This window comes from Bufo bufo, chromosome 4, assembly GCF_905171765.1.
Source record: "Bufo bufo chromosome 4, aBufBuf1.1, whole genome shotgun sequence".
Lineage (NCBI taxonomy): Eukaryota > Metazoa > Chordata > Amphibia > Anura > Bufonidae > Bufo > Bufo bufo.
In genome coordinates this window covers 245,818,701-245,948,463 of record NC_053392.1, presented here as the reverse complement: position 1 = coordinate 245,948,463, position 129,763 = coordinate 245,818,701, and the positions used below count along the sequence as shown (strand labels likewise).

The 129,763-nt window shown below is 45.0% G+C and overlaps 1 protein-coding gene across 1 annotated transcript; it reads left to right on the top strand.

The window, feature by feature from the left end:
- Positions 1–34,090: 34,090 nt before the first annotated feature.
- On the top strand, positions 34,091–129,080 carry LOC120999141 (intestinal-type alkaline phosphatase-like). Its single transcript, XM_040430014.1, has 12 exons — positions 34,091–34,277; positions 38,215–38,330; positions 50,109–50,283; positions 52,369–52,541; positions 69,910–70,044; positions 72,449–72,518; positions 72,708–72,840; positions 105,209–105,406; positions 112,282–112,394; positions 126,044–126,304; positions 128,380–128,518; positions 129,047–129,080. The coding sequence occupies exons 1-12, from the start codon at positions 34,091–34,093 to the stop codon at positions 129,078–129,080; spliced, it is 1,734 nt and encodes a 577-aa protein (XP_040285948.1).
- Positions 129,081–129,763: the final 683 nt, after the last annotated feature.

The following is a 129,763-nucleotide window of genomic DNA, read 5'->3' as shown; positions in this document are numbered from 1 at the left end:
TCCATGAATTAAGACAATGAAACAATGTATACGATGAATATGGACCTCAAAAAAATCGCAGGAATCCTCTTAAAAATAAAATGTCAAAAAAAATCATGAACCAATAAAAAAATCGCATATAACGATCCCCACAGTATTCGTTGAGCGATTCTATTTGCAAATCATCGCAGGAGATGTTTAGTGAATTTCGAATGTCAATTCTTATCATTAGCCTAGTGGGAGGTTCCAGATAAATCGCAGATAAATCGCATGGAAGACCTTAGTGTGCAAGGCAGTATGATACCGCACGCTGTCCAGATTTGATCCCACCAGCTTATTCGGATCATCAGATATAATAATAGTCGTGAAGGATATCTCTTACCATATGTCGTCACCAGCTCGATATTTCAATTGAAATTTCTGCCGATCTTACCCTACGCAGCGTCCCACGTGGTATGGAGTCTCAAACGTGACGTCTCACGTGACTCCTCGGCTTGGCAGCTGTAAAGTCTCGGACCCTTCTTACGATCCTACCTCTAATTCGAGATAAATGGCAATAGTTCATAAGGGAAAATCTCCCGACTGTATCCTTCTTCTATCGATAAATCCTAGTTGATGGGGAACGGCTCACTGTCCCAGCAGACCAAGACGCGTTTCAGGGTATACACCCCTTCCTCAGTGGTGGTGACAGTGAGCACAACCTTTTATACATCCCCAAAGGCAGGCTGTGGGTGGAACTGATCTAATTGGGATCTGGAATCCTATCACCATTATTATCTCTATAAGACCCACATTGATCCACCTCCAGTCCTTGGGTCAAATGGTCTCACAATGACAGATTCCTATATATATTTTGTATACTTGATATAAAAGACATATTATAAAAACTGCATAAGATATACATAAAATACATGGCTTTTACCAAACACATCATTTAATAAAAATATATATATAAAAGCATGTCTAAATAAAAAAATACAGAAAACGCATCAAAAACGCACATGCGGTTGGGTGCGTGTTCACTGCGTTTTTGATGCGTTTTTCGCAATATTGCTACAGACTGCATCTGGAAGGTCCTGACATCAAACAGGAGGATACTGCCTCATCACAAATCTATATAGGACTTCTTCAAAGTTATAAATAGGACTTTTTTCAAAATAGGACTTATTTCAAAGTGGCATATCAAGCCTTTTCACTGCTTTATGTATATCTTATGCAGTTTTTATAATATGTCTTTTATATCAAGTATACAAAATATATATAGGAATCTGTCATTGTGAGACCATTTGACCCAAGGACTGGAGGTGGATCAATGTGGGTCTTATAGAGATAATAATGGTGATAGGATTCCAGACCGGATTTCTCTAATGTCCCAATTAGATCAGTTCCACCCACAGCCTGCCTTTGGGGATGTATAAAAGGTTGTGAAGTGCTCACTGTCACCACCACCACCATCAACTAGGATTTATCGATAGAAGAAGGATACAGTCGGGAGATATTGCCATTTGTCTTGAATTAGAGGTAGGATCGTAAGAAGGGTCCGAAACTTTACAGCTGCCAAGCCGAGGAGTCACGTGAGACGTCACGTTTGAGACTCCATACCATGTGGGACGCCGCGTAGGGTAAGATCGGCAGAAATTTCGATTGAAATATCGAGCTGGTGACGACATATGGTAAGAGATATCCTGCACGACTATTATTATATCTGATGATCCGAATAAGCTGGTGGGATCGAATCTGGACAGTGTGTGGTATCATACTGCCTTGCACACTAAGGTCTTCCATGCGATTTATCTGCGATTTATCTGGAACCTCCCACTAGGCTGGAGATAAGAATTGACATTCGAAATTCACTAAACATCTCCTGTGATGATTTGCAAATAGAATTGCTCAACGAATACTGTGGGGATCGTTATATGCGATTTTTTATTGGTTCACAATTTTTTTAGACATTTTATTCTTAAGAGGATTCCTGCGATTTTTTGAGGTCCATATTCATCGTATACATTGTTTCATTGTCTTAATTCATGGATGTTTTTACTGTTTTATGTACTGGCTCCCTACAATAAATATGTATGACTATTGACATATTCATAGAGCACTGCTGCTTTCTTTTCCCAAACGTGGAGTGGCCCTCATTTTTTATTGCTTTATTTATTTGTTCAGACGGTCTGCTGGGTGGACCGCGAGGTGTGCACCCTGATCCATTCGGTCGATAGGTAGAGTCGCTGTTTTCCATTTTATCCCTTATAATGTTTGCTAGTAAAATAATTCCCCCTTGCAATGTGTGCCAATACAAAAAATGCTCCCTTAGGCCTCATGCACACGGCCGTTGTTTGGGTCCGCATCCGAGCTGCCGTTTTGGCGGCTCGGATACGGACCCATTCATTTCAATGGGGCAGCAAAAGAATAGGCATTTATATTAAAGGCTGTCCGTGCCTTTCCGCAAATTGGGGAACGCGCACGGACGCCATCCGTGTTTTGCGGATCCACGATTTGCGGACCGCAAAACACACCACGGTCGTGTGCATGAGGCCTTATTACGTGTCCTAGTAAAAAATAAAAACTTTTAGTGCCCCCTGTAGAACAAATGCCCCCATAGTGGCCACTTTATAATGTGTGCCAGTACAGAAATGCTCTTTTTTTACAGCCGCAATGTCCCCATAGTGCTTTCTCCAGTTACAAAATAATGACTTCTTCCCCATTGTGGACCAACTGCATGCTGGAAAATAAAAATAATAAACTCAAATATTTACCTCCAGTCTAGTCTGTACCCTGAGCCTGGTTCAGGCAGTGCAATAATGATGACACCGGCCTCTGACTAGGGACTAGGAATAAAGCCTATTAGAGAAAACGGTGGGCCAGGGAGACATTGCTCCAGTGCCCTGTCGCAGCATTCAACTATATTGCTGTCCTAAGTGCAGCGATGCAGTTGAAAATGTAGAAATCAGCGTTTCCACAATGGAAGCACTCAGTGCTCATGGCCCTTCCGCTGCCCCCCTTTTGCCCCTATCTGGTGCTGCCTGAGGCAATCGCCTCACCTTGCCTTCTTGGCGGTGCACCCTTGCTTATATAGGCCTAAATATGTCCTCCCACAAATATGTGCAAACTGGTCCAAGAATAAGGACAATCATAAATACCTGGACAACCTGCATTTGACTAACCAGTATAAATGAAACACAACATTAAATGCAAAGCATTTATTGTGGAAATAGGTATCCAACAGGCTCGGACTGGCCGACCAGGGAGGCGTGGGATTCCTCGGTGGGCCCCCAGTCTCCTGCGCCCGGAGTTAAGATCAGTGGTGTATGTGCAGTATGTGACATATGCATCAGTGGCATGTGAGCCATGTATAGGTGTCTTGTGTTGCACATGTGTCCAATGAGTGATTGGTGTGCGCTGTATGTGTCTTGTTTCTGACTGACTTAAGTGCAGGATATCCATATATGTGTAAATTCTGCCACATGTATGTTTGTGCATTTTGCTGTGAGTGCCTGCCATCATACTTCATCTTTAATATTTATGTTATCACTGTAAGGGCTCATGAACACGACCGTTGGATGTTTTACTTTCCCCAAATTTCGGATCCGCAAAAACATGGATACGGGGTGTGTGCATTCCACATTTTGCGGAACAGAACAGCCGGCCTCTAATAGAACAGTCCTATCCTTGTTGGTAATGTGGACAATAATAGGACATGTTCTATCATTTTGCAGAACGGCCATGCGGACCTACAGACACAGGATGCACACAGTCATCTTTTTTTGCGGCCCAATTGAAGTGAAGGGAACGGTACGGACATGGAAAAAAAAATTGTTTATGTGCAGGAGCCCTAAGGTGGGCCCCCAGAATCAGTTACACTGGTGGGACCTAAGTACCCCAGTCCAACACTGGCATCCAGGTCCTACTAAGCACACAAGTCTGTCCCCACGTGTATCGCTGGAAAAACCAGCTTCCTCAGGGGTCTCCAATCACATGAAAGTATTGAAAAGTTTTTAAATATCTTATTTGAATGCTACAATACAATGCGATCACTTACATCAATATATACATATAAACGTACATATTTAGCTGAGTTATCAGAACATGTGTGCACACCAGAGGTAACATCACAGACTACAGCTGGAGAGCAGAACCATGCAGGGTGGCTGGGAGAAGAATGGATGAAAGAGGAGCGCAGCGGCAGCCAGGAGGAGAATAGCAACGAGACAAGAGGTGGGTTAGTATGACTAATCTACACATTAATATGGATGGTTATATGTAACATTGCTTAATTACATTTTCAAAGGAGTATTCCCATTTTAAAAATAGCATGGCCGTGGCAGAATCTGAATATCATGTACAAAGTGTACATAGAAAAACAAGCCAATTGACAGTGTACAAGGTTCAAAGGATTATCAGTAAACCAGTCAATTACCTTATACAACCTCTTATCAAGAGGGAAACTCAAAGTATTATGGATGTCACCACCAAGATATTGGTAGAAGATATGATATGAAAAGAAGTCAGTCCACATCAAGCAGATCCCGAAAATAGTTCCTGGTAGTCGCTGGCTGTTCTTGTAATGTGCATAGTAAAGTGTCCAGCAAGTTGCTTAATCAGTGTGCTTGTTTTCTGGCCTTTGCAATAAGCAAGCTAGAGGCAGATGGAATAATTCCTATGATGGGATACCATTCATTAGGCCACTATCCAGCCTTTTTCTGTTGTTTTTGAAAGATCATTTAAATAGGACTTGTCACCTCTCTTGTCTGTTTTAGTAGCTACTTGCATTCCCCATGTAATAACAATTCTGGAGAATGGTTTCTTAAAACTCTATGTTGTGTCGGCCTTCTCTTCTTCCTGCTAGAATTTTATGGATACTGGTACAGATGGGTGGTACCAGTTAGGAGTGTGTCCCTGCACAGTATGACACTGGCTGCACTGATTGGACAATGCCAGACTGTGCAGGGACAAACCCCCAAATGATAACTCCCATTTGTACCTTTATTTATAAAATTCTAGCAGGAATAAGAGAAGAATGGCCTAACATACAGTTATAGGAAACAATTATCCAGAATTATTATTACATGGGGAATGCAAGTAGCTACTAAAACAGACAAGAAAGTCGAGATGAGCGAATTTCATATTTCATATTTATATTTTTATCAGGGGCGTAGCTAAAGGCTCATGGGCCCTGGTGCAAGAATTCAGCTTGGGCCCCCTTCCCTCTGTGCTTTGGGGCCAGTGGCAGGGAAGGAGAAAATTGAAACGGCACCACCCAAGCCAAATCTTGACCTAACCCCTTCTCTCTAGCCAGAGGTGTAACTTGACCAGCATGCGCTTTCTATAATACCAGTGTCTTCTTATGAAGCACAAGGGTCTTTGGGCCCCCTCAGGCTTCTGGGCCCAATAGTGATTGCTACCTCTGCACCCCCTATATCTACGCCCCTGGGCAGCTGCAATGCAGTAACGTCATGGTTCCTGCTGAGCTTTTATTAAAACTACAGGGCAGCACTATTGTGGGGGACACTAAGGGGGCAACACTACTGTAAGGCTGAGCCTGCACCTACATACACTGCTCTGCCTCCGCCCCTCTGAACTTAGCCGCCGGCGCCGCCTGCAGCGCACAAGTATTGTAAACTACCCGGGCCAGGGCTTTACTCATTATCTCCTGGGGGGCCCCGTGGGCCCCCCTGACTTAGGGGCCCGGTCGCAATTGCGACCTCTGCGACCCCTATAGCTATGCCACTGATTTTTATATAGTCAAAAATTCACTTGTTATAATAGCTGGATTATGCAGACTGCATAATCCGGCTATTATAACAAGTGAATTTTTGACTAGATTTATTTTGTATTCATAATAGTATATTGCGATTAATTGTAATTTTTAATGATCCATTAATTATGACTGTTATTTTGTAGAAAAATGTCACAGAAGATGGACAACATGGGACATACCACGGCCGAACAGACTAAAATTTAGTTAGGGCTAGTGAGAGAGTAACTAGTATAATGAAAAAGCCCATGAGGGGTTAATTAGATATTCAGCATAGCATGCGTACAACGAGTGCACCCATTGTGGTGCATTTACAGTTGTAATAACATTGCTGGATGATGAGGTCCAGGTAAGGTTTGAACAACAGAAGGAGGAATTATGCAAAATAGCTGTTCATATTACGTTTTTACTATCTTTAGTTATTTGCCCATCAACTTGCCCTTATATAAGATGGCGCGGACTGCGGACTGACACATGGGATGGCGGCGCATGCGCAAGGAGGAGAGGAAGACGCCAAGATCTGAGCGTGCCTCGCATGTGTCCGTTGTGCAGCACAACGCGCTGGGTTCGGCTTCTGGTATGCCCATGATGTTCTATGTATGTATGTTGTGGCCAAGTCCTATGTTTTTAAGCACATTGCACTTTATGATATATATGCACATGAATTATATATAATATAGAATCATGTAAATCACGAGATTATTGAATCATGACACAATGAGATCACGGTGGATGTGGTCTTGATGGTGGATCAGGACTGTTTGCGCTCTGTCCTAAACAAAAGAGCACTTTGAGTGAGATATAGGTCAATGGGCGTGCACTTTTAAACATGCATTGATTGGTCATTAATTTATTGTGTGATGTATACATTTCTGCACTTTGCACTTTAGAATTCACTTGGCTTGAGAAAGCTCCTGTGAGAGGACCGAAACGTCGCTGCTTTGACATATGTGAATAAATACACATTTTTTCACTTTCTTGTAAAATTCTTTTTATTGAATTTTTTCATTTAAAACATAAAAAATTGAAAAAGAAGGATGAAAGAAATAACATTTTTCTTATTATCAAGTATACAATATGCGTAACATCATTTCTCACACAATTTCAATAGTGAGAGTGGAATCTTACATATGTAATGTAATTTATGTAAAAACTTTCTTTTATTAGCATGGTGTAATTATAGCAACAATAGCGAAAGTATTTATTAACGGCATTATTCTAAAGCAAAACAATATTAAATGCTATGGGTTGATTGGTCTCGCTAAATAGCATTATTATAGGTGTGTTTTTTCATTTCAATAGTGTTTTAGATATTAACTTTAGAAAGGAGCAAAATGTATCTTAATTTCTTTCTCTATTGGTCGCTTTAGTAGGTTTGTATCTAGATGTTTGTGATGGATATTTTTATTATTAAGATTGCATTTGGTAGTAGATCAACAAAGAAATAGAAAATACAAAAATCAAGGAAATAACATAGTGCAGGTTTGTCCCTCAGAATTGAGAACAGTAATAGGTGCTGTCTAACCATTTGTCCCATCTATAATGGAAGGTGGGGATTTTATTTTGGACCCGGGCAACTGCTTTTTCAAATGAGCATGTATTGTTAACAGTCTGCCAAACTTCTTTTATATGGGGAGTATCTTTTGACTTCCAGTGTCTAGTTATAACTAATTTAGTAGCCATGACTATATGTGCTACAATTGATCTGGAGTCTTCAGGGAGATTATCCAATCCTAGTAGTAGTAATGCAAGTTGCGGTGTTAGTTTAAGTTGAAATCCTAGGACAGACACTTACATTTTTTCACTTTCTATAAAAGGAGTGCCGTGGATTTTTTCAGTGGATATCTACACCCTTAATCAAGGGTTGAACATGGGCACACGGACTGCATCATTGAAGGAGTGCTGCCCTATTTCCACAAATATATATATATATGCAACGTGCCGGACCGCAGGGGCAGTATGTGAGTGCACGGTGGTGTGCCGAATGGGTGTAGTAGTTGTATTCACTTTTTGCAGGTCTCTGTGCCGGCCTGCAGTGGAGGAGAAGACAGCACGAAATCCTCCGGGGCATTCTCTGTTGCAGGGAACACCAGCCAGATGGAAGTCGAGGTGCCCTTGATGGTAATGGGTATGCTTAGGGTGCTTTGGTGGCTGGGCCCCTGTGTCGTACGTGACGCCAGCATCATAAGGTGCAATTAGAAGATAGAGTTGAATGAAGAGAGAGGCAGTAGTTGAACCAAACGGGAACTTTACTTGTAAATTGTAGTCTTGCAATAAGTATCATCCAATAGCAGCACTTTGTCATAAATACAGATGGGAAAACTGTAAATCCCAATAACAGGCTCAGTGAGGTGGTGTATGTAGGTTCCAGCTCAACTGTATAAGAGTGATGATCTTACTTGTACTTGGTTTCTGATCTTGCTCTGGTTACTTAGCCTTTCAACAACAGTTTGGATCCTCTGTAAGTTCTATTCTGCAATTCAGCAATATTCAGTGCTTCAGTGATTCAGCAACCCAAGGGCGGTCTCCTTCATGGCAGCCTAACTCTCTGCTCCATTCTTTGAAAGGTTTGCACAAGATACAGCAATTATTCTCTTAAACCCCAGAATGGCCACTGGAAGGGGTATTACAGTAAAGGATCAATAAGTCCTAGTCTTGGACTACAAAGGTTGCAGTAGTATGATCTCCTGGGCTAGGCCCAGGAGAACAGAGACAAGACTGTCCTAACTCCTCACTCCTAATCCCTTTAATTTCCTGTGGCTGACCTATATAAATGGTGTTAAAGTGACACCTAGAGGTGGATATGTGTAGTGCATTAAACCAGCTTGAAATGGGAATTTAACAGCATTGACAAAGGCAAATACAATAAATAGTGCAAAATGACATAGGATGGCACAAACATTTTGGAGTGTTCCCATCCACCTGGAGTGGGACACTAATTATATATATATATATCTCTATCCAGAAAATGGCAGGGCAGCACTCCTTGCTTCAAGTAGTTCAGGTGCCAGCGTTTTCCCCCTTGGTCCTGCGGTCCAAACACAATCCAAATAAATGTAACACAGCACTCCCTGGGTAAAAAGTGAAAAATGTGATATTTATTCAACACATGTTGATACAGGCAACATTTCAGCTCTCTCCCAGAGCCATTATCAAGCCTATGCTATATTTTACAGGAGTTCCGCGTCCAGCCGCCTGGATCATCGGGCACTCCTATGTCTTCTGGGCTGCCCAGAAATCGGACTGCAGGCCGGGCGGCAGAACCTTGGGCTTTCGTGAGGTCGATGTTTTTTGGAGGGGTATTCATGGCCTATGGTGGTCTCAGGTCCTCTTTGGGTGGAAATTACCCGGTCCGGTAGGGGGAAATGATCTTTGCTCCTTGCAGCTTGCCGAGCTCATGACTTTAATGTGTTTGGACATGGAACGCCTGTCCTCTGTTTTCCCAGAAATGGTCTTGGTGTGGTCAAAGATCACCCCCCCGCGTGGTTTGGCATGGCGCTAGAGAAGTAGAGGCCATGGAAAAATGCGGACGATCAATTGCCGCATTTACAGCTTTATACAGCTGGAAGGCGACAATCGGGCATTAATGCGCCCAGATGAAGTTCACCTCTCTGACATTGGACTGGATATTTTCCTCTCTGGCTTGCAGGATGGGGTGGAGCAAGCAATGTTCTTGTTGGGTGGTGGTCAGAGCCCGGTGTAGGACAGCGGGCTGCTCCATGGCGGTTTGGAGACAGGCAATGTGCATCGAGAAGGGGCGAACATGCCCGCTGGGAAGATCAAATACTCTAGCCTCTTAGGGGGCAAAAAAATAATAATATTAAAACAATAAAATTTTAATCACCCTCCTTTTCCCAGAATTAAAATAAAAATAAACAAACAATACAAATATAATGATCATAGGCATCACTGCATCCCCAAATACCTGAACTATTAAAATAAAAAAATATTTATTATGCATAGTCCATAAACTAGAGATTGTCCTGCAAAAAAAAAAAGAGCCCTCACACAGCTCCATAGACTTAACCATAATGCAAGTTACAGGTGTCAGAATATGGGCATGAAAAGAAAAACATTAAGGGCCAGATTTATCATTAGACAGCTCACTCCACTTTAACATTAGTCAGATTTATGATCGGCCCTTTAAGACTGTAATAAATGTGGTTTGACGGTAGCAGTTTATCCATCAGTAAGCAGCTTTACAAAAGTCGCACGTTTTTATGAAAAAGTCGCACGTTTTTATGAAAAAGTCGCACGTTTTTATGAAAAAGTCGCATGTTCTATTAAAAAGTCTCATAAGATAAGCATGGTCCTCACTGGAGTGAAATTGCGACTTTTTTGCGACTTTTTAAATAATCCCAATAGTAAATCTGTCTAGAGATTCATTTACATAAGAAAACACGCCCACTTTCAGAAAACTGGCGAGCATAGTGCAGAGCAGAAAAAAGTCGCAAATTTGTGCGCAGTTTTAGCGTTTGGGACTTTTTTTGGGACTTTTTCACTCCATTATTCTGACCTGAGCTAATGATAAATCTGTCCCTAAGTTTTTATATTATTTTTCAGTATTAAAACACAAGAAAGGAACGGGGCGCATGCGCGAGGCTTACGGAGCAGACGTGTCTCTGTGAGCTCCGCTCCGACCGCTGGAATTTACCCTATACTAGTGCCGTTCATTCGGCTCCAAAAGCCCTGAGCAACCATGCAGGGGTCGCAGAAGACTACCCGAGGCAAGAGAGGATCGAAAATCCTGGGAACGCCTGTAGCATCGCAGACCATACCGTAGATCTTCCAAGACATTCCATCAAGGCCGACAACGCGGCTTCACCGATGAGCCCGGCCTCTTCAATTGAGAATGAACCTCACGTGGACGCAGGATCCTCACAAGCAGGTCAGGCAGAACTTTATGCTAACATCGCAGCTCTCTTTAAAACCGAACTGTCCCAGGCGGTCGCAGAATTCTCCCGCCAGATTAATGAGTTGGGAAACAGAGTCTCTGACCTGGAGTCCAGAACGGACGAGCTAGCTGATGCTGTGGGCGCTGACAGAGAGGACATTGACGCGCACTCCCTCCAGCTACAAGCCCTTGAGACAAAGATTGAAGATCTGGAGAACAGGTCAAGGAGAGGGAACTTACGTATAAGGGGCTTTCCTGAATCCTTTCAGGACTTATCAAGCACGGTGGGCGCATTGTTCACAGCCTTACTCCCCCAGGCCCAGCCGAGTCAGTTGCGAATGTATAGGATACATAGGGCACTGGGGAAGCCGCGCACCCCCGACACTCCTAGGGATGTGGTCTTGAAGCTACACTATCCAGAGATAAGAGATATGATCCTGAATGCGACACAAAATATGGCGGCCTTACCCGATCTCCCGCCAGCAGTGCACATTTATGCGGACTTAGCTCCCACAACGCTTCGGAAGCGTAGAGAGATGAAGCCGGTTACGCAGGCACTACAACAAGCTGAAGTGCACTACAGATGGGGGTTCCCTTTCGCCCTATCCTTTCAGCTTAACTCCCGCTCTTACACAATACATACCACTGATGAGGGGATCGAGAAGCTGCGTCAAGCCGGATTAAAGGTGGATCATCCGGATAAATCAATTGCGCCTCCGAGGCCTTAGCGCCCGGCCAGAGTCTGGACTCAGGTGCCCACCAACGCTAAATCACTGGGTCATTGAGAATGAAGCTCTGTTTTCTGTGTCCAAGGAGCGACTGCTTATTCTAACCACCGTACATCCTGATGCCGGGACTCATTACCTATGGATTCCTACAAGGATATGACTCAGGACATTCGCCAGGGTTCCAGCGATTCGGATATTCTTGTTGTCCTCCCACTTTGGGCCTTATTGTGTGGAGGAAGGGATGGATATTGCTCCCCTGATATCTGCAGTAGGTTCACTTGTTATTGCAGGCCACATTAGGCCTAGCCATTCTTGCTGTTCAACAGCATTGTTAATGTTGTTTTTGATTATGTTTTCTAGTTTTAATGTCCATATGGAGAGCCTAACTCTCATAACTAACTGCTTATTAGGGCCTAGGCGATTAGTCATGCTAAGCTATACTATATATTGCTGGGATAATGTGTAAGTTATTATCACATAATGTACGGGGCTTGAATTCCCCGGGTAAACGCAAAACGGCATTTACAACTTATCATAGACACAACCCAGATATCATTTGTATACAGGAATCACACTTTACTCCTTCTTCTCATCCTAAATATTTTCACCCCCGATACTCCAGATTCTTTTCCCCTACCTTCCGTACTAAAAGTAGGGGAGTAATTACCCTACTACGGAACTCATTTCCGATCCAGATTAATGATCACATTATAGATCAGGAAGGTCGCTATGTTATCCTATTGGGAGAATATAAAGGGAAAGTTATGTGTGTAGTTAACATATATGCCCCAACTGAGGACCCGATTACCTTTTTCACCCATATGTACTATCTAATAGAGGCATTACGGTATGACGAGATAATATGGGCAGGGGACTTCAATTTCGTGATGAATCCTTTGATTGATCGCTCTTCCCAGCTTAACACTCCACGCTCAGCTGTCTTGGGGCATCAGATTGGGAATGTTATGAAGTCCCTCTCCTTAGCGGACTCCTGGAGGGAGTATAATGGAGCTCAGAGAGGATATACTTACTATTCTCCCGCCCATCATCTTTATACGCGCATTGACCTGATTTTAATCTCTTCATCCCTTTTGCCGCACCTAGCTTACTGTCGACATCAAGTGATGTCATGGTCAGACCATGACATGGTTGTTGCGGATGTCACCCCGTCTACCCCAACTAGTAGGTTGTTTACATGGAGGCTTAATGAGTCACTACTGACCAGGCCTGCTATACGTGATCGGATTCAAGATGAGTTAAAACAGTTCTTTTTAGACAACTCTGACCAGGATGTAGTCTGGCTCGCTCACAAGGCCTTTATGAGGGGTCAAATTATCAAGGAGGCCTCACGTTTGAAAAAGGAAAGACAAACAACTTTACTAAACCTCGAATCCAAGCTTAGCAGATTAGTAAATGCACACCAAAGAACGCCATCGTTATACCTCCTTAGAGAGATTAAGAACACCAAACTCCAAATTAATATGATTCTCACGGATCAAACGGAAAAAGCGCTACGGTGGACCGAATCTTACTATTATAAGTATGCTAATAAACCTGATAAAATGTTAGCCAGTCAACTCAAAGCCAAGCAGACCATTAACCAGGTATTTCAGATTAGATCAAAAACAGGCCAAATCTCTTTCAACCCTGAAAACATTTATCAGACCTTTCACACATTTTACCAAAAATTGTATGCCAAACCAAGTCATAAACAGGGGCAGAACCTTAACAACTTCCTGACTTCTATTAGATTACCACAGGTCTCCCCTGAGGCAGTGTATGATCTAGGAAAAGCAGTAGTGAATGAGGAGGTGGAATTATCGATTAAGTCCCTGAAACTAGGTAAAGCACCTGGCCCGGATGGACTGTCAGCCCTTTATTATAAAAAATTTGCCCCCCTCCTAACCTCACATATCACTAAATTTTGTAACCATATAATGCAAGGTAATACCCCACACCCTGACTTTTTGGCAGCTAACATAACAGTCATTCCAAAACCCAAAAAAGACCACCTATCTCCCTCCAACTATAGACCAATTTCTTTATTGAACTTGGACACAAAAATTCTCACGTCTATACTTGCACGCCGGCTTAATAACCTGCTTCCTAATCTTATTGGGAAAGACCAAGTAGGGTTTATTCCAGGTAGGAAAGCCCCTGATAACATACGTAAAACCCTCAACCTGATCCAAATAGCAAATAAAGGGAATACACATGGGATTACTTGTACTTAGTCCTCCAGTCTATAGGTATTAAAGGTCCATTTGTGCAGGCTATTAGAGCTCTTTATTCAACCCCAGTTGCATACCTTAAGCTCCCGTCCCTGAATCCTGCCCCTATTCAAATGCTTAGAGGCACACGCCAGGGATGCCCTCTATCTCCGGCACTTTTTGCCTTGTCGATGGAACCTCTGGCCATCTCTATTAGAAATGACCAGAATGTGACAGGGGTCAAAGTTGGTGACATGGGACACAAATTGAGTTTATTTGCAGATGACCTCCTCCTTTCCCTTACCAACCCACTTGTCTCACTGCCAAACCTCCTACGACTTTTAGAAAACTTTTCAGAGGCCTCTGGATTACGAGTTAACCATCAAAAATCCGAGCTTATGTTATGTAATACTTCACCCTCCCTGAAGTCTCTCCTTCTTAAAAACTTCCAATTTCACTACTTGCCCAGTCACATACCATATCTAGGTACAATAGTGCCAATTTATCCTCACATGATGTATAAGATGAACTACATCCCTTTGTACCGAACTATTAGAGAAGACCTTAAAACCTGGAGCACGTTACCGATATCCTGGATAGGTAGAATACATGTAATCAGGATGGTTGTCTTACCTAAGCTCCTTTACTTATTCAGGACTATACCAATTCCGGTCCCGGGTGGAGACCTCCACGGCCTACAAAGGGAGGCACTGAAGTTCATATGGGGCAATAAACGTGCCCGTATAGCTCGGGCTATCATGTGCCGACACAAAACACAAGGTGATCTATCAGTCCCAGATTTCATAAAATATTACAAAGCGGCTAGATTGGCCCAACTTTTCTTGACACATACTAAACCCGAGACTCATCCCCTATGGGTTTCGATGGAACAGTCCCTTCTTTCTCCTTGGTCGTGGAGAGCCTTACTCTGGTCTACACTACCCATTCCGAAAAGAATTTGCTCTGACTCACCACTGTCGTACCAGGCCCTGCTGTTATGGAGATCAGTTAGGTTTAAGTTTTCACTACAGTCGAAACTCTCTCCGCTCCTCCACATAATAGGCAATCCTGCCTTCCCACCGGGATTGAAATCCTCCAATTTCAAGTGGTGGATTGATAACAAATGTACAACTTTGCACAGATTCCTGATCAGGGGGAAACTGATTGCCCTGAGTGATTTTAGAGATAAATTTGACCTCCCCAGAGGTGAATCATTCACGGCTAATCAAGTATTCTCATTTCTCCATTCCTTGAAGACTGATAATCAGACCTAAGACTTTACTCCCTTTGAACGATTTGTCAATTTCTCTTTATGTAGACCGGGATTATTGTCCAGACTGTATGGTATGCTGGATCCCTCGCCTGAGGGGGTTCGTCTTCCGTACATGGTGGAGTGGGAGAAAGATACGCAGGTGGAATGTCCACTATCTGAGTGGTTCCTTCGTTCCCAGACTTTGACCAAGTCTTCTTGGCAGACCACGCTAGCAGAGACCTCTGTGAAAGTTCTTCATAGAACTCACTTAGTGCCATTTCGGTTACACCGTATATATATCCAGATGTATCGCCATTATGCTTTAGAGGATGTAATGAAAGTGGTACAGTATACCATATCTGGTGGACATGCCCTCACGTTCAACTGTTCTGGTCTAAAATTGGCAAGTTGCTTACCACAATTTTAGGATGTCCTTACCAAATTACGCCCGCTTTATGCCTTTTGAGGGATAAGCCTCCTGGGCTAACTTTTGCCAAATTCAAACTGTCACAACATATTTTAATGGCTGGCAGAATTCATATAGCGTTTAAGTGGAAAACAAGTACCTTAAGCTACCAAGCAGTTTTGGACAGAGTTAATAGGATACTACTCTATGAAAAACTTTCGGCAATTCGTGCGGACACTTTTGAAGCGTTTGAAAAGTTATGGGAACCCTGGATCTCCTCACCCTACTCCGCCAATGTGCAACGTAGTCCATCACTGTAAAGTGCATTAAGCCGTATGATGTTATCTCAAATTAGAAATGCATAGTCCGTTCATTTATGTGATGCTATCTAATATTACTTACTACTTTCTAGCTGATGATCGCTATTGGATCTCCATTTGACGAATGTTATTGTCCTTTTTGTATTATTTCTTAATTATTATTTCCTTTTATGTCTATACTTAATGTATGATCGAAATGCATTTGTTTTTCCATTTGTTTTTGCTGCACCAAGATGCTTTTATGATGATGAAAATAATTTTCAATAAAGCATTTGAAACATAAAACACAAGAAAAACTATATAAATGTGTTAGGCTACTTTCACACTAGCGTTGTTAGAATCCGGCAGGCAGTTCCGGCAAACTGTATGCAAATGGATATAATTTTTTCCAGATCCGTTAGATATAGAACATGCTGCATATTTCACACGACGCAGAACGGATGCGTGAAAAAAAAAACGCTCATGTACACAGACCCATTAAAATAAATGGGTCAGGATTCAGTGCAGGTGCTATGCATTCACGTCACGCATTGCACTTGCATGGAAAACTCGCTCGCGTGAAAAAGGCCTTATACGGTTATGTGAATGGAAAAATTAAAAAAAGTTTTGGTTCCAGGAAGGGAGGAAAAACAACGCAAAAATTAAAAATCCTCCTGGACTCAAGGGGTTAAGGCCTTACTACGGTATATGCATACGTTTTGGCACATTTTGAAACAGTGGCTAGATATAGTGACATTCCATTATATAAGTAATAAGAGTATTAGGTTCATTAGTGTCTTTGAGTTCACAGACAGATGACACTCACATTGCGAACAGGCAGATGTAACAAACCTTAGATTATATTTCTCTGGGAGCTTTGAGTTCATGTCACAGATAGCAATAGCCTTAAAGTCTTTCACCTAAATTGCCGTCTGGATGACATTAAGTAAATTTTTTCTAACTTTGGCATCTAGAAACACAAATGAAAAAGAATGTATAAGCAGTAAATTATGTATTGGGCTTCTTTCACATCTGTGCTTTTGCTGGATCCGTCAGGGGACCAGCAAAAACACATCCGGTATAGAATACGGAACGGAACCATTTGTATTATCTTTAAAATGACCAAGGCACTAAAACCATTGTAGGTCAATGGGCGCCGGATCTGCGTCTGAGAAAACGGATCTGGCATCATTGACTTACATTGTGTTTCATACCGGATCCATCTTGATCAGTTTCCCATGACGTACGCAAAATTGCTGCTTGCAGCGTTTTTGTGTGCATCATGGGAACACAACGAAACAGAATGGAATGCATTTTGGAGCATTCCGTTCCCTTCAGTTCAGTTTTGTCCCCATTGACAATGAATGGGGACAAAACTGAAGTGTTTTCCCCCAGTTTTGAGATCCTATGACGGATCTCAGTAGCGGAAAGGGAAAGCGCAGGTGTGAAAGTAGCCTTATTTACGGTAAGTTTTTTTTAAAATAAAGATTTTTTTTTATCTTTGGCAGTTTTTTTTTACTATTGTGGTAGTTTTTGCTATTACTAATTTTTATTATAGTTGTTTTGGTTGCTCATAGGCCCAAACAAGCACTTAAAAAGGTGAAGATTTAACAAAGATCATTTAGCACCTGCTGTATACTGTGAAACATACCTATAAAAGCTGCAGAAGCCAAATGGTGCAAACCTTTTAATATTAACCCATTCCAAAAAGTTTTTAGTTGAAAATACATACAAAATCCATAATAAAAAAAATGGTTTGGAAAGTGTCTTTAAATAAATGGCTCATTTAAAAGCAGCCCAGGACTTTTAATGCAGCAATTTGGCACACATTTCAGGGCTAGGTCTCTTTAACAAAGTTTAACAGAAGGGGTGTGCCAAAGACTGATATCAAGAAAATGTTATAAAAATGAAATCACTAGAGTTGGCATCTTGTTTTGGAATGGAAGTTCAGTTCTACAGAAGGATCAATAGCGTTTGTAATTTTGTCAGCTAAGACGAGCCATCTAGAATTATGGATCTTACTATTGTAAGCCTGGGAATATTGTTCAGTGTCATTTCCACCACGTTCTGTGCTTCTATTCCAGGTAAGAAGGACAACTTTTGCTTTTATAGCTACCATGCATCATTAGGCCTCATGCACATGACCGTAGTTGGGCTGTGCCCGTATTGTGGCCTGCAAACAGCGGGTTCGCAATATACGGCCACCGGCTGTGTGCGTACCGTATCACGGAGACAAACCCATTCACATCCAGGAGATACGATGCAATGCAGAATGGAGGCACGGATCGGAAGCCCATGGAAACACTACAGAATGCTTCCATGGGTTTTCTGTCCGTGCTTCTGCACCGCAAATAAAGTACTGCATTCACTACTTTTTCGCAGGGTGGACCATCGGATGCAGATCTCGGACCACATTCAAGTGAATGGGTCCACGTCCGCAGACAGCGGACACACGGCTGGTGCCCATGCATTGTGAACCACAATTTGCGGTCCACAGCACAGGCATGGCCAGCACACGGTCATGTGCATGTGGCCTAACACATTACAGCACCTTTATCTTCATACAATAGTATAGAATTCAACTTCCAATCTTAAGGTAAACTAAGATACTAGCGCTGTCAGATGTATGACCTGAGGCAATGCGTGGTATTTTGATGTAACACAGTGAATGGGTAGTCTTGTATGGTCATATATAAGGTTCATCTATAGAAGATCGATATTTTTTTGCATGTAACAGAATGCAGCACATGGGGGAAAATTTATCATGACACAAATTTTCAAAGTCAATGTTATTATTATTATTTTTTTATTTTTTTTCTATGCTATATTTTACAGGAGTTCCGCGTCCAGCCGTCTGGATCATTGGGCACTCCTTTGTCTTCTGGGCTGCCCAGAGATCGGACTGCAGGCCGGGCGGCAGAACCTTGGGCTTTCATGAGGTCGATGTTTTTTGGAGGGGTATTCATGGCCTATGGTGGTCTCAGGTCCTCCCTGAGGTGATGGAAATTACCCGGTCCTTGGCCGGTCTAGTGATCCTGGTAATCCACGCGGGTGGAAATGATCTTTGCTCCTTGTAGCTTGCCAAGCTCATGACCTTAATGCGTTCGGACATGGAACGCCTGTCCTCCTTTTTCCAAGAAATGGTTTTGGTGTGGTCAGAGATCTTCCCCCGCGTAGTTTAGCATGGCGCTAGAGAAGTAGAGGCCATGGAAAAATGCCGGAGGATGATCAATTCCCGCATTTCCAGCTTTATTAGTCCTGGGGGGGGGGGGCAATCCCTGGGTAGTTCTCCATCAACAGCTGGAAGGCGACAATCGGGCATTAATGCGCCCGGATGAAGTTCACCCCTGACATTGTACTGGATAATTTCCTCTATGGCTTGCAGGATGGAGTTGAGCAAGCAATGTTCTTGTTCTTCTGGTCAGAGCCAGGTGTAGGACAGCGGGTTCCTCCATGGCGGTTTGGAGACAGGCAATGTGCATCGAGAAAGGGTGAACATGCCCGCTGGGAAGATCAAATACTCTAGCCTCCTAGGCCTCTTTCACATGGACGTCATGTGTGAGGGCCGGATAGGATGCGGGTGCGTTGCGGAAAAATGTGCGATTTTTCTGCGCAAGTGCAAAGCGTTTTAATGCGTTTTGCACGCGCGTGAGAGAAATCGACATGTTTGGTACCCAGACCCGAACCCGGACTTCTCCACAGAAGTTAGGATTTGGGATCAGTGTTGTGTAAATTTTATTATTTTCCTTTCTAACATGGTTATAAGAGAAAATAATAGCATTCTTAATACAGAATGCTAAGTAAATTAGGGATGGAGGGGTTAAAAAAAGAAAGAAATTAAATTAAACTCACCTCATCCACTTGTTCGCGCAGCCCAGCTTGTCTTCTTTCTTCTTCTTTGAAGACCTGGGAGAAAAGGACCTTTGGTGACGTCACTGCGCTCATCACATGGTCCATCACCAAGGTGATGCGTGAAAATCACCGCTCATGTGCACAGCCCCATAGAAATAAATGGGTCCGGATTCAGTGCGGGGGCAATGCCTTCACCTCACGCATTGCACCCGCGCGGAAAACTCACCCGTGTGAAAGGGGCCTTAGGACGCAAAAAAAAAAACAATACAAATTTAAATCACCCTCCTTTTCCCAAAATTTCAATAAAAATAAACAATATAAATATAATGATCATAGGCATCACTGCATCCCCAAATACCTGAACTATTAAAATTAAAAAATATTTATTATGCATATGGCATAAATGGTATCATAAACTACAGATTGTCCTGTAAAAAAATGAACCCTCACACTGGTCCATAGACTTAACCATAATGCAAGTTGCTGGAGTCAGAACATGGCCATGAAAAGAATAATGTATTAAGTTTTTTCAGTATTAAAACACAAGAAAAACTATATAAATGTGTTAGGCTACTTTCACACTAGCGTTGTTAGAATCCGGCAGGCAGTTCCGTTGCCGGAACTGCCTGCCGGATCCGGCAAACTGTATGCAAATGGTTATAATTTTTTCCAGATCCGTTAGATATAGAACATGCTGCGTTTTTTATGCAACGCAGAACTGATGCGTGAAATGTACACAGACCCATTGAAATGAATGGGTCAGGATTCAGTGCGGGTGCTATGCGTTCACGTCACACATTGCACCTGCGCGGAAAACTCGCTTGTGTGAAAGGGGCCTTATACGGCTATGTGAATGGAAAAATAAAAAAGTTTTAGTTCCGGGAAGGCAGGGAGGAAAAACAAAACCGCAAAAATTAAAAATCCTCCTGGACTCAAGGGGTTAATGCCATACTATATGCATGACTTTTGGCACATTTTGAAACAGTGGCTAGATATAGTGACATTCCATTATATAAGTAATAAGAGTATTAGGTTCATTAGTGTCTTTGAGTTCACAGACAGATGACACTCACATTGCGAACAGGCAGATGTAACAAACCTTAGATTATATTTCTCTGGGAGCTTTGAGTTCATGTCACAGATAGCAATAGCCTTAAAGTCTTTCACCTAAATTGCCGTCTGGATGACATTAAGTTCATTTTTCTAACTTTGACATCTAGAAACACAAATTAAAAAGAATGTATAAGCAGTAAATTATGTATTGGGCTTCTTTCACGTCTGTGCTTTTGCTGGATCCGTCAGGGGACCAGCAAAAACACATCCGGTATAGAATACGGAACGGAACCATTTGTATTATCTTTAAAATGACCAAGGCACTAAAACCATTGTAGGTCTGAGAAAACGGATCTGGCATCATTGACTTACATTGTGTTTCATACCGGATCCATCTTGATCAGTTTCCCATGACGTACGCAAAAATGCTGCTTGCCGCGTTTTTGTGTGCATCATGGGAACACAACGAAACAGAATGGAATGCATTTTGGAGCATTCCGTTCCCTTCAGTTCAGTTTTGTCCCCATTGACAATGAATGGGGACAAAACTGAAGTGTTTTCCCCCAGTTTTGAGATCCTATGATGGTGTGAAAGTAGCCTTATTTCAGTTAAGTTTTTTTTAATAAAGATTTTTTTATCTTTGGCAGTTTTTATTTTACTATTGTGGTAGTTTTTGCTATTACTGATTTTTATTATAGTTGTTTTGGTTGCTCATATGCCCAAACAAGCACTTAAAAAGGTGAAGATTTAACACAGATCATTTAGCACCTGCTGTATACTGTGAAACATACCTATAAAAGCTGCAGAAGCCAAATGGTGCAAACCTTTTAATATTAACCTATTCCAAAAAGTTTTTAGTTGAAAATACATACAAAAGTCATAATAAAGAAAATGGTTTGGAAAGTATCTTCAAATTAATGGCTCATTTAAAAGCAGCCAAGGACTTTTAATGCAGCAATTTGGCACACATTTCAGGGCTAGGTCTTTTTAATAAAGTTTAACAGTAGGGGTGTGCCATAGACTGATAAAGAAAATGTTGTAAAAATGAAATCACTAGAGTTGGCATCTTGTTTTGGAATGGAAGTTCAGTTCTACAGAAGGATCAATAGCGTTTGTAATTTTGTCAGCTAAGACGAGCCAGCTAGAATTATGGATCTTACTATTGTAAGCCTGGGAATATTGTTCAGTGTCATTTCCACCACGTTCTGTGCTTCTATTCCAGGTAAGAAGGACAACTTTTGCTTTTATAGCTGCCATGCATCATTAGGCCTCATGCACATGACCGTAGGTGGCCGGTGCCCGTATTGTAGCCTGCAAACAGCGGGTTCGCAATATACGGCCACCGGCTGTGTGCGCACCGTATCACAGAGACTGACCCATTCACATGCGGGAGTTACGATGCAGTGCAGAACGGAGGCACGGATCGGAAGCGCTACAGAATGCTTCCATGGGTTTTCTGTCCGTGCTTCTGCACCGCAAAAAAAGTACTGCATTCACTACTTTTTCGCAGGGTGGACCATCGGATGCAGATCTCGGACCACATTCAAGTGAATGGGTCCACGTCCGCAGACAGCGGACACACGGCTGGTGGTGCCCATTCATTGTGGGCCACAATTTGCGGTCCACAGCACAGGCATGGCCGGCAGCACAGGCACATTACAGCACCTTTATCTTCATACAATAGTATAGAATTCAACTTCCAATCTTAAGGTAAACTAAGATACTAGCGCTGTCAGATGTATGACCTGAGGCAATGCGTGGTATTTTGATGTAACACAGTGAATGGGTAGTCTTGTATGGTCATATATAAGGTTCATCTATAGAAGATCGATATTTTTTTGCATGTAACAGAATGCAGCACATGGGGGAAAATTTATCATGACACAAATTTTCAAAGTCAATGTTGCAGGAGTCTTTGTTATTGTCATTTACTCCAAATTTATGAAATATCACACAATGTTTGATAAATTTGTTATATTAGTGTTGTGCGACTCGAGCTTCGGATCATAGATCTGAAGTCGATTCGTTCTAACTCTTCGTTTTAATGCTGTCTGGAGACTTGTCTCCACGTACACCATTAAAATGGATTGCCTCCGTTGAGTCAAATTTCGTCTCACCCGAAGTTGCGCAAGACTTCGGTGAATGAATTCAGCTTTCAGTTCTACATCTTTAAAAACATTTAAAATTAGGAATCTGACGTCAGGCTTGGGACCTTGAATTGGTAATTTGAAATGTTTTAGAAATTAATACCGAATTCATTCACCAAAGTCTTGTGCAACTTTAGGTAAAATAAATTTTGCCTCCACGGAGACCATACATTTTAATGCTGTACGGAGAAAGATCTCCAGACAGCATTAAAACTAAATGTTAGAATGAATCGATTTCGGATCTATGATCCATAGTTCGATTCGCTGAACACTATGTTGTATTGGTAAAGGGGTTGTCTCACTTCAGCAAATGGCATTTTTTTCATCTTGCAGATAAAGTGAATACAAGGCAATTACTATTATGATTGTCCATATTGTCTCCTTTGCTAGATCACATAAAACACTGTTTGTTTCCATGGTTACGACCACCCTGCAATCCAGCACTGGTGGCCATGCTTGTGCACTATAGGAAAGAGCCACCAGAGAAGCCAATGCCTTTTCCTATAGCATGCAAGCACGGCAACTGAGGCAATATGGACAATCACAAATACATTAGTAAGTGCCTTGTATTAACTTTCTCTACATGATAAATGCCATTTGCTGAAGTAAGACAACCCCTTTAACTCTAACACTTCTGTCTTGATATGTTACTCCACTTTCTATGCCACCGCTATACTGGAGTAAGATTGCAACAATTTTTGTGACTTTTGTAAAAGTCATAGTTAAATAAATCTGGTTTAAATCAGCTCAACTTGTGCCCACTTTCTCTCCAACTTTTCAAAACGAGTGGTGTAAAAACTTTTGTGCAAATTCGATAAATTGATAAAATTTATAAATTTTCTTACCCCTGTTAAAAAGGCCATGTGCCATAACAGTCTAATGATATACAGTTGAAAGGTTGTGACTAGAGATGAGCAAATTTTTTAGAATTTTTTTTTTCGATACGAATTTATTTGTGGCAATTTAATTTGAGTTAAAAAATGGCTATTTCCTGTCTGCAGAGAGCCTTTATAGTGGTGTAGAACACTGTGCCTTGCAATAACACCCATAGGGAGTCTGCTGTCGTAGTGAAACAATACTGTGAGTCCATATGACACGCAGATGACAGGCGTCGCTCTTAGAATCAATGCACACCTCACTTATTTGGGCAGTCACGGGGCCAATACTGACCAAATAACTCAAGTATGAACTCAGCCTTAGGCTCCATTCACACGTCTGTGGTGTGTTGTGGACCCACAAATTGCGGATCCGCAACACACCCACCCGGCACCCCTATAGAAATGCCTATTCTTGTCCGCAAGCTGCGGACAAGAATAGGACATGTTCTATCTTTTGCGGAGCTGCGGACCTGAAGATCGGGGCCGTGCTCTGCAAATGCGGATGCTGACAGCACACAGCATAGAAAATTAATGGGTCCGCACCCGTTCCGCAAAATTGCGGAACGAATGCGGACCCATTTGCGGACGTGTGAATGGAGCCTAACAGGACAATGTTAGCGTCAAGAAGAAGCGCACTCCTTTTACACCATCAGTAGCTGATTCCACATAGATGTCTACAGAACCTGTTCTATTAAACGGTTATACAAGTAGAGCCCCCCCCGACAGAGTGGAGTGGGTTTCAGCAGTAAGTTTGTGTTGACGTCACTGATTATTTTTCCCTTCCTCTGATCCGTCAGAACAATAACCCCCAAAAAAGGATCCTGTCTGTGGAGCATCCGCCTTCACTCGGTCAGCATTTGGTTAGTAATCCATCAGTATTGCTAAAGCCAAAAATACAGGAGTGGATCCGAAACAGAGATAACACGTGAATGGAATATTTGCATGTCTTCTGTGTTTTGTACCCACTCCTGCTTTCAAATACCAAATCGTAAGCCAGTTCTGATGCAAAATAGAGACCTTGTCATACAAGCCTTACAGCTGTTACAGACAGGATCTGTTGTGCATCTCATTTTTCCTTTCTTCTGTCAGATCAGAAGAAAGGTCAGAGGGAAAAAAAACTGGCTGTTTTGAGAGCTCCATTTATACAAGCAGGCAAATAACGCCAGTTTGTGAGAGTTTGCGTGTTTGATTTTTAAGTGTGTTTGTATAAAGTGTGTGACTTTAGATTAAGTGACTTCAGATTCAGGGGCTTTAGTGGGGGACTGCAGTAAATCACTTTCTTATCACTGCATTATATAGTTTTTTTCTCTTTTCTTGCGTAATCCCCATTTAGTATGTGTTCCATTATTGACAGCGTAGTCCAGTCCACATCTTGTCTAATGTATGCAGTCCTCGAACAGCCGTTTGAGGGTGCATATCTTTGTTCAAAATGTGAGCAAATTGCCCATTTGGAATTGCACATCGAGTATCTAAACGGGCGAGTTTCAACACTGAGAGGTGTTGACAATTTGGAAAAGAGTTTGCTGCTCACTGAGCAAGCACTTTTTGGGGTAGATGGGGGGCGATGGTAGCGAGGAGGCTGAGGAAAGTGAGGTAGCTAGCTGGATAACAGTTAGAAAGCAGGGTAGAGGGAAGAGTGCAAGGGATGCTAGCCCTGATCTGACACACCCCAACAAGTTTGCAAGATTGGCAAATGAGGGGGATGTCAGTTCAGAGAGAGCACTGCTGCAGCCAGACACTTCCTCTGCCAGTCAGGGAATTGTCGGCTCCAGTAAGCAGGGGACCAGGAGAGCAGGGCAGGCCAGACAGGTGCTGGTAGTGAGAGACTCAATTATTAGGGATACAGATAAGGCAATCACAAAGACCGGGATTGTCGAACGGTGTGTTGTCTTCCTGGCGCTCAAGTTCGACACATCGCAAATCGGGTTGACAGATTACTGGGAGGGGCTGGTGATGATCCAGTGGTCATGGTCCATATCTGAACCAATGACAAAGTTAGAGGTAGGTGGAGAGTGCTTAAAAATGATTTTAAGGATTTAGGTCAAAAGCTTAGTGCAAGAACCTCAAAGGTAGTATTTTCCGAAATACTGCCGGTACCACGAGCCACACAAGAAAGGCAGCGGGAGATTAGGGAGGTTAACAAGTGGCTCAAGAACTGGTGTAGGAAGGAGGGGTTTGGGTTCCTGGAGAACTGGGCCTCTCGGCTACAGGCTCTATCGTGGGGATGGGCTGCACCTCAATGGGGAAGGGGCAGCTGTGTTGGGGGAGAAGATGGCTAGAAGGTTGGAGGAGTGTTTAAACTAGGGACTGGGGGAGGGTAATTACATTATAGGATGAGATGCAGATAGAGACCGGGGGCAAGGTAGTGGTAGTGGGGGAGGAATGGAAGGAGGGACTAGAACAGTTCAGAAGGAAAGGTGTAGGGTAAAAAATATACATAAACCTCTTAAATGTTTGCATACTAATGCCATAAGCCTGACTAATAAAACTGGGAAACTGGAATTAGTAATGTGTGAGGAGGACTATGACATAGTGAGAATAACTGAGACATGGCTGGATGATAGTTATGACTGGGCAGTTAATGTACAAAGTTACAGTCTGTTTAGAAAGGATCTCTAAAACTGGAGAGGGGGAGCGGTCTGCCTTTATGTAAAGTCCTGTCTAAAGCCAACAGTCCGATAAGATATAAGTGAGGGACATGAACATGTAGAGTCACTGTGGGTAGAAATACATGGAGGCAAAAACAATAATAAATTACTAATAGGAGTTTATTATAAACCATCTAATATACCAGAGTCCACAGAAAATCAATTACTAAACGAGATAGACGAGGCAGCAAATAATGAGGTCGTTATTATGGGGGACTTTAACTACCCAGATAGACTGGGAAACTGAAACCTGTACATCTCCTAAAGGAAACAGGTTCTTGGCAATAACCAAAGACACTTACCTTTCCCAACTGGTTCAGGACCCGAATAGAGGGATGGCCATACTAGACTTAGTATTACCCAATAGACCTGAAAGAACAACAGATGTACAGGTCGGGGGACACGTGGGAAATAGTGACCATAAAGTAATAACCTGCTAATTATCATTCAAAATAGTGTTTCTTCAGGGAGGAACAAAAATACCAAACTTCAAAAAAGCTAAATTTAGCCAACTAAGAGAGGCCATAGGCCTAACTAACTGGGACAAAGTCCTCAAAAATAAAAATACAGCCACAAAATGGGATATTTTTAAAAGCATCCAAAATTCTAATTGTGAGAAGTACATACCTTATGGGAATAAAAGGTTAAGGAACAAGAAGAAACAAATGTGGATAAATAGAACTGTAAAGAAAGTAATACATTACAAAAAGAAAGCATTTAAATAACCCAAAGCAAAAAGAGGGTAGTGAGGAAGCACTGAAAAACTATAATGTAACGGTCGCATACACACACACACAGGGGGGAGGAAAGTGACCACTGCGCTCCACCCTCACCCCTGGCCCTGCCTACTTGCCTCACATGTCCTAATGACAGGGGACAACTGGACGGCAGACCCTAGCTTGGAATACGTGCTGGGAGGACAGACCAGACAAACAACAGAACGTGAACGGACCGAGTCAATACCAGGAGAGCAACGAAGTACAAATGGAGCAAGCAGAGAATAGTCAGGAGAAGCCAGGGTCATAAATACCAGGAGAGTTGAGAAGTACCAATGGAGTCAGCATAGGATCGTCAGGAGGAAGCCGGGGTCAGAATTCCAGGAGAGCAGCAAAGTACACAAGCAGAAGGCAGAGGATAGTCAGGAAATAGCAGAAGGTAAGTACGCCAGGTAATGTAAATTCACAGCAGGAACCTAAATAACAGGCAACCTGTGGTCAGCAGGCTGCCTGTTTAAATACTGAGTAACAGGGGTCATGTGACATGGCCAGCGTCACATGACTTGCCCTGCTGCAAAAGGCTGAGCACAGAGTGCCCAGCTCGGTGCTCAGGCTTCATCTGGTTGCTGGGGGGACCGAGGACGCCGGCCACGCTGAGGAGACGTGCACGGCCGGGTCCGTCCCGCCCCCCATCACCTAGGAGACGAGGAGGCTGCATGCGTCCTCGCTCCTGTACAGAGGCGTGGCGCAGTCTGTGCTGCGGAGTGCATCGCCGGCACCCCGTGACATATAAGGAAAAAAATAGAATATGTAAAAAATAAATAAAATCGGCCAAACTAGAGACTGAGAGATTAATTGCCAAAGACAGCAAAACTAACCATAAAATGTTCTTCAATTATATGAATGGTAAAAAGTATAAATCTGAAGGTGTCGGCCCTTTACAGAGTGGTGAGGGGGCAGTTGCAGAGAGCGATAATGAGAAAGCAAAGCTATTAAATATTTTTTTATTCACTGTATTCACTTAAGAAAATAAACTGTCAGATGAAATGCAGAATGTAAAAGTAAATTCCCCATTAAAAGTGCCCTGTCTGACCCAGGAAGAAGTACAGCGGCGTCTTAAAAATATTAAAATAGACAAATCGCCAGGACCAGATGGCATACACCCCGTATCCTAAGAGAATTAAGTAATGTCATAGCCAGACCCTTATTTCTGATATTTAAGGACTCTATACTGACAGGGAGTGTTCCACAGGATTGGCGCATAGCAAATGTGGTGCCAATATTCAAAAAGGGTCCAAAAACAGAGCCCGGAAACTATAGGCCGGTAAGTTTAACATTCGTCGTGGGTAAACTGTTTGAAGGTTTTCTAAGAGATGCTATTTTGGAGCGCCTCAATGAAAATAAGCAAATAACACCATATCAGCATGGCTTCACGAGGGATCGGTCATGTCAAACTAATTTAATCAGTTTCTATGAGGAGGTAAGTTCTAGACTTGACAGCGGTGAATCAATGGATGTCGTGTATATCTGGACTTCTCCAAACCATTTGACACTGTACCGCATAAAAAGGTTAGTATATAAAATGAGAATGCTTGGACTGGGAGAAAATGTCTGTATGTGGGTAAGTAACTGGCTCAGTAATACAAAAATGAGGGTGGTTATTAATGGTACACACTCGGATTGGGTCACTGTCACTAGTGGAGTATCTCAGGGGTCAGTACTGGGCCCTATCCTCTTAAATATATATTTATTAATGATCTTGTAGATGGCTTGCACAGTAAAATATAAATTTTTGCAGAGGACACTAAACTGTGTAAAGTAATTGACATGGAAGAGGACAGTATACTGCTACAGATGGATCTGGATAGATTGGAGGCTTGGCAGAGAAGTGGCAGATGAGGTTTAACACTGACAAATGTAAGGTTATGCACATGGGAAGGAATAATGCAAGTCACCCGTACAGACTAAATGGTAAAACACTGGGTAAACACTGACATGGAAAAGAACCTAGGAATTTTAGTGAACAGCAAACTAAGCTGTAAAAAACAGTGACAGGCAGCTGCTGCCAGGGCCAAAAAGATAAGGGGCTGCATCAAAAGGGGAATAGATGCCCGTGATGAGAACATAGCCCTACCACTTTACAAATCACTGGTCAGACCACACATGCAGTACTGTGTACAGTTCTGGTCTCCTGTGAACAAGGCAGACATAGCAGAGCTGGAGAGGGTTCAGAGGAGGGCAAATAAAGTAATAACTGGAATGAGGGAACTACAGTACCCTGAAAGATTATCAAAATTAGGGTTATTCACTTTAGAAAAAAGATGACTGAGGGGAGATTTAATTACTATGTATAAATATATCAGGGGTCAGTACAGAGATCTCTCCCATCTATTTATCCCCAAGACTGTGACAAGGGGACATCCTCTGCTCCTGGAGGAAAGAAGGTTTGTACACAAACATAGAAGAGGATTCTTTATGGTGAGACTTAAGAGCAGTGAGACTATGAAACTGAGGAGGTGGTGATGGTGAGTTCACTAAGAGTTCAAGAGGGGCCTGGATACATTTCTGGAGTGTAATAATATTACAGGCTATAGCTACTAGAGATGGGTTGTTGATCCAGGGAGTTATCCGATTGCCTGAATGGAATTTTTTTCCCTTTAAGTGAGGAAAATTGGCTTCTACCTCACAGGGTTTGTTTTTTTTTGCCTTCTTCTGGATCAACTTACAGTATAACAGGCCAAACTGAATGGACAAATGTCTTTTTTCAGCCTTATATACTATGTTATCATGTTAAATGATGATGTCAGCCAGGCCGAAAGGCAAAATAGTGCCCAGTCATGAAGTGGGGAGGGTGGGAACAGCATAAGATGTCCACACAGTGGCCCTATGACTTAGTCGTGAGTTGGAAGAAACATGAGGAGACCACAGAGTGGCCCAATGACAGTCTGGAGGTGGCAGCAGCATCAGGAGGAGGCCACAGAGTGGCTCAATGACAGTGTGGAGGTGGCAGAAGCTCTAGGAGGCCGCAGAGTGGCACAATGACAGAGTGTGGAGGTGGCAGCAGCATAAGGAGGAGGCCACAGGGTGGCACAATGACAGTGTGGAGGTGGCGGCAGCATCAGGAAGCCACAGAGTGGCACAAATGACAGTGTGTGGAGGTTGCGGCAGCAGCAGCATCAGGATGAGGCCACAGGGTGGCACAATGACAGACTATGGAGGTGGCGCCAGAAGCATCAGGATGCCTCATGCCACAGGGTGGCACAGGATGCCTCATGCCACAGGGTGGCACAATAATAGTGTGGAGGTGCCAGAATCAGGAGACCACAGAGTGGCAAGGTGACAGTGTGGAGGTGGCAGCAGCAGCATCAGGAAACCAGAGTGGCAAGGTGACAGTGTTGAGGTAGCAGCAGCATCAGGAGTCAACAGAGTTACAAGGTGACATAATGTGGAGGTGGCAGCAGCATCAGGAGACCACAGAGTGGCAAGGTGACATACGGTGAAGGTGGCAGCAGCCTCAGGAGACCACAGAGTGGCAAAGAGACATAGTGTGGAGGTGGCAGCAGCATCAGGAGATCACAGAGTGGCAATATGACAGTGTGGAGGTGGCAGCAGCCTCAGGAGACCACAGAGTGGCAAGGTGACAGTGTGGAGGTGGCAGCAGCATCAGGAGACCACAGAATGGCAAGGTGACAGAGTGGGAAGGTGGGTGGCAATACTAGTACCAGCTGAAGATGATGGGTGAAAGGAGCACTTGGTATCAGATGTGTGGCATCAGGTGGGTGGCCGCATCAGAATAGTAGCGGAGGAAGGTAGCCAGAAGAAACCGGTCTCTTTTGTCAAAGTGTTGGTGTGGCACCATGGATGATCTAGTCTGATACATCGGGCATTGATGGGTGGAAATCCTGGCTGATCCACGCCTGATTCATCTTGACAAAGGTCAGTCTCTCCACATTTTGGAGAGTTCTTCTTGGGGTAACTATGGACTCCGCCGCACTAAACAACCGCTCTGATGCCACACTACTGGCCGGGCAGGACAGCTTTTCCAGGGAAAACTCTGCCAGTTGCGGCCACAAATCCAGTTTGGCTGCTCAGTAGTCCAGCGGATCTTCAATGTGGGGTGGCAAGGTGCTGTCCAAGTATGTCACCACCTGCTGGTTCAGGTCCTGCTCCAGGTTTAGCTGCTGCTGCTGGTGAGTAGTTTCTTCACTAGGCGGGTGAAGAAAGCTGCTCATCAGCCACTCTAGACTCAAGTTGCTGTTGACGGAGCTGGAACTGCTCCTAGCCCCTCACCCTGCCACAGCAGCCATGGCAGATGAATGTGAGTACAGAGGGCCCCCCGATCAGACCTGCGAGAGAATGGACGATGGTGCAGATAGACAGCAGCCAACTGACTACATAGGATGCCTCTATAGTAGGTCAGCATGTTCTCCCTCTCAGCGTGTGTATAAAAGGCCCCCATTTTGGACCGGTAGCGAGGGTCCAACAAGGTGGAGAGCCAGAAGTCATCCTTCTGCTGAATGGTGACAGTTCGGCTGTGACTACGCAAGCAAGTGAGCATGCATCGGGCCATTTGTACAAGTGACTCGGAGGGACTGCCTGCCTCCATCTCCACTGTATACTGCCTCGGTGTGTCTGGGTCCTCTGCCTAGTCTTCCTCATCACTCTGTAGCTCCTCTGGCTGCTCCTGCTCCTCCTTTCCTGTCACCTGTGTATAAAACCCACCCACTTCGCTACACATTGCTTGTGCTCCAATGTCCTCCTCCTCCTCCAGTTCAGCCCCCACAGGCTCATGAGGCCGTGAGATCTAGACGCCACGTCTCCAGTCCCCTGACCAGACAGATTTACCAGCATCTGTTCCAGGACATAAAGCAGTGGAATGACATTCATCCCGTAGTCCTGGTGACTGACAACTAGTCCCGTAGTCCTGGCGACTGATAACGTGGCCTCCTTAAAGGGCCTGAACAATCGGCAGGTGTCACGCATGAGCTGCCACTGGCTGACATCAAAGTTACAGGAGAGTACTCCTGTCCGCTTGGATCATCAAGAAATCCTTTATGGCCTTTCTCTGTTCGTATAGTCGGTCCAACATATAGAGGGTGTGCTTCCAACGGTGAAAACGTCGCATTTCAGCCTATGTTGGGGAATTCCATTCTGCCGCTGCAACTCAAGGAGGGTGTGCTTTGCGGTGAACGAGTGGCTGAAGTGCATGCAAAGTTTCCTATCCATTTTTAGGATGTCTTGCAATGGGTGTAAGACTTCGGGAACCGCTTGACAACCAGATTAAACACGTATGCCATTCAGGGCGCATTCCTCAGCCCTCCTTGACGCAGCACCGACACCATGTTCTTCCCATTGTCGGTCCCCATGGTTCCGATTTAAGCCAGCATTTGATTTCTTGATGAAGGACAGGGAGCATTTCCTCCCCTGTTAGACTCAGTTTGCCAGGCAAACGAGGTGAAGAACAGCGTGACACCGCCATGCCCTGCACATGTGGTATGCTGGAGGGGCACTGTGAATTGTCCCTGCAGTGGAGGCTGAGTACACAGTGGAGGATGAAGAGGCAGAGGTGGACACTGTCGCAGGACCAACGACGTGAGAAAGTGGAGGCGGAAGCGGCGTCACCTGGCCAAGTTGCTGGTGTGGCTGTGCACATTCATCCAGTGGGCAGTAAAGGACATGTATTGTCCCTGAACGTAGTTACAGCTCCACACGTCGGCGCTGCCATGCACTTTGGCAGACACAGACAGGCTCAAGGACTGGCCCACTTTCTATTCTACATACGTGTGCAGGGCTGGTACTGCCTTTTTGGCAAAGAAATGACGGCTCGGGACGGCTTGGCACAAGCCATCAGTTCTCTGAAAGGTGCAGAGTCCACCACTTGGAAAGGGAGGGCAGCGGCAGCAATTTGGCCAGGAGCACATTCAGCTTCTGCACCATTGGATGAGTGCACGCATACTGTTGTCTCTTGGCAATCACATCGGTGATTGATTGCTGACGGAATGACTGACGAGGAGTAGGAGGAGGAGCAGGAGCATCAGGACCAGCAGATGATGGGAATGACAGACAGCTCCCTTCGGCTGAGGTGGTGGAGCCTTGACTGCCTAAAATCAGGTGGTTGCCACTGGGTGACACAGCGGTTTCTGCGGCAGGCTGGACCACCATATCAAAGCTATGGTTCTCCCAGGCCACTTTAGGGTGACGCTGCATATGTTGACGCAGGGCCGTGGTGCCAACATTGGCACCCTGGCTATGCTTCACCTTCTGCCCACAGATTCTACAAATGGCCATGTTCACCTCCTCCGTCGGATTAACAAAAAACTGCCAAACTGCCAAGTAGGGGATTTTACCCCGAAAACTCCGCACTGACTGACTGCTACTGCTTCCGTGAACCCCTGGACCACTACTTTCCGGGCAGGTAGGCTCCTTCGAAGCGGGTGGTCTACACTGGCCATGTTTGGCTCCTGACCTCCCACTGCTGCCACCCTGCTGACTCCCGGCCATGCTAGTGACTTGCTGGCTCCATCGCTGCTTCACGGGCATGCTGCCACCCTCTTCTCCCGATGGGGATGAAGCCCCTAATTCACCCGGCTCCCAAGTGCGATCAGTTACATCATTATCATCGAGTACTGTCTGCACATCACTGATGTCCTTCTCAATGGTTTCTGGGTCAGGAGCCTGACCACTCGCAACACAAAAATTGCCAATAGCTATTAATGGGGCAGAGAAAAATGCAGATTGCACAAAGAAGGTATCCGTATCTGAAAATTGGATAAGGTTGTGTGCATGTAGCCTAAATTATATTTTATGTGAACAAGGAGTTTATTGTGAACAGTTTATTTATTGTTTTTATGTTGGTTCGATGATTAAATTGACATTTTAAAGGGGGTCTTTCAACAGGAAATTCAGACACAATGGAATGTAGGGCTAGCTCAGCTGTATGTAATGATGCCTTTTGTTGCTTCATCCTGGAGAAATAGTACTTTTAATCCTTCGTCATTGTCAGGGCCTTGACTATGCAGGGACCTAGCCCTATCAATCAAGAAGGAGAGAGAGGGGCTGGCAGAGGAAGGTGGAGGAGCTAGGGTGCACAGGGTGGCTTGAGCCCACCATCGGTACACTTAACTGCTCATTTGGATATTAATTAAAAGTACATTTCTCCAGAATAAAGCAAGGGATAGATAAGAGAACGATATTATTACATTTAGCTGAGCTAGCCCTACAAGACAGAGTGCCAGGTTTACCAGAATTCCCTGGTGACAGACTCCCTTTAAATATGTCAGAATTTGAAGGCGAGGATAAAAGTTTCCTGAGAATGTCATTACGATCTCAGTCTTTACTTACAGATGAAGAGAAAACTCCAAAGTTCTGGAATGATAAAATGGCTTCTGTGATTAAGAAAGCTGAAAAATTGAAACAAGTTAACCACAGGGCCAGGAATTTAATTCTCTTCCTGGGAGATGGTAAGATTACTATGACTTGATTAAACATTGACTCTTTCCTTTTAGAGGACTCTGAGATTTTCCATTTTTGCATTTTCGTTTTTCACTCCCCACCTTCCCATAGCCCTAACTTTTTTTTTTTCCCGTTCACATTGCCTTATGAGGGCTTATGAGTTGTACTTTCTAATGGAGCCATTTACGGTTGCATACCATGTAGTGGGAAGAGGAAAAAATTTCAAATGGGGTAGGATTGAGAAAAATGTAATTCTGACAAAGGTTTTTATAATTTTTTTTTACACCTTACACTATGCGGTAAAATTGACCTGCTATCTTCATTCTCCAGGTCAGTACAGTTACGTTCCGTGCTTCCGTTCCACATCTCCGGATTTTTGCACCCATTCAAGTTAATAGGTCCGCATCCGTGATGCGGAATGCAACACGGCCGGGGTCCCGTGTATTACGGACCCGCCGTATGCAAGCCGCAATATGGCCATGGGGGGGCACATGGTCGTGCGCAAGAGGCCCAATATTGTTATATTTTAATTGTATGGGCATTGTCGCACGCAGCTATGCCCATGATGTTTTTTTTTTTATTGGTTAAGTATTTTTATTTTAAGGAAAAGGGGGGAGATTTAAACATATATATATATTTTTTATATTTATAAAACCTTTTTTTTTACTTTTTTTAACCCCTTAAGGACCAGCCCTATTTCACCTTAAGGACCAGGCCATTTTTTGCAAATCTGACCAGTGTCACTTTAAGTGCTGATAACTTTAAAACGCTTTGACTTATCCAGGCCATTCTGAGATTGTTTTTTCGTCACCTATTGTACTTCATGACACTGGTAAATGAAGTCAAAAAATTCATTTTTATTTATAAAAAAATAACCAAATTTACCAATTTTTTTTTTAAATTGCAAATTTCCAAGTTTCAATTTCTCTACTTCTATAATACATAGCAATACCTCCAAAAATAGTTATTACTTTACATTCCCCATATGTCTACTTCATGTTTGGATCATTTTGGGAATGATATTTTTTTTTTTGGGGATGTTACAAGGCTTAGAAGTTTAGAAGCAAATCTTGAAATTTTATAGAAATTTTCAAAAACCCAATTTTTAGGGACCAGTTCAGGTCTGAAGTCAGTTTGCGAGGCTTACATAATAGAAACCACCCAAAAATGACCACATTCTATAAACTACACCCCTCAAGATATTCAAAACAGATTTTACAAACTTTGTTAACCCTTTAGGTGTTCAACAAGAATTAATGGAAAATAGAGATCCAATTTCAAAATTTCACTTTTTTGGCAGATTTTCCATTTTAATAATTTTTTTCCAGTTACAAAGCAAGGGTTAACAGCCAAACCAAACTCAATTTTTATGGCCCTGATTCTGTAGTTTACAGAAACACCCCATATGTGGTCGTAAACAGCTGTACAGGCACACAGCAGGGTGCAGAAGGAAAGGAATGCCATACGGTTTTTGTAAGGCAGATTTTGCTGGACTGTTTTTTTTTTACACCATGTCCCATTTGAAGCCCCCCTGATGCACCCCTAGTGTAGAAACTCCAAAAAAGTGGCCACATTTTAGAAACTACGGGATAGGGTGGCAGTATTGTTGGTACTTCAGTTGTTCAGTTTTTTCTGCGCGGGTGCAATGCGTTTTGATGCGTTTTTCACGAGCGTGATAAAAAACTGAAGATTTACAAACAACATCTCTTAGCAACCATCAGTGAAAAGCGCATTGCATCCGCGGATGCAATGCGTTTTTCACTTAAGTCCCATTCACTTCTATGGGGCCAGGGCTGCGTGAAAAACGCAGAATATAGAACATGCTGCGTTTTTCACGCAATACAGAACTAATGCGTGAAAAAATGCTCATGTACGCAGACCCATTGAAATGAATGGGTCAGGATTCAGTGCGGGTGCTATGCGTTCACGTCACGCATTGCACCCGCGCGGAAAACTCACTTGTGTGAAAGGGGCCTTCATTTTCAACAGTGCTGCCACCTAGCTGCCTGTATTGGTATATTCATATAATAGACTCTGAAGCCTGCTTGAGGCTTCTGTCTATTAGATCAATGTAAGGCCTCTTTCAGACGGGCATTGCGGGAAAAGGTGCGGGTGCGTTACGGGAACACCCGCGATTTTTCCGCGCGAGTGCAAAACATTGTAATGCATTTTGCACTCGCGTGAGAAAAATCATGCATGTTTGGTACCCAAACCCGAACTTCTTCACAGAAGTTCGGGCTTGGGATCGGTGTTCTGTAGATTGTATTATTTTCCCTTATAACATGGTTATAAGGGAAAATAATAGCATTCTGAATACAGAATGCATAGTAAAATAGCACTGGAGGGGTTAAAAATAAAATAAAAAATAATTTAACTCACCTTAATCCACTTGCTGGCGCTGCCGGCATCTCGTCTGTCTCCTTCTTTGCTGAACAGGACCTGTGGTGAGCATTCATTCCAGGATCTGTGGTGACGTCACTCCGGTCATCACATGATCCATCACATGACCCATCACCATGGCAGCGCCAGCAAGTGGATTAAGGTGAGTTAAATTATTTATATATTTTTTAACCCCTCCAGCGCTATTTTACTATGCATTCTGTATTCAGAATGCTATTATTTTCACTTATAACGATGTTATAAGGGAAAATAATAATGATCGGGTCTCCATCCCGATCATCTCCTAGCAACCATGCGTGAAAATCGCACTGCATCCGCACTTGCTTGCGGATGCTTGCGATTTTCACGCAACCCCTTGAAAAACACAGAATATAGAGCATGCTGCGATTTTCATGCAACGCACAAGTGATGCGTGAAAATCACGGCTCATGTGAACAGCCCCATAGAAATTAATGGGTCGGTATTCAGTGCGGGTGCAATGCGTTCAACTCACGCATCGCATCCGCGCGGAATACTCGCCCGTGTGAAAGGGGCCTTACAGGTTCCACAATCTCAGCCGGGGAATGCTGTTACCGGAGCAGAAGCACGTCTTATGGCTGATCGCATACATGTGCCGCGGGTGTCTGCTATTTAAAATTTCAGAAACCTGGCGGCTATGGTACCCACTGCACGGGCGTGTGGGCGCCATGTTTAGAGACTGGACTTCTGAAGGGTGTAAGGGATCGTCTCTTATCCGGGGCTCATTCTCACAGACTTCGCCACGGACACCAGGTTGAAGTCCAAACGATGCTTTTATTTTTAAGCACATCAACACAAAAACAGTAACCAAAACATAAATCCTCAGCCGTCTGGCCACTGACTAAACTGTTTTTTTTCCCTCTCTATCGGGATCTGGGTCTACCACCCAGCTCCCCAAAACACATCACAGTGCTTACCCCCACAAAGAGGGTTCCGGCTCCCACAGGCCTTGACACAGCCTGCTCCTTTCCAGACTGGGAGAGCCCCGATTGAGGCGCTAAGCCCAGATTTATTCGAGCTCCTCAGCTGGCTGCTAATTAACCTCATTACCAGCCTAGCTGCTGCAGACAGTGGGATAAACCTATTTTCCCAGGCTTTCTTGCTCTCACCCAGCTTGCTCTGGGTGAGATACACCATTTGAATGGCCTTCCTATGGCCTTCTGGCAGCTCACGGGATGAGCTTGATAATGATATCAAGAAATGTGGCATGTGTAATATACTACAGTGCTTGGCTATTTCTGTCGATCCTATAGAGAGTGAATGGAGCAGTCACAGTCCGACCCCGATTAATCAGATATTTATCCCCTATCCTGGGAACAGGATATATACGTTTGTATTGTGGGAAAACCTCTTTAATAGGAGATAATTCCCCTATGGCGTTCGTATATACTAATTAACCCCTTGCTGACGTCAGTATTATTTAGTTTGTTATTAATTAAACTTCATAAGTCATTATTTAAATTTAAATAGAAATCAAAAACCACTAGGAACATACCATATTATTGTGTTTTATTTCTCTCTGAACAGGCATGGGGATTCCCACAGTTACAGCAACACGAATATTAAGTGGTCAGCTTGAAGGGAAGCTGGGGGAGGAGAATGAACTGACAATGGATACTTTTCCTTACGTCGGCTTATCCAAGGTTTTCTAGTGCCAATGTTAATTTAAAATTATATTATTATCATCTGAATTCATTTTATATGCACATCATGTAGATAATTACATTTAGTTGGTAAATTTAAGTGAAACCATTGTCACTAGTATAACTTTAGTTAAAGGCCTCTTGCACACGACCGTGTGTCCTCCATGGCCGTATTGGGGCCCGCATACGGCGGGTCCGCAATACACGGGACACTGGCCGCGTGCAATCTTCATTAAGGATGCGGACCCATTCACTTGAATGGGTCCACAAATCCAGAGATGTGGTGCGGAACAGAACGGAACAGAACCACTACAGAGTGCTCTCGTGGGGTTCCATTCCGTGCTTCCGTTCCGCAAAAAGATAGAACTTGTCCTATCTTTTTGCGGAACAGTCGGTGCCCGTGCATTGCGGACCGCAATTTCCGGCCTGCAGCACGGGCACAGGCAGCACACGTTCGTGTGCAAGAGGCCAAAGGCTATGTACACCTTTAGGAGCAATTTATTTTTATTAATGCATTATACAAATTATGAGCTAAAAATCATTTTTTCAATTTGTCTTTATTAACAATATGGAATCCCTTTTTCTGTACAGAGCTGACATGCTCTACTAGCTGCCTGTGGATTTTTTTGTCCTTGCCATCATCTGAGGAGAAGACGGACTTCTTATCTCTGCTCTCTGACATTATAAACACTCATAGCTCAGTTCTTATCTTACAGATAAGAATGTGGAATAAGTGTTTATGACCTCTCAGTAGTTTAGAAATTAGGGTAATTAGATGACAATGAAAGTGAAAGTACCAGTCACACAGTTAGGCCTCTTTCACACTACGTTTTTTTCCCCGTTTATTGGCTGGTTTTTGTGTTCCGTATACGGAACTATTCATTTCAATGGTTCCGCAAAAAACACGGAATGTACTCTGTTTGCATTCAGTTTCTGTATTTCCGTTTTTCCGTTCCGTTGAAAGATAGAACATGTCCTATTATTGCCCGCAAATCATGTTCTGTGGCTCCATTCAAGTCAATGGGTCAGCAAAAAAAACTGAACACATACGGAAATGGATCTGTATATCTTCCGTATCCATTCCATTTTTGCGGAACAATCTATTGAAAATGTTATGCCCAGCCCAATTTTTTCCATTTAATTACTGTATACTGTATATGCCATACGAAAAACGGAAAAGAAACGGAAACAAAAAATGAAACAACGGATCCGTGAAAAACAGACTGCAAAACACTGAAAAAGCCATACGGTCGTGTGAAAGAGGCCTTAGGGTACTTTCACACTTGCGTTTTTCTTTTCCGGCATAGAGTTCCGTCCTAGGGGCTCTATACCGGAAAAGAACTGATCAGTTTTATCTCCATGTATTCTGAATGGAGCGCAATCCGTTCAGGATGCATCAGGATGTCTTCAGTTCAGTCTTTTTGACTTTTCTGGACGGAGATAATACCGCAGCATGCTGCGGTTTTATCTCCGTCCAAAATTCTGGATCAGTTGCCAGAATGCCGTTTCTGGCCTTAATTATATATTGAAATGTATTAGTGCCGGACCCGGTATTAAAAATACCTTTAATGCTGGATCCATCCTTCTGCTCTGCGCATGCACAGACCTTTAAAAATGTGAAAAAGAAACGGATCCGTTTGTCCGCATGACAAACAAACAGACGGATCCGTTCGTGCAATTCATTTGTTAGACGGATCCGCATCCGGAATCCATCTACAAATGCTGTCCGTTTGCATGCAGATTGCCGGATCCGGCAGGCAAATAATTGACTCCAAAGGTATACATCGCCTTTAAGCGTCTGTTGCCATAATAACCATAAGAACTATGCCTCCAGAGCAACATGAGTAGAGTAGAGTTAAACCGCATTTAGGGTGGTTTCATGCATACCTTTTTTTGAAAAAAAAATTACAGTTTTTGTTGCAGTTTTTTATGCGCCAAAACCAGAATAAATTCAAAAAGGAATGGGAACTATGAATGAAGGACTTATACGTTCTCATCCTGATTGATCCACTCCTTGCTTTGCATAAAAAAAAAAAAAAAAAGACAAATGAACAAAAACAGCCATGGTGTTTTTTCCCAAAAAAGTCATGTGTGAAACCACCTTTTGGCTACTTTCACACATGTATCAAAGAAATCGGACAGGCTGTTTCGGCAGAGAAAAGCTTGCTGGAGTTCTCCAGATCCAGCATAGCTTGATAGCACCACATGCCCCCTGGATCCCATTGAATAAAATGCAATGTGGTGGGATCCGGGCTCTCCCCAGCATATCAGCTGAGGTTCGGCTAGACAAAAATTGCTGCATGCAATGTTTTTTGTCCGGCAGGCATGCAGAATGGACACACTGCCTGAGAAAGGGCATGCCCCCGAGCTGCCTGCCTGTAAATTAATCTAGCAGAACAGCTGGAGCAATGGATGTGGAGGTCTTTGGATCTATGTGAGGCACAGAGCTGGGGGTATCTACAAACAGTATTCCTAGTGTTATGTAATGCATCGAATACTATGTTATGTATTGCACCAGTATAGTCTGTATGGATGGCAAACTCAGGGTTAATCACCCTGGCTCAACCCTTGTAGGAGGCTAGATTTGGGCTGGCCCCACCCTTAACGTTTAGGGTCCATTCACACGTCCGTTAGTGTTTTGCAGATCTGCAAAACACAGACACCGGCAATGTGCGATCCGCAATTTGCGAACCGCACATCGCCAACACTATAATAGAAAATGCCTTTTCTGGTCCGCAATTGCGGACAAGAATAGGACATTCTCTATTTTTTTCGGGTACAGAATTGGGATCCCGGAAATGCGGATCCGCATCCGTTCCAGCCCCATTGAAAGTGAATGGGTCCGCACGGAACGGATGCGGACCCAAATTACGGACGTGTGAATGGACCCTAAGAGAGAGTCTAAACTGAAGTTTCAGAAGGAAAGGAAACAAAGTCCTTGAACTGGGCCACAAGTTCCACAGACTGACAGATCTCTGTAAGATCTACATAAAGAGACAGAAAGAAAAAGAGAGATAAAAGAAGAACTTGGAATCTTACCGAGTCAGTAAGGTAATCTGTTAGGACACCCTTTACCCTTGGACACATCCTGGCCAGATGTTCCATCAAGACCCTGTATCCAGTGGACATTATAGCCACCATTGCCAGAGTAATATTGCCTGCCATATATTCCTTTGAGAGAGACTTTAGGAAGCTAGAAAGGGAAGAGGGCCTAACTATCATTGCCATTACCCATATGCTACTATCTGGGAGTGACTTGCACCCTGAAGAGTTGGAACTGTGTTTTCTATGGTTGGATGTACTACTTCTCCTATTTTGCACTATAGCAAAGAAAAACATTTATTCTTCTAACTCTGGCCTGATTTCCTGTTTCCTATGCCATGCACTGGCCATTGTACCCCACATTCCCTGCCTTGCACCCATCCAAACATCTAAGGCCCCTTTAACATGGGCGAGGTGAGCGCATTGCACCCACACTGAATCCGGACCCATTCACTCCAATGAGGCTATGCACATCAGCTGTGATTTTCACGCATCACTTGTGCGTTGAGTGAAAATCGCAGCTCTATATTGTGCGTTTTTCACGCAACGCAGGCCCCATAGAAGTGAATGGAGCTGTGTGAAAATCGCAAGCATCCGCAAGCAAGTGCGGATGCGGTGCGATTTTCACGCATGGTTGCTAGGAGACGATTGGGATGGGGACCAGATCTTTATTATTTTCCCTTATGACATAGTTATAAGGGAAAATACTAGCATTCTTAATACAGAATGCAAAGTAAATTAGGGATGGAGGAGTTAAAAAATAAAAATAAATGATTAAACTCACCTTATCCACTTGTTCGCGCAGCCCGGCTTCTCTTCTTTCTTCTTCTTTGAGGACCTGGGAGGAAAAGGACCTTTGGTGACGTCACCAAAGGTCCTTTTCCTCTCAGGTCCTCAAAAAAGAAGAAAGAAGACAAGCCGGGCTGCGCGAACAAGTGGATAAGGTGAGTTGTTGTTTTTTTAACTCCCCCATCCCTAATTTACTGTATTAAGAATGGTATTATTTTCCCTTATAACCATGTTATAAGGGAAAACAATAAAATCTACACAACACCTAACCTGAACTTCTGTGAAGAAGTCTGGGTTCGGATACCAAGCATGCCGATTTTTCTCACGCACGTGCAAAACGCACTTTGCACTCGCGCGGAAAAATTGCGCATTTTCCCGCAACGCACCCGCATTTGTCCGGCCCTCACACGGGACGCCCGTGTTAACCACCTCCCGACCGCCTAACACACGGATGCGTCCGGAAGGTGGTTGATTCATTCCTCCTGGACGCATCCGTGCGTCATCTCGCGAGACGCGAGATTTCCTGTGAACGCGCGCACACAGGCGCGCGCGTTCACAGGATCGGAAGGTAAGAGAGTGGATCTCCAGCCTGCCAGCGGCGATCGTTCGCTGGCAGGCTGGAGATGCGATTTTTTTAACCCCTAACAGGTATATTAGACGCTGTTTTGATAACAGCGTCTAATATACCTGCTACCTGGTCCTCTGGTGGTCCCTTTTGTTTGGATCGACCACCAGAGGACACAGGTAGCTCAGTAATAAGTAGCACCAAGCACCACACTACACTACACCCCCCGTCACTTATTAACCCCTTATTAACCCCTGATCACCCCTGATCACCCCATATAGACTCCCTGATCACCCCCCTGTCATTGATCACCCCCCTGTCATTGATCACCCCCCTGTCATTGATCACCCCCCTGTAAGGCTCCATTCAGACGTCCGTATGATTTTTACGGATCCACTGATACATGGATCGGATCCGCAAAACGCATACGGACATCTGAATGCAGCCTTACAGGGGGGAGATCAATGACGGGGGTGATCACCCCATATAGACTCCCTGATCACCCCCCTGTCATTGATCACCCCCCTGTAAGGCTGCATTCAGATGTCCGTATGAGTTTTACAGATCCACTGATACATGGATCGGATCCGCAAAACGCATACGGACATCTGAATGCAGCCTTACAGGGGAGTGATCAATGACGGGGGTGATCACCCCATATAGACTCCCTGATCACCCCCCTGTCATTGATCACCCCCCTGTCATTGATCACCCCCCTGTCATTGATCACCCCCCTGTAAGGCTGCATTCAGATGTCCGTATGATTTTTTACGGATCCACTGATACATGGATCGGATCCGCAAAACGCATACGGACATCTGAATGGAGCCTTATAAGGGGGTGATCAATGACAGGGGGGTGATCACCCCATATAGACTCCCTGATCACCCCCCTGTCATTGATCACCCCCCTGTCATTGATCACCCCCCTGTCATTGATCACCCCCCTGTAAGGCTGCATTCAGATGTCCGTATGATTTTTACGGATCCACTGATACATGGATCGGATCCGCAAAACACATACGGACATCTGAATGGACCCTTATAAGGGGGTGATCAATGACAGGGGGGTGATCACCCCATATAGACTCCCTGATCCCCCCCCTGTCATTGATCACCCCCCTGTCATTGATCACCCCCCTGTAAGGCTGCATTCAGACATTTTTTTGGCCCAAGTTAGCGGAAATAATTTTTTTTTTTCTTACAAAGTCTCATAGTCCACTAACTTGTGTCAAAAAATAAAATCTCACATGAACTCACCATACCCCTCACGGAATCCAAATGCGTAAAAATTTTTAGACATTTATATTCCAGACTTCTTCTCACGCTTTAGGGCCCCTAGAATGCCAGGGCAGTATAGATACCCCACATGTGACCCCATTTCGGAAAGATGACACCCCAAGGTATTCCGTGAGGGGCATATTGAGTCCATGAAAGATTGAAATTTTTGTCCCAAGTTAGCGGAAAGGGAGACTTTGTGAGAAAAAAAAAAATAATCAATTTTCGCTAACTTGTGCCAAAAAAAATAATTTCTATGAACTCGCCATGCCCCTCATTGAATACCTTGGGGTGTCTTCTTTCCAAAATGGGGTCACTTGTGGGGTAGTTATACTGCCCTGGCATTCTAGGGGCCCTAATGTGTGAGAAGTAGTTTGAAATCAAAATGTGTAAAAAATGCCCTGTGAAATCCGAAAGGTGCTCTTTGGAATGTGGGCCCCTTTGCCCACCTAGGCTGCAAAAAATTGTCATTTTACATATACCCATGCTGGGTGAGATAAATATCTCGGTCAAATGGCAACTTTGTATAAAAAAAATGGGGAAAGTTGTCTTTTGCCAAGATATTTCTCTCACCCAGCATGGGTATATGTAAAAAGACACCCCAAAACCCATTGCCCCACTTCTCCTGAGTACGGGGATACCAGATGTGTGACACTTTTTTGCAGCCTAGGTGGGCAAAGGGGCCCACATTCCAAAGAGCACCTTTCGGATTTCACCGGCCATTTTTTACAGATTTTGATTTCAAACCACTTCTTGGCAAAAGACAACTTTTCCCATTTTTTTTATACAAAGTTGGCATTTGACCGAGATATTTATCTCACCGAGCATGGGTATATGTAAAATGACACCCCAAAACACATTGCCCAACTTTTCCTGAGTACGGGGATACCAGATGTGTGATACTTTTTTGCAGCCTAGGTGGGCAAAGGGGCCCACATTCCAAAGAGCACCTTTCGGATTTCACCGGCCATTTTTTACAGATTTTGATTTCAAACCACTTCTCACGCATTCGGCCCCTAAAATGCCAGGGCAGTATAACTACCCCACAAGTGACCCCATTTTGGAAAGAAGACACCCCAAGGTATTTCGTGATGGGCATAGTGAGTTCATGGAAGTTTTTATTTTTTGTCACAAGTTAGTGAAATATGAGACTTTGTAAGGAAAAAATAAATAAAAAAAATCATCATTTTCCGCTAACTTTTGACAAAAAATAAAAAAGTCTAGGAACTCGCCATGCCCCTCACGGAATACCTTGGGGTGTCTTCTTTCCAAAATGGGGTCACTTGTGGGGTAGTTATACTGCCCTGGCATTTTAGGGGCCGAATGCGTGAGAAGTGGTTTGAAATCAAAATCTGTAAAAAATAGAAACATAGAAACATAGAATGTGTCGGCAGATAAGAACCATTTGGCCCATCTAGTCTGCCAAATATATATGAATACTATGGATAGCCCCTGGCCCTATCTTATATGAAGGATAGCCATATGCCTATCCTATGCACGCTTAAACCCCTTCACTGTATTTGCAGCTACCACTTCTGCAGGAAGGCTATTCCATGCATCCACTACTCTCTCAGTAAAGTAATACTTCCTTATATTACTTTTAAACCTTTGCCCCTCTAATTTAAAACTGTGTCCTCTTGTGGTAGTTTTTCTTCTTTTAAATATGCTCTCCTCCTTTACCGAGTTGATTCCCTTTATGTATTTAAAAGTTTCTATCATATCCCCTCTGTCTCTTCTTTCTTCCAAGCTATACATGTTAAGGTCCTTTAACCTTTCCTGGTAAGTTTTATCCTGCAATCCATGTACTAGATTAGTAGCTCTTCTCTGAACTCTCTCTAGAGTATCTATATCCTTCTGGAGATATGGCCTCCAGTACTGCGCACAATACTCCAAGTGAGGTCTCACCAGTGTTCTGTACAGCGGCATAAGCACTTCACTCTTTCTACTGCTTATACCTCTCCCTATACATCCAAGCATTCTGCTGGCATTTCGTGCTGCCCTATTACATTGTCTTCCCACCTTTAAGTCTTCTGAAATAATTACTCCTAAATCCCTTTCCTCAGATACTGAGGTCAGGACTGTGTCAAATATTCTATATTCTGCCCTTGGGTTTTTACGCCCCAGGTGCATTATCTTGCACTTATCCACATTAAATTTCAGTTGCCAGAGTTCTGACCATTCTTCTAGTTTTCCTAAATCCTTTTCCATTTGGCGTTTCCCTCCAGGAACATCAACCCTGTTACATATCTTTGTGTCATCAGCAAAAAGACACACCTTCCCATCGAGGCCTTTTGCAATATCACTTATGAAGATATTAAACAAAATTGGTCCCAGTACAGATCCCTGTGGAACCCCACTGGTAACATGACCTTGTTTTGAATGTTCTCCATTGACTACAACCCTCTGTTGTCTGTCACTCAGCCACTGCCTAATCCACTCAACAATATGGGAGTCCATGCTCAATGACTGCAGTTTATTGATAAGTCTTCTATGTGGGACAGTGTCAAAAGCCTTACTAAAAATGGCCTGTGAAATCCGAAAGGTGCTCTTTGGAATGTGGGCCCCTTTGTTCACCTAGGCTGCAAAAAAGTGTCACACATCTGGTATCCCCGTACTCAGGAGAAGTTGGGCAATGTGTTTTAGGGTGTCTTTTTACATATACCCATGCTGGGTGAGAGAAATATCTTGACAAAAGACAACTTTTCCCATTTTTTTTATACAAAGTTGGCATTTGACCGAGATATTTATCTCACCCAGCATGGGTATATGTAAAATGACACCCCAAAACACATTGCCCAACTTCTCCTGAGTACGGGGATACCAGATGTGTGACACTTTTTTGCAGCCTAGGTGGGCAAAGGTGCCCACATTCCAAAGAGCACCTTTCGGATTTCACCGGCCATTTTTTACAGATTTTGATTTCAAACTACTTACCACACATTAGGGCCCCTAGAATCCCAGGGCAGTAAAACTACCCCACAAGTGACCCCATTTTGGAAAGAAGACACCCCAAGGTATTCGCTGATGGGCATAGTGAGTTCATGGAAGTTTTTATTTTTTGTCACAAGTTAGTGGAAAATGAGACTTTGTAATAAAAAATAAAATAAAAAAAAATCATCATTTTCCGCTAACTTGTGACAAAAAATAAAAAATTCTAGGAACTCGCCATGCCCCTCACGGAATACCTTGGGGTGTCTTCTTTCCAAAATGGGGTCACTTGTGGGGTAGTTATACTGCCCTGGCATTCTAGGGGCCCAAATGTGTGGTAAGTAGTTTGAAATCAAAATGTGTAAAAAATGGCCGGTGAAATCCGAAAGGTGCTCTTTGGAATGTGGGCACCTTTGCCCACCTAGGCTGCAAAAAAGTGTCACACATGTGGTATCTCCGTACTCAGGAGAAGTTGGGCAATGTGTTTTGGGGTGTCATTTTACATATACCCATGCTGGGTGAGATAAATATCTTGGTCAAATGCCAACTTTGTATAAAAAAATGGTAAAAGTTGTCTTTTGCCAAGATATTTCTCTCACCCAGCATGGGTATATGTAAAATGACACCCCAAAACACATTGCCCAACTTCTCCTGAGTACGGAGATACCACATGTGTGACACTTTTTTGCAGCCTATGTGGGCAAAGGGGCCCACATTCCAAAGAGCACCTTTCGGATTTCACTGGCCATTTTTTACAGATTTTGATTTCAAACTACTTGCCACACATTTGGGCCCCTAGAATGCCAGGGCAGTATAACTACCCCACAAGTGACCCCATTTTGGAAAGAAGACACCCCAAGGTATTCGCTGATGGGCATAGTGAGTTCATAGAAGTTTTTATTTTTTGTCACAAGTTAGTGGAATATGAGACTTTGTAAGAAAAAAATAAAATAAAATAAAAATCATCATTTTCCGCTAACTTGTGACAAAAAATAAAAAGTTCTATGAACTCACTATGCCCATCAGCAAATACCTTAGGGTGTCTACTTTCCGAAATGGGGTCATTTGTGGGGTGTTTGTACTGTCTGGGCATTGTAGAACCTCAGGAAACATGACAGGTGCTCAGAAAGTCAGAGCTGCTTCAAAAAGCGGAAATTCACATTTTTGTACCATAGTTTGTAAACATATTTAATCAAAGTCCCTTTTAGAGACCCTCGGGATATTTATATAAATACAGCATTTGTCTATCGAGACCTAGAATCCCTGTAGGGGTCCCTAACTAATGTTAAAATGTTTTGCTTTATTAATTAATTGTTTGAAAACCCACACTACAAAAAAGAAATAATTGTTAAAATTGTCAGTGTCACAGTGTGATATGGGATTGTGTCGGAGTGGTGTGATAACCTTCACAGGGTGTGATTACATTCACAGTAATTTGATAGAATCCCTTTATAGGGTGTACCTCATCCCACCATTTGATGTAGGATGGTATTAACACTGGCAGTTATTAGGCAGATTTCTGACAGTGGATCGTTGCGGAGCACTGGTGAAGATATCTCTCCTGCCAAGAATCTCTGCTAAATGGTCCCTGTGATCAAGGTTACCATGCAACTAACATTGTTGCTGTTCTTATGTTTGTAGCTATTTGTCTGACCCGCATAAGACCTTCTTTTGTACTTTTACAGATCCCGCCCACCTGTCAGTTGGGCGGGATCTGTAAAAGTACAAAAGAAGGTCTTATGAAGCGCGCGCGCTCATATACCCCGCATCCCCTGACGAAGCCACAGTCTGTGGCGAAACTTGTCGGGAGGGGTGGTATAGAGCGACTTTTAAACAGTGAACAGTGAAAGGGAAACTGCTACCAATACGCTGCAGACAGTAGCTGAGCACATAAGGAGAGAGTGTGAGGATATAGGAATATTGATTACAGCGGTAACTGATACCTCTATGAGACAGCAATAGAGGACGTAGTGCAGTTTGAGCAGAGTGAGAGAGGAGGGAGACAGTGGCAAGGGAGACTGGTGACTATTGATAGCCCTGCGGGTCAGACAAATAGCTACAAACATAAGAACAGCAACAATGTTAGCTGCATGGTAACCTTGATCACAGGGACCATTTAGCAGAGATTCTTGGCAGGAGAGATATCTTCACCAGTGCTCCGCAGCGATCCACTGTCAGAAATCCGCCTAATAACTGCCAGTGTTAATACCATCCTACATCAAATGGTGGGATGATGTACACCCTATAAAGGGATTCTATCAAATTACTGTGAATGTAATCACACCCTGTGAAGGTTATCACACCACTCCGACACAATCCCATATCACACTGTGACACTGACAATTTTAACAATTATTTCTTTTTTGTAGTGTGTGTTTTCAAACAATTAATTAATAAAGCAAAAAATTTTAACATTAGTTAGGGACCCCTACAGGGATTCTAGGTCTCGATAGACCAATGCTGTATTTATAGTTTGTAAACGCTATAACTTTTACCCAAACCATTTTTTTTTTTTACCCAAACATTTTTTTTTTATCAAAGACATGTAGAACAATAAATTTAGAGCAAAATTTATATATGGATGTCGTTTTTTTTGCAAAATTTTACAACTGAAAGTGAAAAATGTCATTTTTTTGCAAAAAAAAATCGTTAAATTTAGATTAATAACAAAAAAAGTAAAAATGTCAGCAGCAATGAAATACCACCAAATGAAAGCTCTATTAGTGAGAAGAAAAGGAGGTAAAATTCATTTGGGTGGTAAGTTGTATGACCGAGCAATAAACGGTGAAAGTAGGGTAGGTCAGAAGTGTAAAAAGTGGCCTGGTCATTAAAGGTGTTTAAGCTATAGGGGCTGAGGTGGTTAAAGAGGCCTAACATTACAAGCACCCCAGCTACTATCAGACAGGAATACCAGAACCATGGTGTGCCCGAGGGGAAGAAAGGGTGTCTCATCCTTTGACTGCACAGCCCTAGGGAGTGACAGTGTGAGGATGGCCACCGCTATTGATTGTGACAGCCAGAGACACTACCACTCCCATTCAATGCTCCAGCTCTTCACAGGTCGCTGCACTGGTTTTGGTAGAAAGAGATTGTCATGTACTATATGATGTCTGATTTTCATGTTTTATATCAATCATAGCATAACCCCTTTCTATTTACTGGCATTTGTTTCCACAGACATATAATGTAGATCGCCAGGTTCCTGACAGTGCAGGCACAGCAACAGCCTACCTATGTGGAGTGAAGGGGAACTATGGAACCATTGGGTTAACTGCTGTTGCTAAAAGATCTGACTGTAGCACTCAAGCTGGTAATGAGGTTGAGTCAGTACTCAAGAAAGCAAAAGCAGCAGGTACACAGAGTGTGACAAATATCAAAGGCTTTTCTACCCAGCTTTAGACAACTTCCTAACATTTAAATCCATTCAAGAGCCATCTTAAAGGGGTAGTCCAGGATTTTACTATTGTCGGCCTATCCTCTGGATAGACCATCACTATATGATGGGTGGGGGCCTGACATCCCACACCCTCGCCAATCAGCTGTTTCAGGATAGCTAAGTCACTGGAAATTGGTGCCAAAATGACACAGTTCTGTCTGCTGTGTAGTAGATGGCATTGACTACTGAAGCGCTGCTCCCATTGAAGTGAACGCGAACAGTGCTGCAGTAACCAGCTTCATCCACTACACCAGGGGTAGGCAACCTCCGGCACTCCAGCTGTTGAGAAACTACAACTCCCAGCATGCAAACTTGTTCTGCTCTTCTTAGAACTCACATCAAAATGAATGGAGCATGCTGGGAATTGTAGTTTCACAACAGCTGGAGTGCCGAAGGTTGCTGATCCCTGCACTACACAATGAACAGAACTGTGTAATTCTGGTGCTGACTTCCACAGCTGGAGGTATCCAGAAACAGAAGTGTTGGGTGTCAGACCCACACAAATCAGATATTGATGGCCTATCCTGAGGATAGACCATCATTAGGGCTCATGCACACGACAGCATTTTGCGTTCAGTATACGGGCCGTATTTTGAGTTCAGTATGTGGTACATATACTGAACCATTCATTTCAATGGTTCAGCAAAAAAAACTGAAGTGTCTCCCTGTGCATTCCGTTTCAGTATTTCCGTACCGTGAAAAGATAGAACATGTCCTATTCTTGTCCGCAAATCACGGTGCTTGGCTCCATTCAAGTCAATGGGTCCGCAAAAAAAACGGAACACCTACAGAAATGCATCTGTATGTCTTCCGTATCCGTTCCGTTTTTGCGGAACCATCTATTTAAAATGTTATGCCTAGCCCAATGTTTTCTATGTAATTACGGTATATGGCATACGGAAAGGAAACGGAAACACAATGGAAACAAAAAACGGAACAACGGATCCGTAAAAAACGGACCGCAAAGCACTGAAAAAGCCATACGGTCGTGTGCATGAGCCCTTAGTAAAATACTGGCTAACCCCTTTAAGCTTCTCCCTGACTTGTACAGGAATGGCCATAAAACATCACAGAAATGACCACTTTAGTGCAAATTTTCATAATATTCAGCTCTTAAAAGCACGTATATTGAATAGCGTCTGTGATTTAAGCTTTACAAAGGCCATGTGAACGATGGATGTGACGTCACAGGAGAAGAAGAGGCTTCTATAAACTGATGGAGGGCATGCTGGTAGTCGGAAACCCTCCGATCAGAAGTCGATGGAAAACCCCTTTAATGGGAACCTGTCACCTGCAAAACGCATATTAAACCGACCACAGTACCTTACAGTATCCCCCAGTGTGTTGCTAATCATATTTTTCTTTGCTCTTTGCGTTTCTTCATACTTGTTAAAAACGTTGTTTTAATGTCAGTTGGCGTTGTCTCCGAGTCAGGCTTGAAGTCAAGGGGGCAGCGGCCTCCTTGCTTCAAGTAAAGCTAAGCCCGCCCCTTACCCCTCCTCTCTACAATTAGATGGACATGCTGCCGGGATCACGCTCTTCTAGCGCATGCGCGGTATGCTGCCTGTTACAGCGCGATCCTCACTCACCCGCCTGCATTTTGCTGACTGCGGATGCGCCGGACAGTTTGATCGAACGCGCGCCCGGCGGTCACGCTGTAACAGGCAGCGCATGCGCTAGAAGAGCGCGATCCCGGCAGCATGTCCATCTAATTGTAGAGAGGAGGGGTAAGGGGAGGGCTTAGCTTTACTTGAAGCAAGGAGGCCGCTGCCCCCTTGACTTCAAGCCTGACTCGGAGACAGCGCCAACTGACATTAAAACAAAGTTTTTATCAAGTATGAAGAAACGCAAAGAGCAAAGAAAAATATGATTAGCAACACACTGGGGGATACTGTAAGGTACTGTGGTCGGTTTAATATGCGTTTTGCAGGTGACAGGTTCCCTTTAAGTTACAATAAATAACAAGCATTGATTGTCAACATATTGTTCTGCATTTAACAGGGAAGTCTGTGGGTATTGTAACTACAACACGGATCCAACATGCCTCTCCTGCTGGAAATTATGCTCACATTGCTGATCGGGACTGGTATTCTGATGCCAACATGCCTCAGAGTGCGCTGGATTTAGGGTGCTCCGATATTGCTCTTCAGTTGATTTCTAATGTTGACATAGATGTAAGTAAAGGAAGACACATTTAAAGTGGGGAGGGCTCAGGTGAAAATGCTAATGATTTCAAATGAGCACTGTTAATAATAATTAAAGTGTCCCCCGTGTTAGTATACCTGCAGTACTATATTATTTTCTGACCAAGTGCCGAGCAAGAACTAGGCTTTCCTTCACTTGGGGCAATTCCTTCACTTGGGTTCACTGCCTCACCATGTATGTAAAATCCAGGCCCAGGCTAAATGGCTTGCTGGCATCCTCTTCCAAACAGCCCCCACAACTGCTCTCTGAGCTGGTGCAATTTGGTCATTGACTTATTCATAGCCATATGAGGGCTTGTTTTTTGGGGAGCAAGTAGTACTTTTTAATGGCACCATTTAAAAATAATGTATTGCAAAACTGAAAAAGACAATTGTGGGGTGAATAAAAACAATCTGCAAATTGTTTGCGTTTTTACCATAAGTGATGCTACTTTAAAAAAATTTTTTTAACTTGTCTAAAAATGTGTGTTGTGTTATCATATTCTGACACCCATAACGTTTAAATTTTTCCTTCAACAGTGCTGTGTACGGACTCATTGTGTGTGCGGCAAGCTGTCGTTTTATTAATGTCACTTTGGGGAACATGCCACTTTTTAATCTAATTCTAGCTGGAGGCAGGGTGTAATAGAATAGGAAGTATTGGCAGGCCTGAGAGCCTGCAGAAAGCCTCTAGCTGTCATGGCAACTGTTTGGCACCCTGTAATTACATTGTGGGGGTTCTGATAAGAGGAAGGCCCCTCCCTCTGTCTAATCTCCCAGATACTGTGGTCTCATCATTGGTTTAGGTTGCTGCTCTCTCCCTGCCCTGCATCTCTGCTTCCTCATATAGCATGGACAGCTTCTGTAGCCCAGCCCCAACTATAGGAGGTGTCTTTAGGAATTGTGGTGTCTTTAGGAATTGGCTGAGCAGTCAGCCTGGTGAATGCAGCTGTGACATGCTGCAAGCCGGGATCCCTAGCCGGTGCAGAGGTGGACAAAACCTCCGGCTGAAGAGGTTCTGGTAGGCAAACTGAGGGTGCCTGTGGCAGCTTCCAGGGCAGAATGTAGGGTTGTACTCTGGGATTGAAAGTCAGGACAGAGTTATTTATTTGCCCCACCTGTAGAGTTGGAGCCGCAGGGATTTCAGGGCTCACTATGGGGACATCAGGATTGAGACGTCCCGCTCTGGCGGTATTAGCTCTGGGCGGCGGAGTGGAAGTTTCGGTCTCCTCCGCCGCACCAGTATGTGTGCATGGCGGAGCAGGCCTAGGGAGCGGTGCAGGGGCAGGTACGGATCGGGCCTGGGCCTCAGGGAGCGCGTCTGCTCCTACCTGATGTTGCGGCCGGGCGGCCGGTTCCGGTGCCTCCTGGTGGTCATCGCGGGGTCCAATCACCGTCTGCGGTGCAGGCTGGTCCAAAGCCTGGGCGACTATATCAGCGGCATCCTCCGCGGGAGCATGCTCATCATCGGCGGCCATCTTGGTTTCCGGGTTGGCGGCCATCTTCTTTTCCGTCATGGTGCATGCAGGAGGTGAGGGTGGAGCCCAGAGGGAGGAGTGCACTCCCTTGGTTCACAATACAAAGTTCATAGTGGGCAGTCTTTAGTTTTCCCGCTTCCAGGGGGGCGTAGTCATCATTTTCGCGATCTTGAGAGGGCGTTCTTGTCTTTTCCCGCCTCCGACAAGCATGGAGAGGCGGTGCCATTTTGCGAATATGGCGAATTAACCCCCTGAGTACTCGTGGGCACCGCATGATGCTTTCTTGCACAGCAACAAGGCAATAAAGTCAATTTTCAGGGTTTTGTACAAACTGCAGCTCTTGCAATACTGTGAAATATGCGATGGGATCCATTTTAACACAGAATTGGATCCGGTTCTGTTGGACAGGGATGGCACACAATTCAATCCAATCCTGTTCGTGACGCCAAAATATGCAGTAAGCCGGATTGGGACTGATGCACACTGGCACAATATTAATGGTTTTTAGTTTGTGACGCCAATTGCAATGTGCGCAGGTTATAGTCGCAGGGCCCTTTAAGATGTTATAACTCACGTACCAGGTGAGGAATGCCAGAGGGGGATAATGTCTCTGTGTAATGTCAACGGTGTCTCCCACCTTGGTACGGCTGGACTCCTGGATCCTGGCTCACACGCAATAAATTGAGTGTGGTTAGCAGGAGTACTTGAGGAATGAATGAGATCCAGACAGGAAATATGATCTAACTTGTCTTTACTGAAGGGGTGCAGCATAAATCCATATGAGTACAGCAATAGTCCTTAGGTCCCAGCAGGTATTGGCAATGTATGGCAGGGATTAATGCCTCTTCTGCTCCTATACTATATGCCTGGAGAATCTGGCAGGTATTTATCTTCTGCTCTGTCTGTCTTCTGCTTGATATGGGCCTGACTAGCTAAAGAAGGAAATTGGCTTCTCCTGGACTTTGGATTAAACACTCACAGTTCTGCTCGCAGGGAATGGCTTCCTGGAGATCTGTAGATCTGGAGGTGGCTGCTTGCTTGTCCACCAGCACTGAGGTTGATGACTCAGGCTGGGAAGAGTGATCTTGGCCTCAACCGAGACTTGATCCTGTCTTGGGATCCCTGTTTCTGGGAGCTCCTACTAACACAGCCTTCCCCTAGCCGGGGTGGCTGGTACACACGGAATCTAACTGGTTTCTTCCCTCCCTTGCTGCAGGGCGTGGGACCAGCCCACTTTTGCTCCTAGAAGAGGGGGAGCTAAACACTGGAATGAACTATTCCAATCTAGCTATGCTAAACTGAACTAAACACATTGCTGCCACCTGCTGGTGTACATGGAAATTACAGCATAATATATGAAACAGGCATAGAAAATACATATAATGGAAAATGCAATGTTAGACTACACAAGATGACAATACATATGCACCTGACATGTTGTAGCAGGGAGAAAGAGTTTAGTGACATACTCCAGGATGTTACACTGGCACTTAGGGGCAGATTTACTTTCTGCACTGGTCTTGATATCCCCTGCACTGCCGGAGGGTGCACCTAATTTATGATGAGGCGCAGGGCTCATCATAAATTAGGTGCATCCTCCAGCAGTCTGTGTGCCTAAACAGAAATCTGCGACAGCTCAGAGGTGCTGTAGATTTCTGGCTTCATTTGCACTAGAAAACTGGTGTAAATGAACATAAATTTGTCTCAGCTGTTGGCTACGCCCCTTTCCCTTTCTTACCCTTTTGGAAGAGTGGCGAGGGAAGCGTAAAAGAAATAAAGAAGTTGCATTTAAAAAGTCACAAACACACAGCTTGCTATTTATTTTCCCGACCGACGAATGTAAATTTGCGTTGATGGTTGGGCATTTAAAAATGGGTGCCTTCTGTTTAAAACAGGACGTGGTCAAATGTGACCATGGCATCTGGGAAGTTAAAGACCGGGAGCGTATGTGCGGGGGAGCCAGAGTGTGTGTGCGGCAGCCCTTGTACGCAGGAATGATACAGAGCTGCCACACATTAGTTCCTATGGGGAGTGTAATTCTAATAGACTCCAATGCTAATGCATTGGAGTCTATGAAAGAAGCAATCTAATGATTGCTTGCTATAGTTCCCTAGGGGAACTTTTAAAAAGTGTAAAAAAAAAAAAGAAGAATATAAAAATGCTTTTAAAAGCATTAAAAAATAAATATATAAAAATTCAAATCAACCCCCTTTCCCCAAAATAAAAATAAAAACACATAACGAATAAAAAAAATTCATGGGCATAGCCATGTACTATTAAAATGTAAAAATATTTATCCCATATGGCAGACGGCGAAACAGAAAAAAGTAAAAATGGCTTATTTACCATTTTTTTGGTTGCTACACCTCCTACAGAAAATTGAATAAAAAGTGATCGAAAAGTCATACACACCCTATGGTATCAATGAAAAGTACAGATTGTTGCACAAAAAAAAAAGTGCTGGGAGTAAAAAATGAAAATGGAAAATCACCCGGTCTTGAAAGGGTTAATGCTTTTGCTGCAATAGAACATCATGGCCATGGGGTGGGTTCAGTAGCCATCTCTTGTGGTGGCTAGCTGTAATATACATCAGGCACCCAGCTCTCTGATGCGGAGTTCCCTCAGTCCTCCAACTGCCACCCAGGAATGCAATTGCAAGGTGCCAAATATTTGGCATTGTTGCCAGGGACCTTTTTAAGTGTTAAAAAGGGTACAAGTGTAAAAAATATCTAATTGGTATTGCAATCCCCCGATCAATTAAAATATTCCATTATTTAAACAGCATGGTGAACACCTTTAAAAATAAAACAATGCTGTAAGTGTTGATTTTTGATCACCTACCCTAAAAAATGGAATAGAAAATGATTGTAACGTCTCTTGTTTTCCAACATTCTATCAATAAAAACGACAGTAGCCTTCACACAGCAATGTCAGCAATAAAATAAAACCATTATCTATGGGTGTCAAAATATGGCTACTAGGGATGAGCGAATTGACTTCGGATGAAACATCCAAACTTGATTTGCATAAAACTTTGTTCTAATACTGTATGGAGCGAGTGACGTATTGATGGAGGTTTGATAAATCCCCTCCATTATCTCAAAAAAAAATTTAAATGAGAGTTACTCTTTAAATAGGACCCGTCACCTCTCCTGACATCTGTTGTAGAAACTACTTGCATTTCCAATGTAACAACATTTATGGAGCATCTATTCTTAGGACTATGATTCCTGCTAGAAATTATGAATTAATCGCTATCAGTTTGCAATGAAGGTCCAGATGTTAATAGTTGGGGATGTTTCCCTGCCTAGTCTGACACTATCCAATCAGTGCTGCCAGTGTCAGACTGTACAGGGAACACACCCCATCCCCCCAACTGGTAAGGCTGAGTTCACACTTCAGTTATTTGGTCAGTTATTTCCAGGAGCGGATTGGCCATAGACCCAACAGGGAAATAATCCAGTGGGCCGATGCCCCAGGCGGCAACCCAAGTCCTCCTCTCTACCGCTGACCAAGTACAAAATTAGCTCTCAACAGTAATTAATGCTGTGAGAATCAGGTACTCAGGTACCCAGCCAGAGGCCGCACATGCCCTCCTGAATTCAATTAAAGCCTGCATCTCACCTCCTAAGCCCCCTGCTCCATAGACAATTGAATGAGGATGACAGAAGATGGCAGCTATTGATGGCCACCACAGAGGGACAGCTTTTGGGACAGTATATTGTGCTACACTGTTATTTGGTTCTGTTGGGATGGTATTTTGCACTTGGCATTGTTGAGCCTGCCTACTTGTGTTGCCCCACCTTCTGTTAATTTGGACCTGCCTACAAAATGGGGCCAGTTTTAGTTTCTTTTCCAGGGCCACTTTAACCGCCTACGGACCGCCTAACGCAGGATCGCGTTCCGGAGGAGGCAGCTCCAGGCAGAGTCACGCATCTATGCATCATCTCGCGAGACGCGAGATTTCCTGTGAACGCGCGCACACAGGCGCGCGCGTTCACAGGATCGGAAGGTGAGCGAGTGGATCTACAGCCTGCCAGCGGCGATCGTTCGCTGGCAGGCTGTAGATGCGATTTTTTTAACCCCTAACAGGTATATTAGACTCTGTTTTGATAACAGCGTCTAATATACCTGCTATCTGGTCCTCTGGTGGTCCCTTTTGCTTGGATCGACCACCAGAGGACACAGGCAGCTCAGTAATAAGTAGCGCCAAACACCACTACACTACACCCCCCTGTCACTTATTAACCCCTTATTAACCCCTGATCACCCCATATAGACTCCCTGATCACCCCCGTGTCATTGATCACCCCCCTGTAAGGCTCCATTCAGACGTCCGTATGTTTTTTACAGATCCACGGATACATGGATCGGATCCGCAAAACACATACGGACGTCTGAATGGAGCCTTACAGAGGGGTGATTAATGACAGGGGGGTGATCACCCCATATAGACTCCCTGATCACCCCCCTGTCATTGATCACCCCCTTGTAAGGCTCCATTTAGACATTTTTTGGGCCCAAGTTAGCAGAAATTTTATTTATTATTTTTTTTTTCTTACAAAGTCTCATATTCCACTAACTTGTGTCAAAAAATTAAATCTCACATGAACTCACCATACCCCTCACGGAATCCAAATGTGTAAAATTTTTTAGACCTTTATATTACAGACTTCTTCTCACGTTTTAGGGCCCCTAAAATGCCAGGGCAGTATAAATACCCCACATGTGACCCCATTTCGGAAAGAAGACACCCCAGGTATTCCGTGAGGGGCATGGCGAGTTCCAAGAATTTTTTAATTTTTGTCACAAGTTAGCGGAAAATGATGATTTTTTATTTTTTTTGTTTTTCTTACAAAGTCTCATATTCCACTAACTTGTGACAAAAAATAAAAACTTCCATGAACTCACTATGCCCATCAAGAAATACCTTGGGGTGTCTTTCTTTACAAAATGGGGTCACTTGTGGGGTAGTTATACTGCCCTGGCATTCTAGGGGCCCTAATGTGTGAGAAATAGTTTGAAATCAAAATGTGTAAAAAATGCCCTGTGAAATCCGAAAGGTGCTCTTTGGAATGTGGGCCCCTTTGCCCACCTAGGCTGCAAAAAAGTGTCACACATCTGGTATCGCCGTACTCAGGAGAAGTTGGGCAATGTGTTTTGGGGTGTCATTTTACATATACCCATGCTGGGTGAGAGAAATATCTTGGCAAAAGACTTTTCCCAATTTTTTATACAAAGTTGGCATTTGACCGAGATATTTTTCTCACCCAGCATGGGTATATGTAAAATGACACCCCAAAACACATTCCCCAACTTCTCCTGAGTACGGGGATACCAGATGTGTGACACTTTTTTGCAGCTTAGGTGGGCAAAGGGGCCCACATTCCAAAGAGCACCTTTCAGATTTCACAGGGCATTTTTTACACATTTTGATTTCAAACTACTTCTCACACATTAGGGCCCCTAGAATGCCAGGGCAGTATAACTACCCCACAAGTGACCCCATTTTGGAAAGAAGACACCCCAAGGTATTTCTTGATGGGCATAGTGAGTTCATGGAAGTTTTTATTTTTTGTCAAAAGTTAGTGGAATATGAGACTTTGTAAGGAAAAAAAAAAATCATAATTTTCCGCTAACTTGTGACAAAAAATAAAAAGTTCTATGAACTCACTATGCCCATCAGCGAATACCTTAGGGTGTCTACTTTCCAAAATGGGGTCATTTGTGTTTTTTTTTCTAATGTCTGGGCATTGTAGAACCTCAGGAAACATGACAGGTGCTCAGAAAGTCAGAGCTGCTTCAAAAAGCAGAAATTCACATTTTTGTACCATAGTTTGTAAATGCTATAACTTTTACCCAAACCATTTTTTTTTTACCCAAACATTTTTTTTTATCAAAGACATGTAGAACAATGAATTTAGAGAAAAATGTATATATGGATGTCGTTTTTTTAAAAAAAAATTACAACTGAAAGTGAAAAATTTCATTTTTTTGCAAAAAAATCGTTAAATTTCGATTAATAACAAAAAAAGTAAAAATGTCAGCAGCAATGAAATACCACCAAATGAAAACTCTATTAGTGAGAAGAAAAGGAGGTAAAATTCATTTGGGTGGTAAGTTGCATGACCGAGCAATAAACTGTGAAAGTAGTGTAGTGCAGAAGTGTAAAAAGGGGCCTGGTCATTAAGGGTGTTTAAGCTAGGGGGGCTGAGGTGGTTAAGTTCCCAGTCCGCCCCTGGTTATTTCCATCAGTTATCGTAAGTAGAGTTGAGCGAACACCTGGATGTTCGGGTTCGAGAAGTTCGGCCGAACTTCCCGGAAATGTTCGGGTTCGGGATCCGAACCCGACCCGAACTTCGTCCCGAACCCGAACCCCATTGAAGTCAATGGGGACCCGAACTTTTTGGCACTAAAAAGGCTGTAAAACAGCCCAGGAAATGGCTAGAGGGCTGCAAAAGGCAGCAAAATGTAGTTAAATTCCCTGCAAACAAATGTGGATAGGGAAATGAATTAAAATAAAAATAAAATAAATAAAAATTAACCAATATCAATTGGAGAGAGGTCCTATAGCAGAGAATCAGGCTTCATGTCAGCAGAGAATCAGTCTTCATGTCATAGCAGAGAATCAGGCTTCATGTCATAGCAGAGAATCATGCTTCACGTCACCCAACATTGGAACAGTCCATTGTCATATAATTTAGGCCCCGGCACCCAGACAGAGGAGAGAGGTCCCATAACATAGAATCTGGCTTCATGTCAGCGACTCAGCAGAGAATCAGTCTTCATGTCATAGCAGAGAATCAGTCTTCATGTCACCCACCACTGGAACAGGCCACTGTCAGATATTTTTAGGCCCCGGCACCCAGACAGAGGAGAGAGGTCCCATAACATAGAATCTGGCTTCATGTCAGCAGAGAATCAGTCTTCATGTCATAGCAGAGAACCATAATTCAAGTCACCCAACATTGGAACAGTCCATTGTCATATAATTTAGGCACCGGCACCCAGACAGAGGAGAGAGGTCCCATAACATAGAATCTGGCTTCATGTCAGCGACTCAGCAGAGAATCAGTCTTCATGTCATAGCAGAGAATCAGGCTTCATGTCACCCACCACTGGAACAGGCCACTGTCAGATATTTTTAGGCCCCGGCACCCAGACAGAGGAGAGAGGTCCCATAACAGAGATTCAGGCTTCATGTCAGCAGAGAATCAGTCTTCATATCATAGCAGAGAATCAGGCTTCATGTCACCCAACACTGGAACAGGCCACTGTCAGATATTTTTAGGCCCCGGCACCCAGACAGAGGAGAGGTTCATTCAACTTTGGGTTGCCCCACAATATAATGGTAAAATGAAAATAAAAATAGGATTGAATGAGGAAGTGCCCTGGAGTACAATAATATATGGTTAAGGGGAGGTAGTTAATGTCTAATCTGCACAAGGGATGGACAGGTCCTGTGGGATCCATGCCTGGTTCATTTTTTTGAATGTCAGCTTGTCCACATTGGCTGTAGACAGGCGGCTGCGTTTGTCTGTAATGACGCCCCCTGCCGTGCTGAATACACGTTCAGACAAAACGCTGGCCGCCGGGCAGGCCAGCACCTCCAAGGCATAAAAGGCTAGCTCTGGGCACATGGACAATTTGGAGACCCAGAAGTTGAATGGGGCCGAACCATCAGTCAGTACGTGGAGGGGTGTGCACACGTACTGTTCCACCATGTTAGTGAAATGTTGCCTCCTGCTAACACGTTCCGTATCAGGTGGTGGTGCAGTTAGCTGTGGCGTGGTGACAAAACTTTTCCACATCTCTGCCATGCTAACCCTGCCCTCAGAGGAGCTGGCCGTGACACAGCTGCGTTGGTGACCTCTTGCTCCTCCTCTGCCTTCGCCTTCCACTTGTTCCCCTGTGACATTTGGGAATGTTCTCAGTAGCGCGTCTACCAACGTGCGCTTGTACTCGCGCATCTTACTATCACGCTCCAGTGCATGAAGTAAGGTGGGCACATTGTCTTTGTACCGTGGATCCAGCAGGGTGGCAACCCAGTAGTCCGCACACGTTAAAATGTGGGCAACTCTGCTGTCCTTGCGCAGGCACTGCAGCATGTAGTCGCTCATGTGTGCCAGGCTGCCCAGAGGTAAGGACAAGCTGTCCTCTGTGGGAGGCGTATTGTCATCGTCCTGCGTTTCCCCCCAGCCACGCACCAGTGATGGGCCCGAGCTGTGAACATGCTTCATCCTCATCCTCCTCCACCTCCACCTCCACCTCCTCCTCATCCTCGTCCTCCTCGTCCTCCAGTAGTGGGCCCTATCTGGCCACATTTGTACCTGGCCTCTGCTGTTGCAAAAAACCTCCCTCTGAGTCACTTCGAAGAGACTGGCCTGAAAGTGCTAAAAATTACCCCTCTTCCTCCTCCTCCTGGGCCACCTCCTCTTCCATCATCGCCCTAAGTGTTTTCTCAAGGAGACATAGAAGTGGTATTGTAACGCTGATAATGGCGTCATCGCCACTGGCCATGTTGGTGGAGTACTCGAAACAGCGCAACAGGGCACACAGGTCTTGCATGGTGGCCCAGTCATTGGTGGTGAAGTGGTGCTGTTCCGCAGTGCGACTGACCCGTGCGTGCTGCAGCTGAAACTCCACTATGGCCTGCTGCTGCTCGCACAGTCTGTCCAGCATGTGCATGGTGGAGTTCCACCTGGTGGGCACGTCGCATATGAGGCGGTGAGCGGGAAGGCCGAAGTTACGCTGTAGCGCAGACAGGCGAGCAGCAGCAGGATGTGAACGCCGGAAGCGCAAACAGACGGCCCGCACTTTATGCAGCAGCTCCGACATGTCGGGGTAGTTGTGAATGAACTTCTGCACCACCAAATTCAGCACATGCGCCAGGCAAGGGATGTTCGTCAAACCGGCTAGTCCCAGAGCTGCAACGAGATTTCGCCCATTATCGCACACCACCAGGCTGGGCTTGAGGCTCACCGGCAGCAACCACTCGTCGGTCTGTTGTTCTATACCCCGCCACAAATCCTGTGCGGTGTGGGGCCTGTCCCCCAAACATATGAGTTTCAAAATGGCCTGCTGACGTTTACCCCGGGCTGTGCTGAAGTTGGTGGTGAAGGTGTGTGGCTGACTGGATGAGCAGGTGGAAGAAGAGGAGGAAGCTGAGTAGGAGGAGGAGGCAACAGGAGGCAAAGAATGTTGCCCTGCGATCCTTGGCGGCGGAAGGACGTGCGCCAAACAGCTCTCCGCCTGGGGCCCAGCCGCCACTACATTTAACCAGTGTGCAGTTAGGGAGATATAGCGTCCCTGGCCGTGCTTACTGGTCCACGTATCTGTGGTTAGGTGGACCTTGCCACAGATGGCGTTGTGCAGTGCACACTTGATTTTATCGGATACTTGGTTGTGCAGGGAAGGCACGGCTCTCTTGGAGAAGTAGTGCCGGCTGGGAACAACATACTGTGGGACAGCAAGCGACATGAGCTGTTTGAAGCGGTCTGTGTCCACCAGCCTGAATGACAGCATTTCATAGGCCAGTAGTTTAGAAATGCTGGCATTCAGGGCCAGGGATCGAGGGTGGCTAGGTGGGAATTTACGCTTTCTCTCAAATGTTTGTGAGATGGAGAGCTGAACGCTGCCATGTGACATGGTTGAGATGCTTGGTGACACAGGTGGTGGTGTTGGTGGTACATCCCATGTTTGCTGGGCGGCAGGTGCCAACGTCCCTCCAGAGGCGGAGGAAGAGGCCGAGGCGGCAGCAGCAGAAGAGGTAGCAGGGGGAGCCTGAGTGACTTCCTTGTTTTTAAGGTGTTTACTCCACTGCAGTTCATGCTTTGCATGCAGGTGCTTGGTCATGCAGGTTGTGCTAAGGTTCAGAACGTTAATGCCTCGCTTCAAGCTCTGATGGCACAGCGTGCAAACCACTCGGGTCTTGTTGTCAGCACATTGTTTGAAGAAGTGCCATGCCAGGGAACTCCTTGAAGCTGCCTTTGGGGTGCTCGGTCCCAGATGGCGGCGGTCAGTAGCAGGCGGAGTCTCTTGGCGGCGGGTGTTCTGCTTTTGCCCACTGCTCCCTCTTTGTCTTTTGCTACGCTGTTGGCTCGGTCTCACCACTGCCTCTTCCTCCGAACTGTGAAAGTCAGTGGCACGACCTTCATTCCATGTGGGGTCTAGGACCTCATCGTCCCCTGCATCGTCTTCCACCCAGTCTTGATCCCTGACCTCCTGTTCAGTCGGCACACTGCAGAAAGACGCAGCAGTTGGCACCTGTGTTTCGTCATTATCAGAGACGTGCTGAGGTGGTATTCCCATGTCCTCATCATCAGGAAACATAAGTGGTTGTGCGTTAGTGCATTCTATCTCTTCCACCCCTGGGGAAGGGCTAGGTGGATGCCCTTGGGAAACCCTTGCAGCAGAGTCTTCAAACAGCATAAGAGACTGCTGCATAACTTGAGGCTCAGACAGTTTCCCTGATATGCATGGGGGTGATGTGACAGACTGATGGGCTTGGTTTTCATGCGCCATCTGTGCGCTTTCTGCAGAGAAGGGTGGGAGATAATGTGAACGTGCTGGATCCACTGTCGGCCACCCAATTGACTAATGCCTGTACCTGCTCAGGCCTTACCATCCTTAGAACGGCATTGGGCCCCACCAAATATCGCTGTAAATTCTGCTGGCTACTGGGACCCGAGGTAGTTGGTTCACTAGGACGTGTGGCTGTGGCAGAACGGCCACGTCCTCTCCCAGCACCAGAGGGTCCACTAACACCACCACGACCATGTCCGCGTCCGCTACTAGATATTTTCCTCATTGTTACCGTTCACCACAATAAGAAAAATATTATTTGGCCCAATGTATTGAATTCAAATTCAGGCCTTTTTTTACAGACACCTAACACTATCTGGCTATCTATTTAGGTACCGTATTACACTAATAAAGGCACAGCAGTAACGACAGATTTAGCTGAATATAAATTTGAGGCCTAGTATTTAGGCGCTGGATGACAGGTATACGTTTACGGACAGAATTAGACCTGGAATTGCACAGTAGTGTGTGTGTGAAGTTATTGAAAATAACCCTATCTGCACCTTGAATCTTATATACCCTTTTAGGGATAGATTTAAAGTAGGCCTGATACAGCAGAAACCACTAATTTAGAGAATTGCAAAATTGGGAATTGTATTTCAACCCAGAACAAAAACTGTGCTTTGACGGACACTAAATAACTTGACCAGCTAAAGCAATAATGACAGATTTGGATGAATATAAATTTGAGGCCTATTTTTTAGGCGCTGGGTGACAGGTATACGTTTACACACAGAATTAGACTTGGAATTGCACAGTAGCATGTGTGTGAAGTTATTGAGAATGACCCTATCAGCACCTTGAATCTAATATACCCTTTTAGGGATAGATTTAAATAACCACACTATTGATGGTTAAATGGACTTGGTGGCAGCTTGCCCCTGATGTAGGATATAGCCAAAAAATAACCACACTATTGATGGTTAAATGGACTTGGTGGCAGCTTGTGCTGGCACACCACAAGCCACAAAATGGCCGCCGATCACCCCAGAAAAAAGTGACTGAAAAACGCTCTGGGCAGCCTAAAAACAGTGAGCAATTGAATAGCAGCAGTTCAATGATCCACAGCTGTAGATCGATCACTGTCTTAAGTCTTTTGGAGGAGTTAATCACTGCCTAATCTCGCCCTAACGTCGCAGCTGCAACCTCTCCCTACACTTGTAACAGCAAAGTGACGTGCAGCGCTACGTGACCCAAGCTTATATAGAGGCTGGGTCACATGCTGCACTGGCCAATCACAGCCATGCCAATAGTAGGCATGGCTGTGATGGCCTCTTGGGGCAAGTAGTATGACGCTTGTTGATTGGCTGCTTTGCAGCCTTTCAAAAAGCGCCAAGAAAGCGCCGAACACCGAACCCGAACTTTTACGAAAATGTTCGGGTTCGGGTCCGTGTCACGGACACCCCAAAATTCGGTACGAACCCGAACTATACAGTTCGGGTTCGCTCATCCCTAATCGTAACCCAAAACCAGTAGTGAAGCCTACTCAGAGATGAGGTAGAATGGGAAGATTTGCACCTGTTCTGTGTTTTTGACCCGCACTTGATTTTCGCTCAGGAAATAACTGTGCCCACCAGAGGTTTACTAAATCCTGGCATAGCACATGCAGGGCTCCAGATGGCGACCAAAATGGTCGCCAATGCGATTTAGAATTTACAAATGGCGACAAGACTTTTTTAGTCTTGTCGCCATTTGCGACTAGACCCGCCGCCGCAGCTCTGCTCAATACAGCGGCGGGGCACAGGAGATGATCGTTCTCAGCAGCGCAGTGGAGGAGTCTCTCCCTCCCCCTGTGCTGCTGCTGCCGCCGCCTCCGCCGATGGGAAGAGACGGGAGGAGGAGGGGAGGGGCTGTGGCCACTGCGCCACCAATGAAGAAAACTGACCTGTAATACAAATACAGGAGGCGGGTGCCGGAATCAAATAGCCGATACCCGACCTTTGTGACAGGGAGCTGCGATCAGCTGCAGTTGAGTTAACCCTTCAGGTGCAGTACCTGAGGGGTTAACTGCCGCTGATCGCAGCTCCCTGTCACAAAGGTCGGGTGTCGGCTATTTGATTCCAGCACCCGCCTCCTGTATTTGTATAAGAAACATTGGTGGCACAGTGTCCCCCACCCCCCCTCCCAGTATAATAAACGTTGGTGGCACAGTGGGAAGTGCCAATGAGGGTTAAAAATAATAAAAAAAATTAACTCACCTCCTCCAGTTGATCGCGTAGCTGCCGGTCTCCTGTTCTTTCTTCAGGACCTGTGGTGACGTCACTGAGCTCATCACATGGGCTATTACCATGGTGATGGATCATGTGATGTATCATGTGATGAGCACAGTGATGTCACCACAGGTCCTTTGACAGGTCCTGAAGAAAGAACAGGAGACAATCAATTGGAGGAGGTGAGTTAATTATTTTTTTATTTTTTAACCCTCATTGGCACTGCCCACTGCGCCACCAATGTTTATTATATTGAGGGGGGGCGCACTGCGCCACCAATGTTTATTATATTGAGGGGGGGCGCACTGCGCTACCAATGTTTATTATAATGAGGGGGGGGGGTGCACTGCGCCACCAATGTTTAGTATATTGAGGGGGGGCGCACTGCGCCACCAATGTTTATTATACTGGAGTATTGGGGGGGCGCACTGCGCCACCAATGTTTATTATATTGACCTTTTTCTTTGCATTCTGTATTAAGAATGCTATTATTTTCCCTTATAACCATGTTATAAGGGAAAATAATACAGTGAATAGACTTTCATCCTAGCAACCATGCGTGAAAATCGCACCGCATCCGCACTTGCTTGCGATTTTCACGCAGCCCCATTAACTTCTATGGGGCCTGCATTGCGTGAAAAACGCACAACATATAGCATGCTGCGATTTTCACGCAACGCACAAGTGTGCACAGCCCCATAGAAGTGAATGGGTCAGGATTCAGTGCGGGTGCATTCCGGTATTTTGAATGCCAGATCTGGCACTAATACATTCCTAAGGGGAAAAATGCTGGATCCGGCATTCAGGCAAATCTTCAGTTTTTTTCGCCGGAGATAAAACCATAGCATGCTGCGGTTTTCTCTTTTGCCTGATCAGTCAAAATAACTGAACTGAAGACATCCTGATGCATCCTGAACGGATTGCTCTCCATTCAGAATGCATGGCGATATGCCTGATCGGTTCATTTCTGGTATAGAGCCCCTGTGACGGAACTCTATGCCGGAAAAGAAACGCTAGTGTGAAAGTACCCTAAAATATTACGTTTAAATCTCCCCTTTCCCAATTTTACATATAAAATATATACACAATAAATAAATAAACAAACATATTACATAGCGCTGTCCAAACTATTAAATTATTAAAAAATATCTCCTATGCGGTGAGCATTCGACATTTTTTAGTCACCATATCACCCCAAAAAATAGCATAGGACTGTTCTATTATGGGCCGAATGTTTCATAAAATGCAAAATGCACGCGGCTTTTTTTGGTGTTTTTTTTTTTTGCGCGGTATTGAGTATCGCAATACTTTTTTATGGTGACGAAAGCCAATAAAAATTTTGGTTTCAAAACAACCCTACGCCGATCTGATCGGCGTAGCGTTGTCACGATACCAAAATTTTGATTCGGTTTCGATTTGGCGACTAAAAATTTGATTTGGCTCCTAAATTTTTCAGTTCAGGAGCCAATGGCTACTAGGTATTTTTTTTAGTCTGGAGCACTGACATGGGTACCCTGTAACCATGTACTATGCCAGGATTAGCTGAGCGGAGCGGGCTCCTGCTTCGCTAAGCTAAAAGCTGACATGCAGGGGTAACAGGCAGCAATGTGTGCTCCTGCCCGTACTCTGTGTGCGGCCCCATTCATAAAGTGTAGACTCCCTACTCCATACACTGCTGAGAAGTCAGTGATGTGGAGAATAGTGAATTTAAAGCGAGCAGGGAGAGGTGTGCTTTAGGGGGGGATATTTCTAGTAAAAATGCAAAATCAATAAATACATGAAAAAATATATTATTAGGGCATTTGGGACATTTACAAAAACTTCATTAAGGCTTCTTGCACACGACCGTATGGCTTTTTCAGTATTTTGCGGTCCACAAAAAACGTCTGTGTGCATTCCGTTTTTTGTGGAATGGAACAGCTGGCCCCTGATTGAATAGTACTATCCTTGTCCATTATGCGGACAATAATAGGACATGTTCTATCTTTGAATGGAACGGAAAAACGAAAGTACGGAAACAGAAGTCATACGGAGTACCTCCCGTTTTTTTTGCGGATCCATTGAAATGAATGGTTCCGTATACGGAACGCAAAAAAATAGAACGCAAAACTAAAAAAAAAAACGTTTGTGTGCAAGAGGACTAAAAGTTTAGTTACTCTTTAGGCTCCATTCACATGTCCGCAAATGGGTCCGCATCCGTTCCGCAATTTTGCGGAACGGGTGCGGACCCATTCATTTTCTATGGGGACGGAATGGATGCGGACAGCACACAGTGTGCTGTCCGCATCCGCATTTGCGAAGCGCGGCCCCGATCTTCGGGTCCACAGCTCCGCAAAAGATAGAACATGTCCTATTCTTGTCCGCAGCGGACAAGAATAGGCATTTCTATAGGGGTGCCGGGCGGGTGTGTCGCGGATACGCAATTTGCAGGTCCGCAACACACCACGGACGTGTGAATGGAGCCTTAGGGCTCGTTCACGCGACCGTGTGCCTTCCGCAATTTGAGGCCTATTATAGAAATGCCTATTCTTGTCCGCAAAACGGGCAAGAATAGGACAGCACTCAATTTTTGCTGGGCCACGGAACGGAGCAATGGATGCGGACAGCACACAGACTGCTGTCCGCATCTTTTGCGGACCCATTGAAATGAATGGTTCCGTATACAGGCCGTATGCGGAACACAGGAAACGGCCCGTATATGGAGCACAAAATACGTTCATGTGAAGGAGTCCTAGGGCTACATGCACACGAACGTTGTTTGTTTCCGTGTCCGTTCCGTTTTTTTGCGGATAGGATGTGGACCCATTCATTTCAATGGGTCCACAAAAAATGCGGACAGCACACTGTTTGCTGTCCGCATCAGTATGTTCGTTCCGTAGCCCCGCAAAAAAACTGAACATTTCGTATTCTTCCGTTTTAAGCATTGTTACAATGGATCCGCCAAAAAAAAAAAAAAAAAACAGATGGTATACAGATGTTTTTTTTTTTGCGGATCCGCAATTTGCGGACTGCAAAACACATACGGTCGTGTGCATGTAGCCTAATACTGAAATATGTACTAACAGATTCCCTTTAATTGTTTTTCAGGTGATTTTAGGAGGTGGGCGAAAATACATGACTCCAAATGGAACCAAAGATCCTGAATACCCAAATAATCGGACACAGAATGGGCTCAGAAAAGATGGAAGGAACCTCATAAATGAATGGCTCAGCAAATATGAGGTAGGTTTACAAACCAGTGGATAAAATAGTCTATGGCCGCTTTCACACGAGCGAGTTCTACACTCCGGACTCGGAACGTGAGTATAAGGCCTCATGTACACGATCGTTGTTCTGGTCCGCAACCGAGCGGCAGTTTTGGCGGCTCGGGTGCGGACCCATTCACTTCAATGGGGCCGCAAAAGATGCGGACAGCACTCAGTGTGCTGTCCGCATCCGTTGCTCTGTTCCGTGGCCCCGCAAAAAAAATATAACATGTCCTATTCTTGTCCGTTTTGCGGACAAGAATAGGCATTTCTACAATGGGCCGCCTGTTCCGTTCCGCAAATTGGGGAAGGCACACGGGCGGCTTCCGTGTTTTGCGGATCCGCAATTTGCAGACCGCAAAAAATGGAACGGTCGTGTGCATGAGGCCTAACACAGGTCCTGAACTTCCAGCACTGCCGAGGTCGCATTGCATTATATTGATTTATGATGCTATGTAGCCCTTAGAAGTATGGAATGTATTGGATAACAGTGATGACCAGCTAAGCCTCATTCACACGTCATTGTTTTGATCAGTGATTTCCATCAGTGATTGAGAGCCAAAACCAGGATTGGAGCCTCCACAGACATCAGGTATAAGCGAAAGATCTGCACCTGTTCTGTGTTTAGAGCCACACCTGGTGTGGGCTCAAAATCACTGACGTGTGAATGAGGCATTAAACGACTACTATTACTTGACCCCCCATAAATATGTATGCAAAACCGAGTGCATGAATTAATTCACTAGGGGGTCAGGAGGAAAACTCACTGGCAATACTTACTGAAGCATCTTCTTGCTGAACAAAAGTCTCAGAGATATTGATCCGGCATGCCCAATCCTGGGTCCCTCCAATTTTTACCATGGATGGATAGCTTGCGCCTTGAAGGCTCCTATAAGATTATGCCCCCTTCCCAGTTGACATAAAAAAATTGCAAACTGTGGGTCTGTTTTATACACCATTGTGACCAAATTTAGTTGCAATTAGTGTTCTTATGCCACCCTCACCGCTTTCTGAAAAGGGCGACTGGCGAGGGTTTAGATTCCAATCAGGAGCACGGACTGCAGGAGGATGTGGGAGCCCAGCGCCTTGTCATAAATTAAATGTATCCTTCGGGGGCACAGGACTGGCATAGCACATAATAAATCTACCCATACCAGAAACAGCGCTACTTGTGTCCACAATTTGTATGTAGTATTGCTCCTCACCCTATTGGGTTGTGTATGTATTTCTCAGGCTATACTTGATTGCTATGACCACAAAGAAAATAAAAATCGGGCCCATTTTATATTGGAACAAATTGTTTTTTCACCATATAGTTCAGCAGATTAAAGAGAACCTCTCACACTGAGCACTGTGTCTGATCTGCAGGCAGCATGTTCTAGAGCAGGAGGAGCGGAGCAGACTGATACCGGTATATAGCTTTATGGGAAAAAGATTCAGTATAACTCTCTGTGCTTTTGAAGTTATGTGAGTGGTCCTACTTAGTGATTGCCAAGCTTGCCTGTACAATTGTGTAGACAGAGATAGATGGTAATCCCTGAGTAATACCGTACACTAGACTGATAAGTATAGTATGAGCAGGATATACTGTAAATGAATGAAATACAAGTCCTACCGAATCTTGCTCTTGATCAATCTGCTCAGCTCCTCCTGCTCTATAACATGCTGTCTGCAGACAGAACTTCATGTACAATGTGAGAGCTTCCCTTTAACGATAGCTGTGACTACATGAAGTTGTGCATAAATTAATAAAACTGTGTTAATGATTCAATATTACTTGTCCTATACGGGAAAAAAAAAGCAAAAACGTGGACATTTTTGCATTGACATCGCGTTGCCAGCAATTCCCCCCCAATAAGCTAGAACTGAAATAATATTGCATCTACAATTGTGGGGTAATCCATGTATCACTTGATGTCACACATGTAGTCCAAGGGTTAGGGTACTTTTACACGTACAGATGATCTGGAAAATTAATCGGGGATGAGCATTTTTGTAAAAAAAAAAAAGTGTGAAAGGTGCCAGCAATCACCCGATGAACAAGCAAATGTTTGTTCATTGGGTGATCATTCCCATGCTGCAGATGGTGCTGTCTAAACAGGGATCTACCGCCCAGGATTAATGATTCTCTATGGGACGAGTGATTGCTGTATCGATCGATTGTTTCCGTACAGCGGAGGTGATTGCTGCATGTAAATGAGTCCCTCATCTCCACTGATGATCTGACAGGTATCGAGAGCGCCTGCTATGTTTCTACTAATCTGTATGTGGTAAAAGGACCCTTAGCTTTGATTGGCTATTGGGGTGAAAAGCAGCAAATCATTGAGTATTAAGGACCCAGTGTAAGGCCAATGACTAACCGCTCCATATTACTGTTTCAGGGCGCTCAGTATGTGTGGAATAAAGAGCAGCTGAATCGGATTAATGAGTCCAATGCTACTTATATAATGGGTATGGAGCTATGACTACCAAATAAAATGTAAACTGAAATAAAATATGCACATACCTTATAAAATGGAAGTCAGAAACATTTGTGGATCTGCCTTCTGTTCTTATAAGTGAACGAACTATTGCTAAAATTATCCTTAAATACCAAAAATCTTCTTCTGTCCTTGCTCAATGCATCATTGGGTATTGCAGGTATTTTTGAACCAGGGGATATGAAATACGAGTTAAACCGTAATGATTCCTCTGACCCTTCAATCGTGGAGTTGACGGAAAAAGCCATTCGGATCCTGAGAAGAAATCCTAACGGATTCTACCTCTTTGTGGAAGATAAGTCTTCTTCATATTCTGCATCTTTTTGTATAAAATCAAGCTTTTTACTCTTAACTTACTATGCACCAGTGAACCCTAGGTATATGGCATAGTGATGTCTAGTCTACCCTTTTACATTTTAATCATTGTTCATTTTGTTGTTTGTTTATTTTCTTATCTATAAATCATCATGTTTATTGGGGAATTGTACCCTTTTGAATGGGAATTTATTATAACCTCACGTTTAGGTCCAAAATTCTGGTCTGATATTAAGTAATATTGGGGTCATTTATCAAACTGGTGTAAAGTAGAACTGGCTTAGTTGCCCATAACAACCAATCAAATTCCACCTTTCATTTTTGAAAGCTTCTTTGGAAAATGAAAGGTGGAATCTGATTGGTTGTTAAGGAAGACTAAGCAAGTTCTACTTTACAGTAGGTTGTAAATGACCAACTATCTTCTTATAATGAACCAGGCACCATTTTTTGAGACAACTTCCAAACTCTAAAGATTTAGTCTAAAGGTGATCAAAATCAAAGATGTTGGCTGTGTTTTAAATTTTCATCCGATACTTGTTCAAAGAAAGATTGTTCATGGACAGTGTCAGACTGGCCGACAAGAGTACCAGAGGATCCTCTGATAGGACCAGACTCTCATACCATAGTGGGCCTAAAGATCCAGAAAAAAACATTTGAAGCCAATAACTTGCCATTAGGGTCTATTTTTTTTTTTTATTAAAGTCTATTATCTATTTGTTGATGATATGGGGTTTGGGCCCCAAGAGTATTTTCCTCTAGTGGGCCCAAGGAAACCCAGTCTGAGTCTATCTATCTATCTATCTATCTATCTATCTATCTATCTCTCAAATGTATCTGTCTTTCTGACTGTTTATCTATCTACAAGTCAAATTCCAAAATTTTTTAGACATTGTGTAAAATGTCAAAAGCTGAGCAGCTGCAATAGCACCAAGTGCCTTTTGTTTTACTCAGCAGACATTGAGAGGCATTGTTAGTATGGAGTGATGAAACCCCAGAGCACTGCATTCCCTGGGTCTGAATGGCTCCTCATGCCAAGAATGAGGGTGCCATTTGGTTGCTAGGGCAGACTCCGGGCCTTCTGAAGGCTCTGAGACCTGTCTCATCGATGTTCCTATGGAGCCCCACCTGCAGCAGAGCTCCATAGGAACACAGTGAATTTTTTGGGCTGCAGTGTTAAATCATTGCAGTTTATTGCAGAAAAAGACATTTAAGTTCCCTAGGGAACCGAAGTGTAAAAAAAAGTCAAAAATAGTTTTTTGAAAAATATAAAAATTCTAATTCCACCTTTTCTCCATAATAAAAATAAACTAAATAAAAACTGTAGGCATCACTGTGTCCCAAAATGCCCAAACTATTATAATGTATTATAATGTATTCATTCTATGCGGTTAATGCTGTAATGTAAAAAAAATAAAATAAAATGGCTGATTCACAGAATTTTTTTTATCACATAACCTCCTATACAAAAGTAAATAAAATATGATAAAAAACACATACTCCAAAATGGACGCAAATATAAAAAAGCTATGGGTGTTAGAATATGGAGATGCAAAGAGAAAATAATTTTTTAATATTTTTTCAAAATTAAAAGAAACTTTATCAATATGGTATCACTGTAATACTGACCCGCAGAATGGAGAAAACAGATCAGTTTTACCACATAAGAAACGCTGTAAAAGCAACCACATAAAACTTTTTCAATTTTGGAATTGCACATTTTTTCTCAATTCTACCTCATTTGATTTTTTTCCAGCTTCCCACTACATTGTAAGCAATTCAAAACACTACCATTTGAAAGTAAAACTTGTAACACAAAAAGCTGTCGCATGATCATGTGAAGGGAACATTTTTTATTAAAATGAAAAATCGCTTGGGCCTAAAGAAACATTTCAATTAAAAAAGAAAAATCAGCTATCACATTGTTTTAATATATGTTCTGTGCCTCTACATTCTGCTTCCTGTTATTATCTGTTTGGCTCAAACAGATGCCAAATGTGCATAACTGATGCAACAGGATCCGTGTTTTTACAGGATCGTGTTTTTTTTTTCCTGTTCTTCTGATAGATCAGATGAACGTAAAACTAAAAGGGGAATATGAACTCTCCCAGACAGACAGATGTACACAAAACAATATGTTAGAAAATACACTCATTTTTAATTTAGCTTACTATTACAGTATAATAGCCTTACAATGGGAATCAAGTGATATGAATATTATATTGTGTGCTAAATTTGACTAATATCAGAAAATGGAGACACGCGGGAAACTTGGCAGATTAAATGTATTGTCTCATCATAAGGGCTCATGCACACAACCGTAGTTTTGGTCCACATCCGATCCACATTTTTTGCGGATCAGATGCAGACCAATTCATCTCAATGGGGCTGCAAAAGATAGAATCCATAAGTACATTAAACGGCCCTGCAAAAAAATAGAACATGTCCTATTCTTGTTTGTTTTGGGGACGAGGATAGGACATTTGTGAAGGAGTAAAAAGAGGGCTCCAAGCTTTTGGTTGGTATCTGTGTTTTGCGGATTAAAACAACGTGATAGCTGATTTTTCTTTAATTGGAATGTTTCTTTAGGACCAAGTGATTTTTCATTTTAATATTTTAATCGTTGCCTTCTCTGAGCCATTTTTTAAAAAATGTTCCCTTCACATAGCCATGTGACAGCTTTTTGTGCTACAAGTTTTACTTTCAAATGGTAGTGTTTTGAATTGCATACAATGTAGTGGGAAGCTGGAAAAAAATCCAAATGAGGTAAAATTGAAAAGGTTTTGTGGTCGCTTTTACAGCGTTTCTTATGTGGTAAAACTGATCTGTTTCCTCCATTCTGCAGGTCAGTATTATTACAGTGATATATTGATAACGTTTTTCTTGTTTTAATATTGAAAAAAATTATATATTAACATTTTTCTCTTTTCTTTGCATCTCCATATTCTAACATCCATAGCTTTTTTTTATATTTGCGTCCATTTTGGAGTATTTTTTATTTTTTTTACATTACAGCATTCATGGCATAGAATGAATACATTATAATACATTATAATAGTTTGGGCATTTTGGGACACAGTGATTCCTATAATTTTGTTTTTCTCTACATGCATGGTAGATCACTATAACACAAAGATATAATATTACCATTTATGCTTATAAACTAACACATATTACTAGTGTATTTCTAACTATACATTGTGTTTGTGAATAAAGCAGTAATATGTAGATTAGCTTTCTGAGCAGATCTTAGTGTGGTAATGCTATAGTACATAGAGTATATGATCTGTAGATGCTAGGAAAAAGCTCTGCCCTCAGAATGACTAGTCCTGTCAATCAAGGGGAGGGGGAGTGTTACAAAGCAGTGCTGAAAGGATTCAGCCCCGCCTCCTTTTGCGCGAACATCTCATTTACATATCAATAAAAACACAGCAGCTGTTTATCGTACAGACAAAAAAAGGTATTGTTTTAATTAGCATGATCAACCCTACCAGCCAGTATGTCTGGTTTAATACTGTTGATCCTGGTGACAGAGCTGCTTGAAGAATTTGTTATATTTGTGTTTTGCTGTTTGTCTGTGGATAGTATTACATCCAAGTAAAAGAACGAATGTGTTCATTTGCCATCTAATGATTTATAAATTTGGAACAAAGCAAAACTTTGATGGGTCTGGTAAGTGCTGCAGTCTTTCTTCTACTTTGATGTTATACGTGAACAGATAACGAACAGAGCAGCTCCAGCCTGTGATCACTAACTCCATATTGGTGAGAACTAAATAATGGTTGTAACAGTGCAGACTAGTGTTGGGCGAGCATGCTCGGCCGAACACCATTTTGACTAGAGCATCGCGATGCTTCGGCACATCGCGGTGTGTGCTCGAGTGAGATGCTCAAATCTCTTCCCCGCAGTAAATAAACGTGCAGGGAAGTACTGGCACTCACTGTAATACCGTAGCCATGTTGGTTACTGGCATTACAGTAATTGGCTGTCCAGAACGCGTCATTGGGTGCTGTATAGCACCCAATGACACGTGGTTCGGCTCAGTCTTAGTCAGGGCGAGCTGCAGCAGAAGGGACAGATAGTGTAGGGACAGAAATTATTATATTTTTTTTAGGCAGGGTTTAGTGTTGAAAGGTCCAAAAAGTCCTTTTAAGGACTATTGTGTTATCTGGCTGCAATATGTATTATCAGCGCAACCTGCGCTAAATTGCATGCAATTGTTTGGCCACTGCTGACAGCGACATTACCTGCGCTACATCTCCTGTATAACGTTTGCGCATCCTAAATATCTGTGACAGTCAGTGTAATTTATTTGCGCATACACTTACAAAACCTGCGCTACTGTATATGTGACATACTTGCAAGCATATATACCATTTAATATGCTCAAGGCGAGCAGTAAGGGACAGGGACGTGGCCGTGCTGCTGATGGTGCACGCAGAGGCCGTGGCCCTGGGCGCGGTGAAACTGTGCCTGCTTCCAGAGCACATGAAACACTCATTCACGATACCTAGCTTCATGTTCCAGTTTACAGGGCGGCGCAGGACACCACTCTCGAAGTCACACCAGTGCGACCAGGTGGTTGGTTGGATTGCAGCAGATAATGCTTCCAGTCGGTTAAGCACCACCCTGTCTTCCACAAAGTCCAGTCTCTGTAGCCAAGAGTCTGGTCAGCAGAATCCTTACCCTGATCCTCCTTCCTCCCACCATGGAGAGTCTTGGCAAACAAGTGATCCCACACTCGGATATTCAGGAGTTCTTTTCATCGCCATTCCTTGATTTGAGCCTCTCGCCAACCCGCTTGAAGAGGGACATGAGATGATCTTGTGCGCTGATTCCCAAACTCTTGAGCATCCACAGTCAGAAGAAGATGAAGGTGGGGAACGGCAATTAGTGTTTCACAAGGTGGATGATGAGGATGAGACACAGTTTTTAATAAGTGAGGTTCTTGTTAGGTCAACAAGTCAGGAGGATGACCAGAGTGAGGAAGTGGTGGACGATGAAATCACTGACCCAACCTCGAAGGTGGCAAGCTGAGCGAGGACAGCAGTACAGAGGGGGAGGGATCCGCAGCACCACAACAGGCGGTGAGGTGGCAAAAGGGAGAAGGAGGGCCACACCAAACAGGCCCGCAACTGTTCCCTGGAGCACCTCCTTGTGGCAATCTCCCTTGCCAAGGGGTAGGTGTTCCACAGTCTGGAGCTTTTTTGAGGAAAGTGCGGACGATAAAAGAATTGTCATTGCAACCTGTGCCGTACCAAAATGAGCAGGGGCGTGAACACTAGCAACCTCACCACCACCAGCATGATCCGCCACATGGCATAAAAGAACCCTAATAGGTGGGCTGAACACCTGGGTCCACAAGCAGTGTCTGCGGGTCACACCACTGCCTCCACCCCCTGTGTTACTTGCTAGTCAATCTCCTGTCCAAGACGCAGGCCTGGATGCCTCCCGCCCTGCACCTGGACCTTCGCAAGCACCATCAGCTAGCACATCCACTTCTGTGTCCCAGCACAGTGTACAGATGTCCATACCACAGGCCTTTGAACGAAAGCACAAATACCCAGCCACCCACCAACAGGCCATAGCACTAAATGCGCACCATTCCAAATTGCTGGCCCTGGAAATGTTGCCATTTAGGCTTCTGGACACTGAGGCTTTCCACAGCCTGATGGCAGCGGCTGTCCCTCGTTACTCAGTCCCCAACCGCCACTATTTTTCCCGGTGTGCTATCCCCGCCTTACATCAGCATTGTCCCGTAACACCCGTGCACTGACCAACACAGTTATTGGGAAGGTCCACTTAACCACTGACACATGGACAAGTGCTTTTGGCAAGGGACGCTACATTTCCTTGACGGCACACTGGGTGAACGTTGTGGAGGCCAGGAGCGAGTGGTACCCTGGGATGGCACAGGTGCTACCGACGCCAAGGATTGCGGGCCATACTTCCAACAGGATTTTCGCCACCACCTACATTAGTGGCTGCAACCTCCCCCCTTCTCCTCCTCCACTTTCACCTCTAAATTCTCATCTTGCAACACCAGTCAGCCATCAGTCAGTAGCTGGAAGCAGTGTAGCACTGCAGTGGGGAAGCAGTAACAGGCCGTGCTGAAACTTATTTGCTTAGGGGACAAACAGCACACCGCCGCAGAGCTGTGGCAGGGTATAAGGGACCAGACTGAGCTGTGGTTCTCGCCACTCAACCTACAACCAGGCATGGTTGTGTCTGATAATGGCCGTAACTTGGTGGCAGCTTTGGAGCTCGGCAAGCTCACACACATCCCATTCTTAGCCCACGTCTTCAACTTAGTGGTTCAGCGGTTTCTCAAAACCTACCCCAATTTGCCTGAGCTATTGGTGAAGGTGCGCCGCGTGTGTGTCCTTTCCGAAAGTCATCTACAGCTGCCGCCGGTCTGGCAATGCTGCAGCAGCACTTAAAATTGCCAGCTCACCGACTGTTGTGTGACGTGAGCACGGGCAGCACGAGCATGTTGGCCAGGCTTTGTGAGCAGCAGAGGGCAGTAGTGGAATACCAGCTGCGACATGGTCGTCGCCTTTCCAGTCAGCTTCTGCTCTTCACAAGCGACGAGTGGGCATGGATGTCTGAGCTGTGAGGTTTTATGCAACTTTGAGGGATCAACACAGATGGTGAGCGGCGATGCCGCTATTATCAGTGTAACCATCCCACTTCTGTGTCTACTGAAACGCTTGCTGCTCACAATGAAGGTGGACGCTTTGCATGTGGAAGAGGTGGAAATTGGGGAAGACAGCACACAAGGTGATAGCCAGACCACCCTCAGTTCATCGTCTCAGCGCGAATTGGATGATGAGGAGGAGGAGGAGCAGGTGTCACAGCCAGACAGCTGAGAAGTGCTCACAGGAGCTTCTCAGATCCTACTCCTTGAATTTCTTTGTTTTGGTTTAGTTTCTCATCTCGTTAGTCTATCTCAGCTGTCATGCAGTTGGACTAATTGCTACCCTTTAAGTTCCTCCCCATAATGCAGTAGTGTGCGGCTGATACAACTTCCTGGAGTGTGTGTGCATGCTGTTCCCAGTTCCCAGTCCTCAGTCCTCAGTCGTCAGTTGTCTGCAAGATAAGTGCTGTTTATGTATTTATGATTTTGTCTTTTCTGGATCCAGGTGACCCTGACTCCCTCCGTGTCAGTGTAGGGAGCCGGTGGTCGTGTCCCTTCACTATTGTAGGGTCTTCAGGTAATAGATAGCCAAGGAACGTGGATATGCGGCCATCCACCTTTGGGGTGTTCGCATAGGCTGAGCAGTGAGGGAGAGCGGCAGGTCTATTGCAGGGGTCTCCCTTTGTTCCTTAGTTGTGGATCCAGAGAGACATTGTTTATATGGTATTGTCTTGTTTCCTGTACACCATCCGTGACATTATCAGCCGCCAAAACCGTCTCAAGCATGGATCCGGTTTCACTTTTGGCTGAAAGCTTTCAGGGTCTTTCTTTGGAGGTAGCTGATCTCCGTAAGACTTTTTCTCAGTTTCAAGTGACCGGTTCAGCTTGCGTTCATGGAGTTTGTGCTGAGCCTAAGATCTCGCTCCCGGATACGTTCTCCGGGGGTAGTGAGAATTTTGTGCGTTTTAGAGAGGCTTGCAAACTCCATTTTCGCCTTCTTCCCCATTCTTCTGGTGATGAAGAACGGAGGGTGGGGATCATTATATCGCTGCTCAGGGGTAACGCTCAGTCCTGGGCCTTTTCGCTGCCGGAGGGGGCACGGCCCCTTCGTTCAGTGGATGAATTCTTTTTAGCCCTGGGTCAGATATATGATGATCCGGATCGTATTGCTCTGGCTGAGTCTAGACTACGTCTGTTATGCCAGGGTAAACAATCCGCAGAGATATACTGTTCAGAATTTCGGAGATGGGCAGCAGATACGGGTTGGAATGATGCTGCACTCCGAAGTCAATTTTGCTATGGTCTTTCAGAGGGATTGAAAGATGCATTTGCCTTTCATGAAAGACCTACCTCCTTGGATTCTGCTATGTCTCAGGCTGTTCGTATTGACAGGCGTCTTAGAGAGAGAGGAGAGATCTCTCCTTCCTGTCATACTCAGTCCCGGGACAGTGCAGCGGTCTCATTCTGTGCACAGGGGTCTCAGTCGCTGTCAGCCCCTTCTGAGCAGGAGTCCATGCAGCTGGGGTTGATTGCCTCTGACAATAGAAGATTCAGCCCGCAGGGGAGGGTTTGTTTTTGTTGTGGAGGTATAAATCATCTGGCAAATGTTTGTCCCTCTAGGAGATTCAGGCAGTTTTCTGGGAGTAATAAAGAGACAAAAAGGAAAAAATCTTTTAAAAATGTTCCGTCTGTTACTATTGGCAGGGTTGAGGCGGAAATTGAAGGTTTTCCGTTTGCTTGTAGTTCCCGTTTTGTCCTGCCTGCTAGGGTGGCGCTAGAGAGCAAGAGCATTTTTTGTGGATAGTGGAGCAGCTGTCAACCTCATTGATAATCAATTTGCAATAACTCATGGTTTCCAGGTATGCACTTTGGGAAAGGATATTCCTGTTTTTGCTATTGATTCAGCTCCACTTTCTCAGAAATCATTAAAGGGCATAGTTCACAATATCCGTTTAATTGTGAGTGATGCTCATGTTGAGGATGTGTCATGTTTCGTCCTTAGCGGTTTGCCTACTCCTCTAGTGTTGGGGCTACCCTGGCTCACTAAACATAACCCCACCATTGATTGGCAAGCGAGGCAAATAAATGGTTGGAGTAACTTTTGCAGAGAGAATTGCCTCATAACATCTGTTTCTGAGGTTTCTACTAAGACTGTACCACCTTTCCTCTCTGAATTTTTGGATGTCTTCTCTGAGAGTGGGGTTCAGGGTTTACCTCCGCACAGGGAGTATGATTGCCCTATTAATCTCATCCCAGGCGCCAAGCTGCCTAAATCTCGTTTATACAATCTCTCCCAACCTGAGAGGGTCGCTATGCGGGCTTATATCTCTGAGAGTCTGAGAAAAGGACACATACGACCCTCGAAGTCACCTGTTGCCGCTGGTTTTTTCTTTGTTAAGAAAAAAGATGGTTCTTTAAGACCTTGTCTGGATTTCAGGGAGCTGAACAGTATCACTATTCGTGATCCTTATCCGCTTCCTCTGATCCCGGACCTGTTTAACCAGGTTGTTGGGGCTAAAGTATTTTCCAAATTAGACCTAAGAGGGGCATACAACCTGGTTAGGGTCAGAGAAGGAGACGAATGGAAGACGGCTTTCAATACCCCTGAGGGCCATTTTGAGAATTTGGTTATGCCTTTTGGTTTGATGAATGCCCCAGCCGTTTTTCAGCATTTCGTCAACAGCATTTTTTATCATTTAATGGGAAAATTTGTATTAGTGTATTTGGATGACATTTTGATTTTTTCTCCTGATTTCAAGACTCATAAGGAACACTTACGTCAGGTCTTGCTCATCCTGCGGGAGAATAAATTATACGCAAAACTGGAAAAATGTGTGTTTGCGGTTCCAGAAATCCAATTTCTGGGGTTTCTTGTCTCCGCTTCTGGTTTTCGCATGGACCCCGAGAAGGTCCGCGCTGTGCTTGAGTGGGAGCTTCCTGAGAATCAGAAGGCGCTGATGCGTTTTTTGGGCTTTGCCAATTATTACAGGAAATTTATTTTGAATTATTCCTCTGTTGTTAAACCACTCACTGATATGACCAGAAAGGGGGTAGATTTTTCTTCCTGGTCGGTAGAGGCGCGTAAGGCCTTTTCTAATATCAAGGAGAGTTTTGCTTCCGCTCCCATCCTAGTACAACCTGATATTTCGTTACCCTTCATAGTTGAGGTTGATGCTTCTGAGGTAGGGGTGGGTGCGGTTTTGTCTCAGGGTTCCTCTCCTGCCAAATGGCAACCGTGTGCCTTTTTCTCAAAGAAACTCTCCTCCGCAGAGAGAAATTATGATGTGGGAGATAGGGAATTGTTGGCCATCAAGTTGGCTTTTGAGGAATGGCGCCATTGGCTAGAGGGAGCCAGACACCCTATTACTGTGTTTACTGACCATAAAAATCTGGCCTACTTGGAGTCAGCCAAGCGTCTGAACCCGAGACAGGCCAGATGGTCTTTGTTCTTTTCAAGGTTTAATTTTGTTGTTACGTTCCGCCCTGGGGTTAAGAATGTGAAAGCAGATGCCCTGTCACGTTGTTTTCCGGGAGGTGGGAATTTTGAAGACCCGGGTCCCATTTTGGCTGAAGGTGTGGTGGTCTCTGCTCTTTTTCCTGAATTGGAGGCAGAGGTGCAGGCAGCCCAGTCAGAAGCTCCTGATCTTTGTCCTCCTGCGAGGTTGTTTGTGCCTCTCACTTTGAGACACAAGATTTTTAAAGAACACCACGACACGGTCCTTGCTGGGCAGCCGGGGGCAAGAGCCACACTGGATCTCATCGCTCGGAGATTCTGGTGGCCTGCGCTTCGTAAGTCGGTTGAGGGTTTTGTGGCAGCTTGCGAGACTTGCGCTCGTGCCAAGGTCCCTCATTCACGGCCATCTGGTCCTCTCCTTTCTTTGCCCATTCCTTCCCGTCCTTGGACACATCTGTCCATGGACTTCATAACGGACTTGCCTCGTTCCTCGGGGAAGTCTGTGATTCTGGTGGTGGTGGACCGTTTTAGCAAAATGGTGCATTTTATCCCTTTTCCTGGTTTGCCCAATGCTAAGACGCTGGCGCAGGCATTTATTGACCACATTGTCAAATTGCATGGGATTCCTTCAGACATAGTCTCTGATAGGGGCACGCAGTTTGTTTCCAGATTCTGGAAGGCTTTCTGTTCTCGCTTGGGGGTTCGGTTGTCATTCTCTTCTGCTTTCCATCCGCAGTCGAATGGCCAGACAGAGCGCGTCAATCAGAATCTGGAGACATATCTGCGCTGTTTTGTGGCGGAGAATCAGGAGGATTGGTGTTCTTTTTTGTCCCTTGCTGAGTTTTCTTTAAATAACCGTCGTCAGGAGTCCTCTGATAAGTCACCATTTTTTGGTGCATATGGGTTCCATCCGCAGTTTGGGACTTTCTCGGGAGAGGGCTCTTCTGGTTTGCCTGATGAGGACAGATTCTCCTCGTCTTTGTCATCTATTTGGCAAAAGATTCAGGATAATCTAAAGAACATGAGTGAGAGATATAAGCGTGTGGCGGATAAGAGACGTGTGCCTGGTCCGGACCTGAATGTTGGTGATCTGGTGTGGTTGTCTACCAAGAATATCAAATTGAAGGTTCCCTCCTGGAAGTTGGGTCCTAGGTTTATTGGGCCTTACAAGATCCTGTCTGTCATCAATCCTGTTGCCTACCGTCTTGATCTTCCTCAGACTTGGAAGATCCATAATGTTTTTCATAAGTCCTTATTGAAACCTTATGTTCAACCTATTGTACCCTCGCCTTTGCCTCCTCCTCCGATTATGATTGATGGAAATCTTGAATTTCAGGTCTCTAGGATTGTGGATTCTCGTCTTGTCCGCGGTTCACTCCAGTACCTCGTTCATTGGGAGGGTTATGGTCCTGAGGAGAGGATGTGGGTCCCAGTGACGGACATTAAGGCCTCTCGTCTCATCAGGGCTTTCCATAGGTCCCATCCTGAGAAGGTGGGCTCTGAGTGTCCGGAGTCCACTTCTAGAGGGAGGGGTACTGTCACAGCCAGACAGCTGAGAAGTGCTCACAGGAGCTTCTCAGATCCTACTCCTTGAATTTCTTTGTTTTGGTTTAGTTTCTCATCTCGTTAGTCTATCTCAGCTGTCATGCAGTTGGACTAATTGCTACCCTTTAAGTTCCTCCCCATAATGCAGTAGTGTGCGGCTGATACAACTTCCTGGAGTGTGTGTGCATGCTGTTCCCAGTTCCCAGTTCCCAGTCCTCAGTCGTCAGTTGTCTGCAAGATAAGTGCTGTTTATGTATTTATGATTTTGTCTTTTCTGGATCCAGGTGACCCTGACTCCCTCCGTGTCAGTGTAGGGAGCCGGTGGTCGTGTCCCTTCACTATTGTAGGGTCTTCAGGTAATAGATAGCCGAGGAACGTGGATATGCGGCCATCCACCTTTGGGGTGTTCGCATAGGCTGTGCAGTGAGGGAGAGCGGCAGGTCTATTGCAGGGGTCTCCCTTTGTTCCTTAGTTGTGGATCCAGAGAGACATTGTTTATATGGTATTGTCTTGTTTCCTGTACACCATCCGTGACAGCAGGAGACGGTTGCCTCCGCTACAGAGGGTAGTACCCATAGCAGGTTTATTCCATATGTTCAGCGTCGATGTGCTGAAGAGGAAGAAGAGGATGAGGAGATTAAGAGTCACCCTCCAGATGATGACAGCGAAGTCTTGTCTGTTGGGACTCTGGCACACATGTCTGACTTTATGTTATGCTGTCTTTCCCTTGACCCTCGCGTTATACGCATTTTGGCCAACACTGATTAGTGGTTGTTCACCCTTCTCAACCCCCGCTACAAAGAGAACTTCTCATCTCTCATTCCTGTGGTGGAGAAGACAAGCAAAATGGTGCAATACCAGAAGACCCTTGTGGAAAAATTGCTCCAAAAATTTCCAGCTGACAATGCTGGCGGCAGAGTACGTTGTTCCTTGGGCAACCGAGGAGGGGAGACGAGGGGAACACACAGCAGTTCCAACAGAGGCAGGGCAACACTTTCCAAGGAAGGCCTGGGATAGTTTCATGACACCCTGATGTGCGGCCTAGTGTCACAAGGAGGGAAAAGTTTTGGAAGATGGTGAAGTACGTAGCAGACCGTGTCAGCGTCCTCAGTAATCCCTCTGTGCCTTGCAACTATTGGGTGTCCAAGCTGGACACGTGGCACGAACTGGCGCTCTACACCTTGGAGGTGCTGGCCTGCCTTGCCGCCAGCATTTTGTCACAGCGGGTATTTAGTGCTGCTGGGGGCATAATAACTGATAAGCGCATCCACCTGTCAACTAACAATGCTGACAGGTTGACTCTTATAAAAATGAACAAGGCCTGGATTGCCCTTGTCTTCTCTACTCCACCAGAGGAAAGCGGCTGAACATAAAGGCACTTTAAATGTGGCTTTTATGGTGTATTTAATACACTGTATTCCCATGCACCCCTTCCACCACAAAATAGGGTATATGGTTCAATCTTCCTTTTCTCGTCCTCCTCCTCCATCATATCAACATGCTTATTAGGCTGCCCTCGCTCCTAATGTTTTAGAGGGTCACCTCAGCAGCAGACCCTCACCCCTACCGTTTTAGAGGTTCACCAGCAGGCCCTTGCCCATAATGTTTTAGATGGTCAGATCAGCAGCAGGCCCTCGCCCCTAATGCTTTAGATGGTCAGCTCAGCAGCAGACCCTCACCCCTAACTTTTTAGAGGATCAGATCAGCAGCAGGTACTCGCCAATAATTTTTTCAATGGTCAGCTCAGCAGCAGGCACTCGCCCATAATTTTTTCAATGCTCAGATCAGCAGCAGGCACTCGCCCCTAATGTTTTAGCGGGTCACCAGCAGGCCCTTGCTCCTAATGTTTTTGAGGGTCACCAGTAGGCCCTTGCTCCTAATGTTTTTGAGGGTCACCAGCATGCCATCAATCATAATTTTTTAAGGGTATGTATGATGCCCTCCTTTATGTGTAATAAAGGGTGTATTAGAGTGTCAGTTCCTTGTAATTTTTGGCAGCCCTTTCACTTACTGCATAGGCTTTATGAGTGTAGGAGTCCCACTACCTGAACAATTGTACCACAATGTGAATGAGGCCCTCCTTTATGTTATGTACAGGTTGTATCGGAGTGCCTCTTCCTTGTAATTTTTGCAGCACTTGCACTTTATATACAAGTAAATATACAGGAAAGAATGATTCCTAACAATTTTTCCTCTAAAATTGATTTTATCTTCGGTTTTGTGCACATTATTGTCAGACGCATAACGCCGTATATACACTCACCTAAAGAATTATTAGGAACACCTGTTCTATTTCTCATTAATGCAATTATCTAGTCAACCAATCACATGGCAGTTGCTTCAATGCATTTAGGGGGGTGGTCCTGGTCAAGACAATCTCCTGAACTCCAAACTGAATGTCAGAATGGGAAAGAAAGGTGATTTAAGCAATTTTGAGCGTGGCATGGTTGTTGGTGCCAGACGGGCCGGTCTGAGTATTTCACAATCTGCTCAGTTACTGGGATTTTCACGCACAACCATTTCTAGGGTTTACAAAGTATGGTGTGAAAAGGGAAAAACAACCAGTATGCGGCAGTCCTGTGGGCAAAAATGCCTTGTGGATGCTAGAGGTCAGAGGAGAATGGGCCGATTGATTCAAGCTGATAGAAGAGCAACGTTGACTGAAATAACCACTCATTACAACCGAGGTATGCAGCAAAGCATTTGTGAAGCCACAACATGCACAACCTTGAGGCGGATGGGCTACAACGGCAGAAGACCCCACCGGGTACCACTCATCTCCACTACAAATAGGAAAAAGAGACTACAATTTGCACGAGCTCACCAAAATTGGACTGTTGAAGACCGGAAAAATGTTGCCTGGTCTGATGAGTCTCGATTTCTGTTGAGACATTCAAATGGTGGAGTCCGAATTTGGCGTAAACAGAATGAGAACATGTATCCATCCTCTGATGGCTACTTCCAGCAGGATAATGCACCATGTCACAAAGCTCGAATCATTTCAAATTGGTTTCTTGAACATGACAATGAGTTCACTGTACTAAAATGGCACCCACAGTCACCAGATCTCAACCCAATAGAGCATCTTTGGGATGTGGTGGAACGGGAGCTTTGTGCCCTTGATGTGCATCCCTCAAATCTCCATCAACTGCAAGATGCTATCCTATCAATATGGGCCAACATTTCTAAAGAATGCTATCAGCACCTTGTTGAATGAATGCCACGTAGAATTAAGGCAGTTCTGAAGGCAAAAGGGGGTCCAACACCGTATTAGTATGGTGTTCCTAATAATTCTTTAGGTGAGTGTATATATAGCATTATGAGTTAGGGGTTAACAAGACCCAGCTGCGTCCTATACAGCCACATGCTACTCAACCGCAGAGCGCCCACGTCGCAACCGGGACACGATCTTGCCATGTAGTCTTACCCATACACCTTCTGGGGATAGATTGGGAGGATGGGGAGCATAAACCCACAGGCTAAACTGTACTGTCACAAACCCTCAAAGGGGAGTTTCTTTTTATTTCAAGTGTGGTCAGATAGGACTGCAGATTTGCAGCAGGCCTGCAGTGGGAGAACCGGGAGGAGAGGAGTGATAGTAGTGCCACTGATAGAAGTAGTGATGGTTCACAGTGGCTATCCTCACTCCAACACTACCTTGGGCCATGCAGTGAATGGAGGGCACATCCTGGATCCTATGGGACTCCTGCCTTGTGATAGGTGGAGTGCCCTTGATATTAGATAGAAGGATGTAAGGCAGGAGAGCAGATGCAGGTTGTGGCTCGCAGACGATGGTGGGCAATGACCAGGCCCATTTAGTTGCAACAAACAAAGACTGATTTTACTGAATAAATGATGGGAATGGCAGCATATATAGCATCAACAGGCACAGTTCTGAGGTATACTATAGAGTAGGATTGTCCCAATAGCTGTGAATAGGCATCAGTATACTGTGCAATCTTCCTAAATAACCACAGGCGTGCAATTCCTTTCTCATTAACTCCTTCCATAATTCCCTGGCTGCGAGTTGCAGATCTCAGATCAGGATAGCCAGTCCATCTCAAAGTGTGGTGGGCGCTGAAGCAATATACAGAACCCTTTCCACAAGCAGTAAAGTCTTATTTCCATAAATGTGTGGGACCTTACTGTCTAAATCCTGAATAGCCTTGAAATGTGGTTCTAAACCTTCTATGAATGTCCGTTCCCTTTCCCTCAGGAGTATTTTCTAAATTTTTCTCTTACAGGTTGTAGTCTCAGGAATGAGGATTTCATAGACCACGTTTCTCTCAAGGCCTACTTCTCAGGAGCTCACACATGAACGTCTTCCTCTAGCTCTGAGGACTAGATACTTTCTCTACTCCAGCCAGGTAAGGCAGGTCTAGCCTGCCTTCCAGCAACCTAGCTAGGGCTGCCAGAGTTAACTAATTGTTGCCCATACATAACCATTTGGGATTGCACAGTGCAAGAAAAAGAGGACTTTCACATTCAGTAGGGGTGCACCACCAATGAGGTGAGGTGGGGCGATTGCCTCAGGCAGCACCAGGTAGGGCCAATAAGGGGGCAGCAGAAAAGGGATTATCTGTTTCTGCAGTATAGTATTGGGAAGCACAGTGGGCATAGTATGAGGCACTGTATTACCCTGTATGTTTTGTAGCTCTGTATGTAATGTTTTCTAAGTATGTCTTTAACAGTAGGGCTGGAGGGGAGGGGCTAGGTTAAGAAATCAGCATTGGGGGTTTGGGGCACCGTTTCAGTTTTTGTCACAGGCAGCAGACAGGCTAGGTGCATCCCTGATGATGAGTCACAACATGTAACTGTGTGGCATAAAATTAACCCTTTGCAGTGATCTACTGGATCAATATAGATTAACATATCCTATCCTCAAATAACAATGCACACATTATCCAAATTATCTCCACTATCTTAATTATGTATGTGTGTATATATATATATATATATATCTTGAAAGAGTAGAAGCTACTTGCAATAAGCTTTCTGCTGATGTAGTGGAAAGGTCAAGAACAGAAAATGATTGCAAGCATGCCTACACTGTTGGGGATGCAACAGCATGTACCATATACAGTATTGTGCATTAATATCACTTGACAAGTAGATGGCACAGTATGTCATCAGTTGTGTATATCGGTAAAACTTGTTGGTTCTCTCTCTTTATACCAAGATGGCTGCTGTTACAGTTTGCTGAAATGTCTTGTATGTTTCGAACTTAATTCACACAAGTAAACCAAGTTCTGCCTCATCACAAGCTACGAGTATCTTCTCTAACCCACAACCAACAGGCCCATATCTAGACACTAGAAAAAGGAAAACTACAAGCAAGTTCTGCATCTACAATCCTACCAAACCCTGTGTGAGGAAACAAGAGCTGCATCCAATTCACTGAAAGATGGCAAGTGCTTCAGATATGAAGTTTACAATAGCAAAGCTCAACAATACCAACTACCAGCTATGGAAGTTTAAGCTTGAAATTTTGATATCCAAAGATGACTTGTGGCAGGTACTAGATACACACAGACCCAATGACAACCCAGAAGAATGGGACAGAAAAAACAGGCAAGCAAAAGCAGTCATAAGCCTGTTAGTGGAGGATGATCGACTCATTAGAAAACATAGCTAAAGGTATGTGGACTGCAGCGTACTCAAGTTAGGGTTAATAGTGTTCCTGGGTGTTGTAGTGCAATCGTGACCACTAACCTGGGACAGCTGACTCTCTGCAAGGGCAGGTAGTGATAGGTAGTGTTCGTGACGCCAGTGCCAATTAACGGTGGCACACCGTTTGCTGATAGCAGGAATAACTGAGGAACCACGTGATGATAAAACAGAACTTGAATTTTACTTGATCTTAAGTGGTCATCATACATGGACATAGATGGAAGCGCAGTTCCTTTGAAGACAGTTGGTTTCGGTACAAAAATGCAGGCAATATATAGCAAGGTGATCTCAGAGGGTCAAATACAGGACTTGCAGTACAGGCGGCTTGCACTCTATTCCTGACTGATCCTGGAACATGGGAACTATTCTCCAAGGCCCAATGCCCTAGCTCTGGCGTGTATCCTTGGGTCTGTAATCATCAAGTACCTCCTCTGCTGCCTTTAGTACTTCTTGCTTTCCTAGACTTGCCTCTGCCTCTCTGTTTCCTCAGGCTGGTTAACCGTGGTGTTCCTGCTTCTGCAAATATGGACTCAGGAGGGGAACCTTCTCCTTGGATCTGGAACCCGGTTACAGGGACTGCAATACCCTCTCCTAGTCTGCAAGCTCCAGGCCTGCTCTGCTTTCACAGGCTCATGGCCTGGACTTAACTCAGACATGGTCTGATTTTTCCTTCCTTTCCCTGACTGGGCCTTATATAACCTAGGGCTCCCTAGCTCCCTCTATTGACTCAGAGCTGGAATGACACCCCTAGGAGGCCTGCAAATGCACATTTCACAGTAACAGGGAAGTACATAGCATTACATTACATTATATTTTATGAAGATGACTTATACCAACCTCCCCATAAATAAGGGGAAACGACAGCACACAAGTGACCCTTCTGTAGTGACGGGCATTACAGCTCCCGTACACTACAGGACTGCATTACAAAAACTGCATGAACGTGCAAGCCTAAAACAGTAAACTATATCTACTGCACAAACTGTATAAGATGAGGCTGGAAAAAGGGCAGGAAATGGGGGAACATGTAAAGACTATGCTAGAGATTGTGGACCAGCTGGGTGCAATAGGTGACGAAATGAAATACAATCATGTAGTAGCATTACTGCTATGCAGCCTCATAGAATCATACAGTGCCCTTATAAATGCTATAGAAACTAGACCGGAAACTGAACTGACACTAGAATATGTTAAGTGAAAATTGATGGATACAGCAGAAGAAAGGAAAATCTGCATAGTGAAGAGAACGAGAGATCAGAGACAGCTCCGAAGGTGCATGAAGGCATAAGACAAAGCAAAGAAACCAGGGTATGTTTTCGCTGCAAAAAGGCCGGTCATCTGAAAAAGAACTGTTTAATCTGGAAAGCTGAGCAGCGAAAGCAGGAGCTACCCACAAGAAAAAGAGCTAAAGCGGTCATGAAAGAAAATGAAAGTGCATCATGGAGTGGTACTTTTAAATTGACTCAGAATAGTACCTCACACGGATGGTACATTGATTCAGGGACAACAAGTTACATGACAAGCGATGAGACATTCTTCACAGAAATTGATTTTAGTGTAAAAGACAAAGTCTTCCTAGCAAATGGGTAGTATTACAGCAGAAGGTAATGGTCAGGGGTTTCTGAACTGTAAAACACCATCAGGGGGCAAGCAGAGCATCCTTGTAAAGAATGTTCTGTATGTTCCAAATCTAGAAGGAAGCCTTCTATCAGTTAAAACCCTTGCAAGCAATGGACTCACTGTCCAGTTCAGAGGTAATGAATGCACAATTCAAAGTGGAAAGCAAATTCTAGCAAGAGGAAGGTTAAATGAACCTGTACAAACTCGTCACTGAAAGTGAGAAGGCTAAAGCGACAACTCATAACCCACATGACAAGTGCATCCACCTGTGGCATAGAAGATTGGGGCATCGAAACCCAGAAGCTATAAAGGACTTTGCAAAGAGAGGTCTATCAGAAGACATGAAAATATTGCCTTGCCACACACTCAGCAAGTGCACATGTTGCATCAAAGCAAAGGCCACCCGAACCTCTCTTCCACAGACCAGTCAGAGAAAAAACACTAAACCCATGGAACTGATACACAGTGATGTGTGGGGTCCAATGAAAACCACCACACCCGGCGGGAACAGATATTTACTGACTTTCCTCGACGATTATTCTAGGTACACAATAATGTATCTAATGAAGCACAAAAGTGATACAATAGAAAATCTTCAAGCGTTTGTAGCTATGACAAGCAAGTTTCAAAGGAAACCTGGAATAACACGCACTGACAATGGAGGGGAATATTTGATTACAGAGATGGAATCATACCTAAAGAAACAAGGTATTATACCCCAAACAACTGTACCATACACTCCTGAGCAAAACGGTGTAGCAGAAATAAAAAAAATTGCACTCTTGTAGAAATGACCAGATGTATGATTTCAGACGCTGCATTACCTAACAAATACTGGGGAGAAGTGATAATGACTGCAACATACCTACAAAACAGGCTCATTATTATTACAAACTCATTATTTATGGCCCTGATTCTGTAGTTTACAGAAACACCCCATATGTGGCCGTAAACTACTGTACGGGCACACAGTAGGGCGTAGAGGGAAAGGTGCGCCGTATGGTTTTTGGAAGCCAGATTTTGCTGAACTGTTTTTTTTGACACCATGTCCCATTTGAAGCCCCCCTGATGCACCCCTAGAGTAGAAACTCCATAAAAGTGACCCCATCTAAGAAACTACACCCCTCAAGGTATTCAAAACAGATTTTACAAACTTTGTTAACCCTTTAGGTGTTGCACAAGATTTAATGGAAAATAGAGATACAATTTCAAAATTTAACTTTTTTGGCAGATTTTCCATTTTAATATTTTTTTTCCAGTTACAAAGCAAGGGTTAACAGCCAAAGAAAACTCATTATTTATGGCCCTGATTCTGTAGTTTACAGAAACACCCCAAATGTGGTCGTAAACCGCTGTACGGGCACACGGCAGGGCGCAGAAGGAAAGGAATGCCATACAGTTTTTGGAAGGCAGATTTTGCTGGACTGGTTTTTTTGACACCATGTCCCATTTGAAGCCCCCCTGATGCACCCCTAGAGTAGAAACTCCAAAAAAGTGACCCAATTTTAGAAACTACAGGATAGGGTGGCAGTTTTGTTTGTACTAGTTTAGGGTACATATGATTTTTGGTTGCTCTATATTACACTTTTTTGTGCGGCAAGGTAACAAGAAATAGATTTTTTGGCACGTTTTTTTTTTGTTATTTATAACATTCATCTGACAGGTTAGATCATGTGGAAATTTTATAGAGCAGGTTGTCACGGATGCGGCGATACCTAATATGTATACAATTTTTTTTATTTATGTAAGTTTTACACAATGATTTCATTTTTAAAACCAAAAAAATGTTTTAGTGTTTCCATAGTCTAAGAGCCATAGTTTTTTCAGTTTTTGGGCGATTATCTTAAGTAGGGTCTCATTTTTTGCGGGATGAGATGACGGTTTGAGTAGCACTATTTTGGGGTGCATATGACTTTTTGATCACTTGCTATTACACTTTTTGTGACGTAAGATGACAAAAAATTGCTTTTTTTACACCGTTTTTATTTTTATTTTTTTACGGTGGTCACCTGAGGGGTTAGGTCATGTGATATTTTTATAGAGCCGGTCGATACGGACGCGGCAATACCTAATATCTATACTTTTTTTTATTTATTTAAGTTTTACACAATGATTTCATTTTTGAAACAAAAAAAAATCATGTTTTAGTGTTTCCATAGTCTAAGAGCCATAGTTTTTTCAGTTTTTGGGCGATTATCTTGGGTACGGTATGATTTTTGCGGGATGAGATGACGGTTTTATTGGTACTATTTTGGCGTTCATGCGACTTTTTTGATCACTTTTATTACCTTTTTTGGAAAGTAAGGTGGGCAAAATTTCAATTTCCTAATAGTTTTTATTTTTTTATTTTTATGGCGTTCACCATGTGGGGAAAGTAACATGACCGTTTTATAGATCAGGTCGTTATGGACGCGGCGATACCAAACATGTGTAGGGAATTTTATTTTTTTCATTTTTAATCAGTGATAAATGTGTTTTTTGATTTTTACTTTTTTTTCACTTTTTTTTTGACCCAGACCCACTTGGTTCTTGAAGATCCAGTGGGTCTGATGTCTGTATAATACAGTACAGTACAATATATATTGTACTGCACTGTATTTTACACTTGTCTGAACAGATCTATGCCTTTTAGCACAGATCTGTTCAGCACCATAGACAGCAGGACGCCTGAGAGGCGTCCTGTTGCCATGGGAACCTTCCCCGTCTGCTCAGTAGTTATCAGAACTTCGCAGACGGGGAAGGGTAAGGAGGGGATCTGTCGGGGGGCTGTCTGTGGGCTCTCTCCCTCTCCATCGGGGGGCTGCAAAGGCACAGCAGCCCCCCGATGGGAGAGGGAGGGAGCTCCGTCTTACTGTTAACTTTTTCCATACAGCGGTCCGTACGGACCCCTGTATGGAAAGGGTTAAACGGCTGACATCGCATCATCGATGTCAGCCGTTTATACCAGGGTGCCAGCAATGTGCTGGCACCCTGGTATACCCACTGAACACCAATGCATTTTCAAGGGGGGGCGGGCGGGGGATCGCGATCCCGCCTGCCGCACCGCCCGCCTCCCGCACCGCCCCCACCGCCCACAACTCCCCCCCCTGCCGGCAAAAAAATCATGCAGGGGTGCAGTGTAAAATATATATTTTAGGGACACTAAAGCTTCTGATCCCCGCGGTCAGGGCCGCGGGGATCAGAAACTGCAGAAAGCGCAGCAAACCGCAGGTCTGAATTGACCTGCGGTTTTCTGCGATCGCCGATGCGGGGGGTCAAATGACCCCCCCTGCATTGTTACGGGATGCCGTTCCGATTAACCCCTGGGGCGCCGGAATGCCGATTTCAAGTTATGACGTACCGGTACGTCATGGGTCCTTAAGGACTCGGGACCCATGCCGTACCGATACGTCCTAAGTCCTTAAGGGGTTAAGGTTTTCCTAAAATAGTTGAAGGGAATCTGTCACCAGTCTTATGGTGTCCTAGAGAAGGGCAACATAATTGACCCAGCTGTTTTGCCGATATCTTGTATTAACTAGCTCCAGCACATGAGCCAATGAGTCCTGAATATTCATGCCTCTCCCTACCCACCTGCTGCTGATTCATATGGAAAAAAAACTATCAATCAGAGGCAGGAGGGAGGGAAAGCCGTGAGCTCATGAATATGGGGACTCATTGGCTCATGCGCTAGAGCTGTTAGGATTTAGGAGGACAGCAGAAAACTGTTGACAGATTCCCTTTAACCCCTTTACCTGGAACAGACTGAGTTTATTCATGGTCTTTTTTCTACAACCTTTAATCTTCATTCATTTTTTGTTGAGTCTAAGGGTGGTTTCAGACATGGCATTCAAATCTATGACATCATCTGCATGTGTTACATGTAGATTGTGATGCACATTTGCCATGTATTTCATCCTTTTCAAAACTCTGGAACATAATGGTCATGGAATCTACATGGATTTTTCTACAACTCATATATGGGCTTTTGTTAAACACATTCACAAGTATTTGTCACGGCTGAGGATGGGGGAAAACCCTCAGCCGTGCGGTATCAGCAGATGGATGGTCAGTGCAAGGCCAGGACAGGAATCAGGGAGCAGGTCACCTCCTATCAATCCCTAATTCTGACCCTGTCTCCTAGCCGTATGAGCCGACCCTGATGGTGGGAGGGCTCATACTCCGGAACCTTGGAGTCCCTTCTAGCCCTCAGGGTGGCCCTAGACTAGGAGCAGGGTAAGACGACCTGTTCCTGCTAGATGCGGAGGAACAGGAGTCTCACTGGCCAAGCTACAAAGACAGGGGAACATAAACAGACATATGGCAATGACAGGTAAGTGAGACTGGTACCACACTTACCTGCCACAGACACACAACCTGGAACCCAAGTACAAGTGCTGCTGTCCACAACAACACAAAGGACACAGCACACAACAGACATCACATGGGGACCCAGGAAACCATATGCTGCAATAACAAAAGACCAAACAAACATCTACTAAACACCATACATGAACTTATGACCACAAGGGTGGCCCCCACTTGCAGATGGTATAACAGGAGGATGTCTCCAGCAACCATGGCTGAAGAACCCCTCAGCTAACTGAAAACAGCAGAGGCTTTATAGCCCAAAGTAGCCACACCCACACTCAGACACACCAGGTGATCACACAAAGAGAAGGGAGTTAACCCTTCCAACACAAGACAAGGGACGACGGTCACTTAAAGGGGAAGTACACACACTTCACCTGTTGCCGCGGGCAACGGCATGCGTGGCAACCATGTCCTGGGGATCAGCCATAGGGCTGAGACACTGCCACCACATGCACACAACACCACACGTTGCCATGGGCAACCAAGTGAAGGAAAGTGTCACAAAACACACCATAGGCCGTGACACTCTCACCCCTCAAAGCCCCCTTACCAACACAAAAAGGGAAAACCAGTGTGGGACCCAAAACAGGGAAGGGAGAAGGAAAAAGGGTAGCAGAATCAGTGTCAGCGAGTCTCCCCAGGACTGCTGCCAGCCCCTGGAACAACACACAGGGACCAGGGTGCTGACTGCCAGCCTCTGGAACAACACACAGAGACCAGAGACCAGCAAAGAAACAGCCCGGAGAGACCGCACTGAACATTGCGTCCACTCTCAGTAAACGGTTCCACCAAGTCGCTGCCAGCATGCATCCTCTCCCAGCACACACTACAGCCAGTCCAACGAGGACTGCAGCCAGCCACACCGACACAGGTGAGCGAACCTCTGAGAAGTGGACGAGGAGAGACCCAACCACAAGTGCCAGTTCACACACACACTGCAGCCACAGCCACAGAGAACTGCACAGTATCAGGGTTCCCCTTTCACCCTCCCTCCGGAGGATAAGCATGTGTGCCAGAAAGCGGCAGGCACCACATGCTGCGCCCTCTTCCGAAGGCGGGGTACTCCCACCCCTCAAAGCCCCTCCCAACAACAAAAGGGGAAAGTTGGTGAGGCATAAAAAACAATGGGAGGGGGGAGGGGAATGACAAACAAGGGGACACCAACATGGACAACGGTGAGAAAGGAATGGCGGGGAATGCCACTCACCGCGCCGTAAACGGTGAAACCCCCATAACGCTCTCCCTCCGGAGAACGCGCATGCACCCCATCCGCAGATGGTGGTACATGCTGCACCCTCTTTCGAGGGAGCCGCCACATGAGGAGCCATTGTGGTCATACTGTCACGGCTGAGGATGGGGGAAAACCCTCAGCCGTGCGGCATCAGCAGATGGATGGTCAGTGCAAGGCCAGGACAGGAATCAGGGAGCAGGTCACCTCCTATCAATCCCTAATTCTGACCCTGTCTCCTAGCCGTATGAGCCGACCCTGATGGTGGGAGGGCTCATACTCCGGAACCTTGGAGTCCCTTCTAGCCCTCAGGGTGGCCCTAGACTAGGAGCAGGGTAAGACGACCTGTTCCTGCTAGATGCGGAGGAACAGGAGTCTCACTGGCCAAGCTACAAAGACAGGGGAACATAAACAGACATATGGCAATGACAGGTAAGTGAGACTGGTACCACACTTACCTGCCACAGACACACAACCTGGAACCCAAGTACAAGTGCTGCTGTCCACAACAACACAAAGGACACAGCACACAACAGACATCACATGGGGACCCAGGAAACCATATGCTGCAATAACAAAAGACCAAACAAACATCTACTAAACACCATACATGAACTTATGACCACAAGGGTGGCCCCCACTTGCAGATGGTATAACAGGAGGATGTCTCCAGCAACCATGGCTGAAGAACCCCTCAGCTAACTGAAAACAGCAGAGGCTTTATAGCCCAAAGTAGCCACACCCACACTCAGACACACCAGGTGATCACACAAAGAGAAGGGAGTTAACCCTTCCAACACAAGACAAGGGACGACGGTCACTTAAAGGGGAAGTACACACACTTCACCTGTTGCCGCGGGCAACGGCATGCGTGGCAACCATGTCCTGGGGATCAGCCATAGGGCTGAGACACTGCCACCACATGCAAACAACACCACACGTTGCCATGGGCAACCAAGTGAAGGAAAGTGTCACAAAACACACCATAGGCCGTGACAGTATTATACTAAAAACTGGTGTACATTTTCAGAGCAGAAATACATCCTTACTGGCCATTCCATGTATTTTTTAATGTGTAGGGCAGAGATACAGTAATCTGATAAAGTGGTTTTCTAACCCACTTTATTAGGGAATTATGCTAATATTCAGGGCCGGTGCAAGGATTTTTGCCAACACAAGCGAAGCTAAATTTTGCCCTCCCTCACAGCTCATCTGGCCCTGGTCCCGTCTGCAGCAGCTGGCTTCTCCTCTGTGTGGTTCTCGTATCTTCTCTCTGCTTTAGACAATTGCATGTTAGAGGGCCGTATTTTTCTCCATCTATGACGCACCTAGGTTTTAGAGGAGGATAATTAGAAAAAATATTTTCCATTACACCTCAGTGGCAATATTAGATTATCCAGCTCACCTTTGTACACATGTGAAATGGCATTATCTCATGAAGGTCAGTGCACGGACTGGTGAGATGAGATCCCAGGCATATCCAAGACAATAAACACGTCCAGCACTTTTTAGTTAGATTTTTCTTTGGTTCCTTTATTAAATACGGTACAAAAATTTTTTTGTGCAGCAAGAGAATCCCAACCTCCTAATGTGGGTCTGCAGAAGATCGTCTACGCATTTCGAGCACACCTGCTCTTAATCATGATTAAGAGCAGGTGTGCTCGAAACCAAAGAGGTTGGGATTCTCTTGCTGCACAAAGATTTTTTTGTACCGTATTTAATAAAGGAACCAAAGAAAAATCTAACTAAAAAGTGCTGGACGTGTTTATTGTCTTGCCCATTACACCTCAGGTCAGACCAGCAATCAGACCCCCAATGTTAATCAGACCTCAGATCAGACCCCCATTGCCTCAGATCAGACCCCCATGTCAGACATCAGCCCCCATCAATCAGCCCCCTATGTCAGCCATCAGCCCCCCATGTCACATTTCTCCCCCTCCAGGCCTCAATAACACATTTTCCCCCCTCCATGTCAAATCACCTATGTCACATCAGCCCTCTATGTCACATTTCCCCCCTCCTTGTCACATTTCACCCCCTCAATGTAACATTTCTCCCCCTCCAAACCATGTCATATCACCCCCTTCGTGTCACATCATAATCACATCATTACCCACTATTGTGTCACATTCCCCCCCCATGGCACATCATCCCCCCCGCGCCAGCCCTGGCCCTATCCCCATGTCACAGACTACAGACATTATCCCTCCTCCCATCATGTCACTGTCACCATCCCCCCCTCCAATTATGATTGTTGTTTGTGTAATAATAAAAAATAAAAAAAACATTTATGCCGTGCACTCTGGCACTAGTGTGCTCATCAGTGATCACCTACCCACCTGTCCTGCTGCTACGGCAATCTGGCTGTGTGTGAGTCAGACTCACAGTCAGCTCCAGTCCCTGCTGCCGCCCGCAGCCGCTGCACCACTCGCCAGTCACACCCCACTGGCCTGACCCTGTGACCGTGTTGCTGTGCTTCCGGGCCCGTGCCGCTCTGTGAGTGAGGGCCTGGGCCGCATGGCGCACGCTGGCTGGGGCGGAGGCTGGCGGCGCTAGGCCGTAACCCCCCAGGGTGCGCCCTAAGGAAGCCGCTTGGTCTGCCTTATGGTAGCACCGGCCCTGCTAATATTTATTATAAATCTGCATCTAAAATTTTCCCTAAGCAACCCACTAACTAAGCTTTGCTAAATTCTTTCTTTAGCAGTCTACTAAATGTTGAAGATGTACCTGTAAGATGCAGAAGCAGGCTTCTCAATCTGCCACTGCTAACCCTGCCCCAGGCTTGTCTCCTCTGATATAGTTTACTAAAAACTAATGTTATACAGTATTTTCAGTACCTCAGAACAGGGGTTATTTGCAAATGGTTTTATTATGTCCAGTATAGGTACAGTACAGACCAAAAGTTTGGACACACCTTCTCATTCAAAGAGTTTTCTTTATTTTCATGACTATGAAAATTGTAGATTCACACTAAAGGCATCAAAACTATGAATTAACACATGTGGAATTATATACATAACAAACAAGTGTGAAACAACTGAAAATATGTCATATTCTAGGTTCTTCAAAGTAGCCACCTTTTGCTTTGATTACTGCTTTGCACACTCTTGGCATTCTCTTGATGAGCTTCAAGAGGTAGTCCCCTGAAATGGTTTTCACTTCACAGGTGTGCCCTGTCAGGTTTAATAAGTTGAATTTCTTGCCTTATAAATGGGGTTGGGACCATCAGTTGCGTTGAGGAGAAGTCAGGTGGATACACAGCTGATAGTCCTACTGAATAGACTGTTAGAATTGGTATTATGGCAAGAAAAAAGCAGCTAAGTAAAGAAAAATGAGTGCCCATCATTACTTTAAGAAATTAAGGTCAGTCAGTCAGCCGAAAAATTGGGAAAACTTTGAAAGTAAGGGCTATTTGACCATGAAGGAGAGTGATGGGGTGCTGCGCCAGATGACCTGGCCTCCACAGTCACCGGACCTGAACCCAATCGAGATGGTTTGGGGTGAGCTGGACCGCAGAGTGAAGGCAAAAGGGCCAACAAGTGCTAAGCATCTCAGGGAACTCCTTCAAGACTGTTGGAAGACCATTTCAGGGGACTACCTCTTGAAGCTCATCAAGAGAATGCCAAGAGTGTGCAAATCAGTAATCCAAGCAAAAGGTGGCTACTTTGAAGAACCTAGAATATGACATATTTTCAGTTTCACACTTGTTTGTTATGTATATAATTCCACATGTGTTAATTCATAGTTTTGATGCCTTCATAGTCATGAAAATAAAGAAAACTCTTGGAGTTCAGATAGAGAGGAAGCAAAGTGAATTTGCTCCCTCTTCCTAGGCCCAGAAAGCTATAGAGATTCACCGATCTCTGCATGATCTACAGAATGCAAAAAGAGAAGAAAAAAAGTGAGCGTAAATGGGGATGGGGAAAACAGAGACAAGGGGAATGGATGGAAAGGGAAGGGAACTGGAAATGGAACTGGAAATGGGCTATAGGGTGGGAGGGGCGCCAAAAGGATGCCAAAAAGATAAACAGAAAAAGAGACATGGATAGCTGGCTGCTCACACTAAAATGAAACCAAAGGTTCGTACAGCGGCCCGACTCGCGGGTCGCAGTGGACAGGGATTCAAGGAGAAAAAATTGGTGGAGCGCCGGAGTATGAAAAGGAGAAGGGCAGAAGGTAGTGGCCCCTGAAAGTCTATATTCTTCCCATGTGGTGTAGAGACAAAAACCCTAAAAGTCCAATGTGAGGAATCAGGGAAAAAAGGAGGGTCCACAGTAAAAAAAAAAAAATCTAAAAAAAAAAATCACAGTGACAGGATGATCAGCAGATGCACAGATTATCCACTACATGTGAATAGTCGGGCAAAGAGAGGGGCTTTTAATAAAATCAGCAGATAAAATGTATATATTAGTATTATTAAAAGCAATTACGTAAGACTGATGAAGTCTATATAGTTGAATAGAACCCAGTAGGGTATATATACACACTCTGTGTTATTCACTTCACCAGGGAGGGTGGCGCAAGATAAACTCAAGACACTTGACGCCAAGCCCTCCCTCTCCAAAGTTGCCTGTAGAATATTGGTCCCCTTGGTGTCCTTCAGATGGACGACCCGGTGGACTCTCAGTAGGATACAAGGTTGTTTATTTCAGAAAAGCTCGACGCGTTTCAGGGTATTCAAAACCCCTTCATCAGGAGCACAACATATAACATACCACATTGAAGCTTACAAGTATATATAGTGTCCATCTACAGAGAAAATGGTGGTTCCACGTGGTGGAGTACTCACCTCCGGCCCCATAACCCCGGAACCGGAAATGCCCTCAGATCGTGGAACATATACTTAATCTAAAATAAACAGTTCATAGATTTAGAAAAAAAATTATAGATGATAATGCAAGACCAACAGTCACCGCCCAGGGGTCCTGAATCCCCCGTAAAATTGTAGGTCCAGCGGTAGCTTGGACCGGACGATAGCGGGAGCAGGATGGCTTCCGGTCACATGGCTCCGGAAATTCAATATGCGTTCCACCAGTGGAGCGCATATGGAGCGCAATTGGGTTACCGCTGCAGTTTCTTCACATACCGGAAGTCGGGCTTGCATTCCAATCGTGGAATGCATCCCGGCCATCAAATAGGAGGAAGGGGAACTTTAGTTTCCATAATAGAAAAATGGAATCAGAAATGGAATATAAATAACATATAAAGATAAGGGGGGAGGGGAATGGAAGAAGGGGGGGGGGGGGGAGGGACACCAATTGTGAGGCATATCCAGAGTAAAAAGGATCTTTCTACTACTGGGTATACACTAGGTATACCAACCAATATTATATATGCTCTCAAGCCCATTTATTATGCTCGTGATATTTATTTATCTATGTATAGGTTTGCTCTTATACTGACTGTGGAAGGATCATTTAGATTCCGATTTTAATCTTATCAGTCAGCCGTATATATATTTTAACAAATTAATTTATAGTCTTATTATGTATGTTTTTATATTTATATGTATATCCTTTATACGCTCATTCAGAGTTTGATTTATAATTATCTTATCTTTATTTGCTATTTATATTCCATTTCTGATTCCATTTTTCTATTATGGAAACCAATGTTCCCCTTCTCCCTATTTTGACGGTCGGGATGTGTTCCACGATTGGAACGCAAGCCCGACTTCCGGTATGTGAAGAAACTGCAGCGGTAACCCAATAGCGCTCCATAAGCGCTCCTCTAGTGGAATGCCCCAAAACGCGTCAAGCTTTTCTGAAATAAACAACCTTGTATTCTACTCAGAGTCCACCGGGTCGTCCATCTGAAGGACACCAAGGGGACCAATATTCTACAGGCGACCTCGGCGAGGGAGGGCTTGGCGTCAAGTGTCTTGAGTTTATCTTGCGGCACCCTCCTTGGTGAAGTGAGTAATACACAGTGTATATATACACCCTACTGGGTTCTATTCTCCTACATAGACATCAGTCTTATGTAATTGCTTTTAATAATATATACACTTTATCCACTACCCGTGAATAGTCGGGCAATCTGTGCATCTACCGATCACCCTGTCACTGTTTTTTTTACTGTGGTCCCTCCATTTTTCCCTGATTCCTCACATTGGACTTTTAGGGTTTTTGCATCTACACCACATAGAAAGAATATAGACCTTCGGGGGCCACTACCTTCTGCCCTTCTCCTTTTCATACTCTGGCGCTCCACCAATTCTTTTCCTTCTTGAATCCATGATCTACAGAAAGAGAGAAGGAGAAAGACAAAGGAGAGAACTGGAGAACTTAAAATCTGCATGGCGAGCATTGGAGCTAGTAAGGTAACCTACTACCAAAAGCTGCTAAGACTTTACTGCAGTGAGGCACTCTGTTAAAATACCCTTGACACTTGGACACGAATTGGCCAGTTGTATCTCTAAAACCCTGTATCCCACAGTGAACATTATACCATGCTAGAGGACTATTAGCCAGCATAGATTCTGCAGGAGGAGACTTGAGACAAATAGCGAAGAGGGCCATAACTCCTATCATTGCCAAAATCCATACATCAAATTGCATTGTGTACAGTTAGAACTCGGTCTGCTATAATTAGATGTACTACTATTCCCATTTTGCACTTAAGTAAAATAGACATTTGTTCTGTTATGTCTGACCTGATGCACCAAACGCTGGCTATTGCACTCCACACAACCTACCTTGCACCCATACAAACACATATCACGGGCACCTTGACCATCAGACAGGATCCCCCAAAACCAGGGTGTGCCCTGCGCCCTCCTTTAATTCCATGGCCCTAGGGAGCAACAGTGTGAGGAAAGCCATTGTGATGGACTGCAATATACATAGCCACTACCACTGACATCCTCTGTTCCCGCTGCTCCTGGGCTATGGCACATGCTTCCCTGCTCCTCTCTTTTCCAAATTAGTCTCTGGTTAGTGCTTAGAAGATGAGAGGAGCAGGGCTGCAGTGATTAGCACCGACAGTAAGAGTGCTACATTTCTGTATGCTTTCTGTAAGCGCTGATCGCTGCCACTCGCTCCTCTTCCTATCTTCCTAATGCTAACCACAGATGTGCTAGGAAGATAGAGGTGAGTGGGCTTACAGCGATCAGTGCTGGCAGTAGATTAAATGAGCAGGGAAATGGTAAAATCAATAGTTTTTAGTACATTTGTGGAAGCAGTTACTGGGGCAGAGAGAGAAGGGGCTGAGAAGCCTGCATCTGCATCTTACAGGTACCCATGTTCAGTAGCAGTGGAGAAGATCATACATGCGACTCTGTCCTTTGAATATTCTGGGTGTTGTGGTCACAGCTTAGCCACAACTTAATAAATGACAATTGAAAGAGCCTCATGGGAAGACGGCCACATCTCTAACTTATATACTCCTATGTGGAGTATCAAACAAATCAAAGGACCCCATTCTTCTGATATGGGAACCCAGAGATGGCTTCCCAATGGTCAATTAGTACTTGCCCATTACTGCTACTGAGCCGTGTGCCACTCTTCCTCTCCCCTGATTTGGTGTGCCTGTCTAATATCAGAAATATGTAATATCCAATACACTTTATGTGACCAAGTTGGAAAGTGTTATGTACAATGTGCCAGCCTGAAAGTGTCATAAAGCCTAAAGTCTATATTACCTACGTTTGCTGTGCAGAAATTAGTCTGGGGAGTGAGTGACTCCAGTGAAAAAAAGCTAACATTTGCAATATTTGCCAACACAATTTTATTTATTTTCCCATGGGTAACTTTACAGCATTATAGCTTTACTATGGGTCTTTATGTTATTGGCTGGTTTGACTTTTCTTAAAGAAATGAAATCAATGTTCCCATTATTGTTTATAGGTGGTAGGATAGATCATGGACACCATGACGGATTGGCCAAAATGGCGCTAATGGAAGGTGTCATGTTTGATCGAGCGATAAAAAGGGCTGGAGAGCTGACAGATGAAGAAGAAACATTGACTGTGGTCACTGCTGACCATTCCCATGTTTTCAGTTTTGGTGGCTACACTTACAGGGGCAGCAGCATCTTTGGTGAGTGTTTTTTTTATATTAAAATCACCAGTCCAAAAATATTGGCTTCAAACAAATATTGCATAATACATAGATTAATAGGAGGCATAACTGGCAGGATACTTAATAGAACAGTTTTCAAAGAAACAAAGCTTTATAGAAGCAGACATGCCTTTTTTGTATTTGAAGATAGAAATATAAGATCCAGGTGTGGACTGGAAACTTAAAGGGGTTGTTTAATGTCAGACATATTGCTAGGATATGCTACCAATGTCCAAGATAGGTGTGGGTCCCAACTCTGCGAGTGTTCTCAGCTGTTTTCAGAAGAGTCAGGTTTGGGTATTTTGTTAACTCCGATAGCGGTGAATGAAGAGTGGTCGTGCTTTTTATGGTGTGCTCTCCTTCCCTTTGGAGGCCAGTTCTGGAGTTAGGAACAGGTCACAGAGATGGGACCTGCACCTATCTGACATTGGTGGCATATCCTAGCAACATGCCAATAATGTCTGAGATGAGACAACTCCTTTAAAGTGGCTCTGAAAAAAATCTAAAATTCACCCCATGTGTAGTCGGGTCCAAACTGATGGAAGGCTGGGAAACACAACTAGCCCGGGCCAACATAAATGGACGGGGCAGATATAAGTAGGCAGGGCCATAAATACCAGAGTCCAACACAAAATACCGTCCCAGCACAACAAAATACCGCAATGCAGCACAAGATACCTGTAATGATCATTGTAATGAAGAGGAATTAACCCCCGCCGATCAGTTATTGATGACCTATCCTGAGGATAGGTCATCAATACATACAGGCTGCACAACCCCTTTAATTAGTGCCAAATTTTTTTATTTAAAGTTGCCAAGGTAAATGTAATTTGTTGTTAAAAGCACATATATCTTTCTATGCATTGTCCGAACCTAATAGCAATGTATGGGCAAAATATAGGGTTAATATTGACAGTTTATGTTTTCAGGGTGATGGACTTGGTCTGCCCCCTGGTTAGTTAGTGTTGAGAAGTCTAGTCTGAGCAGAGCTACGGGAAGTATGTGTGTGAGAGAGTTCCCGAGTTCCTGTAGACCAGGCTCAAGTCCAGAGAACCTTTGTCTCTGATATTATAGCTGTCAAAGCAGCAACTCTACCACCAGAGTATTCCTGAAGGAAAGAGACCAGACAGAGTAGAAGTTCCAGAACCATCTAGGCCACGCATGCTTCAGACAGCAACGTATTTGCTTGTTTATGGCATTGAGACTTTGCTGCTGTAGAAAGCATATATTGCTTCAGCACCTACCACATTTTGAAACTGACTGGCCATCCATATCTTAAATCTGCACTCGTTAACTCTTTCTGCAGTGTTTTGGGACCTGTGAATTTTTGCCGTGCTAAAGGGCTGAGAGCCGCATGTCGGGAAACAGGCCCCTAAAGCCTGCTGTGGACTGCGGATGGAAAACTGCTAACCAGATGAAGATTTTTCTTCTATGGACATTGCATGGTGTGAACAAACACCAAGACTGAATAAACACCAAGACTGAACGGTCATTTAGTTTTTCCTTATGTGTGAATAAACACCGAACTGTTTAAGTTAAAGACTTTGTAATTGCCTCTATACTGCGTCCGCTAGCCTGTCTACCAGAGCAAAACCCCACAATTGGTGGAGGATGCGGGAAAACTTAGTGAGGCAGGCCTGAAGGCCGAAAAGTTTTTTTTTGTTTTTTCCCGGCCACAAGTGCATGTCCTGCATTAAGCCGGCAAGGTTATGACCCGTGTCCCCTGACAAAATGGAGGCGGTCGTGAAAGCCCTCATGGAGGCTAACTTGCAGCAGTGGGAGGCTAAGCTGTCCGTGCGGTGATCCCTAAGATGTCGGATGACGTCGAGACCTATATGGCGATGTTAGAAAAGGTGGCCGTGAGGGAGAAGTTAGGGAGGGGGCCCGTGAAACCCTGCAAATCCCCACCCCAAGCCCGGTGGCCGGTGCCAGCCAAACCCGCCCGGGGCGCATCCCCTGCAGACCCAGCCCCGGTGGTTTGCTGGGGGTGTCACGAGCCTGGACACATAAGGGCCGACTGTCCCCATCGGGGTGAACCCATGGATACCAACTATGGCTGCCGCCACTCATTGTATGCCAGGAAGCTGTGTGCTACAGGTACCTCAGAGACTGTAGACAATAGCCACCTGTGCCATGTGGAAGTGGGGGAAACTCTGGCGGTGGCACTGCTGGATTCAGGGAGTTTGGTGTCTTTGATAAGAGCTGCCTTGGTGCGGCCCGTCGAGTATACTGGGCGAAGGGTCAGCATTGTGTGCATTCATGGGGACTTAAAGGACTATCCCACCACCCTGGTCTCTATATCAACGGTAGCCGGCAGGTGGACTCATGAGGTGGCCGTCGCCACAAAATTACCGTATGAACTAATAATTGGGAGAGACTACCCCGGTTTCCCGGCACTATGGCCGGACACGAAAGTTAGCGATACCCGTGAGACAGATGTGACCCTAGCAGAGTGGCCCAGCTCAGTGGGGAGACCAGAACCCTAGGAACCTGAGTCCGAAGGGCCAGCGGTAGGGGTGACCACCACTTCGGTTGAAGAGGGAGACACCCCCACTAAGTGTGATGGTGGGAGACATGGAGGACTTGCCGTCAGGTCCGGAGCTAGCCGACCTCAATGTCTCGGGGGATAATTTTGGTACTGCACAACATCGGGACCCAACCCTATCCCGAGCCTGGGAAAATGTAATAGATGGGGAACCACAAAAACCTGGGGCAGAGGCGGTGTTTCCCCGTTTTGTGGTTCATCAAGAGATGTTGTATCGAGTAAACCAGCTGCGAGGTGAATCCATTAAGCAGTTGGTAGTGCCCCAGGCATATCACAAACTAGTGTTAGAGTTAGCCCACCAGCATGTTCTCGGGGGTCATCTGGGAATGCAAAATTGCAGGATCGCATTCTACAGCGTTTTAATGGCCCAGTGTGTTCAGAGAGGTGGAAGAATATTGCAAGTCTTGCCCAACCTGCCAGATAACTAGCCCCCAGACACATTTCTGTAGTCCCTGGTACCCCTCCCGATTATCGAGATCCTATTTAAACAAATCGCTATGGATCTCGGTAGGCCTGGTACCGAAGTCTGCTAGAGGACACCAACACATCTTGGTTGTCCTCAACTACGCCACTCGTTACCCGGAGGCGGTGGCCACTGCGGCATACATCAGCAAAACTCATAGCTAAGGAGTTAATGGAGATGTTTCTCACGTGGGTCTGCCTAAGGAGGTTCTGACTGACCAAGGGACCCCGTTTATGTCCAAGGTCATGAGGGAACTCTAAGTTGCTCCACATAAAACAGCTAAGGATGTCCGTGTATCATCCGCAAACGGATGGCCTGGTAGAGAGGTTTAATCAAACATTAAAAAATATGGTAAAAAGAGTGGTCTCTAAGGATGGGAGGGACTGGGACCTTCTTCTCCCCTATCTCATGTTCGCAGTGCAAGAGGTGCCCCAGGCCTCTACCGAGTTCTCTCCCTTTGAACTGCTATACGCCAGACACCCTCGTGGCCTGTTGGACATGGCCAAAGAGGTGTGGGAACAACAACCGCACAGAAGTGTTTAAAGTGTTGTTGAGTACGTCACCCAGATGCAAGGACGGATGGAAACAGCTTTACCTCTGGTTAGGGAGCATATGGAGGCAGCGCAGCGAGCCCAGAGAAGGATCTATAATCGCCAGGCTCGGGTCCGGACCTTTAACCCGGGTATTTGTTTTGGTACCAACCGTAGACAGTAAGTTCCTAGCTAGGTAGGTGGCAGAGGCCCTACGAGGTGCTTGAAAAAATTGGAGAGGTAGATTACAAGGTACACCAGCCAGGGAGGCGAAAGCCAGGGCAGGTGTACCATGTAAATCTGCTCAAACCCTGGAAATATAGGGAAACCTGTACAGAAGACAGCCCATGACCAGGGTTCCTAGGTGAAGCGGTTTCAGCCCCTCTGTTTGAAGCAAGAGAAGCGCTGCCACAGTGAAAATTGCTGACAGCCTCTACTCTAAACATACTCAGGAAGCCAGGGAGTTCATTAGTCGGAACACGGAAGTGTTCTTGGACCTCCCTGGACGCAATTCCATAGTCCAACATGACATTTTCACTGAGCCTCAGGCAAATGTCCGGTTAAAACCATACCGGGTACCCGAGGCTCGGCGGCAAGCCATCGCGGAGGAAGTGCAGCTAATGCTCCAGCTAGGTGTGTCATCGAGGAGTCAAAAGTGAATGGGCCAGTCCGATACCCAAGCCAGACGGGACATTGCGGTTCTGTAACGACTTCCGCAAACTGAATGAGGTGTCCAAGTTTGACGCATATCCCATGCCCTGAGTGGATGAGCTTATTGAGAAGTTGGGCCAAGCACGGTATATTTCTGTGTTGGACCTCACCAAAGGGTACTGGCAGGTACCCATGATGGAGGCTGCCAAGGAAAAAATGGCTTTCATCACGCCAGAGGGGCTGCATCAGTACAAGGTATTACGCTTTGGTCTACATGGCACTCCTGCCGCGTTTAAAAGGCTAATGGACATTGTACTTCGTCCACATCGTCGGTACGCTTCAGCTTACCTGGACGATATCGTTATCCACAGCACCGACTGGGAAAATCACCTACCTAAAGTACAGGCTGTAGTGGACTGGCTTAACCAATAACCCAAAAAAGTGCACGATAGGGTTAGAAGAGACCAAGTACCCGGGGTATGTGATTGGGCACGGAATTATTAAACCTCAGGTGAACAAAATTGAGGCAATTAGGAATTAGCCCCGACCTGTCACTACTCGGCAAGTAAAGTTGTTCCTGGGTATGGTGGGTACAATATGAGGTTTGTCCCAAATTTAGCTACAGTCAACCGCACCATTGACAGTTCTTTGAAGGGACGCAAGTCAGTGACGGTTCAAGTGGAATGAGCAGACGGAAAAGGCTTTGAAGTCTGCCCTGTGTGGGTCCCCGGTATTGGTGACGCCTGACTTCAAGAGGGAGTTTGTGGTACAGACCAGTGCCTCTGAAGTAGGCCTCAGAGCTGTACTCTCTCAGGACATCAATGGGGAGGAACGTCCTGTTTTCCTGAGCCGCAAACCTACGCCAGCCGAGACTAGGTACAGTATAGTGGAGAGAGAGTGCCTGGCCATCAAGTGGGCACTCGAGTCTCTCCGCTATTATCTGTTGGAGAGAAAGTTCCGTCTGGTGACCGACCACTCCCCTCTCAAGTGGATGAGCCAAGCCAAAGAGGAATGCTTGGGTCAACAGATGGTTCTTATCTTTACAAAACTTCAAGTTTTCCGTGGAACATAGGGCAGGCAGGTTACAGGGAAACGCAGATGGCCCTGTCCCGGGTACACTGTCTGGTGGGTGTGTTCACCCCCTCAGGGTTGAACAAAGGGGGGGAGGTATGTAGGAAGGCACAAGGGGCCGTCATTGGTAGAAGGTAAGTGTCACCGAGATTCCTTGCCTCGGTGAGGTAAGAGCTGGTAGTTTTAAGTGTCAGTGGCAGCTAGTGCTGACTGACACTGTTTTGTTATTAGTATGGCTGTAAAATCCGATCCGGGCCAGCTCTTACTGGGAGTAGCCAAAGAGCAGTGTGGGTGGCTTCTCCCAACGATCCAGGCCGGGTCCTTTTTTGGTCTATTATAAAACCCAGCCAGCAGTCTCAGCTGGGTGTGGTTTTTCCTTCATCTGACAGAGAAGCTCGGGAGTCTGTGTTTTGGGACCTGTGAATTTGTGCCGTGCTAAAGGGATGAGAGCCGCATGCTGGGAAACAGGCCCCTAAAGCCTGCTGTGGATTGCGGATGGAAAACTGCAAAGCAGGTAAAAATTTTGTTCTTTCGACATTGCATAGTGTGAACAACACCAAGACTGAACGGTCATTTTGTTTTTCTTTATGTGTGAATAAACACCAAACTGTTTAAGTTAAAGACTTTGTGATTGCCTCTATACTGCATCCGCTAGCCTGTCTACCAGAGCAAAACCACACACACACACCTTGGTTGTCTGGCAAGACTGAGAAGTGTCCTTAGAAGGAGAGACAGGGAGTAATACAACCTCCATCATTGTCACTGCCTATATATTGTTATTGGGAGAAAGACTACACTGTGATATACTTGAAACTGTGTCTTTTGCTGTATATACTTCTACTACTATGATAAACGCAGTAAATAAAAGACTTTATTGCAACCAACGGGCCTGATTATTGACATCAATCCATCCACCAGTCCTGCATCTGCACTTATGCCTTCCACTCAGCCAAACTGTTCACCATCAAGGGCATACCACCAGGAAGGAGCTCCTATGCCAGGGTGTGCCTCAAGCAAAGAAAAGATGCGCCCTCCAGTCACTCCAGAGCCCTAGGAGGTGCCAGGGTGGAGCAAACTACAGTGAACCGTGTGCACTACTACCACCACCACATGCCCCATCCTTGCCTCTCCTCCAGGTTGCTGTATTTACTGGAAGAGGCCAATAACTGAGATTTAACAGGGATTTAAAAGAAGAAAATCCAAGTTACACTGAATCTTTTCCAACAAAACAATATATAAATCTGAACCAAACAATTTCTGAGCTCAGCCATATACTGTAATAATGCATATGTAGTCAATGATTAGGGTCTATTCACACTGGAGCATTACTTTGGCCTGTGCACTGGGAGATGCTTCTGCCACATGAGTTGAATGTATCCATAAACTCACCTAGGCCTGATGCATACCAAAGAATGGTCCATTATTTAACAATTTTCAGTTTGTGAGTGACAAAGCAAATGTTTTGATCTGCAGGAGGTTACTGATATATGCCCTAAATCCAAGAAAAGTCATCAAATATCAGACTAACAATGAATCAGAATAACAGGGACATAAAAATCAGAATATAACATGTTTTTGTTGTGTTCTTGTAGGTCTAGCTCCCAAAAAAAAGCCTTTGACAAGAAGTCTTACACATCCATCTTGTATGGTAATGGCCCAGGCTTTTCTATTACACCAGAAGGACGTCCCGATGTTAATAATACTATAAGTGGTAAGAACTGTACAGAAATGTCCATTGTATTATGAACACTGACTTATAGGATAGCTACCTTACATCTGGTGGCACTAGGTGCAGCTTTCTTTTCTTTTTGGAAATAAAGCTAATTTGCATAATTTTACTAACTACCCACTCTCTATAAGGAGAAACAACCCCCCCACCCTCCGGCATTCTATTGTAGAAGCATTGTCATTAAAGGGAATCTGTCAGCAGTTTTATGGTGTCCTAACTAAGGGGAACATAAACAGGTCTCCTTAGCAGAATGCTGGCTCACTTTTTTTAACTGCCAGTTTGCTAAAATCTTGTGCTAAACAGCTCAAGTGCATGCCAATGAGTTCTCATATTTGTGAGCTCCTGGTTCTCCCCAACCCACCTGCTGCTGATTCATATGGAAAAACTGTCCAGAGGCAGGTGGGCAGGGAGAGCCATGAGCTCATGAATATCAGGACTCATTGGCATGTGCTGGAGCTGATAAAACCTAGCAGCATAAAACTAGTGACAGATTCCCTTTAAAGGGGATATCCCATGACTAATGTAAAAAAAAGAAAAATCAGCCATCATATAGTACATGATGGCTAGAACTAGCCCTGTACCTCACATGGATCCACAGATCTCCCCATTCATTTCTCTGCTAGATTTATATCAAGCTGACAGCTGAAAGGGAGCATCTTTTCTGCTGCACCTCAGGGGCGTGTCCATGGTCTCACATCACAGCTCAGGAGGCAGTTGAAGGATGAAACAGAGCATGTTCGGCCTTCAGTGAGCAGGAGAAAGAAATAAGAAAAAAACAAACAAATGGCAGGTGGTGCTATATGCAAAATTTTTAGTTTTTAGTTACATACAATTACAAAATAATTCATATCCAGGCCCTGGTTTGAAAACTGTAGAATATTTTTTGTGGGACATCCCCTTTAAGTAAAAGTTAAAGGGCATCTGTCACAGATTTGTACCTATGACACTGGCTGACCTATTGCATGTGCTCTTGATAGCTAAAGACATCTGTGTTGGTCCCATGTTCATACTGTATGTGCCTGCATTGCTGAGAAAAATGATGTTTTAGTATGTGCAAATGAGCATCTGGGACAAGGATGGCCAACCTGCGGCTCTCCAGCTGTTGTAAAACTACAATTCCCACCATACCCTGCTGTAGGCAGTCTGGGCATGCTGGGAATTGTAGTTTTGCAACAGCTGGAGGGCCGCAAGGTTGGCCATCTCTGCTCTAGGAGAAAGGGGGCATTGCTGTTACACCTAGAGGCTCTGCAACTGCTGCACCCTCTCCACTTTGATTAGCAGGGCCAGGCAGTGAAAACATGTTCACACCTGGTCCAATCAAAGTAAAGAGGGGCACGGCAGGTTGCAGAGAGAGCAGAGCCTCTAGGAGTAACGGTAACACCCCCATTGCTCCTAAAGGCTCATTTGCATGTATTCCAACTTTTTTTCTCACAATGCGGGCCCATATGAACATGGGACCCACACAGATGCCTTCAGGCCAGCCAGTGTCCTGAGTACAAATCTGCTGACAAATGCCTTTAAATGTACCCCTTTGTGTATTGGTTTCAACTAACCTCTACAAAAAGGGGCAGATTCATGAACACAGCACAAATTCATTTTTCAAGAGCATTAAAAAATATATATATATAAAAATATATATATATATATTTGTGTTAGGTGCTTACGGTAGTACAGTGAAGAGCCCTGGAATGCAGGGAAAGAAATGCAGGTCGGTTGTGGTGTGCCGAAACCGAGGATGAGGTAGGCCAAGAAAGAAGAGGGCCCACCCAAGGAAAAGACATAAAAGAAATGAGTTGTAAATGAGTGGAGTGGTGGGGAGGGACAAAGCTCAGACCTCAGACGGTGCAGGAGCCAGGTAAGGGGGGTGCCCTAAATAGGCTGGAGGCGGACCTCAGCCCCTCCCAACAAATCAGGCAAATGCCTTAATACTTGTGTTAGGTGCTCACGTAGTACAGTGAAGAGCCCTGGAATGCAGGGAAAGAAATGCAGTCGGTTGTGGTGTGCCGAAACCGAGGATGAGGTAGGGCCTAAGAAAGAAGAGGGCAAAAATGGAAATAAACCTGTTTATTTGTAGCCAATAAATACATGAATAGCTCAACCCGTCATGCTTTGGAAAGCCACTCTCAACTCTTGCGCTGGATTGGGAATGTATCGTGCGTAAGCGGATGACTTCCAGCGCCCCAATTTCGTGAGAAATGACCTGACATGGATCATGAGGTGGTAGTGGTGAGTACCGACCCATGAAGTTGAAGTAGCGGTTGAGAGGGTAGAAACTTGTGAAGCTGACTGTAGGTGTCCAGAACCCTTGACTGGACACCATTTGTTGTGCGTGGGGTAATATGAGATGTTGACGGGTGAATGCTGACTACTCTTGGAGTGAGGTATGGTCAGGATGTAGTGATCCAGGTGGGAGACAGGTGGGAGACAAGAAGACAAGGTGAGATTTGGGACGTGGAGGTTGTAGTGAATTCACCGGGCCTCAGGAACCCGTAGAAGGCTAAGTAAATTGCAGTTTTGATGACGGCGTTGGTATCTGTATCAAAAGGCGTGGCATCCAGCAAGTCGGATAATGCTTTGAAGACATGACTGTTGATGGGCAGCCTCTGGGCTGGACGTGCGGGTTCCGTCTTCTGAATGCCTCTGAGTATTGTTTTGATTTGGTGTGAGGCCATGAAGCTGATGTTGTTGGGATGCAAGATTAGCATATGATGTTGAATGCCAGTAAGATATAGTTTGATGGTGTTGTATGACATTTGAGTTTGAGGTGGCAGAAAGAAGCAAACCCCAAAAGAGACGTCATGACGAAAGGGTGCGTGATGTTGTGTGTTCCAACAGGAACCTGTTGAAAAGTGTGAATGCTCTGTTGTACGTTCTATGTGTATTGACTGACAGCGCTAAGTGGGACAAAGACTGGCTATGCCGCATGATGACCTCTAGTCCAGAATGAGTTGTTGAAATGACGGGGTGGTGGAGGCCGTGGGTGATGCTGATGGGAGAGCCTGATGAAATGCCTGAAATTTGAAGCGAGACAAATTGTCAGCTGCCGAATTGCACACCCCCGGGACATGGAAACAATGCAAGAAGAAATTATTGCAGGCGGCCAGCCAAGTAAGTCTTCGCATGAACCTCATGATTGTGAGGGATTTAGAACGACCTTTGTTGATGATCTGGCAGGTTGCTTGGTTGTCTGAGTAGCACCGGACCGACATGTTTGCCCATAAATGACCCCACGCCACGGCAGCCGCTATGATGGGATAGATCTCAAACAGCGCTGAGGTAGTGGAGAATCCTTCCAGACCCTGGACCGCAGGAGGCCAGCTGCCCCACAGCCAATCGTTCCCAAATATGGCCGCAAAGCCTGTGGTAGATGCCGCATCTGACCAGATAGAGGGGGAAGAGTCCGACAGCTGAGGGAGAAACAAGCTCCTGCCATTCCAGGTGGACATAAATCTCCTCCACATGCCCAGATCCGCCGCAGCGTGGGCATCCAGGGACAATCTGTGCGAGTCGTGTAGGAACAAGGGGAAGAGGTGCAGAAGCCGTGATATGAATGAGCGACCCTGGGGGTATGATGCACATGGCAAAGTTCAGGGAGCCCAGCAGGGACTGTAGTTCTTTGCGGTTGCAGGTGCCGAGTTGAAGATAGCCGTCTATGTGGGTGAGAATATCCTGGATCTTCCCGGATGGCAAACTGGCTTGCATTGAGGCTGAATCCAGCTGGATACCCAGGAAGGTGATGATCGTGTCCGGCCCCTCTGTCTTCTTGGTGGAGAGGGGTACCCCCAGTTCCTTGAACAGCTCGATGGTGGCTCTGAGGCTGGAAGGGGGGGGAAGTGTTTTCTTCCACCAATAGGAAATCATCAAGGTAATGTAATACCAACGGGCACCTTGCTACATTCAAAAGCAACCAGCATAATGCTTCTGCAATATGTCAAAGATGGCCCGGGCTACTTTTGGACCCGAAGGTCAACCGGGAGAAAAAATAATAATCCCCGGACCACTTGATGCCGTGCAGGTGCCACAGTGTAGGGTGAATCGGTAGCAATTTGAAGGCGTTGGTGATGTCGGTTTTGCTGAGCCATGCCCCCACCCCTGCTTGTATGATGGCTGTGATGGCGTGATCTATGGTGGTGTATTGCAGAGAGAATTCCTCCGAGGGAATGAGGGAGTTGAGACTGGGGGTTGCCTGACCCGTGAGGCGCCGATAGGTCGATGATGAGCCTCTGTTTCTGGGAAGATTTTCCAGTGACAATGCCAATGGGGTTTGGTGCGCCATGTGGCGAATGGGGGGAGTTTTGAAAGGACCTAGCACAAAGCCCTCTGTTACTTCTTGGGCTATGAGGGCGTCAATGGCGGTGGGGTTGTGTAGAGCGGATAAAAGATTGGGACATTCCAGGGTGCCAGCTGGCATATACAGTATGCCCGTGTGGAAGCCTTCTGTCAACCCCGAAATGAGGAAATCTGGGAGATGCCTGGATGGGTGTTGTGACATGAACGCGGTAAAAACTGGCATGTTGATGGTTGTTAGATACGGTTTTGCAAACATTTTATTTGGACACATGGATTTGGCATGCGCCCGGAAACATTTGGTGCATATATGTAACAACTTGCACCCGCTGTAATTACAGGACCCCTCAATTGAAATTATTGCAAATCATGGATTTGCCTAGAAATTTGATCGGCCGACCCAGCTTGTCCCGGGCCAACCTTTTCCGGGACCCCGGAGGGACCAGCTGCTTGTGAGAGGGCCTGTCCTGTTCCGACGTGTTCGGGCAGAAATTGGTGGTGTGGCCGTGGAGGAGCAAGTGCGCACAGGCTGGGGTCCTAAGGCCTGCGAAAGTGGCGACAGAATATGACCGTGTCGATCCCTCGCCCAGTTGGAGCGGACTCCGTACTGGGAGAAAGCCCCCGCCACTTTTCAGCGAAAAAAAAGACCTGTGATAGGTCGTAAAATGCTGATCCTCCGTATTTGTTGCCCAGGTCCACCAGTTTGTGCATGTAGAGGTCAAATTCCTCCCTTCTGTTGGGGTAGACCGCACAGATGACCTCTCTATAGATTCCGAAAGCCAAAACGAATTCGGGAATGGTCAATTTCCTATTGAGCCGGGCATCCCTGGACTTGACCACAACTGAAACCTCGTCATAGGCATAAGTCGTGTTCTCGACCACATCCTGGGAGGCAATCAGAAGGGAGGCCAGGTTACATCCTTACCTTCCAGGATATCCCGTTTTAAGTGCTCTGTTATCATATGTCGCCGGGTTGACTTCCTGTCCTCCACGCTAACGGACGGCGTGATCACCGGTAATCCAGCCGGTGCCGGTGATGCGCCGGTGGCAGACCTGCCAAGGAAAGGGTCCGTGGTGACCGATTCTAGCCTCTCCAACCTGGCGTTGACTGTCGACATGGATGTCATCAGAGAGGCCAGCATGGCATGGATGTCCCCGGTGCGGACTGGCTGGGTCCTTCCCCCGCATCACTATTATCGGTTGATGCGCGCAGCAGCCGGAACAGTATCCACTTTCCCCCGTGGCGGGGAAGGGAACATGCCGTTTCCTCAACTCCGCCGTGATGCGCGGAATTGTCCAGGACCGGATGGATGCTGGACTGCTAGATCGTCTCCCAGGGTAGCATTGACGGATCTAGCAGAGGGTGCCAGGCAGGGAGAAGTTTTCTTAACCCATCCAGAGACATACTAAAATTAGAATAGTTGATTAGCTTTGAGGACACACAGGATCGTGCTGGCAAGCTAGCTAGGCCGTACGGCGAAAAAATTACACTTGCATGGTCACAGATGAGGCCCTGCTAATTTGCCAAGCGGCTTGAGAGGCTCTACCTATGATTTGGCGCGAGGGTTAATGAGGCCACTCGTGGTAGTGGCAGGAGCGTTGGCCTCTCGGTGACTGTAAGACAGGACTAGGGGGAAGGGATTGACAGTGAGGCCCTCTCTATGCAACACGCGAGGCGGCTTACTAACGAGGTGGCGCGTTGGCGGTTTGCCTCTGTACGTTTGAGGCGGGGTGTCGGCCTCGCGGACCACTAACTGGCCTGCGAAGCCAAGAAGGGGGTAACCTAGTGGGATGATGGTGCCCCTAAAGCCACACGCTGACCCTAACGGGACCATCCGAAATGTAAGGAAGAGACTTTGTTTAATGAGCAGGTGAACGTACCTGGTAGTAAGAAAAATTCTCCCCGGATACACGGTAGTGCAAAAATACAATATAGGTTGACCGCCTGAAAAAAGGGGGAGGGTAGACATAAATAGTGTGATGAAATGTGAAATGTATATGGTACATATGCATGACCCGGAGGATCATGACGGTTGTTAATGAAATTGACAGTTTGCCGCCTGGTGTGAAAAAGACCAGCGCGTGCCGCATGCCTATGCACAAGTGGGAACGTGCCGGCTTGCAATCCAATGGTATGTATTGGTTTGTGTCTTTTTTTTTTTTTTCAGCAACCAGTTGATATCTCTTCCCGCCATTCTTTTTTTTTTCTTTATTAGCAACCAGTTGATATCTCTTCCCGCCTTTTTTTTTTTCTTTTTTTTTTTCTTTATTAGCAACCAGTTGATATCTCTTCCCCCCCCTTTTTTTTTTTTTTTCCTTTTTTTGTGTGGGGCTGCTGGGTGTGATTTTTAACTGCAGGGGCTCCCCGGTTGTTGCTTTAGTGGGGCGTGCTGGAAGCCCCCCCTGCAGCCTGTGCAGGAGGGGCCTGCTGTGTGACCGGCGCCCCCGGAGCTCTGCCGACCAGCCGAGCCGGACCGCCCGACGGGCGGCCCCCCGCATCAGATGCAGCGCGAAACGGTCGCCGGGACAACCGCGGCATGCGCCGACGAATCGCTGCGCATGCGCATAGTACCCCGGCCGCCCGTGCGCAGACCAGGCACCGGGACGCGGCCCGGGCGGGCCATCGGCCGCGTGGCAGGAGTAGCGGCAGGACAGGCAGGAGGCGGTGGGGAGGGATGCCTTGTGGCAGCGGTATGCCCAGTGGAGGCGGACATGAATGGAGGGTGTACCGGGTGCACCGCAGCTGGCACCTGTAGCCGTGCACATGAACATGAGGAGGGGGGGGGCATGAATGTGGATGATGTGGGGTGATATGAACTAACCCAGAAATGGGGAATGAGCCCGGAACCACCAGGGTGCTGACCGGAGTGTTGGTACTGTGGGAAGACGCCAGAATAAGACATGAGAGAAATGAGATGCCGGTGATTGATGCGAGAAACCGTGACATTGGTGCAGCGTGTATGAGATGAACAAACAGAAATGGGGGATTAACCCAGGAACCATTGGCCGCCTGCTGCAGAGCTGTTGACCGGAATGGTGGTACGGTTGTGAACAAATTGTGCATGAACAGGCGTGACAGAAATGAATACTGGTGACTTGTATGAAAATCCGTGACATTGGTGCGCGTTTGATTAAATGGGGCAGGGGCAACCGTGAGGCCCTGGCTGTACCGTATGAATGACTCACAGTTTAACGGGCAAACGCGACCCACAGTGAACCGAGTGAAGCTGGGAAAAAGAACAGCAATGCTCCAAATCCAGAAACAGACGGCGACGAAAAGCTTTCAGAAATTCAGCGGCTCGCAGGTAATTCTCCAGAAATTCCACAAGCGACTTCCTCTCACAAAGCTCAGAACCTCAGACGGTGCAGGAGCCAGGTAAGGGGGGTGCCCTAAATAGGCTGGAGACGGACCTCAGCCCCTCCTACAAATCCAGGCAAATGCCTTAATACATATATATATATATATATATATATATAAAAGTCGGATCGGCTATCAGAAAGGTGAACCTAGCCTATCTAACCGTATCTACAACAAGCAGTGGAGTTATGCCATAACTGCTGTGGTAGGGCAGCCCTATGGCTGAGTTCACACGGGCGTTTGCGGGAAAAGGTGCAGGTGCGTTGCGGGGAACATGTGCGATTTTTTCAGCGCGAGTGCAAAATATTGTAATGCGTTTTTGCACTCGCGTGAGAAAAAATCGCGCATGTTTGGTACCCAAACCCGAACTTCTTCACAAAAGTTCAGGCTTGGGATTGGTGTTCTGCAGATTGTATTATTTTCTCTTATAACATGGTTTATAAGGGAAAATAATAGCATTCTGAATACAGAATGCATAGTAAAATAGAGCTGGAGGGGTTAAAAAAATATTTAAAATAATTTAACTCACCTTAATCCACTTGCTCGCGCAGCCCGGCATCTCTTCTGTCTTCATCTTAGCTGTGTGCAGACCTTCTCGTAATATGTTCATATGTTAGTCAACATAGGAGTAAATCGTTTCTGGTTACCGTCCACTCTTTCAATCGCATATGCATTAGCCACCTCCAAGAACGATGTGCCGGGTGCACATGACAAAGAGGTAAGGTAGATGGAAGTCACTGTGATATATACGGTATATTTCGCACCTTTCATCGTGAAAGGACATTTGCGTTCAAAAGTGGGTTATTTTACTATGCATTCTGTATTCAGAATGCTATTATTTTCCTTTATAACCATGTTATAAGGGAAAAATAATAATGATCGGGTCTCCATCCCGATCGTCTCCTAGCAACCATGCGTGAAAATCGCACCGCATTTGCTTGAGGATGCTTGCGATTTTCACTCAGTCTCATTTACTTCTATGGGGCCTGCGTTGCGTGGAAAACGCACAATATAGAGCATGCTGCGATTTTCACGCAACGCATAAGTGATGCGTGAAAATCACCGCTCATGTGCACAGCCCCATAGAAATGAATGGGTCAGGATTCAGTGCGGGTGCAATGCGTTCACCTCCCGCATTGCACCCGCGTGGAATACTCGCCCGTGTGAACTCAGCCTAAAGGGGCCAAGAAGAGCAGACCTTAGAGTAAATATATACATACCGTTGCGACACCCACTTTTGAACGCAAATGACCTTTCACGATGAAGGTGCGGAATATACCGTATATATCACAGTGACTTCCATCTACCTTACCTCTTTGTCATGTGCACCGGCACATCGTTCTTGGAGGTGGCTAATGCATATGCGATTGATAGAGTGGCCGGTAACCAGAAACGATTTACTCCTATGTTGACTAACATATGAACATATTACGAGAAGGTCTGAATCCTGAGAGCTGCAGACTGAAACAAACAATGGTGAATCTGTTGGAAGGGCCTAAATGAACTCCAACCATTCGCCAAAGGCCCTGATCGGACACCAACTGTTCCTGGTGGCAAAAATACTTCACCTCTACTTATTCCACAGGCCACACTTTTTTATATATACTGTATGTGTATGTATATATATATATATATATATATATATGACCCAAAAGTTAGAACATGGCGTATGCCGTCTTACTCTAGTAGTAGATTAAGCGAAATGTGTAAACCCACCAGGCCGGGGGAACCATAAACGGGAATACATGGCTATTTCGATTAACGAGCTAATGTTGCCTGTAATAAGGACAGAACGTACACAATACCTGCAGTTGTGACAGGAAATAAGCTTAAGGTCGTGATAAACTATGTATGCTGCACCTGTAGTAGTGATAGGATTTGTCGTGTCTGTAGACGTGACAGACTTCGTAAATTGCGCCTTATTACTGTACCTCCTACTGGAAGACAGACCGATACCCAGGACTTAGGCCGGACACCAACACCCTCAGCCCGAGTTTGTAGATGAAGTAAGCATGCCTAGGAGAAGGTGATGTCCGCAAAGGCAGGCTTGGGATGACTGCTTATAAAGAAAACAATGATTTTTCTTTTAGACCCAACAACCTAGAAAATAAAAAAGTCAGAGAAAAACAATAATGTGAGTGAGGCTCTAATGGCACAAGCCACGCGTGTGAGCCACCACAGGAAAAATTGTATTGCGAGCCACAGATGACCAAGCCATGCGAGCGTGTCTGAAGGCAGAAAAAGACATGGAACCTACTTGTGGTGGGACCACGCAGCCGGCCTCGAATGGCGGAGTTATGTGTGTAAAATTTAAACGGAGAAGCCATGTGTGAGAGACTATGGCGGAGCCATGCGTGTGAGACTCTAATGGCAGATTTTTATTTATTTATTTTTAAATATAAACCACTTATGCAGCACCAGTATGACTTGGGGACTCGCATAACCATGACTCTCTCCGACAAACCTAGGATGCTAACCAGCCTACAACCATATTGTTACCCCTAACGAACAACATGAAGAACGGTCATCGGGCCCCCGAAGCCAAGAGACTGAACTGGAGGACCTTACAGTGACGACAAGTAATTAAAATGCGAGCCAGACCTAATGGAAAATTCATAGACATTAGTGATCCGAACCATGTCTTAAACAAAACATTAAACCAACCGTGAACCGTGAAATTGAAACAGATGGGAGAAAAACAAGAGCCAGAGGCATTTCAGTTCGCTAAGAGAAGACCCTTGTCATGACAAACGAATGAACAACTGTGAAAACATAGTAGGAACTTACTCCTATTGGCCCACTGACCGCTAGGGAATATTTGGTTAACTGTGGCAGGAGACCAATCTGAGTGAATGCGAATCAGAAGTAAAGGAGACCATTCTGAGTGAATGCAAATCAGGACTAAAGAACACCACAAATTTATTATTTTTTCTTTTTTTCTTCTTCTTTTCGAAGTGAACAGAAAAGGTAGGCCTATGGAATGTAACAAACCACCGAGGAAAAACGTAAGCCTGAAAAGAAAGCAGCTATGTTTATCTGAAGAGCAGTATCAGAGCGGTGTGCTGATTGCCCTAGTAAGAATACTGAGTAACCATAATGTAGCAATGAAAAGAAATGCAGCTTTAAGTGGAAGCAGAGTATAACACATGATGTAAGAACAAGTGGGTGAATGCAGCTCTGGATGTTAGTGGTGCCTAAAAACATGGTATGGGCACAGCTCTGAGTATGAGTATGAGGAGCATGGTATAAAGCAGCCGTATGAATGCAATCTGAAAGTGAGCAGAGTATTAATGTAATGCAACAGCGAACGCTGCTCTAGTAGTGAATGGCGTATAGGACAAAATGTAAATGCAGACACACCGATGTAGCTTTGAAGGTAACAATACTAACCACAATCATTCGAACATTAGCACCCAACCCCCTTCGCCCCAGAGCGCTACAAGTCACGGACCGTGTAACCAAGTCCGATCCTACCGTGAATGCCAGCACTCGCCTGGCACCTTCTGCCATTGCCCAGGCGCGAACGAGCCTCCATATGATGCTGCAGGGGTGTTTTTATTATATTTTTCATTTTTTTATATCGATGGTCACCACAACACCACCTCGTGTTGGCCTAAGAAAAACAAACGTGGTTAAAACATAAACCCTGATGCAACGCCAATTAATTGACATATAGTGTACCTATAAACATAGCACAGAACCGCTGACACATGCTTGCCCATAAAATAATGTTTATTGAAACGGCCAGGCAACAATCCTAACCACCATCATCCGACTATTAGCGCCCAACCCCCTTCGTCCCAGAATACTGCAAATCGCGGACCGCAGTGTGAGTCCTGTGCAGCAAGTTCGATCCTACCGTGAGCATTCGCCCTGGCATCTTTTGCTGTTTACCCAGACGTGAACGAGCTGCCACACAATGCTGCGTTTTTTTTTTTTTTTACACGACCATTGATACCTGACCCTTCCAACAACTAAATGAATAAAATACCATCACTTAAACACAGCGTGCGGAGCCTGGAGACACGCGTCCCGTATGTAACAGGTATCAGAAAACATGCGACCATACCTATTCTAGGCACATGCTTACACCAATAACAATATGCAATAGCCCCCAACAAGCCCCTAAACAGCCGGACAAAATATACTAACAACAGTCATTTGACCATTAGCGCCCAACTCTGCTTCGTCCCAGCGTATGCGCAGACCGCAATGTGGGTCTCGTGCAAACAAGTCTGAACGTGAACGAGCCTCCGCACGATGCTGCTGCATTTTTTATTTTTATTTTTTTAAAATCGACCATTGATCCACATTTACCATCACTTAAACACAGCATGCATAGCTTGAGCCAACTGCAGACATGCGCCCCGCATGTAAACCAGGTATCAGAAAACATACAACCATGCCTACTCTAAGCACATGCTATCCCAATAACTGTATGCAATGGCCCCACCAGGCCTCTGAATAGCCAGACAAACAATACTAACAACCATCGTTCGACCATTATAGCCCAAACTCTGCTTCATCCCAGAGCGCTACATGTGGCGGACCGCAGCGTGGGTCCCGTACAAACAACTCCGATCCTAACATGAATACCAGCGCCCTCCTGAGACATTCTGCCGTCGCCTAGCGTAAGGAACCTCCACACCATGCTGCTGTATCCTAGAGCTGAGCCAGAGGTAGTGAAATCAGCTGAATCATCGTCAGCCTGGGCCCACAGGTGCCTATAAATAGCCTAGTAATCAGCCAGCCTGGGCCCACAGGTACGTATGAATAGCCTTGTAATCAGCCTCCCCTCCCACAAATGCAGCAATTGCTATATATATACAGTACAGACCAAAAGTTTGGACACACCTTCTCATTCAAAGAGTTTTCTTTATTTTCATGACTATAAAGGCATCAAAACTATGAATTAACACATGTGGAATTATATACATAACAAACAAGTGTGAAACAACTGAAAATATGTCATATTCTAGGTTCTTCAAAGTAGCCACCTTTTGCTTGGATTACTGCTTTGCACACTCTTGGCATTCTCTTGATGAGCTTCAAGAGGTAGTCCCCTGAAATGGTCTTCCAACAGTCTTGAAGGAGTTCCCAGAGATGCTTAGCACTTGTTGGCCCTTTTGCCTTCACTCTGCGGTCCAGCTCACCCCAAACCATCTCGATTGGGTTCAGGTCCGGTGACTGTGGAGGCCAGGTCATCTGGCGCAGCACCCCATCAATCTCCTTCATGGTCAAATAGCCCTTACTTTCAAAGTTTTCCCAATTTTTCAGCTGACTGACTGGCCTTCATTTCTTAAAGTAATGATGGGCACTCATTTTTCTTTACTTAGCTGCTTTTTTCTTGCCATAATACAAATTCTAACAGTCTATTCAGTAGGACTATCAGCTGTGTATCCACCTGACTTCTCCTCAACGCAACTGATGGTCCCAACCCCATTTATAAGGCAAGAAATCCCACTTATTAAACCTGACAGGGCACACCTGTGAAGTGAAAACCATTTGAGGGGACTACCTCTTGAAGCTCATCAAGAGAATGCCAAGAGTGTGCAAAGCAGTAATCCAAGCAAAAGGTGGCTACTTTGAAGAACCTAGAATATGACATATTTTCAGTTGTTTCACACTTGTTTGTTATGTATATTATTCCACATTTGTTAATTCATAGTTTTGATGCCTTCAGTGTGAATCTACAATTTTCATAGTCATGAAAATAAAGAAAACTCTTTGAATGAGAAGGTGTGTCCAAACTTTTGGTCTGTACTGTATATATATATATATATATATATATATATAATTATAATGTAATCCATGTGAGTCCAATTTCTGCCAAGAACCAACAGAGCATTTTCATACATTGTCATTTGAAGTGTTGTAGGATGTATCAGTAATGGACCCAAAATGGTGTTATGTCATTATTCTGTGTTTCCAGAGGTAGCTCCTAATATCCTAGAGCATTTTCATGGACTTTTTTTTTGTATTTTAGAGGGCAAGAACTATATGCAACAGGCTGCAGTACCACTGGATTCAGAGACTCATGGAGGGGAAGATGTTGCAATATTTGCCAAAGGTCCCATGGCTCATCTTTTCCATAGTGTGCATGAAGAAACTTATGTAGCACACGTCATGGCATATGCAGCATGTTTGCCACCATATACTGAGTGCCCACCAGAACGACCAAAGAGTAAAGTGTCCTATATCACTGAAAAGCCTAGCCTTCTCCTGATGTCTGCCATGTGGCTGTTATATTTTCCTCAGTGGGAAGTGTAATATTCATCTCAAGGACCTTGATGTTGCCTCAGTAAAAACAACAGACAAACATTCATTGTAATCGATGGCCAAAATGAAAACTACTGAAAAGCAGAAAGAAGATTTAAACCTCATGCACACGTCCATTGTGCGGCCGTTCCGTGCATTGGGGACCGCAATTTGCGGTCCCCAATGCACGGGCAAAGTCCGTGCGGCGGCCGTGACGGATTGAGACCCATTCAACTTGAATGGGTCCGTGATCCGTCTGCACTGCAAAAAAATAGAACATGTTCTATTTTTATGCGGTGCGGAGGCACGGACAGAAACACCACAGAAGCACTCCGTAGTGCTTCCGTGAGGTTCTGTGCCTTCGTTCTGTACCGCAGCTCCAGATTGCAGACCCATTCAAGTGAATGGGTTCGCATCCGTGATGAGGGGAGTGCACGGCCGGTGCCCGCATATTGTGGACCCGCTGTTTGCAGGTCACAATACGGCCACAACCGGGCGATGGCCGTGTGCATGAGGCCTAACACTGCGGAAACAAAAAATTAAAAGCCGGGTATAACTATGACTGAGTTCAAAGCGCCTTACATGAAGTAACCCGCACTGAGGTGACTATTAACGAGAAGCAGTAAAACCTTTTGAACCCACATACGCGAAACTGTGGGTGGGTGATCATATGTAGCTTTCTGTCAGCAAGTGCCCACAGCCTGCCTGCTAACTCAGAAGATTCATACATACCTGTTCCATGCACTATGGTCCACCACGCTGTCTCCCTCTACTGGTGCCTGCGCTGTTTACATCTGGTGGTGCACGGACATGGTCACATATACCTCTCTAGACAATGACTAGCTTCGGAGGAGATGTCCGGCTTGTGGCCACATCACTGCTGAAGCCAGTCATTGGCTGGACCATTGCATGTGACCATGACCATGCACCAGCGGATGTAAATTGTGTGGGAAGATGGAAACAGTGGATGCAACACAGAGGACTGGATCTGCATGGAACAGGTAAGTATGAATCTTTTCTTTCAGTAAGCAGACTGTGTACACTTGCTTAAAAATCATTGTAACAAGAAAATCCCTTTTCTGATAACACATTCCCTTTATGCCCAAAATAGGCTACATATTTAAAGGGGTTATCGAGGCACTGATATTGATAACCTATCCTCAGGATAGGTAATCAATATCACATTGGAGGTCCGAGTCCCAGCACCCCTGACGATCAGTTGTTTCAGGAAGCTACGGCGCTTCAGCTGTGGCCTCCCGGCAGCCATTGACTTAAATGGGACTCAGCTGCAACTAGGCCATTTGACTGACGTACTGTGACCTCATTGGCCCAGGAAGAGGTCTAAGTGCTCACTGAGTGCTTTGGCTTCTTCACAAAGCTGATCGGTGAAGATCCTGGGAGTCGGGCGACTGCCGATCTTATATTGAGAACCTATTCTGAGGATAGGTTATCAATATCAATTCCCGGATAACCCCCTTCAGGACAAAACCTATTTTGGTCATAAAAGGAATGTGTCATCAGAAAATGACCTATTGTTTAAATCACTTATTAAAAATCATCTCATATCACACCCCCACATCAGATCTCAGATCAGACCCTCATATCAGACTCCAATAGCAGACCCCCATAACAAACCTCAGATTAGACCAAAAATAAGTACGGTAAGTATGCACAGTGTCAGGTCATAGTGCGCACTGTGTGTCCTGATGCTATACGTAGTCAGGACAGTGCAGTGCGAGCCTGGAGTAGCCCAGGGGTGGTGAGTACAACCAGCGCTAGCAGCGCTTCACTCACCACTGCCCACACCTACTGCATACTAGTGAGCGCTACGTAATGGAATCGATCACTATTATTTGCTTTATAAGAAGCGCTGCCAAAAACACCCACTTTTGAGGGAAAAAAGTGCATCTCATAAAGTGAAAATACTTCTATATTTTTAATCCTGCATTTTCAAACTGGTGCAGTGGCCGGGTTTGGGGTGGCCCCAACGCTACACTTGGTCCCCTGGACACCGTCAAGTGTGTAACGCCCCAGAGTGGCATTACTACTTCTGCACCTTGCTACTATCTCCTATGGTTAACCTAATTCTGTCTATTTATTCCCAGGTCCTGTACAATGTGCATTCACAATATTGTTATGTAAATGTTCACGTGTTATATGCCTGGTTCAGCCGCAGGTGGCAGCATAAATGGCAGAGCTACAGGTACAGAGAGTGGAACCTTCTCTTCCATTCTACCCCCCCCCCCCCCCCCCGTGGTGTGGTGGGTTTGTCCCACTTGCTGCAGGGAGGGAGGAGTTCAATTTAGAGTTTAGAGTAGGGGAAGGAAGCAGGTGCACTTCCCTGCTGGACGTGCTATGTCTAGGCCAGCTAGAGCACCTTCAGCTCTGCTGGATGTGGAGACCACATTTTGAAGCCTCTGAAGCCAGGAGGAGAAAGTTTTCCCTGGACAGATCTAAAGACAGACCAGACTACAAATTTAAGTACAGCACACAGAGGAAGCTAAGTTATTCAGCTATCCTATCTGTACAGCAGAGCCAGAGAGCTGCAGATGTAGCAGAGAGGAGTTTGCCTGCCACAGTAATGCTAACGCCTGCTGGAACCAAGACCAAGCCTGAAACTGTTGGAGAAACATTTATGCAAAGTAAAGCTGTTATCAACTTCATCACAAGGTCTGGACTCCATTTATTTCTTCAAATCCCACAATTATTTCCTCTATTTGCTCTGCTTCAGACGACAAAGCCTGGGTTCCAGCGTATCCCAGTAGGAGCACCGTGACACATGCAACAACATTAAGGGACATTTAGGCCACCCTACACCACTCCGGAATTCCTACACCTGGGTACCATCTACTTCCTCACTAAAAGGGGCCCTGTACCCTTGTTACTTCACTGCAACTGGCGTCACGAAAAACATTTGCTTTAAGGGACCCATGGCCGTTGCTGTGTGTCGCAGGTGTCACCACATGTTGCTGCACTCTGGAAGGGATGGTAAGGGGTGGTGCACCCCAATGGGAAATAAGTCCAGAGAGTCAGGGTCTGCAGTAAACAGTGTGCTTCTTTACTGGAGGCATTCAGGTGCAAAACAATACAGGCAGTGCACTGTGCTGACTTCTGCAGTCTCCTCCCTGGCAGAAGAAGGGTTTGATGCTGAGAAAAGGTCTGAGCTAGCTATCCCTCTCTCTCTCGCTGGCCAAAGGCTGGTGATCTAGGGTCTGTGGCAGAGTATTCCCGTCGCAGCGTCTTCTTCCGGTTACTCAATAGTCTGGCAGAGTGTCCTCTTCTAAACACTGTTCCCTAACCGCAGAACACTCACTGCTCTCCTTATATACAGTTTCTGGCTGAATTAGAACCTTCTAGTGGGAGGGCTGGAGAAACTCAGCACAAACAAATACAATGTCACAACTCCCATCTCTCATAGACTTGCATTAGAGCTTCAATGATACTCAAC

Excerpts from the sequence above, each read along its gene's own strand:
- LOC120999141 (XM_040430014.1), top strand. The coding sequence starts at position 34,091 with ATGTCAGAATTTGAAGGCGAGGATAAAAGTTTCCTGAGAATGTCATTA. Across the intron at positions 34,278-38,214 it reads AATTCTCTTCCTGGGAGATG|GCATGGGGATTCCCACAGTT; the intron begins GTAAGATTACTA and ends CTCTCTGAACAG. Across the intron at positions 72,841-105,208 it reads GGATTCTACCTCTTTGTGGA|AGGTGGTAGGATAGATCATG; the intron begins AGATAAGTCTTC and ends ATTATTGTTTAT.